General features: G+C 38.0%; 1 pseudogene; it reads left to right on the forward strand.

Annotated features, from left to right (window-relative positions):
- The first annotated feature begins 4,430 nt into the window (after positions 1–4,430).
- On the forward strand, positions 4,431–94,078 carry LOC132540298 (targeting protein for Xklp2-like; annotated as a pseudogene).
- The last annotated feature ends 50,101 nt before the right edge of the window (positions 94,079–144,179 follow it).

Below are 144,179 nucleotides of genomic sequence, written 5' to 3' on the forward strand. Positions count from 1 at the left end.
TATATTAATAATATTATGTTGTTAATTATAATATTTTATGATATATAATATTATATGCAATATATTCTAATATATATATATATTCGAAATAAATATATTCCCATTTTTTCTGTAATCCGGCCTTGTCTTCCATTCTGAGTCACACCTACACCTGTTACTACTTTCAAATGTCCTTTCTTTTTTCCTCATCTCTTCAGGTCTTGATGGAATTAGAGTTCTGAGCCCTCTGTCATCTTCCCCTAACATTTCTCTGGGTGTATGGACCAAAGCTGTCTTTTGGGGTGCAGAAGGAAAACAGTGAAACTTTTCTATTGTAAATTAGTGATATATGTAAGTCTTACATATTTCAAACTTGAAAATTATAGATTTCAACTACCACTAACATTAAAATTTGAATAATGCTTAATTTATTTATACTTATATATAATTATATACCTCATAATTATAGTTAACACTTATGCTTAATTAATTAATTTTATATTTATCCATTTATTTATTTATACCAGAACAGTGCCTGGCTCCAGTTTAGGCTTATGGTACTGCTGGGGATTGGACCTAGGTCCTTTGGAGGCTCAGGCATTGAAGTCTACCTTTATTAGTCTGCAACTGTCTCTGACTGCTTAACATTCTTATTATATTCTACTTGCTTGTGTGTCTATTTTGGTTCTGTTACCAGGCAGTGTTTATTCAAAACATTGGAATCTGAGTGAAGTGTGACTGTTAGTTAATCTTTAAAATCAAAACAAACAAACAAATAAACCACCCCATGTGATTCTTAGACTATTCTACTTCAAGTAATCAACCTTATGGATGTAAACTCAGTAGTCATACATGTAAAAATATATGTTCTTTATGAGCTATTTTATATTACAAAAGTTGGGAAATAATAAAAAATGCTAATTATAGTAGGCCATGGGAAATCATACAGTGAGAGAGCACTAGGTTGATAGACCAAGGCTCCAGGACTGACCCTCGTCCTCCTCAGTATGACGTGGTTTGAGGCTGGGTTCAGAACTGTCAGGGTAGGGGCATAGGAGAATAGGTGTGTAGGGCCATAGGGAAGTAGCAAAAAGAGTGAAGTGTCAGTACTTAATTGATTTTAATCATTGGCACCTAAGAACAAAATTTAGAACTTTTTTATAAGACATTGTAATTTGTGTAATAGGATACATATTATTTATTTAATAATGATCGACAAGACCATAAGATAAGAGATACAATTCCACACACTTCCCACCACCAGAACTCTGTATCTCATCCCCTTCATTGGAAGCTTTTTCTGTTCTTTATCCCTCTGGAGACATGAACACTGGATCATTATGGGGTAGAGAAGGTGGAAGGTCTGGCTTCTGTAGTGAATTTCCTGCTGAATATGGGCGTTGGCGGGTCGATCCATAGTCCCAGCCTGTCTCTGTTTATTCCTAGTAGGGCAGGGCTCTGGAGAGGTGGGATTGCAGGATTTATTGGTGAGGTCATCTGTCCAGAGAAGTCAGGTTGCCATCATGGGAGCATCTGCAACTTGGTGGCTGAAAAAGCATTAAGATATAAAGCAAAACAAATTGTTTAATAATCAGTAATCTGAAGGTAAGACTATAGAAGGATTTAGGGGTCTACATTTTGGCAAAGGCTAATAGATCTATTTTAGATATATTCCAAGGGCCCATGACTTCACTAACATGCAAGTGAGTTAAAGGTATTTTCTGGAGAGATGGTGTCAGAGTTGGAAATAGGATTAGAAAGCTGGATCAGGGTAGAGAGTAGCTCCCAAATATGGGAAAGGAAAATAAAGTGTTAACTGTAAATCCCATCAGTGATAGGATATTTATATTTATTCAAATGTAATTGATTTGTGCAGATTTCTTAGTGCAGGTTAAAGATGACGGAAATACTAGGAATGTGGGGGTAAATGTACTCCCACAATAAGCTAGAACACCCAGGAAGTCACAGTCCATGCCTTTATCTCCACTGTGACATAAGACACAAAGCAGAACAAATCTGTGCTATGGTGTTGTACAGTATGGAGGGAAAAGAGACTATGATTATAAAGAAAACTTTATACAATAAAGAGCATTTAACAGTGATGATTTTGTACTTTTTTGATGGTAAATATTTAAAACTTCTTTTATGGAATGAAAATATAAAGATGAAAGGAGTCTTTGAAAATGTTATCAACTAGTTCATGTTACATATATTGTGTGTACTTATATACATATATATTTAGTTATCAAATAATTTTCCTTTAATGTTCTGGGCTGACTTTTTTTTTTTAGATAGAAATAGAGAAAGAGAGAGAAGGAAAAACATGACAGTTCCAAAGTACACCACAGAGGGATGGTGAATGGACTTAAAATCTGAGTTGCACATGGCAAAGCAGGCACCCTTCCAAGTATATTATCTTGCAGACCCACTCTAATATTGATTGTTTCTTTGTGTATGTTTTATTTATTTATTAATTTTGTTTATTATGACTGGTGCTTCACCACTCCAGGATGACATTTTCAGAAAGAGATAGAGTAAGAGAGGGAAAGACAACAGGGCATCAAAGTAACTTCGAGTGTGGTGGGAGCCTGGGTTGAACTTGGGTTGCCTGTATGATGAAGCATGCAGACTATCCAGGTAAGCTGTTTTATAATCCTTGTCTGCTTATTTGTTTGTATTTAAGACTTTTTTTTTTGCCACCAGAGTTATCACTGAGGCTTGCTGCCTACATGGCTCCACCATTATTGATAGCCATTTTCTTCTTTCTATCTTTTGATAGTAGGTGAGAGAAAGAGAGAGGCACCTACACCTATAGCACTGCTTCAGCAGTTGTGAAGTTTCACTCTTGCAGGTGGGAAGTGAGGACCTAGAGCCCAGGTCCTTGGGCATGGCAACATGTACAGTCTTCCAGACAAGCCACTGTTCAGCTCCAAGTTGCTTTTCTTTTTCAAGTTTCCTAAGAGTATTGGTTTTAGATCTTCTTTCTTATGTAACAGATTCCGTTTTTTAAAAAAGAATGTATTTATTTATTAATGCGAAAGATAAGAGGACGGAGAAAGAACCAAATATCACTCTGGTACATGTGCTGTCAGGGATATGAACTCGGGACCTCATGCTTGAGAATCCAATGCTTTATCCACTGTGCCACCTCCCAGACCACTATAACAGATTCCTTCAATGCTATAAATTTGTTTTCATGGATGGTATGTAGGGGAATGTACCAATGTCCTAAGTCCCTTTTTACTTGTTTCCATCCCTGTTTCTTTAACAAGAGGACAGTCATACAGAGTGCAAAGAGTCAACCCCTACCCCGCCCCCCCAAAAAAAAAAGACAAGTAGATGTGTTTATGCCATGGTCCCCTGACATAAATAGTGACACCAGAGCAGTGATAGCTGCATCACTCTTTTTAGGGATGTTGAGGGGGAAAAAAACCCTCAAAATATTAAAAAGTCAATGCATTTTCTAAATATTGAAATTTTAATTTATCAACATTTCTTCTTTGATACACATGCATTTAAAAGTTGATTCTTTATTCTTTATATGGGCATATTTCTGTTATTTTGTTTTATTGATTTCTAGTTTAATTTTATTAGGTTATTGTAATCTTAGAGATCAAACATTATATGATTATTATTATTTTATACTAGATAATTTTTTTTTCTGTCCCAGAAAGTAGTCTATTTTTGCCGGCGCTCACATGGAGTGGCTCCAACCAGGAGGTAAGCTACTGGCCCTCCCGATACTGGTTCTAGCAAAAGTAAGGAAGCACCAGTAGGGATCCTAGTATGGACCTCTGTTTACTTAGGGTGAAACACAAGGCTTTATAGCAGACCGAACAAAGGACATTTTTCATGTATGTCAGAGATTACAGATTTCTTATGTGATACCAAAAGGTCAGAACAATTAGTCTCCATCATGCGGGTATGTTAATTTCCATAGGTATTAAGAAAAACATAGTGGCATTTTTTCATGTGTTTCTCGGCAACCCACAATGACCCTGGGTCCATGCTCCCAGAGGGATAGAGAATGGGAAAGCTATCGGGGGAAGGGGTGGGATATGGAGATTGGGCGGTGGGAATTGTGTGGGGTTGTACCCCTCCTACCCTATGGTTTTGTTAATTAATCCTTTCTTAACTAAAAAAGAAAAAAAGAAAAAAAAAAAAGAAAAACATAGTGGCTAAACCAATAGAGTGTATGAAACAGAGAGAGACAAAGCTTGATGTAAATCATAGATATCAAAGAAAGCAAGGAAATAGATGTGTCAAGTCACTGGCAGGTGTGTATGATAGTGTGTTCTCCTATATGATCAATAGGTGAACTTATAGTGAATGTGTGAACTTTGAGTGAACCCTCAAGCAGGCAGCCATTTGGCCTGCTAGCAGGGGTAACTAAGTGTGAGAGGCTTGCAGGCTTTCTGTGGCTTGAGATACTAACAAGGGGAAACTGAGTCATGGAAGACTTTTCCGTCTTAGCTCATCCCTATACGGGAGAAGCCAACAGGTGGGTTGTCTTTCCAGACCTCCATCCAATAATGGGAGAGCTCCCCTAAGCTCTACCAACCTTTCACATAGTCCTCGATATCTTGATGAATGATTCATGTGAGCTTGAGCAAAAAAAAAAGTGTATTCTGCTGTTTGGGGATGAAATAATCTATAGGTGTCAACTGTTTTTTCCAGGTGACTAATGGTGTTATTGAGTTTAAATATATCTTTCCTGATTTTCTGCCTACTTTGATATGTCCAGTTTTGGAGAGAGAGGTGCTTAGGTCTCTAACTGTGATAGTGACTTCATCTGTTCTTCTTGAAGTTATCTCCAGTTTTTACTTCATATATTTTGACATTCTTTTGTTAGACATATACACATGAAGAATTGACTACTTTTTGAATATGTGGTCTGTGCTGATTTTACATGCTTTGAAGTCATCTCTGTCTGATTTTATTTTATTTTTATTTTATTTTATTTTATTTTTACCAGAGAACTTCTCAGCTCTATCTAATGTTTGTGCCAGGGGGGTTGAACCCAGGACTTTGAAAGTATCTTTGCATAACCATTATGTTAACTCCTCAACCCACTGCTGCCTGATTTTAATGAGCTTATTCTGTTTTCTGTTATTGATGTCAGCATGGTATATTTCACTTCACTGAGTGAGTGTGTATGTGTGTTTATTTCTTTACATTTAAAATGGATTTCCTACAGACAACATGTAATTGGCTGTTTGTTCCTGCATAGTCTCTGTCTTTTAATCACTACACAAACCATTGACATTGAAATGAAAAATTACCTGAAAACTCAACAAAATGCAACCAAGATTTCTTCAGAAACTTACTAAGCCACAGGTCAATACAGACATATATAGCCAGTGAATGGAAAAGGGATGAAGAAGAGATCCTTGGAACTCAAGCAGGCTTACTTACTTGGTGACAGTTGACTCCAGACTAGGAATGGAGCAGCTGAGCACATTACCAGTGGTGGGAGAAGATCAAGAATAACATTCTGATCCATCATCAGATCCCATCTCTCTGTGATTCCTGGCTACCAATCTAATGCTAGCCATAACGTAGATAAGCAGGGGAGTGGCTTTGGGGCCTGGAAAAATAACTCCCAGCCAACTTTTCAACAATAAAACAGGAAACTGTTGAATTTTACAACTGTGACCTCTTAAGTATTAGCCACAAGTGAATCAGGAGATTGAGGAGGTGTGAGAGAAGGACCCCCCAAAACTTAAGAAGCTATGCTTAGCATAAATGGGCATAATCTTGCTGTTCCAATCATATTTCTTTCTTCAATTTTAACACAAGAAGTTCAACCTCTCATCATCCAAAGGCAGTGGTGTAACCATTAGATAAACAACCCCACCTACTCCATTCCTGTGACTCATCAAAGATGACACACTTCATGGGTGTAGGAACCAACAGGTCAGAGGCTACCTCACACCATACCTGAATAGCAATATCAGCACACAAATTTCGAAAGACACCAAAAACAATGGTCAAACCAAAAAACAAAAACAAACAACAACAACAAAAAAAAAACCCTATAAAAATGACCCAGGAGAGAAGCCCAGAAAAAAAATTTCCAACAAGCCAGAGACAAATAAGAATGGGGAAAATAGGGAGTCAGGCGGTAGCGCAGCGGGTTAAGCGCACATGGCACAAAGCACAAGGACCGGCTAAGGATCTTGGTTCCAGCCCCTGGCTCCCCTGCAGTCGAGTTGCTTCACAGGCAGTGAAGCAGGTCTGCAGGTGTCTGTCTTTCTCTCCCCCTCTCTGTCTTCCCCTCCTTTCTCCATTTCTCTCTGTCCTATACAACAATGACAACATCAATAACTACAACAATAAAACAACAAGGGCAACAAAAGGGAATAAATAAATATTTTTGAAAAATTGTAAAAAGAAAAAAGACTGAGGAAAGCATTCACACACTAATTGGTGCAATAATCCACTGGAGTGAAGGAAGCTTTTGAGGGAAATATTATCAGAAGTAGAACAACAACAAACGATATTCTGAAAGAAAATATGGACTGTCTACAGGTAATCAGAGAACTAAAAGCTGAAATAGCTGAGTTAAGAGTTCAATTAGCTGATCAAGGTAAAAAAAAATAGTCGAATTAAATAAAACAGCTGAGGGAAGTGAGAGTGGAATGACTGCAGCAGAAAACAGAATTATCAAGATTGAAGATGAATTTGAGAAAACTAAGAAAGAAGTAAAAGAATTAAAAAGTAGATAAAGAGACACTGAAAACAACAGGGACATATGAAATAGCCTCAAATGAAATAATATATGCATTATTGGCTTGCTTCTGAAAGAGAAGAAGGGGAAGAAAGCATACTCCAAGAGATAATAGAAGAAAACTTCTCCACTATAAACAACAGAAAGGACATAAAGATTCAAGAATCCCCGAGTGTTCCAAACAGACTTGACCCAGACCTAAAGACACTGAGACACATAATATCTAGAATGAAAAGAAATAAGGATAAAGAAAGGACTCTAAAGGCTGCAAGAGAAAAATTAAAAAAAAAAATTCACATACAGAGGAAAATCCATAAGATTATTAGTGATCTCTATAAGCCAGAAGAGAATGGAAGGATATATAGAGCACCCAATTAGAAGGGCTTTCAATCACAGCTATTGTATCATGCCAGACTGTACTTCAGATGAGATAGAATAATTTAAAAAAGCTTCCCAGACAAAGCAAAAGTTAAAGGAATCAATTATCACCAAGCCTGCTTGCAAGAAATTCTAAAATGTCTCATAAACAACACCACCATCACAAAAGCATGTCATGTATCAGATATATACTTCCAATGCAGTGAAGCAGTGTTACACATGTCCTATCTTTCTCCTTCTTTATCTTCCCCTTTCTCTTGATTTCTATCTCAATCTAATAAAAATAGCTATATGAAGATTTGTAAATTTCTGTTTGATTTTTGCTTTAACTATGCAAATAGACTGTAATGGTATTTAATATATATATTTTTTGCCTCAAGGGTTATCACTGGGGCTCAGTGCCTGCCCTATGAATTCACTGATCCTGGAAGCCATTTTGTTGCCCTTGTTGTAGTTATTATTGTTGTCATAGCTATTGTTGTTGGATAGGACAGAAAGAAATTGAAAGAGGAGGGAAAGACAGAGGGGGATAGGGAAAGATAGACACATGCAGACCTGTTTTACTGCTTGTGAAGCAACCCCTGCAGGTGGGGAGCTGGTGGCTTGAACTGGTATTCTTACGCTGGCCTTAGCACTTTGCGCCATGTGCACTTAACCCACTGAACTAACACCCAGACCCATTTAACAATATTTTTATTGAATAAATGTTGTCTTACAAGTTTGTTATCTTGGGTACATTTTCACAACTCCTCAAAATACGTTTGCATACCTCACCTGCCATAAAAGTGCCATCTCTTCCTGCCCCCAAGTTGATTTTTCCTCCCTTAGAAACCCAGGTCTTGGCAGGTCCAAGAGTTTATTTACAGTTACTTTCATTCTTTGTTCTCTCTCCCTCTCTCCACTGTCTCTCTCTCTCTCTCTTCTTCTCTCTCCTCTCTCTCTCTCTCTCTCTTTCTCTCTTCTTCTCTGTCCTTTCCTTTGCTTTATTTCTTAAATGCCCCATATGAGTGAGAAAATCAAGTATTTTTCCTTTTCTTTCAGACTTGGTTTGCTTACCTTGATTCCTTCCAGAGCCAGTCAAGTTGTGAAAAGGTAAGATTTCAATTTTTCTTAAAAGAAAATAGTATTCTATGGTAAATAGACCATCTACTTTGTTATCCATTCATCTTCAGTCTGTACTTGGGTTGTTCCCAGACCCTGGCCATTGTAGCTACTGCTGCAGTGAATGCACATATGCACATACCTTTTCAGATTAAGGCTTTTCTCTTTCTCGAATCAGAGGAACTATTGAATCCAACAGTAGATCTATTTTTAATTTTTTGATTTGTATTTATTATTGGATAGAGACAGAAATTGAGAGTGAATGGGGAGGTAGAGAGACAGAGAGACACCTACAGCCCTGCTTCACCACTCGTGAGGCTTTCTTTCTGCACGTGGGGACCAGAGGCTTGAGCCTGGGTCCTTGCACACTGTAATGTGAGTGCTTAATCAGGTGTGCCACCACCTGGCCTTATTTTTAATATTTTAAGAAATCTCCATACTATTTTTATAAGGATTGGAACTGTTTACATTCCCACCAATGTATATGAGGTATTTTATCTTATATTTCATTTTATCTTATTGCTGTAGCCTTGCCAGCATTTGTTGTTTTTAGCCTTTTAAATATCGACCGTTCTCAAAAATGTGAAATAGTATCTGTGCTGTCTTGATGTACATTGCCCTAACAATAGTGGATGGTGAATATTTTCATGTTCCTGTTGGCCACCTTTAAGTTTTCTTTGGATTGTCTGTTCAGTATTTTTTCCCATTTTTCAATGGAGTTCTTTATTAAGTGATTGTTGATGTAAATTCTTCATATACTTTGGCTATTGGTCCTATACGAGATATATGTTGTGTGTCTACTTTCTCCCATTTGGTAGGATATCTTTTTGTTTTGATAATTTCCTTCACTGCATATAAGTTTTTTAATTTGACATAATCATGTTTTTCATTTTGATTTTTCTTTCCCTTGCTGTTGAAGATGTGTCTTTTAAATCAATACCATGGAGTAATTTTTCCTATTTTGTCTCAAATGTATATTATGGTTTCTGGTTGTACTCCCTCACCTTTGATCCATTTTGAGTTAACTTTTCTATATGGTGGTAAATCAGTCCCATTCTTTTCCATATGACTGTCCAGTTTTCTCAGCACTATTTGTTATGGAGACTTTTTCTATCTGTGGTCTTAGTTGCTTTATTATAAATTAACAGTCCATGCATGGGAAGTTTTGTTTCTAGGCTCTATAGTACTCCATTCATCTGTGCGTCTACTTTTAATCTAGTAATACAACGTTTTGATTAGATTGTTTTTAGTAGAGTTTGAAGCTGTGAAATAATGATTCTTCTTTTTGTTGGGATTTGCTTTGGCAATTTCAGGTCTTTTGTGATTCCAAACAAATTTCAACAATGCATGTTTCATTCCTTTTTTTTTATCTTAGCAACATGTGTGTATCTTTTTAATTTTTTTTCTATCTTTACTTATTGGATAGAGACAGAAGTTTGGGGGAGAGAAAGAGAGAGAGAGAGAGGGAGAGAGAGAGAAACACACCTGCACACCTGCTTTGCCACTTGTAAAGCTTTCCCTCTGCAGGTGGGGAATGGAGTCTTGAACCTGGGTCTTTGTACTGTAATGTGTGCACTTGATCATCCAGGTGTGCCACCACTCTCTCCCACATGTGTGTATCTTTAATAGCATTGTTGTATTATAAAAATTAATTTTTAATAATTTTTTATATTTCATGTTTAGTGTGTTTTCAAGGAAACTGAAAGTGTCCAGGCAAAATGTTTGCATAGCTTAGTTACTATAAAAATTATAGGTGGGTGATGAAGTGTTGATCATTGAGGTTCACAAATTATAAGAATATGAAAGACAAATAGGTTTGTACTGATACTTTTGAGTGGCTTCATATGATTTTTAAAAATTTGTTCATTAATCTACTTTTATTAATGTAATAGGTGTCTAAATTATCAGTTAACATTTACCCCTCTGGGAATATGGGTCAAAATCTTTTTGGGATGCAGAAGGTGGAAGGTTTAGCTTCTGTAGCTGATTCTCTGCTGGACATAGGCATTTTCAAGTTGATCCATACCCCCTGCCTTTTATTTCTTTTTAAAAAATATTTTATTTATTATTGGATAGAAACAGAAAGAAATTGCGAGGAGTAGGGGAGATAGAGAGGAAGAGAGACACCTGCAGCCCTGCTTTGACACTTGTAAAGCTTTCCCTCCATAGGTGGGCCTGGGGGCTTCAACCTGGGCTCTTGTGCATTGTAATGTGAGCACTTATCCAGGTCTGCCACCCCCTGTCCCCCATACTTTATTTCCTTAGACAATGAGGGCATTGAAGTGTGTGTAGGCATTGCATTGACTGTACATAATGCTTTGGCTAGGAGGTTGTTTTTCTCCATATTAAACTAATTCATAAGAAAAGAATATATTTCCATTTTCTTGTGTTTAATCCCTTTAAGAATGACTTGATATTGTGCTTCCTAAGTCATGACTGTAGCATATCTCTATTTCAATCTGATTCTATTTCTCTCAGTAATATGTTATAGCTTTCAAAATATAGGTTCCATTAAGGCTTTTTAAAACATGCCATTAAGCATTTCATGCTTTTGATATTTCAAATTATATTTTGCTAAATTTCAGGTTTTAATTTTTTGTCAGCATTAAGAAATATGATTTTATATAGTGACCTTGGTTAATACTAAATTTGGTTATTTTAATGTTAATAGATACTCTTTTAATCCTCACATGAGGGAAGACAGCATATGCTCCTTTTTTCTAGTGACACGAAACATTGGAAAGTTTTGGGATTTATTTTGGTTTAAATACTGTCAGATATTTCAGAATTCTTCTTGCATTAATTTCTGTTTAAATTATTCAGCTATCAGACATAGGTCTACATTAAGGCCTTGGGAAGAAGACGTGCATATAGTGGATCCTTGCACATACTCTATTGAGTCAGATGTAATAGGTGAAAACTGAGTACAAAATTTCTTTTAGTTTATTGATTTTTATTGTTGATATATTCAACATGAGAAATGTACAAAATGTAAATTTTTTTTTCTTTTGCTTCCAGGGTAAGCACTGGGACTCAGTGCCAGCACCACAAATCCACTGCTCATAGTGGCCATTTTTTTTATTTTTATATGGTAGGACAGAAAGAAATTGAGAGATGAGGGGAGAGAGAAAGACCTGCAGACCTGCTTTACCACTTGTGAAGTCAGGGGCTCAAACCCTTATCCTTAGTACTATGTGTGCTTAACCGAGTGCACCACCACCTAGCCCCCAAAACATAAAAATATTCAATTTGTGTAGATTCGGCCTTCCTGTTACAGACTCATCTCTAGGTTGATTTCTTTGAAAGCAGGCTTGAAATAATGAGCAAGCTGACTTGCTTTGAAAGCTGCTGTGCCACCAGAGTAGCTAGGAGTAGCACAGAAAAGTCAACCTATACATGTATCAGAAATAGAAAACAAAATACATTTACAGGTTGACTTTTCCTCCTCTTCCATCCAAGGTTCTCAGTAATTTATCTCATGATGCCGTACGCAGATGATGTTCTCAAACTCCATCCTTTAACTCCTATTAATTCAAAAGCAGCTTAGCACTTTTTTTTTTCAGGCTAGTTCTAAGAAGTAATTCTCCAGAACTGTGCTCCTTGCCAGCAATATCTGCTTTGTATAACAATGGTTTCCAATTAAAGTCTTGTTTTTTCATTTACATACAGATATTAAGAAATTGATTTTATATATTCCTAGCTATTTTTGGCATGATATGCACATAACAAAGGGAATCTATCCAAATTAATTATCATGGATGCCTTTGTAATACTGGCATGGTCTATTGTTTATACTCATTCTGTCTTAGTAAAATAAACAAGAACAACAACAAAATATTAATCCTAGAAATCTAAAGTGTGTGTGTGTGTATGTGTGTGTATAAATGAAATTATTATTTCTTGAGAGTTGACAGGAACACATAACAGACAACAGTTAGCAATCTCATGAATGATTATACAGGTCCTGTCTGTTTCCTCTCTTTATTAGGTTTTATTACAATTAATTTTGTCCTTTGTCTTATACTACTAAATTTAAAGTCCTGGATCAAATTTTATCATTTCTACATTCTCAAATCCTAGTCTCTGACCACTGTGAATTTCAGTAAACGTTTATTGAATTGATCAAATTATATTAAGCAAACAGGGTTATTTCAGGAAATAAGGTTATAAAGATAAAATTAAGGCTTTTATATATAATTTCAATTGTGGAATTAAAAAAAATTATTATCTTTATTTATTGATTGGATAGAGACAGTCAGAAATTGAGAGGGAAGGGAGGAATAGAGAGGGTGAGAGACAGAGAGACACCTGCAGCACTGCTTCACCACTTGTGGAGCTTTCCTCCTGCAGGTGGGGACTGGGGGCTTGAACCCAGGTCCTTGTGCATTGTAAGATGTGCGCTCAACCAGGTGAGCCACCACCAGGCCCCATAATTGTGGAATTTTTGACAAATATTAAAAAGATAGTGAACAAATAATTTTATTATTTGCTTTAGTAAAACTTTAAGGCTTAAATAATTACTGTAGTAAAATAAAAGTATTGTTTTCAGTATATCAAAAATGTGTTGTAGGGCAAGGGTAGATAGCATAATGGTCAAGCAAAGACACTCTCATGGCTGAGACTCTGAAGTCCCAGATTCAATCCCCCACACCAACATAAGCCAGTGCTGAGCAGTGCTCTGGTTAAAAATAATAAATAAATAAAATATAAAATTTCAAAACAATGTCTTATCCATCAGGAAAATAATCAAGTTTGATATTTTCATTAAGGAGTCCAAATCTGTCAGATTAGTTACCTCAATAAATTATAACTTTAGCCTAACTGTATCAGGTATTCATTTGCTCATTTAACTATAACTCCTTTCAAAGATGATTTAACATTGTATAGAGTACAAATATATTGATAGTATCAATTAAAAGGGAGAGTGAGCAGAGCAAAGGGGAGTCATAAATGTATTCAAGAGTGAGGTAGAAAATGTATATTCTAGGGGTGAGGAGGTAGCACACCTGGTTAAGCACACGTATTACTATGTGCAAGGACCTGGGCAAGGATTTGGATTCCAGCCCCCATTCCCTACCTGCATGGAATGCTTCACACATGGTTGCAGCAGGTCTTCAGTTAATTATTTGTCTTTCTTCCTCCCTATTTCCCCCTACCCTTTCAATTTCTCTGTCCTATCCAATAAAATTGAAAAAAAATTTAAAAAAAAAAAGAGATAAAGGGGAAAAATGGTCACTAGGAGCAATGGATTTGTAGTGCTGAAACCAAGCCCCATTAATAACCTGGAAGGAAGGAAGGAAGGAAGGAAGGAAGGAAGGAAGGAAGGAAATATTCTATAATAATTTTTAAATAATAGTGCTACAATTTTTTTCTCTAAGTCATAATTCAGATGACCAAAACCATCAGAATTTTTTTAACAAATCATTTTAAGGTCAGTGATTTCTTTTATTATTTATTTATTTATTTATTTTCCCTTTTGTTGCCCTTGTTGTTTAACATTGTTGAGGTTATTAATGTCGTTGTTGTTGGATAGGATAGGAAGAAATGGAGAGAGGAGGGGAAGACAGAGAGGGGGAGAGAAAGACAGACACCTGCAGACCTGCTTCACCGCTTGTGAAGCGATTCCCCTGCAGGTGGGGAGCCGGGGGCTCGGACTGGGATCCTTAAGCAGGTCCTTGCGATTTGCACCACGTGCACTTAACCCGCTGCGCCACCACCCGACTCCCGGTCAGTGATTTCTTCATACCTCCCATGCCTGTTCTAGTTATTCCTTGTCTTTGAAATTCACCAAACCTATACACTTCACAACATAATTTAGTGGACATTTTTTTTTCAGTAATAAAATATGACATCTAAAGTTTTAGAGTAGCCTAATTGGTGAAAGAGTCCTAAACCCTACCTTTGGACTATGGCAAAAACAACAAAGAATATACAAAGGCACTATAAGAATTGGTTGATAAGTGACTGAGGGAAGTGAAATAGGAAGTAGGTGAGGGGGACATCTAGGTATAGGCAGAAAATGCCTGATTAAGAACTTTATGGTGTCTCTTTTAGTTCTTTCTACTCGCTTGATACACTTATTGAATTCCTGTAGACTATTGTACATTGTTACTTTAAAGCATACATTTTCCACTAAGTTATGTATACATGTGCCCTATCTCATAACTCTTCAAGGAGATATGCCACCCAAAATGGAACTTAGAAGTCCTATGAACTAGGAAAGTTCTCACCCTGGTCATTGGAGCTGGAGGGTTGACATCCTAGGCTGGAGTCCCTGGAAACAGCCTGAAGTGAAACATGTTGAGGTGGCCCTGGTTGCACTGATTTGGTTGAAATCAGCAAATATAGCATCAAATGGTATGGATCAAAAGAAATATGAAAGAAAAAGCCCCAGAGGTTCCATGTTGGGCAGTACGCCAGCTTCCCCTGGCTTAATGTTGCAGTCTTTTTACATAACCACTGTTACCTAAGAACAGCCCTGCCTGCAGGACATTGGCTTAATCCCCATTGGTTCGCTCTGTTTTTCCACTCCGCCCCCTCTCCTAGTCACACCCTGTTTTCCACCACTCTCTTTTCAATCCATCCTCTCTACATCACAACCTGTTTCCACCCTACTTGGCAAATATAAATACAGCTGCTCTTCTGATTAAACACATTTGGGATTGCCTTCCAGCTCCAAGAGTCCTAGAGTCTCTCTCCTGTGACACTAGCCCGGCAAGAGTTCCTGATCCCTCTCCCACCCAGCAGCCTAGGTTGGCTCCAGTTGAGTTCTCTCCAACCCAGAGAGCACTTGCTCAGGAAGAAGCACCCTCAGGCTATCCCGGCAGTTCTAGAAATCTTACAATGATTTATGTCATTTAATGCTGTTTACGGATAACTATATTTTATATACTGACAAGACCATTTGCTTCTGGTCTATGATTATAAGCTGACTTAATATTTCAAAAAAAGAAAAATGTATGAACACTTTGAGCCCAGTGTTGAAATTTATTTTACTATTTCAAATGTATGAACACTTTAAGCCTAGTGTTGAAATTTAGTTTACTATTTGAAAACTTATGTGCTTAGATTGAAGGAATACTCATAAGTCTATGCATTAAAAAAGCTTGAGAGTTTCAATCTATTTCCTTCTCATATTGGTTAAACAATGATTTATAAGACTATGAGTTGATAGGATTATATATTAACACCATTCCCACCAATCAGGGTCTGTCCCTACCCCTACTCTCCTCCAGTGGAGCTGAAAATCTACCCTCACCTTCCCCCCAGAGTTTTTTACTTTGGTAAAATGCTCCAAATGCAGTTGAATTCTACTTTATGTTTCCCTTTCTGTTCTACTTTTTCAACTTCTGTTAATGAGTGGCATCATCCAGTACTCTTCCTTCTGGCTTATATCACTTAACATAATTCCTTCTAGCTCCATCCAAGATGGGTCAAAGAAGGTGGATTCATTAATATTATTAGCTGAGTAGTATTTCATTGTATATATACACCACAACTTACTCAGCCATTCATTTGTTTTGGACACCTGAGCTGTTTCTAGGTTTTGCCTATTAAGCCTAGCCCTGTCAGATAAAGTAAGGACTACAAAAGCTGGATGAAAGTAAGAGACTGACACTTTTTAATGATGGTCCTTTTGGTCACTATCAGGCCACCCCATCATCTGGGGCCCTAGTCAGGGAGTTCTGGGATTCCCACACAGATATTATGGGCCTCAACTTTTAACAGATCCCTCTCTCCACCATCACTGGTCACCTCCATAAGGAAGAACATCATGAACTTTCTTGTAGGCCTCTACAGGACCTTGCCCTCAATGTAAAACAACAATGGTAGAAACTTCCTCATTCTCCAAAGTGAGACTGGGTCAACATACTCTGTCACTGGAGGAAGACTGATCCTGAAATGAGTGTAGCGTAGAATCTTCCTAGCTATGATCATGGAACTTAAGTTCAGACTGGCAGGCTCCTGCACTGTGTATGGATAGACCTGGGCCCTAAGTCATATTTATGAGGTTTATAGTTAATGGTACTTATATACTTTTCTCATATTTGGTAACTACTCTCTGCCTTGATCCAGATTTCTAGTCCTATTTCCATCTCCCATCTTCCCAGACAATACTTTTAGCCTACCTGCATTTAGCTTTTCGGTTCAGGCAAAAATTCATAAAGTCATTGCCCCTTGGAATATACCTAAAATAGACTTCATAGCTTCCAACATGAAGACCCTAAATCTCATCTGCTATATTCTTACCTTTAGGTTCTTGCTTACTAAACACTTTTTTCTGTTTTGTATCTTAATGCTTTTCAACCACCAAGTTACATATACTACCATGATGCCAACCTGACTTTCCTGGGCAGATGACCTCACCAGTGAGTCCTAGAACTCCATCTTCCCAAAGCCCTACCACAGTAGGAAAAGATAGAAACAGGCTGGAGGTATGGATCAACTTGCCACTGCCCATGTCCAGCAGAGAAGCAATTACAGAATCCAGACCTCTCACCTTCTGTACCCCATAAATAATTTTGGTCCATACTTCCAGAGTGATAAAGAATAGGGAAGCGTCCAATGGAGGGGATGGAATGTGGAACCCTGGTGGGGGAGTTGTACCTCTCTTATCCCACAGTCTTGTCAATCATTAATGAATCACACACACATACACACACACACACACACACACACACACACACACACACACACACACACGTCATTAAATCTCCTGGCCATTCTAGAAAGCATACAAGAATTAAATGAATAAAATCACCTCCAAAAAAACTAATTGGTTTTAAGTACATTTCTAATCCTCCTCTCCTCTCCCCCTACTCCCTCCCCACCCCTCCCATCCCTTCCACTCCTCTCCCCTCTCCTCCTCTTCCCTGGAGACAGGGATAGAATGAGAGAGAGTGAATGAGACCATAGCACCAGTTTTCTTCAGTGTGTGGAGGTCAGGCTCAAAGCTGGGTTTTGCATGTAGTACACTATGCAAGTGAGCCACTTCACTGTCCCAAGCAGTGGTTTCCTTTATCAAGAGTGCTCAGTACACTCATGCATAATTATTATCGCACCTACATATGTATTAAATTAATAGTTATAATTTTTGTCTGTTTTCTGTTTTGAAATAATCCTTTTCCTAATATATCTATGGAGAGGTCACATCAAAGTCAAGACAAAAAAACAATGAGATAACTTAAGCAGGGAATTAAATGCTAAAATATCACTGGGGGAGAAATTAACTGAGCCTTCACTGAGTTCCCATACTCAGAGCAAAATAAATTAGCTCACCCAAAATTTATTAGATTTATTAGGAGCTACGATATAACTACTGACTTTACCACTAGGGAGAGCTATACCGAAATCAATAAAACATCACTATCACCATTACAACTGCTTCAGAAAACACAAGGAAAAAAACCAAAAAAACTGGAGAACAGTCACAGAGACTTAAATTAGAGGTGCAGATATTAGTTCTGGAAGCTGCCACTGTTTTTTGTTTGTTTTGTTTGCCAATATCCATAGCTGAATAGCAGAAAATGAAAGACAGTGAAAAAGAATCTTCATATTTCCACAGTTGTATTTATGAAAAGAAAAACGCTGATGGGAAAATAACTCAGTATCACTTTTTTCCCACATGTAACTGCCAAACCAAATGTGCACCCTGAACCATAGCTCCAGTGGAGTTTGAAGAATGGTGATTTGGGCTTTTCTGCTTTTTGGACTGTGTGCAGCATGCAGCCTAGGAGGTAGTGCAGTGGATCAAGCCTTGAGCTCCCAAACACAAGGTCTCAAGTTCCAACACTGGCCCCACATGTGCTAGAGTTATGCTCTGGTTTTCTCACTCTTTCTGTTTTCTTTTCTTTTCTTTTCTTTTCTCTTCTCTTCTCTTCTCTTCTCTTCTCTTCTCTTTTCTTTCTTTCTTTCTTTTTCCTCCAGGGTAATTGCTGGGGCTCAGTTCTGGCACCATGAATCCACTGCTCCTGGTGGCTATAATTCCCCCTTTTGTTGTCCTTATTGTTTTATTGTTGCTGTGGTTATTAGTGTTGTTATTACTGATGTATTTGTTGTTAGATGGGACAGAGAGAAATGGAGAGAGGTGGGGTAGACAGAGAAAGGGAGAGAAAGACAGACATCTGCAGACCTTCTTCACCACGTGTGAAGCAACCCCCATGCAGGTGGGAAACTGGGGACTCGAACTTATGCCCTTCGTTCCTTGCGCTTTGCGCCATGTGCACTTAACCCACTGCACTAACGTCTGACCCCCCTCTCACTCCTTTTCTTACCTCTTATAAATAAGCAAATCTTAAAAACAATATCAACTGTGCACACTGAAATTTGTGGAAATCAAACCTATGTATCCAACTTTAAGATGTTAGCTGTTTTCCCCTAGAGGTGTATAGAAAGGAGGTAGGTTATTGCATAGATGAGTTGCTTAGGTCAGATATTTTTTCGCTGACAATTCCAGCACAAATACTATTTTTTTCCTATTATTATTATTATTATTGCTATCATCATCATCATCACTACTGAACATTTGTTTGCTTGGTTGACTTGAAACTAGGATCTGAAGAGTCTAGCATAAAATGTTATCACTGAAATTTTATGTTACAGTGCTGCCAGGAGCCTACATAGGCCTGAAGTTGTGTAGTTGAAGTCTTACTGCACATGTGAGCATGTGTTTGTGTACATGTTTTACTCCTGTATTTATTTTATCTCATCAGCCTCTCAGTAATTCTGTTACTGTATCTTCCCGAATCATGTTTTTTTTTTCCCCTCTCCTTTGTCAAATATAAAGTATAGTATGGTGGAAAGACAAATTTTTATTAGACATTTATGAATAATTTCTTATTACCAGAAGGAGCCACTCAGTTACATTGACAGTTTCTCAGCACTGTTACAGATGATTGGTGCCCCTTCAAAAATATAAATCTCTATGTGTTTGGAGTGACACAACTAAATATTTATTACTGCTGCAGTCACTGATGGCTAATTAGAGAATCTCGTCACATTGGCTGGTACCCTGCTACTCTCTAATAATCCTAAAACCTTCCTTCGAGAAGCTTGATCTTGCTAAATAAGTCAACTAAGGATAAGGATACATTCTGATGATTCTTTCATAATTCTTGGAGGTTGATAATGTGTATTATTACTAGAAGTTTACTTGGCATGCACTGTGGGTCTAAACTGAAGCACATTTTGCAATATTATTGAACTTTCCAGTGCAGAAATACTCAAGTTAAACACTTATGAAAAAAATAAATATGACTTTTGTATAAGCAAAATTCCTTTTTAAGTAATCTTATTAAATTCATCCTAATCTAGAGAAATTATATATTAAAAATTCTAAACCTAATATAACCAAACATTGCAATATATATATATGTATATATATATATGAATATATATATATATATATATCATAGGTATACATATATGTTGAGAAAGACAAAGATTATAGCCTTTTTCAAGAATTTAAGAATAACATTTCTTTTTATGTTTATTTATTTTTTCCCTTTTGTTGCACTTGTTTTATTGTTGTAGTTACTGATATCCTCATTATTGGATAGGACAGAGAGAAACGGAGAGAGGAGGGGAAAACAGAGAGGGAGAGAGAAAGATAGACACCTGCAGACCTGCTTCACTGCTTGTGAAGCGACTCCCCTGCAGGTGGGGAGCCAGGGGCTTGAACGGGGACCCTCACGCCGCTCCTTGCGTTTTGCGCCACAAGAATACATTTCTAATTTTTTTAAAAAAGTGCAAATCCCTAACATATTTTAAAAACTATTCACTTGGGAAGCAGATAGTAGCACACCTGGTAGAGCACATATATTACAGTGTACCTGGTCCCAGGTTCAAGCCACTTGTCCCAATCTACAAAGTGGAAACTTGACAAACAGTGAAATAGTGCTACATGTGTTTCTCTCTATCCCTCTCCCCCTCTTCCTCTCTGTTTACCCCTCTCATTTCAATTTCGGTCTTTACCCAAAGTAAACAAATAAAAGAGAAAAGAGAAAAGAAGAAACCTTCTGATCACTGTAAATATACTTCTTACTTAAATCTGAATTATGCATATATATGCATAATTATATATATCTGAATTATATATATATTATATATATAATTATATAATTATATATATAATTATAATATAATTATATATAATTATAATAAAATATAATATAATATATTATATATAATATAATATAATATAATATAATATAATATAATATAATATAATATATTATATTATATATAATATATATTATATAATATAATATATATTATATATAATATATATTATATAATATAATATTATATATATAATATATTATATATAATATATATAATTATATATATATATCTGAATTATGCATATATACTACTTCTTCTTCTTCTAGCGTTTGCCCTTCTTCCGTAGCCAGTCAACAGCGTCAGGTTGAGCCTGATGTAAAGTTTCGAGACCTCCTTTGAATCTGGAGAGGTGGCAGTCGTTGACTATGTGGGTCATAGTCTGTCTGTAGCCGCAGGGGCAGTTCGGGTCGTCTCTGGCTCCCCAGCGGTAGAACATAGCGGTGCACCGGCCATGGCTTGTTCGATAGCGATTGAGGAGGGCCCAATCATAACGTGCTAGGTCAAAGCTAGGTTGATGCTTGCAGGGGTCTGTGATGAGGTGTTTGTTCTTTACTTCAGCTGACTGCCAACTCTGTTTCCAAGAGTCTGGAACAGAGAAGTTCAGTGTAGGCGTAGGGGGCCAGATTGGATGACGAGACGTCAAGCGTTGGACAGGGTGGGCGAAGATATCCGCGTATATTGGCAGGTCCGGTCGAGCGTAGACGTGGGAAATGAACTTAGATGATGCCGCATCCCGACAAATATCTGGCGGGGCGATGTTGCTAAGAACTGGCAGCCATGGAACCGGGGTGGAACGGATGGTTCCAGAAATTATCCTCATGGAGGAATATAATTTGGAATTGACCAAGTGAACATGGGGGCTACAGAACCATACTGGGGCACAGTATTCTGCAGTGGAATAGCATAATGCCAGAGATGATGATCGTAGTGTGGAAGCGCTCACGCCCCATGAGGAGCTGGCCAGTCTTGCAATGATGTTATTCCTCGCGCCCACCTTTGCTGCAGTTTTTATGAGATGTTTGTGAAATGACAGAGTGTGATCGAGAGTAACGCCAAGATAGACTGGCTGGGCTTCATGCCGGATTCTCGTATCGCCAAGTTGCACATTAAGCTCATGCGAGGCCGAGGCATGGTGTAGATGGAAAACAGATGATACCGTTTTTGCAGTGCTAGGGATTAGTCGCCATTTTTTTACAGTAATCAGATATCAGAGACATGTCTTTCGTGAGTGTTTCCTCGAGGATGTCAAACTTGGATGCCTGAGTTGCACAGCAGATGTCATCAGCGTAAATGAACTTCCTTGAAGAAGTTTCAGGGAGGTCATTGATGTAAATATTAAGTAGCGTAGGAGCCAGAACAGAGCCCTGGGGGAGGCCACTTGAGACAGGTCTCCATCTGCTAGACTTGTCACCCGGATGCACCCGGAATCTTCTGTTTTGGAGAAGAAATGATATAGTGTTGGCCACCCATGGAGGCAGGCATCTTGAGATCTTGACTAGGAGACCACGGTGCCAGACCGTGTCATAGGCTGCTGTGAGATCAACAAAGACAGCACCCGTCTTTAAATTCTTCTGGAATCCATTTTCAATGTAAGTTGAGAGGGCCAGGGCTTGTTCACAGGTAGATCTTCCTGGGCGGAAACCAGTTTGGGCGGGTGATAGGAATTTCTCTATAAGAGGAGAAATTCGTGACAGAAGCAGCCTCTCAAGGAGTGTGTAACACAGGGAGAGGAGAGAAATTGGTCTATAGCTGGCGGCCAGTGTTGGGTCTTTCTTTGGTTTCAAACTGCTATTATCTTCGCATGACGCCATATTTTGGGCATAGATTCAGATTCCAAGATGTGGGACAGGAATGTAGTGAGCCACTTCTTTGCCGCGGGGCCCAAGTTAAGAATGAGTTCTGGGGTGATGTTATCATAGCCAGCAGCCGTTCCCGGTTTAACCGTCTACAAAGCGTCTTCCAGTTCAGACGTGTAAAGGGAGAGAGTTTTGGAGATGGACAAGATAAATGAAAGTGGGATGACCACTCATGGGTAATTTCTCTTTTCCAGACTGGGTCGATCTTAGCACGTCCAACTTGAGTTAGGTGACTGGCCACTACTACGTATATTTGTCTCTCATTACATATGCATAGCCTCCTCAAATTGACATTCTTGATCATTCAGCCTCATAATTTATTTACAAATTACTGATTTCTTTTGTTAGTAGTGGCAGTGCACTTATTTTCTCTGGAGGATGAGTAGCCATTTTCAAAGAATGTAGTAGTCTCCATAATTTAAAGGCTTTAGGGGTATAATTTCACACCCATATATAATATGAAAAAGTCACCACATCTACCACCAAAATCCAGTGCTTCTCTGCTACTCACCCCCTCAACCTAGAACGTCCAAAGTGCTCCCAAAGTCTTAGAAATAGTTCAAGGGGAGTTGGGCAGTAGCGCTGTGGGTTAAGCGCACATGGCGCAAAGTGCCAGGAAAAACATAAGGATTCCAGTTCGAGCCCCTGGCTCCCCACCTGCAGGGGAGGGGAGTAGCTTCACAGGCGGTGAAGCAGATCTGCTGGTGTTGGTCTTTATCTCCCTCTCTTTGTCTTCCCCTCCTTTCTCCATTTTTCTCTGTCCTATCCAACAATAGCAACATCAACAACAATGATAACTACAACAATAAAACAAGGGTAATACAAGGAAATAAATAAAAATATATTTAAAAAAGAAATAGTACAGTTACCTTTTTAAAACAAGTTTATTTCCTTGATTTATCTGTATTCCCTATCTAACCAAAACCATCTAGTAGCTGTCTTATTCTTTGTTTATTTCACTTACATAGTCACTTCCAGTTCCATTCATTTTGTACAAACAAGGAATTGTAGACAGTAGGCATGAATTCTATATGGTAAGTAGAAAGAGTATGCTCCTCTGACATCATTAGCTTTATGTAGCTACTTTACTATTTTTTCTTTCCTAAACAAGACCTAACCTATCTCATCTCCACCAATACACTTTAGCTGATTCCATTCTAAGAGATAAGTGTAGCAGGTAATTCTGCATGTTTGCAATCAGTGCATTATTTGTTTTATACTCCACTTGTATCAGTGATTCATAAACCCAGATGCAAAAAATTTCAAAGGGGACAGAACCATGATTACCATTATAAATTATATACTATGGAAATATTTATTTTTCTCTATTTTTACATAACTCTTCTTTTTCAGATAGATTCATTTTTTTTAGGTAGAAAGTGAGATAATTTTTAAATAAGATATTTTTAGAGGATGCAGATGGTGAAACCTTTCCCCAGTTGCAACATAAACTGGATGAGCATTTACATTTAGCAAATTATGAGAGGGCTTTCCAAAAATGCCAAAATGTGACACAAGATTAGGACCCATATGCTTGAAACTAATCTCTTACTTGGTTAGAAAATCTCAAAGGAATGAAATAATATTATGAAAGGAAATGTGTTAGCCCCAACAATTACAGCAGTATTTAAAATAAGATTATAACAAATAAATACAACGTATTAGGTAAGAGGACACGTATAGCTCAAAACTTTTCAATGATGAAACACTTCATATCTTTGTTGATCATATAGTGTTATGACAGTTTCAGACCCTCATTTCCTAGGAGGCCAAGGCGTTTCAGGAAGAGAGATGGTGCTTAGACTCAACAGTATATTTGGGCCATGGTAACTTAAAAAAAAAAGCAAAAAAAAAAACTCACCATCTGGAACCTGTCACATGGTCCATATTTATGTTCTCCAGAGTAGAGAGACAGATGTCCACATTAAAAAAACCACTTGCCATACGGTCAAGCTTGTTTCTAAAGTGCAAAAAACATGATTTCTGTTCAAAGAGAATCATAAATGAGTTTGCCCGAGGGATAATTTTTTTTACATTCAAATTAGAAATAATTAAATGGAATGTCAGGAAATTTTATACAAGGTTAAAATTAATTAGAGATCTTTTGTAGTACTATTGCTATCATTTTTTTACTTTCTAATAATTTTTTTAATGGAACTCATTATTCATTCATGCATTCAGTCGGTGAAACTGGCTGCTCAGCAGCTTTAACAGAGGTCAAATCATTGAGAGGTTAGTGGCCATTTTTTCTTTCCATCTTCTTGTTCACTGAATATGTTTATTTTTTTATAGTAGGTGCTCCAGTTTTTATTGTGCGTTTTATACTTAGCAGAATAGTGCTTCCTGAATTTTATGAACTTTTAAACTTTTTATATAAAGCATGTGCTATATTATTCACTTTTATTCATTTAGGTAAGGAGAAAAACAATAATAAACTCTGATAAGAATTTTGGGGTTGTAGAGCATTAGACCAAGAACAGAAATTCATTGGTTCCTTTATTTATAAAATGATCATCTACCAGTACTTATTTTTCCAGCTCAAAGCCTATGATTTTCATGTGATTATATTTATGGTTTGTATGTCCTCATAGCCCTATATTATTTAGCCATTATTTATTATTATAAGTTTTTTTTTTTTGGCCACCAAGATTATTTTGGGGGCTTTATGCCTGCACTATGAATTCATTTTTCCTTTTTTTTTTCTTTCTAGTTTTCTTTGGACAGAAAGAAATTGAGAGAGATGGAGAGATAATGAGATAGATAGAGAGGGGGAGATAGAGAGAGAGAGGGGAATATACAGAGAGAGAGAGACCTGTGTCACTGCTCATGAAGCATTCCCTCTGCAGGTGGGAAGTGGGAGTTCCAAACTGGGTCTTTGCACACTGTGATATGTGCCCTTAACTGAGTGTGCCACCATCCAGCCCCAAATTATTAGTTCTTTAAAGAAACTTATTCTTGATTGCCACAACCAATATTTCTCAGAAATCTCTTTAATGTTATGACCAGTCACAGAGTTACCAAAATAGACATCTTCCTTTGTGTGCTATATTTCTTTTAAAATTTTATTTATTTATTTATTTTTATTTATAAAAAGGAAACACTGAAAAAACCATAGGATAAAAGGGGTACAACTCCACACAATTCCCACCACCAGAACTCCATATTCCATCCTCTCCCTTGATAGATTTTCCTATTCTTTAACCCTCTGGGTGTATGGACCCAAGGTCATTGTGGGATGCAGAAGGTGGAAGGTCTGGCCTCTGTAACTGCTTCCCCGCTGAACATGGGTGTTGACAGGTCGATCCATACTCACAGCCTGTCTCTCTCTTTCCATAGTGGGGAAGGGTTCTGGGGAAGCGGAGCTCCAGGACACATTGGTGGGATTGTCTGTCCAGGGAAGTCTGGTTGGCATCATGCTAGCATCTGGGACCTGGTGGCTGAAAAGAGAGTTAGCATACAAAGCCAAACAAATTGTTGGCCAATCATGTGCTTATATTTCTGTGTACAGTTGCCCCTCGTTTACTGTGGTTAACCATAAACCAGACTCTACTGCAATAAGTGAATTTCTGCTAAGTAGGAGTCTTTATTTATAAATCAAATATTTCATAACTTGTTTACGGCCTTCTAGATATGGTTTCTAACATTATTGGAGCCCTCTAGACATGACATAACACCCCTTTAGATTTGCTTCCTTGTTGAAAGAGACAGTAGCGGCTGCATATTCTTTTCATCTTTACGGATGGAGTGAATGGTAGATTCATTCAAGTCATAGTGGTGGGCAACCTCCGTGACTTTTCTTGCCATCTTTGATCATATCCAAGAGTTTCACCTTCTCCTAGATGGCAAACATCTTCCTCCAGGGCTTAGTTTCATTGTCAGAAGGTTTAGAAAAGCAAAATGTTTAGGAGCTACTGTGGGGCTTAGATAAATGTTCTCAGTAATCACAAACACGTAAAAGAGTAAAGATGGTTCCAATATGTAGAGATGTAGAAGTGTGAATGAGGAAAAAACATGCTCTGATTGGCTTGGTTTCACCACACCATATTTCAAACACACACAAAGGAAGGTCAAGCAGCTGCACCTTGAGTTGAAGCATTTTCAGGGGTGCTGGAATACATAGGCCTACAGTCCATACGTACAGTCATTTTAATTTTAATTGCAATACAGAGGTGTCTAATTGACTCAGTCAGCTGAATGAGTGCTATATCATTTTCACTGTCTCGATCACCTTTTTAATGAATGTATTTGAAACACTGCTATAGAGTGAAGCCGTGAAAGTCGAAGTGCCAAGTGGCGAGGGATGGCTATATTGTTGAAATTATGCTCAGAGAGGTCTTTTAACAATTTTTCTAAAAATTATCATTTTAAAGTTCCCTGTATGTGATATTTACAACATAGTTCTTATAAATTATAAATGAGAAAATGTAAAATAAGTATAAATGAAGATAGTGGCATTAACATAGTACATCAAATAGTAATAGTTATTCTGATACTATTTGATGTACTATGTTAAGCAGTGGGTTAAGCACACATGTCCGAAGCTCAAGGCACAAAATAAAGACCCCAGTTTGAACCCTGGTTTCCATACCTGAAGGGGGTTGCTTCACAAGCGGTGAAACAGGTCTACAGGTGTGTCTGTCTTTCCCTCCCCCTCTCTGTCTTCCCCTCCTCTCTTGATTTCTCTCTGTCCTATCCAACAACAATGACAGCAAAAACAACAATAATAACAACAATGATAAATAACTAGGGTAACTAAAGGAAAAAAATAACCTTCAGAAGCAGTGGATTCGTAGTGCAGGCACTGAAATTACCCTAGAGGCAAAAATAAATAAATAAAATGAAAAGAAGAAAGATGCATTATCCAATATCACCAGAGAAGCCTTTGGCCAATATATGTCACCTGTCACCTTGTCACCTTGCAGTGTGTAGCTGTGGTCAATTAAAACCCTTAGGCCTTGGGAAAAAACTGTTATTATAAACTTAACAATTTGAGATTACCTAGATTTAGTGACATATCCAAAAATAACTTTACTTTTGACAAAAAAAAATCCATTTTTAAGTTTTATTTATTGGGTAGAGACAAAGAGAAGTCAAGAGAGAAGGGAGAGAGAGAAAGTGACACAGCTGCAGAATTTTTTTCACAACACATGAAACGTTCCCCCTGCAAGTGGGGATCAGAGCCTTGAATATGGGTCTTTGTTCATTGTAACATTTGTAGTCTACCAGGTGTATCAATCCCCAACACCAGCAAAATCTGTCTTAAAGCAGGCAGGCATCTAGAAGTCAGGTTTTGTCCTATGAAGTCATTCTTTCCTCCTGTGAATTCTCCTTTCTCTTGCCTTGATAACTGGGTCTTTAACCCAGGATATACAACCCTCGTTAGTCCTATTCACTGTAGAATTTAGGCATTTAAGTTCTAAATATGTATATGGTTACTATTTTTTTTTTCCTCCAGGGTTGTTGCTGGGGCTTGGTGCCTGCACTATGAACCACCATTGCTCCTGGAGGCCATTTTTCCCCCATTTCATTGCCCTTGTTCTTGTTGTTGTTGGCTAGGACAGAGAGAAATCAAGAGAGGAGGGGAAGACAAAGAGAGAGAGAGAGAAAGATAGATACCTGCAGACCTGCTTCAGTGTTTGTGAAGCGACACCCCTGCAGGTGGGGAGCCGGGACTCGAACCAGGACCATGTGCACTTAACCTGCTGCACTACCACCTGCCCTCTCTGGTTACACTTAGTCTTCCTCTTCTGTTAGTTGCCTATCCTGCCTGAGATGAACGCACATGTGTGAGGGACTCTCCCCTTGGCCTGCCATCAGTATGTCCCACTGAATTGTGGTGGCTATGTAATGGGTGTCAGAACTCTTCTTGTGGTCTCCAGTTATATTCACATGACTATAGACATTTTAATGGAGTATTCAGAGATTGCACATAAAATGTAGTAATTTCCTCTCATTTATTTAATATACAAAGGGTAGAATATGCCACTCCAAAGATGTTGCTGTGGTATATTGTTCATCTTATGCTACAGACACCAGAAATAACAACAAAACCAGCAAATGCAAATGTAGGAGACACTTGCTTTTAACTCCCTTTGACTGCATACTAGCAAATCCTCCACCAGGAACCTAGTTGTCATAGATTTCCTTGTCGGAGGTTTCATTCACTAGGAAAATTGACTCATCACAGAAGAGACTAGAAGTCCTTGATGAGTCAAATGAACTTTGTCATAAAATATGTACTTTACTGGGGGTGGGGGCTGGGTGGTAGCACCCCTGGTTGAGTGCCCATGTTACAATGCACAAGGACCTAGGTTTGAGCCCCAACCCCACAGCCCCCAGCCCCCACCTGTAGGGGGAAAGCTTCATGAGTGGTGGAACAGGGCTGCAGGTATCTCTCTGTCTCTCTCCATATCCCCTTCCTTATTGTATCTGGCTGTCTCTATCCAATAAATAAATAAAGATAATAAAAAATTAAAAAATATGTACTTCCCATCCATTATTCTAGAGACCCTGTTAATCTTTCCCAGAAGTATTTTTTTATAATTTATTTTTTATTTAAGAAAGGATAAATTAACAAATCCATTGGGTAGGAGGGCTACAACTCCACACAATTCCCACCACCCAATCTCCATATCCCATCCCCTCCTCTGATAGCTGTTCCATTCTCTATCCCTCTGGGAGCATGGACCCAGGGTCATTGTGGGTTTCAGAAAGTGGAAGGTCTGGCTTCTATAATTGCTTCTCCGCTGAACATGGGCGTTGATTGGTCGGTCCATACTCCCAGTCTGCCTCTCTCTTTCCCTAGTAGGGTGGGTCTCTGGGGAAGCGGAGCTCCAGGACACATTGGTGGGGTCTTCAGTCCAGGGAAGCCTGGCAGGTATTCTGATGGCATCTGGAACCTGGTGACTGAAAAGAGAGTTAACATACAAAGCCAACCAAATTGTTGAGCAATCATGGACCCAAAGCTTGGAATAGTGGAGAGGAAGTGTTGGGGGGGGGGGTACTCACTGCAAACTCTAGTGTACTTCTGCTTTCTGGTATATATTTTGCACTAGTTTATGGATACATGTGAACATATGCTCTCTCCTTAGGATAGGGCCCACTTTCCTGCATGCCTCTCCCAATCCATATCAAATAATATTGCATTTGCCCATTGCAACCTAATCAATACAACGATTGCCACCTCAACATGCTTCACTTCAGACTGTGTCCAGAGACTTCACGTGTGGAATGACAACCCTTCAGCTTCATTACTCAGGTGAGACCTTTCCTTTCATAGTATTCTCTAATTCCATCCCAGGTGGTTCACTTTCTAACAAAGTCCCAAAATCTACATATAGACCAGAAGTATTTTTGTTCCCTTCTAAAAGGCCTTCCTTCCCTTTTCTTATCTGGATGGCATATCCATCTTAATCCTAAAAACAGTCCTATGAGATGCTTAATTTTTCCTAGGTAGTGTGTGTGTGTGTTACACAGGTTATTACATTTCTCTTTTTCTCTGTTAATTTGTCTTTCATTGCTAGGGTCTTAGCTAAGAGGTCAGCAAGGAAGAGGGAGGATTATTTTGGCTCTTTCATGTACACTGGATTCTGTTTAAGCCCACAAGAGACTTTTGTGGCATATAGAGATCTTGTAAACAGTATGTCAGGATTCATAATACTTAAATAATTGTGTTGATTGTAAAGATAAAAATGCATAGAAATGTTTAAAGCTGCACTCAGCACATGCTAAATATTTTAAATACTAGTTTAAAAGTTCTGAGATAAATGAACAAAGAAAAAAACTGTTATTTCACATCAAATGTTTCAGTAGGAATTCAGAGAGGAATTCAGATTGATAAGGAAAGAATGGAGTCAGGAAAGTATATTCTTACATTAAATAAACTTAAGAAAAATGCTGAACAGCAGTAAGCAAGGAAATAGGCTCTTGGGAACTCATGAAAATAAATCAGAATGTCAGCATTTTTAAGGCAAGGCCTATGTACTAAGTTGATTGAAGATCAAATTCTACCATATGTCAGATTACAAAGTGACATGTCACTGGTAAAATTTTTTTGGTAGAAGAGCTTCTAAGCAGTCACCTGTAAAATACTACAGGAGAAGAGTTAACTGCACTGTAAATGCTATTCAATCTCTAAAGGTAATGAAACAGAAGGTGCAAAGGTTATTTGACCATCAATCATCGCCTTGTCTTCTCACTCTCATTTTCCTCAAAGTAATTTTTCCGCATATTCTTGGTAGAGTTCAGATAAAACTTAACATATGAAAATTGTTTAAACAGTTAAAAAAAAACTTAACATATATTAGAAAATCCTACATTTAAGGGGGAAATCACAAATTTGAAAATTTTCCATAAAAATCTGTGCATAAAATAGAAATAACTTAACTGAATCTCTTACATAAAAATCCTTCACAGGAAGAATATGGGATGATCTCACTCATAGACAGAAGTTGAAAAATAAGAGCAGAAGGGAAAACACAAAGCAGAACTTGGACTGGGGTTGGTATATTGCACTAAAGTAAAAGCCTCCGGGGCTAGGAGAATGATTCAAGTCCTAGAAGACCGAGGAGGCAATTACAGAAGCCAGACCTTCCACCTTCTGCACCCCATAATGACCTTGGGTCCATATTCCCAGAGGGATAAAGAATAGGAAAGCTATCAGGATGGGATGTAATATGGAGTTATGGTGGTAGGAACTGTGTGGAATTGTACCCCTCTTATCCTGTGATTTTTGTCAGTGTTTCCTTTTTAAATAAATATTAAAAGAAAAAGACAGAAGAGGACCTAGTATGTTTGAATTGTTATGTGGAAAACCAAGAAATAATACACATGTGTAAACTATCGTATTTTATTTTACCATTGACTGTAAACCATTATTTCCCCAATAAAGAAATTTTTAAAAATTCTTCATGAAGTCGCATAGGTTTATAAATGATATTTTTCCTTTTTCTTTCTTTTTTTTTTTTTTTTGCCTCCGGGGTTATTGCTGGGGCTCAGTGCCTGCACCATGGATCCACTGCCATTTTTTCCACCTTTTGTGACTCTTGTTGTAGCCTTGTTGAGCTTATTATTGTTCTTGTTGATATTGTTCATTTTTGGATAGGACAGAGAAATGGAGAGAGGAGGGGAAGATAGAGAGGGGGAGAGAAAGACAGACACCTGAAGACCTGCTTCACTGCCTGCTAAGAGACTCCCCTGCAGGTGGAGAGACGGGGGCTCGAACCGGATCCTTACACTGGCCCTTGCACTTTGAGCCACGTGCGCTAAACCCGCTGTGCTACCGCCTGACCCCCTACAAATTTATTTTTATAGGTACTTTCAGAAAAAAAGAATATTATTAAATTTATTTCCATATTCTGGAAATAAACTTGAAAGTTTAAAGGTATTAACTAGAGTCTGTGCTTGTATCACCTTTTTTTTTTATTTTTCTAATTTATTTTAAAAAGGAGACATTACCAAAACAGTAGGATAGGAGGGGTACAACTCCATTCAATTCCTACCACCAGATCTCTATATCCCATGCCCTCCCCTGATAGATTTCCCTTTCTTTATTACTCTGGGAGTATGGACCCAAGGTCATTGTGGGTTGCAGAAGTTGGAAGGTCTGGCTTCTGTAATTGCTTCCCCAATAAACATAGGCATTGACTGGTTGATCCATACTCCCAGCCTGCCTCTCTTTTTCCCTAGTAGCGTGGGACTCTGGGGAAGCAGAGCTCCAGGACACACTGGTGGGACGTCTTCTGTCCAGGGAAGTCTGGTCGGCATCATGCTGGCATCTGGAATCTGGTGGCTGAAAAGAGAGTTAAATGTACAAAGCCAAACAAATTGTTGAATAATCATGGACCTAAAGGCTAGAATAGTGCAGATGAAGTGTTGGGAGGTACTCACTGCAGACTATTGTGTACTTTTGCTTTCAGGTATATATTTTGCCCTAGTTTATGGATACATGTGAACATATGTTCTATCTCAGGGGACCTGGTCTATATCTAGGTTTTGGGACTTTGTTAGAAAGTGAACCTGTGGAATGGAATTAGAGAATACTATGAAAGGAAAGGTCTCACCCGAGTAATGAACTGAAGTGTGTCATTCCATAACTGAAGTCTCTGGACACAGTCTGAATTGAAGCATGCTGAGGTGGCACTTGAGTTGATTAGGTTACAATCAGCAGATGCAATATTATTTGATATGAATTGAGAGGAGCATGCAGGAAAGTGTGCCACACACTAAGGCTCAGGACTGGGGGAAGTTTAGGCTCTATAGTGGAAATGTGAGGTTCCTGCTGTGTTAGGGTTCTAGAAGACAGTGGATAGTTATTGTTATCATCACATTCTTTGGTACTTGGGTTAACTTTGAAAAGTCCCTTTGTTAGAATTTGCTGTACAATACCCAACATCTTGTATGTAGCTGTGCCACCAGTTGCTTCTGTTCTCTCTGGTCTAGGCTTTTGAGAGAGTCAACATATCAAAGACAGCCTGTGTATTAAAAAGACTCAGTCTGTGTTTTAAAAAGTTCAGCACATACAATTTTTCCCCTCTCATATTAATTAAATAGTGATTTATATGACTACAATTTAATAGGAGTGTACATAAACACCATTCACACCGCCAGAAGACTATGTCTCCTCCCACCCAACCCCCCGCTGCCCAGGAAAGCCGAATATCCACCTTCCCCCTCACCACAGGGTTTTTACATTGGTGCTCTACTCTAGATTTAGTCAGATCCTGCTTTTAGTTTCCCTTTCTGTTCTTCTTTCTCAGCTTCTGTTGATGATTAGGATCATCCCATGCACATCTTTATCTTACTGACTTAATTCACTTAACATAATTCCTTCTAGCTCCATCCAAAATGGGTCAGAGAAGGTATGTTCATTGTTCTTAATAGCTGCATAGAATTCCATTGTGTATGTATACAACAGCATTCTCAGCCACTCATCTGTTGTTCAGCACCTGGGATGCTTCCAGGCTTTAGCTATTAAAATTGTGCTGCTATGAACATAGGTGTACACATCTTTTTGCTTAGGCATTATGGAATCCTTGGGGTATATCCTCAGGAGAGGAATTACTGGGTCATATAGAAACTCCTTCTTCCATTTTCTACTTTGGGCCCTCTTATCAAAGATTAGATGTCCATAGGTGTAGGGGTTTATTTCTGGGTTTTCAATTCTGTTACCTTGGTCTGTGTGCCTATTGTTGTTCCAGTACCAGGCTGTTTTGATGATGATGATGGCCTTATAATATAGTTTGAGATCTGAGAGTGTGATGTCTCCATTTCTGTTTCTTTTCCTCAAGATGGTTTTGGCAATTCTAGGTGTTTTCTGGTTCCAGATAAATGATTGTAGTTTTTGTTCTATTCTCTTAAAGAAACTTGGTGAAACTTTGATGGGTATTGCGTTAAATTTGTATATGGCTCTGGGGAGAATATTCATTTTGATGATACTTATTCTTGCAATCCATGAGCATGGGTTGTCTTTTCATTTCTTGGGATTGGTTTCTATTTCCTTGAATAGTGACTCATAGTTTTCAGTATACAAGTCTCTCACTTCTTTGGTCAACTTGATTCCTGGTATTTGATTGATTTTGCTACAACAGTGAATGGGAGTGATTTCTGGATGTCTTCTTTTTCAGATTTAGTGTTTGCATAAAGAAATGCCACTGATTTTTGTATATTGATTTTGTAGCCCGATACCTTGCTATATTGCCTAATAACTTCCAGTAGTTTTCTGCTGGATTCTTTAGGTTTTTCTATGTATACTACCATATCATCTGCAAATAGTGAGAGTTTGGCTTCTTCCCTTCCTATCTGTATTCCTTTGATTTCTTTCTCTTGCCTGATTGTTATGGCAAGAACTTCCAATACTATGCTGAAGAGTAATGGCAACAGTGGACATCTCTGTGTAGTCCCAGATCTGAGAGGGAATGTTTTCAGCTTCTATCCTTTGAGTATGATGTTGGTTATAGGTGTGCTATATATTAAATCCACTATCTTGAGGAATTTCCTGTCTATTCCCATTTTTCATAGAGTTTTGAGCATGAATGGGTTTGGATTTTGTCAAAGGCTTTCTCTCCCTCTGTTGAGATAATCATGTGGTTTTTGGCTTTGCTTTTATTGATGTGGTGAATGACATTGATTGACTCACAGATGTTGAACCAGCCTTGCATTTCTGGGATAAATCCCACTTGGTCCTGAATAACAATCTTTTTGATAATACTGCTGTATCTGGTTGGCCAAGATCTTGTTTAATATTTTGGCATCTATGTTCATCAGAGATATTGGTCTGTAGGTTTCCTTTTTTGCTGTGTCACTATATGCTTTTGGTATCAGGGTGATGTTGGCTTCATAGAAGGTGGAAAAGAGTGGTCCTGTTTCTTCTATCTTGTGGAAAAGCTTTGGAAGTATGGTACTATTTCCTGAAGGTTTTGTAGAATTCCTCTGTCAAGCCATCTGGTCCAGGACTTTTGTTGTTGGGGAGATTCTTAATAACAGTTTCGATTTCTTTGTCTGTGATTGGTATATTTAGGTTTTGTAGCTCTTCTTGGTTCAGTCTAGGAAGCTCATATGTTTCTAGGAATTCTTCCATTTCTTCCAGATTTTCTAGCTTGGTGATGTATAGTTCTTCATAGAAGTTTCGCATGATTTTCAGGATTTCTGTGGGGTCAGTTGCAATATCTCCTCTATTGTTTAAAATTCTATTAATTTGAGTCTTCTCCTTTTTTTTTTTTTTTTTTTTTTTAGTGAATCTGGCCAGGTGTTTGTCAGTCTTGTTTAATTTCTCAAAGAACGAACATTTGGCTTCTTTGAGCTTTGTATGGCTCTCTTATATTTAATATTGTTTATTTCTGCTCTAATTTTAGTGAATTCTGTCCTTCTGATTGCTTTAGGGTTCCTTTGTTCCTCTTCCACTAAATCCTTAAGGTGTGCAGTAAGGTTGTGTATTTAAACTTTTTCTTGTTGTTTAATATATGACTGTATGGCTATTAGTTTCCCTGTCAATACTGCTTCAGCTGTGTCCCAAATATTTTGATAGCTTGTGTCTTCATTTTCATTTGTTTCCAGGAACATTTGAATTTTTTGCTTGAGTGTCTCTCTGACCTAGTGGTTCTTAAGCAGTATGTTGTTTAGTTTCCAAATTCTGTGTCTTTTAGTAATTTTCTGTTTGTTGTTAAATGTTAGCTTTACTCCACTGTGGTCTGAGAAGATACTTGGGATGATTTCAATGCTGTTGAATTAGTTGATGGTGTCTTTGTGGCCTAACATGTGGTCTATCATTGAGTATATGTTGTGTGGATTTGAAAAAAATGTGTATTTGAGTTTTTGGGGGTGAAGAACTATGAAAATGTCCAGGAGGTCTAGTTTGTCCATCTCTTCATTTAATTCTGTTGTTTCTTTGTTGATTCTCTGCTTGGTTGATCTGTTTAAGTGTAATAGTGGGGTATTAAAGTCTCCCACTATGATTGTATTACTATTGATGTATTTTTGTAGTTCTTTTAGTAGGTGTTTGATGTATTTAAATGGTCCCTCATTGGGTGCATAGATGTTAATAATTGTTAAGTCTTCTTGGCTGATTGATCCTCTAATAATTATGTAATTCCCTTGCCTATCTTTTATTACTTTATTTACTTTAAAATCTATTGTGTCAAAGATGAGAATATTTGTTCCTGCCTTTTTTGTGGTCCATTAGCCTGTATGATAGTATTCTATCCTTTCACTTTAAGTCTGTGTTTATCTTACTAGGTCAGATGAGATTCTTGCAAGAAGTATATGGTTGTGTTATTTTTTCTGATCCATCTTCCCACTCTGTGCCTTTTGATGGGTGAGTTTAAGCCATTGACATTTATTGATATTATGGATTTAATGTATTGTAGTGCCATTATTCAACAATTTTTTATTTGTTCTGGTATATTGCAAGTATTATAGTGATGTTCTTGTTTATAAGAGATCTTTTAGAACCTCTTTCATGGCATGCTTGGTGATGGTTGCCTCCTTTAACTGTTGTTTGTCTAAGAAGGTTTTGATCCCTCCATCTAGTTTGAATGAAAGTCTAGCAGGATATATTATCCTTGGTTGATATATTACCCTTTATCATTCAGGACTCAATAGATATCGTGAGAAATATCGTAAGAAATTGTTCTTCTGGCTTTTAAAGTTTGAGTGGAGAAGTCTACTGATAGTCTTATGGGTTTTCCCCTGTAGGTGACTTTTTGTTTTTATCTTGCAACCTTTAAGATCCTTTCTTTATCCTTAGTTCTTTTGATTGTAACCATGATGTGTCTTGGTGTCTGCAGGTCTGGGGGTTTTCTGTTTGGGACTCTCTGGGCCTCTTGAATATGAATGTCCTTTCTGTTGTTCGGATCTGGGAAAATTTCTTCTATAATTTCCTCTAGAATGTCTCCTTCCCCTTCCTCCCTTTGTTCCTCTGGCAAGCCAATTATATGAATGTTACTTCTTTTGTGATCATCCCATATGTCTCTGTTGTTGTTTTCAGTGTTCTCAATCTCTTTTTGAGCTCTTTTACATCTTTCTTAGTTTTCTCTAGCTCATCATCTAATTCTGCTTTCTGTTTCTGTTAGTTTGCTTTCCCTTCCCTCAGCTTCTTTCTTCAGTTCAGCTATTTTAGCTTTCAGTTCCGTAATTACTTCGAGGTAGCTAGTATATTCCTTGAGGGTCTCAGCTGTTGTTTCCTTAATTCTGCTAGCCCTTTCCTCCATAGTTGTCTTCATTTCTGTGATTATTAAATTTATTATTGCTTGCATAATTTTCTTATCTATGGTTACTTCTGGATGTTTTGTAGTTTTTTCTGTGATTTTGTCTTCATTCATTGTAATAGCAGTTTTATTTGCTCTTGGTTTAACCTTTTTTTTTAATTGACATGTTTTTTATTTTTATGTTCTGTTGTCCTTCAGTTATTGTATTTTGAGTACAAGTCACTATGCTAAATACCTTTATAACAAATGCAATCACCAACCTTGGAAATTATAATAGTAACTAAAGTATGGATTGAAGCAGTATAACCAATACCAGTTAGCCAAACAATGCCTCCAGTCCAAGAAAAAATAGCAACCAAATCCATATGACAAAGAAAGAGACAGGAAAAAAGGGGTAGCAAGAACAAACATTTATGCAAATCTACTGTTCACAGTAATGGGGTATCAAGGGGAGAGAAGGAAGTAGAGAAGAGACACACAGAAAGAGAGTCCACTATGAGTCATATTTCTTCCCCAAAATAATTCAAAAGTGAGTATCAGTGAATTCAGAAAGCCGAAGAAGGAGGAAGGAAGCAAGGAAGACAAGAATGAGAAAAAGAAAAAAGAAAAAAAAAAGAACAGTGAAAGGAAAGAGTTTTTTGTTGTTGTCATTTGTTATTTTAGTTAGCTAGAAGGAGGGATAAGGGGGAGAGTGGATAGAGGAGGTAGGTAGAGTGAAACAAGTTCATCTCCCAATGGATAGGACATCCAATCACCAGCAATGGAAAATACATTATGAGTTAGTTTTGGTCAACCTGAAGGAGGGAGAGGAAGGGACACACACATATATAATAGTAATAATAAAATAGGATGGAGTAAAAAAAAAAAAAAACACCCTAACAGTCAGTCAGCAGTTTGGATGGCTCCAAATTGGCTCTCAGAAAAGAAAAGGGTTGGAATGACACCCCTGGTGAGCCAGGAATCTCAGTAAAGAAAAAAGCTCAGCAGGGAGCCTGCTAGTAGCAGTTCTCCAGTCCCTAGTGTCTGGTTATAGGGGGAGGAGAGAGGGGCATGCTTAGGAAATAATCAGAAAATTTCCTTTCCTTTTTCTATGTTTTCTAACCCAAACTGAGCTATAGTCACTCCCTTGGTGTCACCCTTAGGACCCCTTATTCACTGTCCTGCTGAAAGCCACATATCCCTACCCTTTCCAACAGCTGTTGTTGGAGCTCACACCAGCAGCTGCTTCCAAGTAGTCATCTTGGCCCCGCCCCCTTTAAAAATATTTTTAGAGATGAACACATAGCGACTTTATTCTCAAAGGTGAATTGTATCAAGTTTACTATACTAAATCAGTTAAATTATTTTGATTGAAGAAACTCAGCAACAAAATATCATTAAAGTGTTGAAATAATGTTATTTATAAATGCATCTATATATACAGAGGGCTGTAGTTGTTTATATTGTGCTTGATGTTTTATAAATGTTTAGAATTACAGAAACTTTTACTAATTCTTGTTTTAAGTATGTTAGTGACTACTGATTGATAATTTGATTTTTTTTTTTCATTTATGGAAGTTTACCACCCTAGGCTGACTGCTTTCTGATAGAGTGAGAAATAGAAAAGACAGTGCAGCACCACAATTTTTTACACTTTTAGACAGAGGAAAATCTCCTTCCTCTTCCCTCCAACACATATCTTTTTTTTTTTTAAAGCAAAAACAATTTATGAGGACAGGCAGAGTTGTCTGGAATTTAAGGTTCAAATTTCTACCCCAAATAGAGCATGACTTAAGGCATGAAAATGACTAAAGGGAATACTGGAGGGTAGCCACAGACAAGCTGAAGGGGTGGTGGTGGTGGGGTTTCATGACTATTTATTTATTATGATTTTTGTTTTGCTTTGCTTTTCAACCAGGGAACTGCCTAGCTCTGGTTTGGGGAAGAAAGTGGCCAAAGAGTGGACTGAGCTTGGGACTTTGGAGCCTCAGGATGAGAATCTTTTGCATAACTATGATGCTATCTCTCCCACCCTCTAGAAAATTTAAAAGGAAGGGACTTGGAAAGGGATTAGGTTTGACTGAGTACTTCTGTGTATGTGTATTTGGGGTGGGGGAGAGAGACACCATTCAGCGATTTTAGAGCTCAATGTCTAATAAGAATCCATTGTCATTTAGGGATTTGTCTATTTCTGTTCTATCTGATGGACACTTTAACAGTTTACATCAACTTTTTCCTTATTTGTTACTCCTTTTTTAGGTAAGAGCACACTATGGGAAAATTAAATGGCTTGTACTTGTGTAGACAGATGTATGTTATAGGAAAAATAACTGCTTGTCAACTCTTTTGTTACTAGTCATCTTTGCAATTTATTCTGAGATATGATGACTTTAAACTTACGTTATTGAAGTCTCTCAAGATAATTTCAGCATTTTTCCTTTGTCCCCTTCTATCCCACAATCCTGAATAAACCTTGAGGCAAAGTTTCTTAATGGAACTGGATACAATCTGAAAAGGATGAATACAATAGAACACTTCAGAAAGCAGAGATATTTCTGCAGGCACCATACTAGATGCAGTCACATTATTGCCACATTATTGTCTGATTCAATTTGATCAAACAAAAATGCTATGGCACTGACCTGTAGCAAGTAGCTGAAAAGGTGGCATCTAAAGGCCCTGACTGCCTGATAATTTTTTTTAATTAAAAAAATAAAATGTGCCCCAGTTATTTCCTACAGAAAAAATGGACAGTGGCTGCTACATCAAAATACATATTAGAGATAATAATGACGTAAGTGTATCTGGAATTTGTGATAACTATGGTACACACTGCGTAAAGCAAACATCTCAAGGGAGAGTTTCACAACCCTTACACCACCAATTTTAGTATTCAGCACCAGTTTTAACAAAGTCTCTTCAGTTAATCATCTGTCCTCCAACACTGTGCCCTATTGATTCTATTAAGAATGCCAAAAACCCCTGGGAGTAGGGCAGTAGCACAGTGGGTTAAGCACACAAGTTCAAGGCGCAAGGACCAGCTTAAGGATCCCGGTTCGAGCCCCGGCTCCCCACGTGCAGGGGAGTCGCTTCACAGGCGGTGAAGCAGGTCTGTAGGTGTCAGTCTTTCTCTCCCCATCTCTGCCTTCCCCTCCTCTCTCCATTTCTCTCTTTCCTATACAAGGACAACAATATCAATAATAACTACAACAATAAAACCACAAGGACAACAAAAGGGAGTAAATAAATAAATATAAAAAAAAAGAATGTCAAAAACCTTTGTTGGTTAAACATGTGCTTTTTCCTTGGAGAATTATAAATACATGCCAGAACAATATTATTTGTAAATATATTGTATATAATGGCAACATCTAAAAATAAGTATATTTGAAACTCGAAAGAAAAACCTTCTGAATAGAAGTTTAATTTCTCATTTTGGAAAATATGTACATCAATCATATATACAGTTTTGTGGCTATGATTAGTAGCATTCCTTTCTCAACCATTTTATGGTATATTTAATATAGATTGACTTATTCATAATCTCTGTGCTATATACACTTTTACCATATGATGTTTTATGAGCGTTTTCCTCATTTTTCCTTCTGTCCATGTCCATACAGAACTGATTTTTTGCTGCATATACCTGCTAGAGTTACCTTTCTTACTTTAATACTTACTAAAAAGATAAAGAAAAAAAAAGAAAATAGTTGATATCTCTGAAAACATTCATGGTGGCATTTATAGGTGCTTGTGAGAATACAAAGAAATAGAGTTTTCAGCTCTTATGAAACAGTTTTCCATAGGATCCCTGAAAAATTGGATCAGCATTTGCATTTTATCTCTGTATAATGACAACATTTAAAAAATATTGGCTGCTTCATCTGAAGTTATTTTAAATGTGTATAAAACGTTTTCAGCCAATGTGCCAAATGCATAGCAAGTTCTAGTGTATTAAAATCATACATTGTAATCTCTTATACACAAGTAGAAAATTATTTTCTTTATGGTAGAAAAAAATGTACTTATAAACTACCGAGTCATAACTTAAGTCAACCAAAGGTGCTGACTATGCAGATTTTATAAACCACCTTATAGCATGTTGACATCTGTTAACCTGGGAAAACTGGATATTGCATAGTGATTGGGACTTGGAATGTGATAGTGAGAAGAGCTGTAGATACAGTGATTCTATGCTCATCAGAAAGAACACAAATATAAATTTAAAGGAATGTACTCAGTGTAAGCTCCTCCTGCCCCCCTACACACACACTTTTTTTTTTTCCTTCAAGAGCACTGTTCTTGTTTGGCTTATGGTGGTGTAGGAGGTTAAACTTTGGAACTTTGGCGCCTCAGGCATAACAATTATGCTAACTACACCATGCCCAATGTAAAAATTCTAAGCATATTTATAACACTTTTCAGTCTTGATCAGCTAAGTCTGCTTCACAGCCCTTTTATGTTTTTGAATTGTTTTTGCTGTCTTTTGTGTGTGCACCTCACTTCTCTGCTTATCATGCTTTGTTTTGTTTTTAAACTGAACAGTTGTGGTATTGTAGTAACTCTGCAGATGCCTCTTGAGGGGTTGGTTTTTGTTTATTCTGCTTTAGTTTTTGTCTCTGGACTTCATCACTTTGGCCCAACTTTTTCAGATGGAAATGGAGTGAGAGTAGGGAGGGAAAAGACACCTGAGTACTTAAACTTCCCTGTTGTACCAGGTGTTCAAACCTAAATTCTGACCATGGAAAGGCAGGCATCTGACCAGATGGGCACCGTTTTTGGTTATTTGACAATTTTAATGATGCCTTTCCCCTTTGCATTCTACAGCCTCTTGTCTAAGGTACTGACTTGGGAAAATCCATTCAAATGATGATAGTGTCAGGACTTTGTCTCTCTGAGATCCTTGTGTTCAGGTAATCTGCCTCCACTGGCAGCACACCTATCTGTTAGCCTCAATTAGTTGCCAGCTAATTTTTTGTTTTGTTTTGTTTTCAACAATTACATAAGGCATGTTATTCTATTCTTATCCAATTAAACTGGGATAAGATTTTTATAAATCGTTATAAGATTTTTTAAATGTTGCATTTATTTATTTATTTAGACATTTTAAAACATTTTATTTATTTTAATGAGTGAGCTACAGATAGACCTAAGGTAGTACTGCTCAGCTCTGGTTTATGGTGGTGTAGGAGATTGAACCTGGGACCTTTGGGGCCTCAGCTCTGAAAGTCATTTTGCATAACCATTATTCTGTTCCTCAGCCCTTTAATTATTCATTTATTGGATAGAGACAGAAACTGTGACAGAAAGGGGAGGGAGAGTGGAAGAGAGGGAGAGAGAAAGAGGTACACCTGCATTACTGCTTCTTCACTTGTGAAGCTTGCCCCTTCAGGGGCATACAAGGATGGTTTTAAGTCAAGTCTCTTGAGATCTTTTCCTAAATCTATAATGTTCTTTGCCATTTATCCCTTGTTTTTCTCTGATAGGCTATTATTACCTAATGTTTAGTTTGTTGCTGCCATAGAGATACCAGGCTCCTATGAGTTGTTCACTACCATTGTTCTTAAATATGTCAGTATGCTTAACTTCTCCACATCCTTTTCAAATAAATCCAGTTCTCTTTTTGGAATTACTGCAGAGTTCTTTCTTCATATGACCAAGCTTTGTGCTTGGGCAAGTCCCCTAAACCACTGCACTAGAGGTGGGGTGGAAATACTTTCCAACAATGATCCTCTGCTTTATGAGAAGGATATGGAGTAGAAACTATACCCTGTAATCCTCCTGGCCTGGCTGTGCATGAACATTCTACCCCATGAGTGTGCTGAAGTAGGGGACATTGGGATTCCATTACCCTTTGCTCACTTTTCCTGTAATAGAGTTTCTCAGCTGTCAGTGAGTACTGGGCAAAGATGGTGTCAGACACAGAATTTTGGAACTCTCCTGAAATTCAGTTTCTGCCATAAAGGATTTAAAGAGATAAAATCTGATAGCTTGCTCCAACTGTTCAGATACCATAGCATTTAACTGGGAGCAAGAGTGAATTAATACCCAGTTTTCTTGACTGGTGCTTAGACAGAGAGGAACTTATACCTTTCTGAACTGGGGTGTTAGGTAGCAAATGGGTCATGTTTTAAGTGCTAAGACTTTTTTTTTTTTTGGTGACTCAGATTTAGGAGATTATCTTGAATAAGTATTAATTTGCCGTATTCTTTCAGAATAATATCTGATAATATTTAATATTTTCAGAATGATCTTTCTTAGTGATGGCAGCTTACTGTGGAAAATGTACAGAGTTTCATATGTCACCATTCTGAAATTCATGTTGCATTTATCTGTATTTTTTTCAAATAAATGCCGTTTACACATGTATTAAACTCATAAGGCTATAACTCCACTCCTATATTTATACTTAAAATTAAATTCAAATTACCTTAAATTAAATACATAATTTTAGGCTAGAATTAACTAAGAAAAAAATAAGAAGGTAACTATAAAAGATGGAAATATGAATATGATTGAAAAGAGAAGAAGATTGCTCTAGGCATAAAAATAGTAAACTTAACTACTGATGAGGTTGTATAAATTTTTATTGGCTGTCAGGTGAAAATGTCTAATAAATAAAATGGATAAAATATGCTTAATGTATAAGTCTCTACTTTGCCAATCCAAATAAAAATAATATAGAGATAACCAGGAACATCTAAGTGGTCAATCTTTTAGGGATGTTTGCCTGGATTTTTGTATTTCAGTTTTCACATGTGTTCACTATTTGTTCTTAATCTTTTTTAATTTTTTTAATTTACTTAAAACAGGATACATTAACAAAACCATAGGCTAAGAGGGGTACAAGAGGGGTACAACTCCACACAAATCCCACCATCAGATCTCAATATCCCATCCTCTCCCCTGATAGCTTTCCTATTCTTTATCCCTCTGGGAGTGTGGACCTAAGGTCATTGTGGGATGCAGAAGGCGGAAGGTCTGGCTTCTGTAATTGCTTCCCATCTGAACATGGGTGTTGACTGGTTGATCCATACTCCCAGCCTGCTTCTCTTTCCCTAGTAGGTTGGGGCTCTGGGGAAGCAGAGCTCTAGGACACATTGGTGGGGTCCTCTGTCCAGGGAAGACTGGTTGGCATCCTGCTGGCTTCTGGAACCTGGTGGCTGAAATGAGAGTTAGCATACAAAGCCAAACAAATTGTTGGCCAATCATGGAACTAAAGGCTGGAATAGTGCAGATGAAGTGTTGGGGGGGGTCCTCCATTTTGTAGATAGCTAGTAGGCATATTTTAGTCAATTTCAAAGGGCCTGTAGCTATACAAGTTTTTGTTTGTTTGTTTGTTTGTTTGTTTTCTGTGAGCCTGAAATCTGATATGCAGGTAAATCCAAGTTATTGTCTGGGGAGGTGATATAAAAAACAATGGTAGTGAACAACTCATAGGAGCCTGGTATCTCTAAGGCAGCAACAAACTAAACATTAGGTAATAATGGCCTATCAGAGAAAAACAAGGGATAAATGGCAAAGAACATTATAGATTTAGGAAAATAAAGCTGGATCAGGGAAGATAGTAGCTCCCTAATATGGGAAAAGGGTATAAATATTGTTGACTGTAAACCCCATCTATTTGATTTGGTTTGGGACCCATATTCAGCTTAGGAGCCCATGTGACCTTTGCATCCCTGTAGATCTGAGCTCACATTCTGTGGCCATGAGTAGGAACATTCCAAGATGCCCCAATATCGAACCATCTTCCTCAGGTGTAGCATAGTGTATGTTGTCCATCCTCCTTTCAGAGGATGGAACATTCTCTTCGATTGTTGATCCAAGTTGAGGACAAGGTCCTATGGGGGCCCACAAAGGGGTCTTTTTGTTGTGAAAGCTTGGTAGATCTTAGGGGAGCTCTCCCATCCTTGGATGGAGGTCTGGAAAGACACCCCGCTTATTAGCTTCTCTCGTCATAGAGATGAGTCAAGAGGGAAAAGTCTCCCAGACTCAGTTTCCCCTTGTAAGACTCTCAAGCCCAGAGAAATCTCCCTGCTAGCGGCAGGCCACATGGCTCCCTACTTTAAGGATGATTTACTCAATGTTCATCTCACCTTCTGATCACAAAGGAGGACACACCTTATCACACACTCCTAACAGTGCCCTTTGATGTCCTTAATTTGCATCAAACCTTGCTTATCTTCTCTCTATTTTGCCTTAACTGGTTCAACCCCTCTCCTCCCCTCCAACACCTTTGGGTAATTAAATGCCTGCATCAGGAGACTAATTATCTTGACCTTTATGTATCTGCATCAATTCTTGTCATACCAGCCCCCTACCATAGGGGAAAGCTGACATTTAAGAAACCTGTAATTTCTGACATATTTGAAAAATGTTCTTTGTTTAACTATATATACCCAAGCCCACCCCTGAATAAACTGAGAGTGTTCATATCAGAATCCTCCCCAAGTCTCTTTCTTTATCATGCAGTCTCTTTCTTTATCACTACCTCTTGAGATAGTGATGGAGTATCACTAAGCTTACCTTCCTGGCAGGAGTCACCCCACTTGAGCCTCAGCAGTTCCTGATAGAGATGACCTGTAACAATGGAGAGAGGGATTCATTTGAGGTCTAGGCCCATCAAGTCTGTTTGGAAATCTCAGGACTCCCTGAATAGGGCCCCAGCTGATAGGGTGGCCTGATAGTGACTAAAGAGTCATCAATAACTATGCCAGTCTCTTGCCCTTATTCAGCTTTTGCAGTCCTTGCTTTGCTAAGGTTAACTTTGGAGTGAGTGAGAGAACTGTAATAGGAAGTAGGTGAGGATGGTATCTAAGTCTAATTAGATAGTTTTTCATTAGGAACTTTATACTGACTCACTGCAGACTACTGTGTACTTTTGCTTTCAGGTATATATATATATTTGCCATAATTTATAGATACATATGAACATATGCTCTATCTTATGGGACCTGGTCTATATCTCAGTTTTGGGACTTTGCTAGGAAGTGAACCACCTGGAATGGGATTAGAGAATACTATGAAAGGAAAGGTCTCACCCGAGTAATTAAGCTGAAACGTTGTCATTCTATATACCTAAAGTATCTGGACACAGTCTGAAATGAAGCATGCTGAGGTGGTACTCATTGCATTGATTAGGTTTGGATCGGTGGATGCAATATTAGTTGGTATGAATTGAGAGAAGCGTGAGAAAAACCTCACATGCTCCTATTGAGAAAAATAACCCACAATTTGAAGTCCACAATGAGACAACAGCAATAGTAATGTGCAAACCATATGAATTAGTTGGCTGATGAAACATGTGCTATTCAAGGGACCATGAGCAATTAAAATTATTGATCCTGTTTTAAATAGAAAATAATTAGTGTACTGAGTTATAGATAATAGAGAAGGAGGAAGCAGACTGTAAAACAATATGTACAAGGTTAAGTTGGAAGGTCAGAGCAAATGAGAATGTTAAACTTTTACAAGGTAAATACTAAGAAAACAAAATCTGAATAAAAATGAAGTATAAATCTGTGGAATAGGATGTTAAGTAAGATGACAAATATTGGGCCTGGACCTAGCTCACTGAGAGGAGTAGATACCTTGCTATGGATGAAACTCTGGTTCAGCAGTGTCTCTACTTTCTCAGTCTCTTTCTCTATCCAAAATAAAAAGGGAAGAAAAAGTTGATCTGGGAATAGTGGAATCATACGCAGGAAGTCCTTGTATCACACATTTCTTCTCAAAATACTCTTCTTTGGCAGAATGTGCATATAAGGAAATGGTACTGATTTCTAAGTTGTAGGTGACCTGTAAAACAACCTAATGAATTTATGTCAGCAGTTTAATTCTGAAACAATACAATACAAAGAAGTAGAGCTTCTTTATTAAATATTTTAATTCTCGGGTTTTTTGTTTGTTTGTTTTGTTTTGTGCCTCCAGGGTTATCAGTGCCCGCACTATGAATTCACTGTTCATGATGGACATTCTTTCCATTTATTATTATTATCATTGGATAGAACAGAGAGAAATTGAAAGGGAAGGAGGAGATAGAGAGAAATAGATACTTGCAGACATACTTCACAGTTCATGAAGCATCTTCCATGCAGGTGTGGAGTGAGAGCTCAAACCCTGATCCTTGTGCAGGTCCTTGCACTTTGTACTATGTGCTCTTAACCCGGTGCACCACTGCCTGCCCCTCCACCCCCCACCAATTCTCAAGTTTTAATACCTGCCTTGATTACTGACACTTCATGCTGGAACAAAGCCTTCTCTCTCATTCTCTCACCTCTTTCCCATCTCCTTCTTCTGAAATAGTTAAGTCTTTAAAAATTGTTAACATTTACTTTAAATAATAATTAAAACAATGATATAAACAATGCCTTTGAAAATATCAAATTGGAAGTTAGTAATTTTACTCCAAGAGGACAAAAAATAAAAGAGAGAGAGACACACACACACACACCCCTGCAGGTAACACTCGGCAAACAGAGCTTAACCACAGCCCTCTCCTCCCAGTATACTCAACCTGTTTGGACTTACAGATCACAGAGAATCTTTTCCACTACAGAATCCCAAATTAGTAAATGCAGTGGCTGTGCAGTGCATAACATGTTGGGAAAATAGTATTGTTTGTAATCCCTCTTGAGGCATATTCCTCTGTGTGTGTATTTTTGCCTCACTAATTTGATAAAGCAAATGGAGGCACAAGGAGGGAAAGCTATTAGTAGTTTGGTTTACTTTTGAAAGCTATCAATATTGACAGAAGAAAGCAAAAGTTAGTTTAAGACAGTTTCTCTCTTACCAGTAATGGTGAGCACGATCCTCAGTTTTCTCATTGTTTAAATAGGTGACAAAATTCTACTTACCATATTATTGCAAATGCAGAGCATGTATTTAAAGTGTTTAGCAGAAGCTCATTTGTTTCGTGGTTTTCATGACAACGAGGAGGAGAGATTGAGGAAAAATAGAGTCAGAGTTAGTAACTTTCTCCCTTAACAAGCCCTAGAATTAATCAGTTTTTCCAATAATATTTTAAAATCCAGAAAGTAGCACTTTAAGAAGGTAGTGTTTACTTAAAACTGTTATGGATTTCATTAAGAAAATGGTTATTCCAAATCATTCTCATTCTTATGTTGATACTAGACATGCTGATTCAAAAGTACCTAAATTAGTTTGTGGTGCCAATTGACATAAACATATGGGAGAGGGAAGACATGCAGATAATTTTGAACAATAGCATTTAACTCCACGTAGTATAATGCCATAGTAAGACTAAAGAGACATTTATAAAATCGGACCGGTAGGACCTAAAAGCTAAGTTTTTTCAAAAAATGTTTAAATTTTATTTAATTATTTTCCCTTTTGTTGCCCTTGTTGTCTTTTTATTGTTGTTGTAGTTATTATTGTTGTTGTTATTGATGTCATCATTGTTAGGACAGAGAGAAATGGAGAGAGAAGGTGAAGACAGAAAAGGGGAGAGAATGACACCTGCAGACCTACTTCACCACCTGTGAAGCTATTCCCATGCAGGTGGGGAGCCGGGGGGCTCGAACCGAGATCCTTAAGCTGGTCCTTGCACTTTGTTCCACATGAGCTTAACCCACTGCTCTACCACCCGACTCCCCTAAAGGCTACCTTTCTGCTACAGTGCCTTTCTCTGTCCTTCTGTTTCATTTCTATCTGTCAGAAAAAGTGTCTGAGTGGAGATCATTATACATGTGTGAAACCCCCTTCTTCATGAATACATACTAAAAAAAGAAAAGAAAAGAAAACTTAAGATATTTATTTGAGGGGAAAAAACCCCACAGGAATCGATCTTAAAGCTTAAAGGAAGTCAAGAGCTAGAAAAGGGGTTTGTGGGAGCATTAACAAAATGTAAGTTATGACTTTATCAAGTTACATGTGGCTTCAAGGCCACATCAGGGCATGATTTTCTTTTTCTTTTATTTTTTTTAAAGATTTTTTTTTTTTATTAATGAGAAACCTAGGAGGAGAGAGAAAGAGCCAGACATCACTCTGGTACATGTGCTGCCAGGGATTGAACTCAGGACCGCATGCTTGAGAGTATGATGCTTTATCCACTGCGCCACCAGCCTGGACCACCATGATTTTCTTTTTAAATGATACAATTGTAGTTGATTAAAAAGAGCAGATACAAAGAATATATAGCAATAACATGACGGGCTCTGAAATAACATTCAAATTGACTCTAAATATCACCTGGTACTATTAATTTGTATCAAGGATTAATCAAAAAGTTTAATTATATTAAATAAATACTTGAAGTATCTAATATCTAATATATATATATATATAATGTATATTCTACATCCCTGATTACCCGAGGATTAAGATTAAATAGGAATATTACAAAGCAGAATTTTAATGCTATTTTTTCCCTTACAGTAAAAGGAAAATATATGTGAGTAGAAGTAATTCTAGGGTTGTGAAAATTTTTATTTTTCTAAATATTCTTTATCATTGTTGTAATAATAAAATAAGATTAGATATTGAATTTAGGTGTATCTGTTATGAAATTAGTTAGTTAAGTAATTAAGATAATTGTTACAAAGCACATATTATAATACTACTTAGTAGGGAGTTGATTAATATTAATAATGTATTTTAATAAATGGAAATTCTAATGATTTGTAACATAAATATAGAAAATATTGACATGCAAATAGCAAGATTTCTAGATTTATTTGGAATTTACTTTTGTATTTGTTGAAATATATTGGTTCAGTTTCCTTCTTATGCATTATTTCAACCCAATTTTTCCAATAGCATTTGTTGAAAAGACTCCTTTCCCCATTTAATAGTCTGGGCATTTTTGTCAAAGATTAGATGTTCATAGGGAGAGGGGCTTATTTCTGTACTCTCAATTCTATTCCATTGGTCAGTGTGTCTATTCATATTCCAGTACCAAGCAGTTTTGATTACAATGACCCTATAATACAATTTGAGATCAGGGTTCCTGCATTGCAGAGATTCACAGAAAGCCCATTTGTGCAAAAGGAAAAGACATTTGCAAGTAATTAGAAACTGTCAGGATTGTGCTCTTATGATTGTATATATCTTCATGCTATTCCTTTTTGTCTAGTCTGTACTTGTCACTAAACTCAGGTGTCAATGCTTGACTTCCACTACACATGGAAGCTTCTTCCACAAATTGACTATTTAAAATTGTTGAGTATGCATATTATTGTACTAGTATAGGATATTATATACAAAAGATTCATTTTTGGTTACCAATATGCTTTGTGTGTGTATATCAGTGTGTCTCTGTGTGTAGTTTTCTGCATTGTATAAATATAAATGAAACTAAGGCCACCATGGAAAAAGATAAAACAATTTATAAGAAAGTTCATGTATTGTTTCCTGAAACCAAAAGTCTGAAACCTGCAGAGAACTTGATTTATAATAAAATATCTATTTCTTTGACTTCCATTACTATCAGAGCCTTCATTTTTTATTTCAATACTTTTTAAAAAGGATATCTGATATACAGGTGACGTAAGATGGGGCTTCTTTTATTTTTTGACACAGAAGGTTAAATGAAAGCCTGCCCCCCCCCCCGTATTTTGCCTAGATATGCTCCACATCAATGGTGGCAAAGTAAAAATAAAATTATAAATAGGTTATCTGCATTTGACTTGCAAATAATGTTCTTTTATCTTCAAATAAACTGATCTTTCATTACTTTCTCTCCTTCTGCTTATCAACTTAGAGTTTCTTGGGGCAGAGCCAGACTCTTCAATTAAACATGAGATATCTAGTCTTAAGCCTCGGGAAAAACACTCTTTTTCTATCAGACACTGTAATCTTGCTTTAAACTATCCCCAAGAAACATTCATGTGGAGAAATATCATACTTTGGAAAAAAATAGACATCGTATACAAAGTTGCACAAGTTGAAAGTATGATGTACAGAGGCATCTAGGAAGGTAACTAGTAGTAGAGTTCACATCTTGTGTGCATGAAGCCTTGGGTTGTACCCCCCCCCACCTCTGTGGACCATATAAAAACAATGAAACAAGAAGAACATTAAATGTCAGGGCAGTGCTGTGATTTCTCTCATATTCTTATAGCAATTTACATACAGTGAAGGTTAGATGAATTAAGTAGATCACTTTAGGATTTCAGTGATCTTTCATGTCATTGACTAATGCACTGTATTGAGCATTGTGATTTCAAATCTAGTTATGTGTGAAATTCATGATCCAAGATAACATCAAGACTACATTTTATCGTGTTTTCCTTCATTGTGTGGTGGAGCATCTATCCACACCTATTCCCGATGGTTGGCAGAAGAAATATTATGTTTTGCCTTCTTTGTAGGTATATACCTTTCCATAAGAAGATGGAAATGCATCTTTTTATACATTTATGAGTAAATTACTTGTTTCAATATGTAGATTGCAGTTTATAATATAATTACATGTCTAAATGTGCCTCTCAGCTCTGTTTTATCTGTATGGGAATAGAAAGGTGGATGCAGGTAATTATAAACAAGAAAGATCTGGAAAAATATGATAAAATATAATATATTGGAATTGTAACCCAGCAGAATTTAATTCAATTCAATGTAAATTTAGTGGCCAGCTTCATTCTTCTGCATGTTTCAACCCATTTTTTCCAACACCATTTGTTGAAGAGACTCTGCTTTCCCCAGTTAATAGTCTGGGCACCTTTGTCAAAGGTAAATTGTCCAGAGGTGTGGGGGTTTGGTGTCCCCCACTGGCAGAACTGATGTGATCCTATCATGCTACTACCTAGAGCCATACATAAATTTAATGCAACCCCCATCAAATCCCACCTAATTTTTTTTTAGGAGAATAGAACAAAAGCTACAAATGTTTATCTGGAATCAGAAAATACCTAGACTTGCCAAAACAATCTTGAAGAGAAAGACCAGAACTAGAGGCATCATACTCCCAGATCTCAAACTTTATTATAGGATCCTCTCAAGGATCCTTCATGTAATGGTGTAATAAAACACCATAAATAAGGAAATGAAATAAACTGGGTATCTTCTCTGAACACAAAGGAGTTGATCTGGTGGTAGAAAGGAGAGACAGAGGGAAGGAATGAATGTGAAAGTTACAAAAAGAGGAGCAACTACGGGGCCAGCCGGTGGCACACATACTGCAGTGCACAAGGACCCAGGTTCAAATCCCTGGTCCCCACCTGCAGGGGGAAAGCTTCACAAGTGGTGAAGTAGAGATACAGGTATCTCTTTGTCTCTCCTTCTCCCCTTTCAATTTCTCTCTGTCTCTATACAATAATAAATAAATAGTTAAAAAAATTTTATAAAAACAATTTTAACATGAACACTACATACATGTATGAAGTGTGTCTAGGTAAGAAATGACATAACTGATTAATTCTTATGAAGCTGATACTTTGAAAATCACTTAGTAGTATTTCAGTCATGAAATTCATGAACACTTGGGCGGAGGGTAGATAGCATAATGATTATGCAAACAGACTCTCATGACTGAGGCTCCAAAGTCCCAGGTTCAATCCTCCGCACCACCATAAGCCAGAGCTGAACAGTGCTCTGGTAAAAAAAAAAAAAAAAAGAAAAAGAAAAAAAGAAAGAAAAGAAATTCATGAACACTTACTCAAACATAGTAAGATAATGACTGTATTTTGACCAAAGTGCCAACACTGGGTTTTCTTTTGTCAGTGTTTATCAGAAGTTTCCAAATTCTATTCCATTATCACTCTAATAAGTTCTTTCTTTTTTCTGCTTAATATAAGTCCAGTGAGAAAAGTATTGACATTGCTATTAGCTCTCCTTAAAATGTGTTGACAGCACTGTTAATACTGAATGAATGTGAATGATTTATCTGTAGAAAGAGGTATGATTTCATTGGAAATTTAAATGATTTTTAACTCTCTGGAATAGTTTCTGACAGTTAATGAGCAGATTTAGAAATCTTATTAATTTCTTATTAAAACTCTGCTTCAGTTTTACTCCTTCACCACTACAACATTTTGAATACTTCTTGACACCAAATATGGAATCTTCCCCATACATCAAACACACCAGCTGGGATATCCACAATTCAATTTGGTTTTGACATTAACTGGAATGAGAGTAGACTCCACAAAATAAGAACTTACATGATTCTCCTTTAATTCATAATAGATGCCAATAGTAAGTCCATGTTCCCCATAGCCTATGTGGGTTCTATAATTTGCTGGAACTGCTCACAGAACCCAAAGAAATATCCCAGATACAGAAAAGGACAAATATTTTGTGACTCTACCAACATGAGGAACATGCAGTAGTCATACTCGTAGAGGCAGGAAGTAGATTAGTGGTTACTGTTACAGGGGATCAAAAAGTATTTTTTAAGTTATTATTTAATGTACTCAGAGTTTCAGTATGGGATGATAAAATCCAGAAATGAATGTTAATTCTGTACAAGAGAATGTACTGAAAGCCAGTGAACTGCACAATTCAAAAGATTAAAGGATTTCATGTTATATATTCTACCAGGACAAAGAAAATAGCATGAAACACACATTATGAGGCAAAATTCAGCCTGTATCATGCTTGCAAACCTATGAAATAACTTATAGAAGCAGTCTTTACTTTACCCTTCCTTTTTCTTTTTATTTTATTAGTGCTTTAGTAATGATCAACAAGATTGGGAGGTAAGAGGGGTACAATACCATACATTTTCCACCACCAGGTGTCTGTATCCCCTCCCCTCCACTGCAAGTTTCCCTATTCTTTATCCCTCTGGTAGTATGGAACAAAGATCTTTATGGGGTGCAGAAGCTAGGAGGTCTGGCTTCTGTAATTGCTTTCTACTTGTTATGGGCATTGACAGGTCCATCCATACCCCCAGCCTGTTTCTATCTTTCCCTAGTTGGGTAGGGCTCTGGGGATGTAGGGCTGCAGGACACATTGGTGAGGTTGTCTGTCTAGGGAAGTCATGGTGTCTAAGGTGTCATGGTAGCATCTGCAGCTTGGTAGTTAAAAAGCATTAAGAGATAAAGCAGAACAACCTAGGTTTCACGCCTATTCCTGTTTAGCACAGAAGCCTGTTTTTACCTCTGCATCCCTGTCAGACTGAACTCACATTCCATGGTTGTAGCTAGGAACATTCTAGGCTGCACTCATTTTAGGACTAGTCTTCCTCCCTTTGGAGGGTGGGGCAATTTTTACCACTGTTATTCTACATTGAGGCCAACATCCTGTAGGGGCTCAGAAGAGGGTTTAAGATGTTGTTCCTGATGGAGATGAACAGTGATGGTGGAGAGAGGGATTTGTTTGAGGTCTAGGCTGATCATATCTCTGTGGGAATCCCAGGATTCTCAGACTAGGGCTCTAGATGATAGTCCAAACTCTAGCTCATAGGACTCCTTAGTTCCATTTTGGGTGGCACACTTCCCAATAAAGCTACAGAACCTAGATATAGACCAGGGTCCATGAGATAGGGGCACATGTGCACATGTATCCATAATTTAGAGGAAAATATATCTTAAAATAAAATTGTGCAATAGTTTGTGGTAACTCAGTAAGTGCGGCAAGCAAATAGGCCTAAAAAAGACACTATAAAGTACTTAACCAATATTTCCTACTTAGACTGAGATGCCCTCCTCTCCTAATTCCTATTTCACTTACCCCTTTCTTTTTAAAGACAGACACAGAGTCAAAGAAAAAGAGAGAGACCATAGCATCAAAGCTTCCTTTAGTGTGGTAGGATTGAACCTGGATTGTGCACATGACAAAGCAGCATACTAGCTTATAGTAATTAAAAAATAGGGGGCTGGGGAGTCGGGCTGTAGCGCAGCGGGTTAAGCGCAGGTGGCGCAAAGCACAAGGACTGACATAAGGATCCCGGTTCGAACCCCGGCTCCCCACCTGCAGGGGAGTCGCTTCACAGGCGGTGAAGCTGGTCTGCAGGTGTCTATCTTTCTCTCCTCCTCTCTGTCTTCCCCTTCCTCTCTCCATTGCTCTCTGTCCTATCCAACAACTACAACAACAATAATAACTACAACAATAAAACAAGGGCAACAAAAGAGAATAAATAAATAAAATAAATATTTAAAAAAAAATAGGGGGGTGGTGGTGGCGTGCCTGGTTGAGTGCACGTTACAATGCTCAAGGACCCAGGCTAGAGTTCCTGTTCCCCACGTGTAAGAGGAAAGCTTCACAAGTGGTGAGGCAGTGCTGCAGGTGTCTCTCTTTGTCTCTCACTCTGTCTACCCCCACCCTCTCAAGCTCTGGCTGTTTCTATCTAATAAGGATAATAAAAATAATATTAAAATAGGCTGCTAGGTGGTGGTGTACCAGATTAAGTGTACATAGTAGGAAATGCAAGGATCCTGGTTCGAACCTCTGAACCTCTGGCTCCCCACCTTCAGGGGGTAGCTTCCCAAGTGATGAAGCAGGTCTACAGGTGTCTCTCTGTCTCTCTCCCTATCTTTCCCTGCTCTCTCAATTGCTGTCTGTCCTATCCTATTAAAAAAAATGAAAAATGGCCACCAGAAGCAGTAAGTTTGTGGTGCTGGCCCTGAGCTCTAGCCATAACCCTGGAGACAATAAATAGTAAGTAAATAAATAAGTAAAATATTTCCATGGCTAAATCGGGAGTTTGAACAAACAGGTGGTTTATTACATCTCTTCTTATTTAGGTACATAAAATCCATGGCAGCAAAATATATAAAGGTGCAAAGATTGACTAGCCATGATGATAGGGAGCCATGCATCTTTAAGCTAGTTACCCGTGCTCAGCTATACACATTCGGGTTAGGGAAAGCAGCATGGTGGGTCCTGGGAAGAAGGTGAGCAGGCAAGGGCAGCAGGAACAGAGAGTGATTTCTACCAGACACTCATTTAAATAACTTCCTATACACTCACAATCCCTTGTGAATTTGCATAAGTCCATTGTATGCTCCTCAGGCTGACTTCAGCTGTATGCTGATTATGTTCATATCCCAACACTACCTATGTGAGCTATTTTACTAGAAACTGTTTGCCGGGCTAGCTTCGCAGGCGGGAGAGAGACGACCAGGGACTCATGGCTGATCTGGGAATGCAGTTCAATCTTTATTAACGAGTGGGGATGCAGTTCAACAATCTAATCCCTATTCATTAGAAAATACTGTCCTTTATATCTCCTGAGGCGTAAGTGTCAAGAAGAGGAAGTACTTAGGATAGGGGGTGGGGAGAAGGAAAATGGGCAAGAACCAGTGGAGATTCAACCAATGAAAACAATGATTATGTAAATAGACCACAGAGTTAGTCAAGCAATGCAACAGAAGGGGTCTTAGAAGTAGAATTTAGAAGCATACCAACAACTATTTTAATGGCATTTATTTAAAAATAACCACTCTAAACATTAAATCCTACATATCCCTGTAGATACATAATTGGCAGTGTAATTACACCTGACAGCTTTTTAATGTTTATTATTATAAAATTAACACTCAAATATAATAAATACTAACCCTTCTTCTAAATAACATTAACAGTTCTGAAAGCTTCCAAAATCAAAAACAGTCCTATCACAAGAGAATAGATAAAAATAAAAAGTGCATCAGCTGTGTGACAGCTAGTAGTAATGGTCTGGGCTTGATCTATGTAGCTTGGTATTATGATAAGAGGTTCTCCAGAGCATCTTTTTAAAGGGAATAGTTTAATTAAATTATGGTACTATAAATTATTTTGTCATTTTAAAATTAAAGAACTTCAGTTATGAAGCACTATTAAGTCTTATTTTAGCATCTTACCAATCCCTGTTAGTTCACTTTCCCACAGATAATAAAGATAATTATTTCTGCAAAGACTGCCTACAGTTCATTTTTCACTGTTGAAAATTATAATTAACATACTACAGTCATAAGTTCTGTTTTAATTTGTTCATGAGTCTACCACTTTATCCCTTGTCTTTAAGTACATGTCACTTTGATTTAGGCAAGAACCTCAACATTTTAATTTTTCCACTGCCTTTATATTCTCAGTAATTACTTCATATTATCCCAAGGCCAAACGAAACAGTGGTAAATTTTATTTGTGTGTGTGTGTGCACACACATGGAGGCCTCATACATTCCCTATTTCCGGCTCCAAGTGGATTTTTTTGTGCGCTCTTAATTTCAGGTGAAGACAGAAGGAAAGACAAGTAGAGACAGTGCCATGCCATCCTGCGATTTCTAGTTTCACCTGGTGTTGTCTGTATTCACAAGTGGTGTTGGGTTCAAACCCAGGTCCTCCTGTATGTACGGACTTTGCTGAGTGATCTATATCCCAGCCCAACTTTCATTTTTAAGAAGGTTTTCATTAGCGATTTAATACTGATTTACAAGCTTATAAGATAATAGAGGTATCATCCCACATCACACCCAGCACCAAAGATCTGTGCCTTTACAACCCAAAAATAACCACCAGATTCTCTCAAAGTCTTAGAGACAGCTGCTTTTCTTTTTTTTGAAAAGGAGGTTTAGGGACTTGGAAGATAATTTAATGGCTATGTAATAGACTCTCATGCCTGAGGCTCTGAGTTCCCAAGTTTTATCCCCAGCACTACCATGAACCAGAGCTGAGCAGTGCTCTGGTAAAATATATACATACATTCAGATAATAAAATTTCTGCAGGGAGGAAGCTTCACAAATGTTGAAGCACTGCTGCAGGTGTCTCTTTATCTATATCATTCTCACTCTCTCCCCTCTTAACAGTTCTGTCTCTATGCAAAATAAGTAAAAAATACATTGTTTTTAAGTTAAAACTTAGGTTTAGGTCTAAACTATGTACTTGCCTCCAACAAATTTGTATCTATATCAAACAGTTTTCTTAAACCCATTAGAGTGCCTAGTTGCTAAAAAAATTTACAATCCTTAAAGTGAAAGACAAATGCAAATCCAGAGAGTCAGTGTAAGTATTCAGAACAGAACCACTAATCACAAGTAAATGGTCATTTTGATGAAGTGCAGGAGAATGAGTGTAGGTTATGGAAAAGTGCTACTTTTGGGGGAACACTTTCATGAGCTTTATTACCAAGAATTTGTAGGTTCTTCTGGTGAAAATATGAGAAAGTTGACTTAGTGGCTCAGGCAGGTGAGAAGGGAAAGTAAGTAAGCCTCTTGTCTTTGCATGAAAAAGGCTGGCTTCACCAGGAAAAGCCATTTACTAGAGAATTATCTCATGTTGGGAAAAGGTTTTTCTTGTATTCTAACTTATATTAAGCTTTTATTTCACCTTAAGGGAAAACTTTTTCCATATGTCAAATAGTTGGAGTCATACAGGATATGGCCTTTTTTTTTTTTTGACTTATCTATCAGTATACTCAAGGTTCCTCTGTGTTTTTGTGTGTTGAGATTTAGTTTCTTTTACTGATGAATAGGGATGCATTGGATCGACCTTCTCGTGGTGCATCCCGTGAGTACCCATTCATTGGGGAAACTGACGATCCTTCCTAGCTGACTGAATCCACATGGATCCCAGTCACTTTCAAAGCCAGCAACAAGCAGCTCCTGACAGCTTTCAACCTGACCTGTTGACTGGCTACGGAAGAAGGGCAAACGCTAGAAGAAGAAGAACTGATGAACATAATTTCAGGGTATGGATGCACCACAGCTTGTTAATCTATTCACTTATTTGTGCATGTTTTGGTTGCTTCCAGCTTGTGGTGATTATGAACAAAACTGTGACAAATATTTACATGTAGGTTTTCATGTGGACATGTTTTCGAATCAGTTGTGTAAATACTTAACGACATATTTAAGAGCTCATATGGTGAAACTATCTTTAGTTTCTATCTAAAGGATCTGCCAAACTATCTCCCAAAGTGGCTATACCACTGTGCATTCCCACCAGCAGCCCAGCAATGAATGAGTTCCAGTTCTTTCTGCTGTGTGCATCCTTAGCAGCACTTGGCGTTGTCAGTCATGACAGTCTTGTTTTTTATTTTTTTTCCCTTGAGGGTTATCACTAGGCCTCAATACCTGGCACCACAAATAGTTATTGATTGATAATCCCCCAAGACTAAATGTAACCAAATAAGTCTATTTATAATCACATGTTGTGCCAATGATTGAACTTGGTCCCTTGCACATGCATTTTTTTTTTTAAGATAGAGATGCAGAAAGACAGAGAGAGTACAAGAGACCACATCCCAGAAGCTTCCTTGACTCTGGTGAAGGCTGGGCTTAAACCTAGGTTATGCAAATGGAAAAGCAGCACACTACCCAAGTAATCTGTTTTGCTGGCCCTATATTATTATTAATTTATTATTATTATTTATTATTATGTAAAGATTTCTTTGCTTATTTACTATCATGAAAGAGAATGTGAAAGAGCCGAGTTTGAGTATCACGCTGGCATATGTGATACAAGGAATCGAACTCAGGATTTCATGAACATGGTTCCGCATAACTAACCACTATACCAGTTACTGGGCTAGAGCAAAGCACACTTTCTTCCCAATAACTACATTGGACATTATGTATAGACACTTAACATTGATGAGAAATGCTGTTGTTGATGATAATAACTTAGAACTAAAATCTCCATTTGGCAAGACCTCCTCCTTTTGATGCATGGAAGCAGTTATTTATGAAATAAAATACTGTTCCTAGTGATCTAAGGAGTTAATCCTAAATGGGAAAAACCTGCAGCTAGAAGGCAGATTTAGCTTCTCTCATAATACACTTCTATATAGATTTTTACATTGTGGTTCAGAAGATGAACAGAAACTGCTCATATAATTGTCTCCTAAATGTCAGCAGGAAAAATAACAAAAATAAGTTTCTGTAACAGCATTCATTTCTCACAGCCCCAGAGAACCAGAACGTAAAAATAATAAGATATTCTCAAGGGATTTAGCCGAAGGGTTGTGAAGACAAAGCTGTTCCTAAAAATGTGTCCTTGAACTTGAATTCCTCTTTAAGTTTGAGAGCAGCATTTGAAAATACACATATTTTTTTAAACGTCCTAAATGTAGTTAATACTGCTAAGTTATAATGATAAAATCACTTGACAAGAATATGAAATAAAATGGCTTCTCCACAGAATGGAGCACTGAGTTTGGTACATACTCTATTAACTTATCTATTTTTTAGGAATTATAGAAAATTTGTACATGATTATGCACTGTTATTTTTAGAGTGAACTTTTAAATTCTTCTGTCATGTAGTCTTAGAGTACAGGAACTATTTATTGGTTCTAGCTTATAATAACTCAGCCTGATTTTTTATTGATTTATTTCACTTCCGATATTATTTTTGTTACCTTTGAAACTTTGAACCATTGAGGACATTATGAACTTCCAAGTGGAGGTGCCCTGGTCTCCCCACTCAGTCACCTCCATAAACAGCAAATAGCCAAGTAGCCATTGTCTGATTCAAGTGATTTTTCTGGTTCTCGTTTATGTCTGCCAAAAGAAGCAATTTCTTAGTAAAACTAGAGCCACATGGAATGGACTACTGAAACTCAGCAGCATTCTTCAATTCGGTAGCCAATTTTGTCGATCTTATTTTCTAACTATTCTCTCTCTTCACAAATACAGGGGTTTAGGTTGCATAAATATGCTGGGGCTGAGGAGGTAGCACAGAGGGTTAAGCGCACATGGCACAAAGCACGAGGACCAGCACAAGCATCCTGGTTCAAGCCCCCTGGCTCCCCACCTGCAGGGGAGCCGCTTCATAGGCTGTGAAGCAGGTCTGCAGGTGTCTAGCTTTCTCTTTCTCTTCAGGTGTCTTTCCCTCCTCTGTCTTCCCCTTCTCTCTTGATTTCTGTCCTATCCAACAACAACAACACAAATAACAACAATAATAATAACCACAATGATAAAAAACAACAACAAAAGAGAAAATAAATAAATATTATATATATATATATATATGCATCAGGGAATATGCTGGGTGGTCCCTTGCATATTTCTTAATGGTCATCATAAAGCTTTGGGAGTTATGGATTTTCAAAAATTAACTCATATAAAAGAGAGAAGCCAGAACACCCCTCAGCTCTGGGATGTGGCAATGCTGGTAATTGAAATTGGGACCTCAGGCTTGCAAGCCCTGTGCTATAGTGCTGAGTGCATCACTGTGCCAAGTTATGTTTCTTGGTCTCTTTATGGATAAGATACTAAGAGATGGTTAGTAACACTTTTAAGCTAATAAGCGCAAAACAGGCAGAATTAAGGTGTTTTTGCAAGAGTATTACTTTTTTCAAAGATTGATTAATGAATGAGGGAGGGAGAACCAGAGTATTATCATGGTACCTGTGATGTTAGAGATCAAACTCAGGTTTTTAATCTTGCAAGTCCCGTGCTCTTCCTTTGCATCATCTACCAGGTTACAGGTATTTACTGCTTTAAGAAACATACCCTGGGAGCCGGGAGGGAGTGTAGCGTGTTAAGCTCAGGTGGCACAAAGTACAAGGACCAGTTCGAGCCCCCAGCTCCCCACCTGCAGGGGAGTTGCTTCACAAGCAGTGAAGCAGGTTTACAGGTGTCTTTCTCTCCCCCTCTCTGTCTTCCCCATCTCTCTCCATTTCTCTGTCCTATTGAACAATGACGACATCAATAACAGCAACAATAATATCCACAACAATAAAACAAGGGCAGCAAAAGGGAATAAATAAGTAAATAAAAATTAAAAAAAACACATTTTAAGATAAAATTGTTAATCATAACAGTCCCCTGTTAACTGTAAAAATAAATGCTGTGCAAATATGGCTTTGTTTTGCTTTGATATTTTAGGAGGTAATTTGTTGAGACAAACCTCCCATACAAACTTTAGGAAATTCTATTTAATGAAAAAGAACTGTTCTTGAGATAATTTCAGGTTACCAGATCCTGAGTCATAGAGTTATAATCTCAGAATAGAATGCTTTTAGTGTTATTTTCTCTCTCTCTCTCTATCTCTCCACTACTCAGCTTTGACTTATGGTAGTTCTGGGGACTTCTGAGCCTCAGGCATGTACATTTCTTGTGCTTCCCTTGGTTCTGTCTCCCCCACCTGTGGTTATATTCTATAAAACTGGTTCAAGAGATATAACAATATATTAAACACCTTTGTAAATAATAGATTTTATTACATTCTATAAACATACTTCTTATTTATTGTGATAAGATAACAAGGCAATGACATTTAACTGTTTTCTAGTTCTCTAAAATGAAACTTTATTAGAGATTAGATAGAAAAATTCTCCCATTTAAGAGGTCCATATTTCTTTGCAGAGTATTACTGGCCAAAGGACATCTTAATGGGCTGGGTTGTAAATATTGCATATGTTTTTAAAATAAGATATTATTTATTGATATATTCAAAGACATAAAATTTCAGAACTTGAACAGTTACTGAAATGGTCTAGAGATAACAGAATTCAAGATTCTTAACCTAGTCACACAGCAAATTTTGATGTGCTTGAACTCAAGTCCTTTCTTCTCTAGTTCTACAGATTTTCTTCTGGCCAAGATCTTTGGATACATGTGTTCCAAAGATGAAAATGCAAAAAAAAAAATGTATGATAAGAACTATACTTCTTGGTAAATCCTAATTCCTCAAGTCACTGCAAGTTAGTGATTCTCAATCTGGGGCCAGCTAATTTGATGATGTATGGAGACCTTTTTTACATTCTTAACAATTTGGCAGTGTGCATGTGAGAACTATTATCTTGTAAATCACTTTTCTAAGAAAATATCACTTAAAAATGGCATGGACGTAGAAAAGGGGAAAGATTGCTACAGTTACTATGGGATGCTACACATTTAACAATCCACTGGAGAGTACTTACAGCAAATAATCTCAGGTCCCACATGGCAGTTGCTTGGAGTTTTAGATAATTCTATGCTGCTTCTTCCATTTGAGTTCTCAGTTCTCAAAGTATAGGCAGAGTCCATGGCATGTGTCAAGTCCAGCTACACAAGTCACTACCTGGAAACAAAAATGACAATATGTTCAATATTCAGAAAGAGAAGGGGATGATTCTATTGGGCATTTGAGGCTTGTTCCCAAAGATGTATTTTAATTGTTTTTGTAATATGCAATTCACATATTTCTAAGTATATATCTTAATATGTGATTTTAATGTGCTGCTTGCAAATTGCCATTTTTAAACATTTTATTTATTCATTATTTATTACATAGAAACAGAAAAATGAGAGGGAAGGGAGAGACAGGAGGAAGAAACACACACATATGTAGCACTGCTCCACCACCTGTGACGCTTCCCCCTAGTATGTAGGGGCCGGGGACTTGAACCTGAGCACTTGTGCATTTAATATGTGTGTTCAAGCAGATGCACCACACCTAGCCTCTTACAAATGCCACTAAAAAATTCTTTTAAGTCTAGCTCTCTAGAAAATCTTTTTTTTTTCTAATGATATTGAAATTTAACTTTCTTATATTCAAATTTAATATTAATCTAACTTCTGGAAAAGGATAATTTCTTTCCTTTTAATATTTATTTAGGTAGTTAGTTATTCTTGGATAAAGACAGAGAAATTGAGAGAGGAGTAGGCGATCAAGGGGAAAAGAGATAGAGACAACCATAGCCCTGCTTCACCATTTATGAAGCTTCCCCCAGCAGGTGGGGACCAGGTGCTTGAACCTAGCCGCCCTGACAAAGGAAATTGTCTCTAAATTATATATATGTGTGTGTATATATATATATGTGTGTGTGTGTGTGTGTGTACACACACATATATATATAATTATAAAAACTACTTGTGCATTTATAGTGAAACAAAATGATGACTGATTATAAGTGCTGCTAAAATAATTTATTTTCTTTTTGTTAAAGTTTTGACTGTTCAGATGTTTTCACAGCAATGATATGTGAACTAGCAGAACAGCAACTAGAAGTTATAGGAAAGAATGTATATCCAATCTGTCTTTGCTGTAGCTCATCTGACATTGAATCTGGCATTTTGTACCCATGCCAGGCAAGATACTTGCAGTGTTGTTTTGCTGTAAGTAGTGTAAAATGATGAGCCAGGCATTTTTAAAAGCTCATTATCAACCTCAAAAATGGAGGCCATTTATCACTTCTCTACTGATACAATACTGATAGCTAGAAAGAAATGTATGTGTCTCTCCTGCTTCCAGTTTCTTTTTCTTATCTTTAATAGCTCCCTTCCCATTTGTCTTTGACTTGTAATTTGAATTGATAAATAGTACTTGTCAGAATCATTTTCCTTGCAAAATATACACATATATTGACTTGAAATTACACGTCTATATGAAGCTGAACGGCCTTTGAGTAATATTTACTAGAACTGGGCTATCATAGGATTTTTGAAGTTATTATGAGTTCCTGACAATATAATTCAGAAGCAAATGCTATTTGTGTGTGTGTGTGTGTGTGTGTGTGTGTGTGTGTTTTCTTTTTCTTTTTCTTTATTTTTTTACTTTTTTTAAAAATTTATTTCTTTATTGGGGAATTAATGTTTTACATTCAACAGTAAATACAATAGTTTGCACATACATAACATTCCCCAGTTTCCCATTTAACAATACAACCCCCACTATGTCATTTATCATCCTTCATGGACCTGTATTCTCCCCACCCACCCATCCCAGAGTCTTTTACTTTGGTGCAATATGCCAATTACATTTCAGGTTCTACTTGCGATTTCATTTCTGATCTTGTTTTTCAACTTCTGCCTGAGAGTGAGATCATCCCATATTCATCCTTCTGTTTCTGACTTATTTCACATAACATGAATTTTTCAATGCTATTAAGTGGCATCATACAATATGTTAATTTGCATTTTAGCTTTAATGTAACATCCCATTCAAACGATTTAAAGAATTGGAATAGTGAAGTGTTTTTTTAAACTGTTAGCTTGGTCCTTGTTAATATTTTCATTACCCATATATGCTTTTTACAAAATGGAGATAAAATTACATGTTAGAGGTGGATGGACCTGCAAGACAACTTAGCTGGGAACATGCCTGCTATTCCCTGAGCATGACTCAGGCTCGAACCACTATGCCCATAACACTCAGGGGAAGGTTTGGTGCTGACGTCTTTATTCACTCTCTGCGTCTGTTTCTGTTTGAAAAATGTCAGTCCAGTGAAGTGAATCTCATCAATGACAAGAGTGTGCCTTATAGATAAGATAAAATTATATAGGGAGAGGTTCTGAATTTTTTTTATTGCCTCCTGTCAGATTTTTTTTTTTTTTTTTTTGCCTTTAGGGTTATCACTGGGGCTTGGTGCCAGCACTGTGAATCCACTACTCCTGGAGGCCATTTTTTTCCCATTTTTACTGGATAAGACAGAGAGAAATTGAGAGGAGAGGGGAAGAAAGAGAGGGAGAGAGAAAGATGGACACCTGCAGACCTGCCTCACCACTTGTGAAGTGACCCCTCTGCAGGTGGGGAGCCACATCTCAAACCGGGATCTTTCTGCAATTCCTTGCACTTCATACTGTGTGAGCTTAACCCTGGCCCCCTCCAGAGGACTGTTACTTCTCACCTGCCAACGTCACCCTGCTTAACCCCTTCGTTTTGTTCAACATACCTAGACCAACAATTTGCTCATATGTGTCTCTTTTTTTCCCAGGCACAGATTGAGTTGAAAATTGACTGTGGTTCTTACTGGGTATTGGAATAATTGATGCCTTCTGACAGATACTTTGGCACTAGTATATAAAACTATGCAATATATAACCCTTTGTGACTAATATATTTTAGTTATTTTTTGCATATATCAAAAATGTTTTCCTCATTATAGGAAGGTAGTATTCTATATTATGAGCATGCCTTAGTTTATTCACTCATTGATTGTAAGGCATTTAGATAGTTTCTAGTGTTTGGACTGTTATAAATAAAATATCCATAAATATTCATATATATATATATATATATATATATATATATATATATATATATATAGACTTTAAGTCATAGTATCACTGTATCATTGTATCTTCCCACCAGCAATGTATGAGAGGCCAGCTGAACCATATCCCTCCTAGAACATGTTATTGTCTATAACTTTCATTTCATTCTAATATGCATGTAGTACTATGTAATTAGGTTTTTTTGTGTGCAATTGTGTGTGAAACCAGAGCACCACACCAGTTTATGATGTTCTATATATTTTTATTTTTATTGATCATATGCAGTTCTGTGAATCTGATTAGGATTTCATGCATGTAAGAATGAATCTTTTCACTGAATATATGTATAATTACTTTTTGTTTTATTTTTTGCTACCAGGGTTATCATTAGGACTTGATGACTCCACCACTCCCAGTGACCATTTTATTTTCCTTTTTCTTTCTTTGTATAATAGAGACAGAAATAGCCAGGGAGGGAAAAATGAGAGGGAGAGAGACACCGTCAGCACTGTTTCCTTGCTCATCAAGCTTCCTCCCTGCAGTTGGGGGCTGGGGGCTTGAGCCATGGTAACATATTTGCTCACTAGTACACAAATACTCCCCTCCTTTCCTTTATTTTGATTTATTTTTACATTTTGTGCATGTACACCTGAGTAGTATATTAGTATGTGATATAACTTCATTTGTATTTCCTGTTGCTTAAAAAAAATGTTAGATGTTTTACTTTGTGCTTATTTGTCATCTCTGTATATTCTTCTGTGAAGTCAGTTTTCAGATATTTTGCTAGTTTTCATATTATATTGGTTTATTTATTACTATTGAATTTAAAGAGACCTTTATACAATCTAGATACATGTCATTTATTGGTTATACTGTTTACAGTGTTTCTCCCAGCCTATGGTTGTTTTTTTTTTTTTTTTCTCTGTCTTGGACTTTGTTGCAGATAAACAGATATTAATTGCATAATTAGTTTCAGGAAATCCACTCATTTATTCATCTATATAATGACTCATGTCTTTAGTGATATGCCTAAGAATGCTTCTTGTAGTACTGCTACAAATTCTGTTGCTACTGTTCTCTAAGAGCTTATTGTTTATGTTTTTAAATTTAATAGGTATAAAATATTTTGAGCTTGCTAGTACTAAGAATAATTTAAAATTTTCTATAGGAATGAAAATATTACTGTTTTTTTTTAAAGAATACAATATTTATATTTGTCGGCTATGACTAGGAGGAGAGAGAGAGGAGATCCAGAATGAAGAGGGAACACAATTCTTTATTCACGGGGGCACCTCAGAGTTGGGTGAGAGTGCAGTGGTTTGGGCCATGTGGAGGTAGCAAAAATGGCCACCTTGTGCTGCAGCCTTCTCTGCGTCTAATCACCGAAGTGAAAAGCGGGTAAGAGAGAGCAGGCAAGAGAGTGGGCAAGAGAGAGAGAGGCGGAAGAAGAGGAGCTTTATAGGGCAAAAACCGGGAGTGACGAGCCAGGACAGGATTGGTTGGGAAGGGCACTTTGAGAATATCATATTAACTCTCATGGGAACTGGCACTAGCCTAAGGGGACAACATGGTGGAACAGGTGATCCAAGAATGTCCCAACTCTCGTGGGAACTGGCACTAGCCTGAGGGGAAATCTGCACAGCATATATTCAACCTGGTAATCTCTTCTTATCTGTGTAACCTGAGTCTAGATTCTCACTTTTTGTAAACCAGCACTCTTTTAGAGACTACTTTAAAATTGTATAGATGAAAACATGTGAACGCATTTAAGTAGACAATTATATTTTGTATACATAGTTTCTGTGGTAATTTGTTTCTATATATTTGCTTTGTACACTAGAAAAAGCTCAAAATTTAAAGACAGATACATATAACTTACTTGCCAAAAGTAATTAAAATGTGAATAGACAATATTTTCTTTGACTTTTTGTATCTTAATAATTATGTGCCAAAGTGCTAGCTGAAATGCTTGAAAGATTAACTATTTTTTGTTAAACTGAAAAATTAATGACCTACACCTTAATTTACTTATATATTTATTTAATTACTTATTCTACCTGTGAATATTTGGGTTGATATTGCTTCTTTACCCCTTACTTAAGACTTTCACAGAAAGGAATACAGTAACAGGAACAAGAATAATTGAGTTGTACATATCAGAAATGAAAGTCTCCCCAGCCACCTCCTCCAAATAAACTAAATCACATTTAATATCAAAACTATCCAAGTGTTGGACTTTATAATGAGATAATTAATTTCAAGAGAGATTAAGTAAATTGTTTAAGATTATCAGGCAACATCAAGACCTCAAAAACAGTTGTGTACAATTCTTGAACCCTCTGCTACCCACTTTAGATGATAAAATATGCAATTGACATGTATAATAGAGATAGAAAAGAGAAATTATAATATTTTTTTAAAGTTCTTCCTACAAATACAGAAATGAGACTGAATAAAATAGGTGAGCAATTTGATATGCACCATGCATAACAAATGATACATAAATGTACAAAAAAGAAGACATAGACCATTTAATTTTCTTAACAGGTAAATTAAACTAGAAATCACAACGTAGCTTTTATTGCAGGGGTTAGTGGTTTATAGTAAATATAGTTGTTGATACATGTATAAAGTTTTTCGTTTTTTTTTTTAATTTAGATATTTAAGAAAGGAGACATTAACAAAATCGTAGGATGGGGGGTACAACTCCACACAATTCCCACCACCCAATTTCCATATCCCATCCCCTCCCCAATAGCTTTCCCATTCTCTATCCCTCTGGGAGCATGGACCCAGGGTCTTTGTGGGTTGCAGAAGGTAGAAGGTCTGGCTTCTGTAATTGCTTCCACGCTGAACATGGACATTGACTGGTTGGTCCATACTCCCAGTCTGCCTCTCTCTTTCCCTAATAGGGTGAGTCTCTGGGGAAGTGGAGCTCCAGGACGCATTGGTGGGGTCTTCAGTCCAGGGAAGCCTGGCTGGCATCGTGATGGCATCTGGAACCTGGAGGCTGAAAAGAGAGAGTTAACATACAAAGCCAAACAAATTGTTGAAGAATCATGGACCCAAAGGTTGAAATAGTGGAGATGAAGTGTTGGGCTTTACTCACTGCAAACTCTAATGTACTACTGCTTTCAGGTATATATTTGCCCTAGTTTATGGATACCTGTGAACATATGCTCTGTCTCCTGGAACCTGGTCTTTATCTAGGTTTTTGGACTTTGTTGAGAAGTGAAACACCTGGGATGGAATTAGAGAATACTATGAAAGGAAAGGTCTCGCCCAAGTGATGAAGCGGAAGGGTTGTCGTTCTAGACCTGAAGTCTTTGGATACAATCTGAGGTGAAGCATGCTGGGGTGGCACTCGTTGCGTTGATTAGGTTTCACTCAGTGGATGCAATATTATTTGATAAGAATTGGGAGAAGCATATGGGAAAGTGGGCCCTACCCTAGGGTCCCAGGACTGGGGGAAGTTTAGGCTCTGTAGTGGAAATGTGAGGTTCCTGCTGTCTTAGAGTTCAAGAAGACAATGGATAATAAAAAATACTCTCACCCTGAGCCTAGGTCTTCCTCCACTGTCATGCACCAGAACTAGGACATACACATCCCCGGAGTTGTGTACTTTGGTGTAATACACCAAACCCATTCCAAGTTCTTTTTTTTAATATATATATATATTTTTTTTATTTTATTTTTGTTACCCCTTTTTTTTTTTACTGTTGTAGTTATTTTTGTTGTTATTGATGTCATCATTGTTAGATAGGACAGAGAGAAATGGAGAGAAGAGGGGAATACAGAGAGGGGGAAAGAAAGAGAGACACTTGCAGACATGCTTCACTGCCTGTGAAGCGACTCCCTTGCAGGTGGGTAGCTGGGCCTCGAACCGGGATCCTTACACGGGTTTATGCTTTGTGCCACATGCACTTAACCCTCTGCGCTACCACCAGACTCACTCACCCCCCCACCCATTCCAAGTTCTACTTTGTGTTACCCCTTTCTGTTTTTATTTCTCAGCTTCCATCCATGAGTGGTATTATCCCATATTCATCCTACTCTTTCTAGTTTATCTCACTTAATATTATTCTTTCAAGCTCCATCCAAGATATAGTGAAGAAGGTGAATTCATCATTTTTAGTAACTGAGTAGTATTTCATTGTGTATATATGTCACACTTTCTTAGCAACTCATAAGTTGTTGGACACCTAGGTTTCACCCAAGTTTTGGATTCTTATGCTGGTCCTTGCGCTTTGTGCCATGTGTGCTTAACCCGCTGTGCTACAGCCCAACTCCCCAAATGAGCAGTTTTTAAGTGAAATAATATGAATTACAGTTAGTAAGACAGCAACTAGTGATGCAAGCCTAAGGAGAATTTGGTGATAATTAAATCTGTATTCTATACAGTAGATTTAAGAAAGGAAAAAAATAAAAGGAATTACTTATGTAGAGGCTACATTTGATTTTTTTTCCTCTAAGAATACAGTTAGAAATAATATTGCCATGTAAATAATAAGTGGAGTACTGACATATACAGCGATCAGAGAATTGTGACCTTCACTGTAAATAATAAGGCTTAACAGATGGGAACTGGAGCAATAATAAAAAAGAAATTTTCTGGGTACCCCAAATCTTCTGAAATACTGGGAGCTTATTGGCCCTAGAAACATTGGAGAATATAAGAATTGCTTCACTGCATTAATGAGTATGAAAAATTAAGCTTTAGTGAATATTGTTTTTTTAGATTTTACTTACTATGAAAATAAAACAATAAAAATTATTTACTCTACAATAATATATACTCAACCATACATTTTTATTGCCAGTTTCTATGGAAACAACTCAGAATTTATAAAATGTACTTTACAAGCAATTTAATACATGTACATGTCAAAATATTTTCTTAAATTCAGTGAGAAATTAGTTTTTACTCATCCAGCAGATGTTATTTAGGATATACAATGATGTGCAAGTTCTTGCAAGCAGGGACAATTAAAGAACAACACATTTTTTATGGTAGAGATAAGAAGAACAAATTATTTCCCTAAATATTAATGCATTTTAGCATGACACTAACATTTCACAGATAACAGGTACAAGCGAGAATTAAAGATAAAAGTAAATTGAAAATATGGGAGTCGGGCGGTGGCACAGCGGGTTAAGCATAGGTGGCACGAAGTGCAAGGACTGGCTTAAGTATCCAGGTTCAATCCAGCAGGGGAGTCGCTTTACAGGGGGCAAAGCAGATCTACGGTGTCTTTCTCTTCTCCTCTCTGTCTTTCCCTAATCGCTACATTTCTGTCTGTCCTATCCAGCAGTGATGACATCAATAACTACAACAACAATAAAAAACAAGAGTAACAAAAGGGAAAATAAATAAACAAATATTAAACAATTCAAAATGGCCTCCAGGAGCAGTGGATTCATGGTGCAGGCACTGAGCCCCAGCAGTAACCCTGGAGGCAAAATATATATGTGTGTGTGTGTGTGTGTGTGTGTGTGTGTGTGTGTATTTTTTTAAAACATGAGAGTATTTCTATCAAAATACATTTCTTTTATCGTGTGTATTTTGTGATAAATTATATGATAGTTTGGTACTCAGATTTATATATTATATTCCATACTGTGATAAACAGAAGAGTGAATCCCTGAAGATGTACATATTTTAAGAAATAATTCCATTAAAGATTTTGAGCTTGATCTGGGAGATTATGCTGGATTATCTAAAAGGGCTTCACATATAAACACAAGGGCCTTTAGAAATTAAAGTGGAAGATTGTAAAGTCAGAACAGAAAAGGTTATGTGAACGTGATTACTAAAACATAAGTCAAAATGTTATGATTGTTATGATGTCTGCTTTTTGAAGACAGGGGCTCATAAACCAAAGACTGCAGAAGCCTCTTGACACCAGGAAAGGCTTGAAGAAGTGCCCCTCAAGCCTTGGGAAAGAACCCAGTCCTTTTGACATGTTAATTTTAGTTCATTTACATTCATTTTGTATTTGACCTAAACTGTGAGATAACATTGATTGGCAGTAACTTGTTCCAGCAGCAAAAGCAAAACAACACCTTTGCTGAAATAAGTAGGCAAATAAATAATTTCAGTAGATGTGTAATTGAGAAGGACAAAAACTGGTAAGATTACAGAACAGGCCTAATATGGTATCTGTTACCTAAATGCTGTAACAGCAAAGGAGAATAGCTTTAGTAACTAAATGCTACTTCCACAATTGTAATTATCTCTAGTGTAATTAATAAGTGCAACAGATGTACATGATAATACATGTGCTAAAGGACAACATGGCTTAAAAACTATCAAAGACAAAATAAGACATAGAATGAGATGAGTAGTGAAATTTCAATAAAATACCCCCACACACACACACACACAATGGATAAATGAAAAACCTGATTGCTTTTGAAAACAACACCATACAGAAGAGTCTAATAGATTCAGTGTACTTGTATGATAAAAGAAGTAGGAAACAAAAAGCAAGCGATAGACTAAGAGGAAATATTTACAACATATGCCACAGTTGAAAGACCTCACCAGGTGGACATGCGGTAATACAGCAGGTTAAGTACACATAGCGCAAAGTGCAAGGATCCACATAAGGATCCCAGTTCAAGCCCCCTGCTCCCCACCTGCGGGGGGGGGGGGCTCCTTTCACAATCAGTGAGGCAGGTCTGCAGGTGTCTGTCTTTCTCTTACCCCTCTCTGTCTTCCCCTCATCTCTCTATTTCTCTCTGTCCTATACAACAACAACAAGGGCAACAAAGTGGGGGGAAAAATGGCTTCCAGGAGCAGTGGATTTGTAGTACAGGCTCCAGCCCCAGCGATAACCCTGGAGGCAAAAAAAAAAAAAAAAAAGACTCTATCCATATTATACTAATGCTCTCATAAATGGAAACTGAACAAAAATAATGAAAAAAAAATCAGAAACAAATATTTGCAATGGTTGAATGTATAATAAGATTTGACCAATAAATATATAAAAGTCAAGCTAACTCTAACTTATTCCTAATCTTCCATCTATACTTAATTCTTAATTTTATTAGTCTAGGTTGAGAGTACAGGCAGTTTGTAATACATATAAGAATAATTTTCTGGTGTCCTGATTTAGACAGATTAGAAAGATAGGACAGAATAAGCTGGCATATTTTCCAAGATTGCTCATAGCTTGGTATCTCTGAAGAGTTAGAAGATAAAAGTAAGCTAAACTGCTAGTTCTTATCTTTAGACATGAACAAAAAGAATTTATCAAGCTGATAAACAGTAAATTTAAATAATATTTCCTTTGTCTTTTTTCTATGTATGATGAAAAAGAGATACTAAACATGTATATTTGAAGTCATACTTAAATGTTAAAAAGTAATATTTTCATTAGAAAGTATTACATTTACTATTCTACCTGATATGGTCAATTAACTTTACCTCAAATTCGACTTTTTTTGACATTCAAATACTCATTTCGATAATATGTGTGATAACCCATAGAGCTCTTGATGCTAATCTAGGCTGATTTTCCTTCAGCTATATCAAAACTGTGCATTCATTTTCTAAAAGATTTTGTACATGTTATTTAGACCATTCTCTATCACTACACATTTTTTCATCAAAATGTAGCATGCATTTAGTTATGGGAGAGAGGAGAGGGCATTGAAAACTGAACGCCTAATAAGTTAAAAGATTCGTTCTGAGAGTTAAGGAACTGACTATGCAGGGAGGGACAGTGCCTACTTTCCAAACCTCCAATATCTGAGCATTTGAGAAATGCTGGATTTGCTGCTTTGCCTTAGCTTAGAGTTGTTAAATTTTGAAGAACAGATATCTGATTTAAAAGTTGGGCCAATTGTGTTATCATGGCATAACAGGTTTTTATTCTTCTTGTTAACTTTAGTCATTATTTTCTCTATTAGTAACACTTACTCCATTTTAGTTTTTGATCTTTGGGGAGCCTGCTATCTTGTCATCTGCCTAAACTTGCAGTGTAGGTATGTTGCAACAATATATCCAATCTCATCACAGAAACACACTTTATCTCTTATCCTCAGGGACTCCCTTTCTTTAACATGTTCCTTTTTCTAAAGTTCTGACCTGGGTCTAATGTTGACAATTATATTACTTCAATCACCTGTGTATCACTTTTCCTCATCAGTGTTGCCGAACTGATCGATATGCCCGTCACCATATCCTAAGACTAATTATCTTATTATAATCTAAATTGAATTGAGTGTGCAGTCGCTTAGCACAGTTAACTAAACAGAAACACACTGTGAAAACGCCTCTGTTATTCCTCGGTAGAGTATTAAAAGGGGGAGGAAATGAACGTATTAAATTAAATTTCATATGTTGTATGGCAAATACATACACCACTAAGTAAGAAAAATGCTTAGTAATGTTGATTAACATTCTTGTTTGTGATTCATCTGTAAAGTCATCTGCAGTGCCAGACTTTGCAAGTAGCACTCTTAGATCTATTTATGTTGTCTACCTATAACACTTCTCACAGTAACAGCATATTGGAAATAGATATTAGGAAAACATTTTCTCTTTATTTGAGTATTTATTTGAGTATTTAAGAGGAATCATGTGTCTTCATATGCTCTGTGGCACTAATTTAACTTTCCAAACAGTAAGTCAGTACCCACCAATGTGTGATCTATAGGGTGTTTATAACGAATTACTCATGGAATTGTCCCAAATTCAGCTAGCTAGCTTAACTCATCTCCTAATGTCTGACTCAGTAAGTCTAGAAGAGAACTTGTGATTGTGTATTTTAGAGCTTCCTAGGTTATTCCTCAAATTCATTGATTTGAGATCATTGAATTTATCAAGTTAATTCCATTACATAAATGGATTTTTTTCCCAAAGTTCATATTATTGTGGTAGTTAAATATGAGGCCTTCTCTCAATTTTTTTTTGCCACACAGTAAGTCAGAACTTAGGCTTTTATAATATTTAATATGCAGATTAGAACTATTTTCCTTAGGTAAACACATGTGAGATGTCTTTAAAAAATTGTTGGGTTTCCATAAAGTAGATGAGTTGTGAAGGCTGTTTTTTCTCTTTTTTTTTATGTTGCATTTTAAGACATTTTCTGTTTGCTGGTTGATAGTGCACCAGGTAGAGCACACACATTACCATGCTGAGAACCTGAGTTCAATCCCCTGGTCCCTACTTGCAGAGGGGAAGCCTCATGGATGCTGCAGCAGTATGCAGGTCTCTCTCCTTCCCTTCTCTCTGCCTTTCTGCCTCACAACACCCATCTGTCACCCTTTATCAATAAGAAGAAAAGGGAAAATATGGTTGATAGCATTTGGGCAAGGAGCACCAGTGAAAATCCTGGGGCAAACAACAAACAAACAGAAAGAGGCAGTCTCCCATGTAGCTAATTCAGTTTATGTATACAAAGTATTTTATTTAGTACTAACTAAAGCAATATCTACACCACGGGCAATTAATATTCTTGCAGAGGACAACAGTAAACATTTCCCTATATATACTTCACAGAAATGGCAGGATCTATGTTTAAGTTGTATAGTCACATTCAAAGAGGAAACTAACTTATCTTAAAAAACAATGATATCTATTTCTTTTTTTTTAAATCATGTTGTGGGCCATATTCAGTGGTTTCTAGTACAATTGTTGACACCAGTGCAATTTCTTTCCCCCTTGTGATAAGTATCTGCAAAACACTTACATCCCCAATTTAGGCCTTTTTACACCATCATGCACCAGGATCCCAAAGCCTTCCCCTCAGCATCTTCCCCTCCCCATCCCCATTGCCCACATACTCCAGAGTCCTTTGCTTGGGTTCCATATACCAAACCCAGTTTTATTTAGTGTTTTCCCTTTCTGTCCTTGTTACTTAGGTCCCACGTATGAGTGAGATCATGTGGTATTCATCCTTCTCTTTTCGGTTTATCTCACTTAACATGACTCCTTCAAGCTCTTCAAGTTCCATGCAAGATGAGGCAAAGACTCATTTCTTAATATTGGAAGACAGAGATCATATACCATCACCAAAGCATTCACTGTCCTAAAGCAGTAAATTAGAATAGTATACATACATTAACATAGCAACAAAAGAAAATACATTTTGTTTTCAGTATGGAAGGTTGGCAGGCATTAGAGTGTGGGTTTTATCAATGATTTAAAGAAACACATTTTAGGAAAATTGTAATCTGTAGGAGGTTTAACCTGGTGTGCTACCACCCTGGCCCCTGCTCATATTTGTTTAAACTCATTCAGTTACTCTATCCACTTTGCCAAAAAGTAACCGTCATACATCCCTCTGATTAAATGTTCACAGTATTTTCTATGTCATTAAAGTGTATTTTAAAAAATCCAAACAATTTTTTGTTTGTTTTTTTAAATTTATTTTTTATTTAAGAAAGGATAAATTAACAAAACCGTAGGATAGGAGGGGTACAACAAAATTCCCACCACCCAATCTCCATATCCCATCCCCTCCCCTGATAGTTTTCCCACTCTCTATCCCTCTGAGAGCATGGACCCAGGGTCGTTGTGGGTTGTAGAAGGTGGAAGGTTTGGCTTCTGTAATTGTTTCCCCGCTGAACATGGATGTTGACTGGTCAGTCCATACTCCCAGTCTGCCTCTCTTTCCCTAGTAGGGTGGGTCTCTGGGGAAGTGGAGCTCCAGGACACATTGGTGGGGTCTTCAGTCCAGGGAAGCCTGGCCAGCATCCTGATGACATCTGGAACCTGGTGGCTGAAAAGAGAGTTAACATACAAAGCCAAACAAATTGTTGAGCAATCATGGACGCAAAGGTTGGAACAGTGGAGAAGAAGTGTTAGGGGGGAGGGTACTCACTGCAAACTCTAGTGTACTTCTGCTTTCAGGTATATATTTTGCACTAGTTTATGGATATGTGTGAACATATGCTCTCTCTCACAGAACCTGGCCTATATCTAGGTTTTGGGACTTTGTTAGAAAGTGAACCACCTGGGATGGAATTAGAGAATACTAGGAAAGGAAAGGTCTCACCATAAAATCCAAACATTTTAAAGACACTATTTTGAATGATTGAGCATAGGACCTGCACAAGGACCAGGATTTGAGCCCCCACTACCCGTCTTCTGCAGAGATGCTTCACAAGTTGTGAAGTAGGTCTGCAGTGTCAATCTTTCTCCTTCTCTACCTCTCTTCCCCCTCTCTATTTCTCTATGTCCTATCAAATAAAACAGAAAAAAAAAAGGAAAAAATGGCCACCACAAGGAGTGTACTATTGCTGGCACTGAGCCCCAGCACTGAAGAAAAGTAAATAAGTAACAAACAAATATAAGCATTTCAAATTTGTTGGCCCCTTTTTTATATGATCATAATATTTTTGAAAATTCAGTTTATCCCTGTAGTATAAGGGGTATGATTTGAATATAAGGCAACATTTTGAAAAAATGCTAATAATGCATGTTTTGAAATGTATTTGATTAATTGTACTATTTTATGATCTTAATATATTAAATAACTGTGTGATGTAATATGTTAACCATACAATCTTTAACTATTTAAAGAATCTGCTTAAATTGTTTCAAAATTAGTATTGTTAATAGATTTAAATTATCATTTGCATAAAACAATTGTCTTATATTAGTTTATAAGAGCAATATCAAAGAAGATAAGGTTTTAACTTCTCATTTTTAAGAAAAGTCTTTTTATAAATATTTGTGCACAGTGTAAATGCCCTTTTTATTATTTTTATTTTATTCTATACTTAAATAATGGTTTACAGTTGACAGTAAATACAGTAGTTGGTACATGTGTAAAATTTCTCAGGTTTTTTGCAAAACGCTCTAACCCCCTGATTAGGTCCTCTTCCACCACCATGTGTCAGGATTTGAACCCCCTCCACACACACACCCAGTCCAAGTTTCACTTTGTTTTTCTTTGTCTGTTTTCCTTAAGTTCTACCTATGAGTGAGATCATTCAGTATTGGTCATTCCATTTCTGACATACCTCATTCAATATGATACCTTCAAGTTCTGACCAAGATATAGCAAAGGGAATGAGCTTATTGTTTCTTTCTTTTTTTTTAATGGTCTTTAATGCATAGACACAACCTTTCATATCCTTTATATTACTGTTTGGGAGACACCACAGGATCCCAGTGTCCCTTCATCTTGTCCCTAGCCTTCCTTCTCCAGAGTCCTTTGCTTGGGTGCAAAATGCCACATCTAGTCCAAGTTTCACCTTATAGTTTCCCTTACTGTTGTTCGCTCTTAATTTTTCATCTGTATGTGAAATCATTCAATATTAGTCTTCCTATTTCTGCCTTATCTCACTCAACACAATGTCTTTAAGTTCTTAATATGATATTGCAAAGGAGATGATCTCATCATTCCTACTCCATAGGGAGTCTTTCTGTTATGGCTGTGACTCCTATTGCTATGAATAAGCTTGTCAGTTTGACGTAGTCCCACTGGTTTAGATGGTTTTTTGTTTTCCTTGCAATTGGATTTGAATTGGTGAAGATGTATCTCAAACCCTGGTCCTTTAGTATTGTAACATGTGTGCACAACCAGCTGAGCCATTACCCAGCCCCATGAAGATGTTTCTACAACTTACACTGAACAGAGTGAACAGAGTTCAAAAGCTTTTTTTTTTTTCTTTTCTTCCAGGATTATCACTGGGGCTTGGTGCCTGCAGTATGAATCCACTGCTCCTGGAGACTATTTTTCCCATTTTGTTGCCTTTGTTGTTATTGTTGCCATTGCTATTGTTCTTGTTGTTGGATGGGACAGAGATAAATCGAGAGAGGATGGTAAGACAGAGAGGGGGAGATAAATATAGACACCTGTAGACCTGCTTCAATGCCTATGAAGCAACCTCCCCTACAGGTGGGGATCTGGGGGCAAGCCCAGGATCCCGGTGCTAGTCCTTGCATTTCATGCCATGTGTGATTAACCTGTCATGCTACTTGCTGGGCAACTTTTTTTTTTATTGCCACTGGTGTTATTACTGGGACTTAGTACCCGCGAGACAAATCCACAGGTGCATGAAGGCATCCCTCTCCTCTACCCCCATCTCCCTTCTCTCTTTATTTTTGATAGGACAGAGAGAGATTGAGAAGTGTTAAGGAATTAGAGAAGTAGAGAGAAAGAGAAACAACCACAGCACTGCTTCTCCACTCTTAGAGCTTCTCCCCTGCAAGTAGGGACCAGGGAGGGGTTTGAACTCAAGATTTAAGTCCTTGTACATGGCAACATGTGCTACCACCTGGCCCCTGGAAATGGCTGTTTTAAGTTTAGCCAATACTCCTTTTCAGTTTGTGTATATCAAATTTATTGTTTATCTTTGTGAAGTCTCATTTTCAGGTATCACAGTTAATACAGTCAAGTATCAAAAAAAAAAAACTAAACTAAACTTAAAAACAAAGGTTCCAATTGCTCTTCCAGGGTAGTAAGCTTTAATGTTCAGAAATAGGAAAAAAAGATGCAAATTTAAAATTACCTGCAATGTTAGAGTAGTGACCAGAGAATTTTATAAAATTATTACATAAAAGTAATACCATTAAAATATATTCCAATTTTGACACATCAATATACATCAAGGTTTTGCATTTTTTTAGCAGGTAGTATGAAAATACTTTTCCCTTGTTCATACACTATTAAATTGTAATTGAATAAATGTGTATATGTTTGGGAGTATGTACTTTCTTTTATTTATTTATTTATAAAATGGAAACACTGACAAAAAACATAGAATAAATAAGAGGGGTACAGTTACCACCACCAGAGCTCCATATCCCATCCCTGCCCCTTATAGCTTTCCTATTCTTTAACCCTCTGGGAGTATGGACCCAGGGTCATTATGGGGTTCAGAAGGAGGAAGGACTGGTTTCTGTTAACTGCTTCCCCGCTAAACATGGGTGTTGACAGGTCGATCCATACTCCCAGCCTCTCTCTCTCTTTCCCTAGAGGGGCGGGGCTCTGAGCAAGCAGAGCTCCAAGGCACATTGGTGGGGTCATCAGTCCTGGGAAGTCCGGTTGGCATCATGGTAGCATCTGAACCTGTAACCTGTCCTTTCTTATATACTGTCAATTATACTATAGTATAGTATGGTATATATACTATATATATTATGGCATCCCCTAGAGTCCTATTCCATCTAATAAAGATAGAAACAGGCTCGGGGTATGGATCAACCTGTCAGCATGTGTGTTCACCGTAGAAACTATTACAGAAGTCAGACCTTCTACCTTCTGTGCCCCATAAAGAGTTTTGGTCCATACTCCCAGAAGGAACCCTCCAATGGAGGGGGATGGACATGGGGCCTTGGTTATTGGAATTGTATGGAATTGTACCCCTGCTGTCTTACAATCTTGTCAATCATTATTAAGTCACTAATAAAATTTTTATCTAAAAAAAAGAAAGAAAGAAGGACAAAAAGAAAAAACACAAATGAAACTGGACTGGGTTTGGTGTATAGCACCAATGAAAAGGACTCTGAATAAGTGAAAGAGTGGGAGTAGGGAGAGTATCAGATACTGGTGCATGGTGGTAGAAATGGACCTATGTTGAGGTGGAAGGATATTCTTCAAATACATTTCATAGGGAGGAGAAAAATTGTACCTATGTATCAGTGACTATACTAAAAACTATTATGCCCGCAATAAAATCAGAAAAAAAGTGAAAAAAATTGAAATCACCAGCATAGATTATTGTGCTCATGAATAAAGCCTGACAACTATAAAATATATCCTCTATATATTAAGTGATCTAGAGGCATTTGCATAAGGGAGGTGGATGAATTGTTATTATTAAAATCAGTGATGTGCTAGCAGTGGTTTAAAAACAGGACTGGGGAAGGAGAAGCTCTGATTTGTAGTCATGCTAATTCCTTTAATGAAAATACTTCCATCAAGGCAGATTTCAGATAACTGAAAAGACATCATGTGGAGTTGGGAATCAGTGTGCATAATAAACTCTTGCAAACTGGTCTAGTCCACCAGAGAGAGTCCATGCCCTGTTGGCAGGAGATGATTCTACTATTTTGTCAAAAAGTATATGTGAAATTCCATCGCGGACTCCTGACTCAGTATTTTTTTTGTCATTTAAAATTGATCCCGGGAGTTGGGCTGTAGCACAGCGGGTTAAGCGCAGGTGGCGCTAAGCACAAGAACCTGCATAAGGATCCTGGTTCAAGCCCTGGCTCCCCACCTGCAGGGGTGTCGCTTCACAAGCGGTGAAACAGGTCTGCAGGTGTCTATCTTTCTCTCCCTCTCTCTGTCTTCCCCCTCCCCTCTCCATTTCTCTCTGTCCTATCCAACAACAATGACAACAATAATAACTACAACAATAAAACAACAAGGGCAACAAAAGGGAATAAATAAATAAAAATAAATATAAAAAATATATTTTAAAAAAATTGATCCCTACATAGGAAAGCTATCAGGAGAGGGGATGGGATACAGAGGTCTGGTGGTGGGAATTGTGTGAAGTTGTACCCCTCTTATCCTATGGTTTTGTCAATGTTTCATTTTTATAAATAAAAACTTTTAAAAAAACTGTCCCCTACAATATTGTTTTTTTTACTGTTCTTTATAATTCTGCTAATTATCATCTTCACATTCTTTTGTAGGTGGAATATTTATTTATTTATTTAGTGTGTGTGTGTGTGTGTGTGTGTGTGTGAGAGAGAGAGAGAGAGAGAGAGAGAGAAATCAGAGCACCACTCAATTTTGACAATGCCAGGGATTAAATGTTGGACCTTGGGGGGGTACAAGTCCTGTATTCTGAACTTGAGATATGTTTCTGGTCCTGCATTATTAAACATAACAATATAATCTTCAGGTCCACATGTTTTCCATGTATGTTTGATGGAAAGGAACATGATAGGGATAGTGAAAAGGAGATTGGAGACATCTGTAAGGATTTGTGAGTGTTCTCTATACATTCAACAAAATTAGCTTTAAAAGCTTAATAAGATTCTCTAAGAAAATCAACTTTGACAGGGCTGGGCCATAGCAGGTTATCCATAGTGTGAAGTACTAGGACCTACACAAGGATCCTGGTTTGAGTCCCCATCTCTTTACCTCAGGGGAATCACTTGACAAGTGGTGAAGCAGGTCTGCAGGTGTCTTTTTCTCCCCTCTTTTTCCTCCTCCCCTTTCAAATTCTCTGTCCAGAGAAAAAATGGCCTCCAGGAGCACTGGATTCATAGTGAAGCCATTGGGCCCCAGCAATAACCCTGGAGGCAAAAATGGAAAGAAAATCAACTTTGGGGGGTTGGGCGGTTTCACAGTGGGTTAAGCGCATGTGGCGCAAAGCGCAGGGACCCGCGTAAGGATCCCGGTTAGAGCCCCCGGCTCCCCACCTGCAGGGGAATCGCTTCACAGGCGGTGAAGCAGGTCTGCAGGTGTCTATCTTTCTCTCCCCTTCTCTATCTTCCCCTCCTCTCTCCATTTCTCTCTGTCCTATCCAACAATGTATTGCATCAACAAGGGCAATAATAATAATAATGACCACAACGAAGCTACAACAAGGGCAACAAAAGGGGGGAAAAATGGCCTCCAGGAGCAGTGGATTCATGGTGCAGGCACCGAGCCCAGCAATAACCCTGGAGGAGGAAAAAAAAAAAAAAGAAAATCAACTTTGACATCCATAGACTTCTATTCAAGATAACTTTACAAGAATACATGTAAAACAGCACATACTTCAAAAAATTCAATTAGAGAATAACTGTTATCTTGAATAATTTCCCTCAGACAAGTTGGACCAAAAGCACCTCTCTCATGTGGTAATATTTTTATTTTGGGTTTCTACAACTGAGAAAAAGTAGTATTTCCACTTTCTGATTAAGATTAATTTTCATTAAGAGCATACCCCCTGGTGCTGCGTATGAAAAAAAAAAAAGTACACGGCACAGTGCTGCGAAGAGAGTTGAAGAAGAGAATGAAAATGCAGCCAGAAATGGTGGAGATGTGAAAAAGAAATGATGAATTCAAGAAAAATTGTTCTTGTAAGAACAGGGCTATATTTGACGAAACCTATGGGACACGATACCAAAACAAATGACTTCAACACTGATGATACAATCAACTTCCTTTTGACCAGGAAGAGTGTAAGGGAGGGAACTTTACTTATGAACCACAAAGGCATCCTTCATTTTCTGTCCAGGTGACTAGAGGATGTAGCATTATGAAACCTCACAACCTGTTGCCAAAATAAAGGAACGTTTGATGAAACAGTTTCTATATATTGACCCTTGCATAGGGGATTGAAACCTTCCATAAATAACCCTCTAACAGACCAGTTGAGGAACAGAAAAGATAATACTGTTCTATTATACCCGAACCAAATCTGTTGTGCCTAAGATCTCAAGAGACTCACTGACTTCCTGTGCTACAAACCAAATATCACACAAGGTCCATGACCTATAGAAGTACAGTGGATCTGGAGACTGAAGAACTTGAGAAATTATTATATTACTTCTGTTGGGTAGTATGCCAGCTCCCCCTGGCTTCTGCTTAACCAAGCACCGGTATGCCTATATAGGGATTGGTTTGATCCCATTCAAAGCGGTCTATTTACATAAATCACTTTTACATTTACATAAAGCACCACACTCCCTCCAGGGCATTGGTGGTTTAGTGGTAGAATTCTCACCTGCTCCACCCCCTCTCCTTGTCACACCCTGATCCTCTCCTTGTCACACCCTGATCTACCACCAGTCACTTTTCGCTCCACCCTCTCTATGTCACATCCTGTTTCCACCCTACTTGGAGAGTATCAAAACAGCTGCTCTTCTGATTAAAGGCACTTGGAAATTGCTTTCCGGCTCCGAGGGTTCCAGAGTGTATCTCCTGCGAAGTTAGTGCAGCACAAGTTCCTGATCCCTCTCCCACGCAGCAGCCTAGATTGGCTCCAGTTGAGTTCTCTAAAACCCAGAGAGCACTAGCTTGGGAAGAAGCACCCTCAGGCTATCCCGGCATTTGGCACCCGGAACAGGGACATGTAAGCAGCAGATTTACAAGAAGACATCCTAGATAAGTACACACCTTTTGGGTATCTTCAATATTGTGTTAAGGCACTGTGATTTTTTTTCTTTCTTATTGTTTTCCTGAGATCTCTCCACCATGGAAAATCTTTTCCAAATTCTGCATTCTTTTTCCAGTATACAATTTTTATATATCTGGGACATTTTTCTCAGGGCTGCACCTTATATCCTGTTGATCATCATAGCAGATTTTAAGGGATATATAGGGCAACCTCTCAAAAGGCTTAAGGACCTAGAAGCTGAGGTCCAAGAGATAAAGGAAGTGATCATAGAACTTAACCAGCACCTTAAAAACAAGAATCAAAGGCCTGTCATGATCCTGAACCACCCTAATTCCTCTGCATCTTGCCCTGAGGCCCCTATTTTGGCAGACACATGTCCGAATTCTCCTATGGACTCCACAGCCACTTCTTTGGCCACCCCCATTTTGGCAGACACATGTCCGGAACCTCCTGCTGCCTCCACGGCTGCTTCTTCGCCCGCACCTGTTTTGACAGACACATGCCCGAATTCTCCTGTAGCCTCCAAAACCACTTCTTCGGCCACTTGTCCAGAAGCTTCCACTTCGGTGACTCCTCCTACGGCTACACACTTATCAGAGCAAGTCCACACATTTCTGGTCAATGTCGCCCACAATAGACAAAAACCTCAGGTCTGGTATCCGTATTCCACCACAGACCTGAAGGAACTACACCAGGATATCAAGGATGACGGTATTCATGCCCCATGGGCCAGGTCCATTCTACAAGGCCTGCTTCAGAACCTTAATACCCCCCAAGATTGGAGGGATGTAACTTGCACTACGCTCCAAGGCCCCCTTTTCCTGAAATGGGAGGCATTTTTTCTCGACAAATGTTTACAGCAATAGCGGAAAAATATTCAAAATCAGCCAGAGGGGAATTTTGATGCATTGTTTGGAACAGGTCAATTAGAAACAGGGATTCAACTGGCGGAAGCCATGTTTCCACCTGGGTATTTTGATCAGGTATGCCTGTGTGCATTAAAAGCATGGGAGCAATTAATACCACCCATGGGAGCGGCCTCAGCCCCCCTTCTCTCCCTTCAACAAGAACCTGATGAATCCCTCACTAAATTCATTGGTCCAGTCGAGTTTGGAAAGGAAGATTTATAATCCTGACGCTCGTTTTCTCCTCCTGCGATCCATAGTCTGGGATGGAATGCTTCTGCATTTTCGACAGGCCTGTATCACTCTTAAAAACGAACACCCAGATACTTGGATTATAGCTACACAGGATCTCAGATCAAGCTCTTTTCCAGGACCTATGCTACAGGCCTATGCAGCTACCTTACATAAGCAAAAAGGGGCTTGCTTTCAGTGTGTTCGCCAAGGGCATTGGCGTAACCAGTGTCCAGAAAATAGACCGCGACCCTGCCTCCAGTCAGGGCAACCCCGCTTCCAGACAGGGAATCAGAGACCACTAATGCCTTGTCCCAGATGCCAGAAAGGATTTCACTGGAGGAGAGATGGTTGGTCAAGGTTCCATAGGAATGGCACGCCTCTGCCAAATGTAAACAGGGATTTAAACTAGGTGTGGTGCTTCCCTTAGCCCCGCCCCCAAGAGGGAAGGAAGCAGGTCGCCCGCTTGGTGCTATGCCCTTCTTCCACAAACAGAAGCCCAGCTTGGGACCCAACCCCTCGATACACCCACCACGCCAAGTAACAGTAACAGAGGGCAAGCAGAAGGTGGAACCCGCAGTATTTGGGAACTTCCAGCATAGAAATAACCAGCTGGAGCAAGAGAACAACTCGAATTTGAAGCCTGATATTTTATGGAACACCCCTGTTTTATAAAGGGGTCACCCAACTATGACAGTAAAGATTGGTAATATTCCTTTTAAGTGTTTGATTGAAACAGGAGCAGATAAGACAATCTTAAGACAAGCAGAGGTTCCCCAGAGTTGGGAACTCCTCTCAGGACCACTCTTACATGGTGTTGGAGGATTGACTGAGGCATTCCTCACACGATATTTCCTTGTGTGGGAAGATCCAGAAGGAACTACCGGACACTTTCGGCCTTTAATAGCTGATATAAGCACCAATTTATTGGGAAGAGACTTGCTGGAATCTTTAGATGTAGTGATATCCTCAGACACCTCTGCAGGACACCACACTCACTCCTGTGAGACTGTTAGACCCAACCAGCACCCCTAATACTAATTGCCACTGTTCATAACAGAACTCCCCGCTTAGATTGGCTTTCTAATGAGCCTGTCTGGGTGGAAAAGTGGCCTTTGCCTAGGGAGAAGCTAGAAATTTTAAAAAAACTCGTCCAAGAGCAGTTATCTTTGGGACACAATTGTCATTCTCGGAGCCCATGGAATACTCCAGTCTTTGTGATTAAAAAGCGCTCAGGAAAATGGCGCCTCCTCCAAGATCTTCATGCAGTTAATAAAACCATGCAGGTTTGGGGCTCCCCCCAAAAGGGGTTTGCCTCTTGCTTCCGCGATTCCCACAGGAATTTCAATCATAGCTATTGATATACAGGATTGTTTTTTCTCTATTCCCTTACATCCACAAGATTGTAAACGTTTTGCTTTCTCTGTTCCTTCTATTAATAATGCTAGCCCTGCCGATAGATTTGAATGGGTGGTACTGCCCGAGGGCATGGCTAATAGTCCTACTATTTGTCAAGAGGCTGTTAAATCTGCCCTTTTCCCATATATTCATAAGGGCCTTAAGGTTTTTCATTATATGGATGACGTGTTAATATGGGGAGAATTAGATACAGATCTCTCTGCCCTACGTGATTTTCTAATCCCTGCCTTAAAGAGAAGTGGACTTAATGTAGCTCCTGAGAAGATACAGCTAATTCCTCCAATATCTTTCTTAGGCTCAAAGACTTACCTAATGCAGATTCATCCTTTAAAACCTTGTGTTACTTTTCCTTCTAATCTCACTCTTGCTTCTTTACAAAGTTTTCTTGGAAATTTGAATTGGCTTAGGTAGTATCTTTATCTGCCTACGAGCTGCCTGCAACCACTGTTTGATCTGTTAAAAGGAGACAAACAGCCCTCCTCAAAGCGTATGTTAACCCCCAAAGCCTCCTTGGCACTGGAAAAAGTTAACCAGGCTCTCCAGGACATGCACCTCGTTCGGTTCTCCCCCTCCTCTCCGGTAAATATTCTAATCTTTAACTCCACCCCCACAGTAGTGGGGGCATTGTGGCAAAAACATGGCGTTCTTGAATGGCTTCATACGCCAGTAGACGGAGCTCCAAGACTCCTTACCAAGATAGATGCCTTAGCATTTATGGTTCGCCAAGGAAGAAACAGATCAGTTCAGGTCTTAGGAAGGGGACCAGATTCAATCATTCTTCCCTTTTCTCTCACAGATACAGAATGGCTCATACACCACCATTCTCGTTTTGCCATAAGTTTAATGGGTTTTCCAGGACAATTAGATAATCATTTTCTCTCTAATAATTTGATAGCTTCTTTACCTCTGTTGCCTCTCCTACTACCTAAACTTTTCTCTCGAGATCCCATCCCCTCTGCTCCTACAGTGTTCACTGATGGTGGAAAAAAGGGAGCTGCTGCCCTTATATGTTATCCAGACCAGCAATACCCCAAACCTCTCTTTACTGAACTTCCTGATAATTCCCCTCAGTACAAAGAACTTTATGCTGTTTTCCTTGCATTAAAAGCTGTTCCAGAATCCTTCAACCTTTTTTTTTGACAGTGTGTATACTGTTAACTTACTTCCATGGCTTGCTCGATCTTATGTAAGCATTGATGACAACCCACTTTCTCCTCTTTTAATTCAAATTGCCTCTATGCTCTGTTCTCGAACCCAACCACTGTATGTTCAGCACCTACGTTCCCACAGCCCTCTTCCTGGTCCCCTGTCCGAAGGGAATGCTGCAGCTGACCACCTCACCTCCACAGGAATTCTAGCCTCTGTCTCTAATCCCGCTGACTTTCATTCCCTAACCCATGTTAATCTTAAAGGTCTTCGAGCTCGATTTCCTGATATTACTCTGCCACAATTAAAACGTATTCTTGCTACATGTTCCTCCTGTGCAGGTCTAATCAAAACACCTGCTATTCAAACTCTGGGGGTTAATCCTTGAGGTTTAAAAGCCAACGCTCTTTGGCAAATTGATGTTACCCACATACCCAACTTTGGTAAACAGAAATATGTGTTCGTCTTAATTGATACCTTCTCTAAGTTTATGTGGGCTACAGCTCAGACTTGAGAAAACTCAAAAAAGCTTATAAGCCATATGCTCTCCTGTTTTGTTGTAATGGGCTTACCTCTTCAACTTAAGACAGATAATTGATATGCTTTTACCAGCAAACAATTTAAAAATTTTTGTTCTCTCTGGAACATTACTCATACTACAGACATTCCGTATAATCCACAGGGACAAGGCATTGTTGAGAGGGCCCAACAAACTCTTAAGGCTCAATTAAATAAAGAAAAATGGGAAATGTACCCCCCCCAATATCCAGCTGGCAAAAGCCTTAACTACATTAAATCTCTTTAATATTTACAAAAACTCAGACCAACCTCCTATTATTCTTCATTGGCAAACACCACCCACCCTCCCAGCTATTAAAGTCAAATGGAAAGACCCACTTGATAAAATTTGGAAAGGACCTGACCCCCTGTTGGCTATGGGGAGGGGTTTCACATGCATTTTTCCACAAATTTACTCCAAGCCTGTTTGGGTTCCTGCCCGCCATGTCCAGCAATACCCACATGATGGCGCTGATATCCCTAAAGAACAAGAAACACTGCAAGAAGACTGGATGCAAGAGGACTGGCTGCAGGATGTACCCCAGGATCCATAATACAGCATGGCAGAATCTAAAAAAATCTGATTCACAGAACTCTTCCTCCCCTCCCCCTGAATGTCTTATGCTATGACTGGCCAGTTGTGTTTTGTGAGTGAGTGAGTGAGTTAAAAAAAAATTTGAGTGAGTTGAGTGACCAAAATTTTTGTATGACCCATTGTGCTTAGAGTACTCTGAAAGTTAACTAACTTTATATAAAATGGCTGGACGCAGTCCAAAAGTTGTTTATTCCTCTTTTTGATTTCTTTTTTAAGTCTTGATATAAATATGAAATGTTTAGTCTTAAACTGTGTGAGTAAAGATGGTTCAACTATGACAGTAGATCTAAATTCGCATTTGAAATGATATGTCTTAGTTACAAGTTTTTATCCTCCTGTGTGTTATAAACTATATGTTTAATATGCGTGTTTCAAGTTTGGTAAGCATTAACTTAAAGGTTAAGTGAACTCTGAAGCTACATTTTTACCAGGAGAGGTAAAATCAATTCATTAAAGTAACTGAGTGTTTAAGGTAAAACTCTAAATATTCAATGTGACAATTCATCATCTCCTAAAGTTAAAATACAAATTCTCTATACAGGACATTTTTGGAGGGCCCCCAAAAATGTCCTGTAAGCTATCTTGTGGAAATTAATCCACAACAAATTTGGCATCAATCTGACATTGTAAATGTACCAAAAAAAAATTGTCACTAAAATGTGTTAACTCTAGTAACCTGAGTTTGCTTAAAAACCCAATGTAAAAATAGTTAAGAATCAATATATGTGACTTAAATTGGTATGAAAATTTTGCTATATAGAGACTGCTACATGAGGTAACATAAGATGACCTTTACACGAAATTATAAAGATACTAAACCAATTATAATCATTGAGTTATCAATTGTAGTAAACTTCTAATTTGTTACAAAGTTGTTTCATAAGTAATTAACTACAGCTATGGCAAGCCTTCACATAAAGAAGCATCTGCTCATATAGAATCCCCAGAAATCCATCTTGGACCCCTGACCTCTGACATCACCCACAATTACAGCCATCCCCCAAAACTCATGATGTGACCTGACACAATCTGGAGAATCTGATTCATGGACTCCAAAGGACAAGACTTTCCTACTGCCTTTCTCTCAACCATCAGTGTCTGCTCTTCCTGCTTCTGTTTCACCCATCATGTTTTGGTGGTTCCAGGTCACTCTCTGTAGAGAAGAAAAGTTCCAGTGGCTGTCCTCCTCCATCAAGATAGACGTGTGGCATTTATTTCCTGGCCATTGACATTGGTATGATGCTTCTATAGAACTTGCAGGACACTCCCTTTATACTGCTGGACATCTTGAAGAATGACTGTAGCAGTTCATAGAACTTTCCGCCAGCTGACTCAGGATTTTGCAATACCAGATCACCCTTCTAGCCCCTCGGCTTATCAGGCCCCCACTTCTCCACCCATCAGGCTCACTCTGTCCCTTGCTACTCTTACTTATCCCTCCCTGTCTTGTGCTAGTTCTTTTTGAAAACACTCACACGCTATCATTCTGCTTTCTTCCCAACAGGTTTCTGTTCACCCCTACACTGCTATTCCCCTGACAGAGATGAAGACTTTTACAGACATTGACCCAGTTATATATGGTCAATAAGTAAAAGGGAGATGTTGGGGAATTGTGAGGATATGTTTGAGCATTGGAAGGGCTTGAGCCTGAGGGGTTTGTCAATCCTGTTAGTCTCTCTCTCTACGGAGAGGTTGAGCAAGGAGGGACAGTAGAACCCCAAAAGGTGTGCCTCTGATCAGTCTCCCTGCCTCACAAAGTGCCCCGCACTCCTGATACTATGGCAAATAGTTAAAAAGAAAGGGGGAGATGTTGGGTAGTATGCCAGCTCCCCCTGGCTTCTGCTTAACCAAGTACTGGTATGCCTGTATAGGGATTGGTTTGATCCCATTCAAAGCGGTCTATTTACATAAATCACTTTTACATTTACATAAAGCACCACACTCCCTCCAGGGCATTGGTGGTTTAGTGGTAGAATTCTCACCTGCTCCGCCTCCTCTCTTTGTCACACCCTGATCCTCTCCTTATCACACCCTGATCTTCCACCAGTCACTTTTTGCTCCACCCTCTCTATGTCACATCCTGTTTCCACCCTACTTGGAGAGTATCAAAACAGTTGCTCTTCTGATTAAAGATACTTGGAAATTGCTTTCCAGCTCCGAGGGTTCCAGAGTGTATCTCCTGCAAAGTTAGTGCGGCACGTTCCTGATCCCTCTCCCACACAGCAGCCTAGATCAGCTCCAGTTGAGTTCTCTCCAACCCAGAGAGCACTAGCTCAGGAAGAAGCACCCTCAGGCTATCCCGGCAGACTTCAGAGCATGAGAGCTTGATTCCAGAATGATTTTTGTTTATTTTAATTGTTTTATTACAACAAGCATTGTTGGGACTTGGTGCCTGCAGGATGAATCGACCACTTCCAGCAGCCATTTTTTTCCTTTTTTCTTTTATTTTGATAGGACAGAGAGAAATTTAGAGGGTAGTGGAGGGATAAAAAGAGGGAGAGAGACAGAGAGACACCTGAATTACATGTTTTACTGGTTGTCCCCCCGCCCCCTGCCATGCCAGCTGGAAACCAGAGGCTCAAACCCAGGTCCTTGTGCATTGTCACTTGTGTGGTTGGCCCTGATTATAGAATTCTTGAATGTGCTTCTAGCTTGCCTAAAACTTCTCCTGTGAAGCCAAACACTTTGTCTACTGTTTTTTTTTCTTTTTTATTTAAGAAAGGATTAATTAATAAAACCATAGAGTAGGAGAGGAAAAACTCCACACAATTCCCACCACCCAATCTCCATATCCCACCCCCTCCCATGATAGCTTTCCCACTCTCTATCCCTCTGGGAGCATGGACCCAGGGTCTATGTGGGTTGCAGAAGGTGGAAGGTCTGGCTTCTGTAATTGCTTCCTCGCTGAACGTGGACGTTGACTGGTCAGTCCATACTCCCAGTCTGCCTCGCTCTTTCCCTAGTAGGGTGGGTCTCTGGGGAAGCGGAGCTCCAGAACACATTGGTGGTGTCTTCAATCCAGGGAAGCCTGGCCGGCATCCTGATGACATCTGGAACCTGGTGGCTGAAAAGAGAGTTAACATACAAAGCCAAATAAATTGTTGAGCAATCATGGACCCAAAGCTTGGAATAGTGGAGAGGAAGTGTTAGGGAGATACTCACTGTAAACTCTAGTGTACTTCTGCTTTCAGGTATATATTTTGCAGTAGTTTATGGATACGTGTGAACATATGCTCTAACAGAAACTGGTGTATATCTAGGTTTTGGAACTTTGTTAGAAAGTGAAACACCTGAGATGGAATTAGAGTATACTATGAATGGAAAGGTCTCACCCGAGTAATGAAGCTGAAGGGTTGTCATTCCACACGTGAAGTCTCTGGACACAAGTCTGAAGTGAAGCATGTTGAGGTGGCAATCATTGCATTGATTAGGTTGTGATCAGCAGATGCAATATTATTTGGTATGGATTGGGAGAGGCATACGGGAAAGTGGGCCCTATCCAAAGGTTCCAGGACTGGGGGAAGTAGGGGCTCAATAGTGAAGATGTGAGGTTCCTGCTGTCTTAGGGTTCAAAAAGACAATCGATATTTAATGTTATCATCACATTCTTTGGTAATTGGGTTAACTTTGAAAAATCCTTTTGTTAGGGTTTGCTGTACAGTATCCAGTATCTTGTATATAGCTGTGCTATTGGTTGCTTCTGATCTACTTGGTCTAGGCTTTTGAGAGAGTCTGCATATCAGTTACACAGCCTATATATTAAAAAAATTCAGTCTGTGTTTTAAAAAACTTTGAGACATACAGTTAATTTTCCCCCTCTCATATTAATTAACTAGTGATTTATATGACTACATTTTACTAGGAGTGTACATAAACACCATTCCCACCATCAAAAGACTGTGACCCATCCCTCCCATCCACTCCCACACCCCACTGGCCCAGGAAGGTGCATGTCTACCCATCACCACAGGGTTTTTACTTTGGTGCCCTACTTACAATTTGGTCAGGGGAAAGGGAAGTTGAGCAGAGATACTCGCAGTGAGAGTCCACTCTGAATCAGAATTCTTCCCCAAAATAATTCCCAAACGTGTATCAGTGAATTCAGTGAAAGGACACTCTTTGGTGGTGTGGGGGATGGGGCCTGTGGCTTTGGAAGCTGTAGGATTAAGAAAGAAAGGATGACAAGAATGAGAAACAGAAAAAAGAAAGAGAGAGAGAAAAAGAAAAAGATAAGAAAAAGAACAGTAATAAAAGAGCAGTTAAAGGAAAGAGTTTTTAATTTATTTTTAATTATTTAATTAGCTATGTGGGGTGGGGTGGGGGGGTTGGCTACTTAGAAAGAAAAAAGGTCAGAGGGAATAGACTTATAATGAATGATACTCCCTGGTAGGATAGGAATCTTGGTAAAGAAAGAAGCTCAGCAGGGAAGCCTGCTAGGATTTGGTCCCCAGGTTCTGGTTAAGGGGGGGGAGAGCGAGGTGTGCTTTGGGATTAATAATTTAAAAGAAAGAAAAATTTTTCCCTTTTTTTCTACTCTATTTTTTAACCCAAAATAAGTTATAGTCACCTCCTTGGTGTCACCGCTAGGACCCCTTATTGACTGGCCTACTAAAGGCAGAAAATACTACCTTTTCCATAAGATGTGGTCAGAGCTCAAGCCACTAGCAGCTTCTCAGTCTGCCATCTTCCAGGAACCTCCAAGCCTCTGTCTATTGGTTTTTATTTGAAAATTGAGAGAAAACAAATACTGAGAGTCAAAGAAGAAGCCAAATGATGTACACTTTGAATATCAGTCCAGACCTTTCCTTCCTAAGATCTTGAATGGATTCTGGGTGTTCCTGAAAAAACAAACAAACAACAACAACAAAAAACTTCTGTTCTCTTCCAAGCTTTTCCACTGAAGAAGAGAATCTGGATATCCACCAAAGAAGATAATGAGAAGGCTGAGTGATAAGAGCTCAGTCATTAAACATTATAGGGTTCCTTTCAAATCTGAATTTCCAGAGACAAAAACTGATAAAATGAGCCCTTTCTCCTCTGATTCTTGAGACAAATAACATCAGTTAAAGGAGAAAAACATGAACTACAGAAAAAGGTAGAAGTACCCAAGTTCAAAGTACTTCCTTTTCCTCATTTTGATACCATTAACCTTTCAGAGATGAAGGTGAAGAATGCAATGCAGCCTGAGCCTTTCTGCTTAGAAGCTGGTGCTCTGAAAGTACACATTTGGAAGCACCAGCTGGAGAAAGAACTGAAATAGCAGAAAGCAGAAGCTTGCTTCAAAGTTGGTACAAACCACGTCGCCTTCCGAGTAACCCTTTCAGCTGGCCACTAAGAGAAGAGCCAAGGAGTGGTGGGAACTGGAAAAGAAAATAACTCAGGTCAAAGCCAAGATAGCTCAGATGTTGGAGGAGGCCATCCATTGGAAAGAAGAGCAGCAGAAGAAAGAATTTGTGCACAAGATAAACTCAATACTTAAGTACCAAGGTGTAGAGATAAATCAAGGGACTGGCCTCTGACTGTGTCTGTATCTTCTAAGTTCTTTACTTAATTGAACTACTGAATCAACTGAGCTGCAGACACTACCTGGGAACCAGAGCTACCCTTTACATCAAAGCAGAAGTCTTCTGTCTTTTTTCCTGGGGCAAACTTCTTTCTCTAGACTTGAGCCTACAAGCTCAACAAAGAATACTTGACAACTGTGAACTCAGGCTGTATTGAGAATTGTGTTCCCATATTATTTACCCTAATAATGAGACTTCTTTGATACATGTCTTAGTCAAACTCCACATAGTTATTTGCTTTGAAATATCAGTTGACATTTTCTATGGATCTTAACTCTGTCTATAATTTAAGTCTCTGTATCAACATAATGTGATTTCTATTGCCTGTTAACCCTCTCCTACATTAAAAAATTAGAACAAAGTTAAATATAAAGATAGGAAAATAAATAAAATATTTTCTTTAGAAAAGAAAAGAGTATTTTGAGTGTGAATTCTGCTTTAATATACTGCTCACATACAAGAATCAATTATACTTGGCATGTCCAATTCTTAAAAACTGTTTTAGATTGCATTATAATAACTCTAATCTATTTGTCAAATTACTCTGCCATTATCTCTGTGTTCACTAAAGCTAGGAAAAATTGTGTTTAAACAATGACTTGCTTTAATATCCTAAAGTTCAGGAAAAGAGGTGGTTGAACAAATACTGTGCAAATATGCACATAGAAATTAACATCCCTGCCTACTTCATACCAGAATGTAATTTTACGTATGTGATTTAATAACATTTGTGTGATGGAAAAAGTCATGGGCTGTATCAATTTTTCTCAAGCATTTTAAATGAAAAGGTGGAGAATTTTCATCTTGTTACTGAATCTGCTGTCAACAAAGAAAATCAAATCATCATACTAATCAGCTTTGCTAGGTGTCAGGAGAAAATACAGTAATTCATGTATTATTTTTAAATTTTTTTATATTTATTTATTTTTCCTTTTTTTGCTCTCATTTTCTTTTTATTGTTGTAGTTATTGTTGTTATTGATGTCATAGTTTTTGGATAGGACAAGGGGAAATGGAGAGAGGAAGGGAAGACAGAGAGGAGGAGAGTAAGAGAGATACCTGCAGACCTGTTTCACCACCTGTAAAGCGATCCCCCTGCAGGTGGGGAGTGAGGGGCTTAAACTGGGATCCTTCAGCTGGTCCTTGTGCTTCTCACACTTAGCCTGCTGCACTACCTACCGCCGGAGTCCCAATGCATGTATTCTTATATAAATCTCCTAAATGGATTATTTGGCTCCAGACTCAGCCTCCTCTACTCCATTGTCTATTTTGCTGTCAAGTTGATTTTACTTCTACATCAGTTAATTGCTTTCTCAGTTGCTAACACGAACATAATTTCAATCAAAGAAATTCCACAAATTGGACTGTCAAGATCTCTGACAATATATCTCAAAGTGAATCATTCCTTTACTTATTGATTTAAAAACATCTCTGAGGTTTGCTAAGATGCTTTAAGTACTTATGATTTTAAAAAATAGATACATTATTTTCACAGAGAAGTTTTAAGTTCACTGTAAAATTGAGGGGGAGGCACTGATATTTTGCAGATAATGTCCTGATCCCATACATGCAGACTCTCCACTCTATTATATTGATGATCTTACTAGAATGTTTATACTTGTGATGACTGATAACTGTACATTGACAGTCTGTATTAACTTAAAATCCACACTTTACGTTATAGTTTATTCTTGGTGTCAGGCATTCTATGGAATTGGAGTATTGCAAATGACATGTAATTCATTTTCCTATCACATAGGGCATTTCTACTGCATCCAAACTCCTCTATGCTCCAGCTATTCATCCCTCTCTTCCTCCCACCCACTATTTACCAGGGATCTACTTATCTCCAGTTTTGCTAATTTTTTTAATTTGCTTTTTTTCAAATTGACTTTTTACTGTGAGTTTTTTTATAGGACTCCATTCTCTTCATAAGGAATTTATTTTTAGTACTGAATGACTTTCTTTTATCAAGGTTAAATCACTTGCACTGTTAAATGCCTCTTTTTGTGTTGAATTTCTCTATCTAACACCACAGCACTATTTTACCCTTCATGACCTACCCCTGATTCCATACATGTCACTTTCTTTTGGTGTCAAGAGCGTGAACTTAAGTCACTGCCTGGGGCAAAGTGTGCTCTCTACTGAATGAGCTATCCTTTAATATACCAGCTTAATTTTGAGATGAGAGAGAATCTACTAGTATTGATTTCATTGAGGTATTATAAATGCATAATTGATCTGATCATGAATCACTTCCTCTGAAGTAATTCTATCTAATTTTTGTCTATTTTATTAAGGTGATGTTGGTTTATCAAACCTATGAGTTTTGGGTTGTAATTTTACACCCTTTCCAATATATGTCATCACAACACATATACCACCAAAGACCACTAAACCTCCTCCATCCTTCAACTGTTACTCCTCACCCTTTGGCACCCTCAGTTCTTTTTCAAGGATCTTGAATTTATTTGGCATTGCTGCTTCTGTGCTATGTTCTTTTATATCTCACAATGAATGAAACTTTTTAGTATTTACTATTATCTTATTTATGTTGCATAACATTATCTCAGGTTCCATTCCATTTATATAGCAAAGGGCAAGACTTAAATTTTTTTTCATAGCTGAGTAGTATTGTGTGTTATGTGTATCCCATTATATATTACTAGGTAACTAGCTTACATATTGCTGGACTAGCTTCTCAGGAAGGAGAGAGATGACCAGGGACTCATGGCTGAGCTGGGAACACAGTTCCAATCTTTATTGATGAGTGAGAATACAGTGCAATCAATCTAATCTCTATTCATTAGAAAATCCTGTCCTTTATATCTCCTAAGGCAGAAATGTCAGGTCAGAAGAGGAATTACGTAGGATAGGGGTTGGGGAGAAGGAAAAAGCTCGAGTATCAAGCTTCCATTTAACCTTTGGGGATTAAACCAATGCCCTGTAGGCAGGGCAGGTCTCAGGTAAAGCAGTGATTATGTAAATAGACCACAGCATTAAGCAATGCAAGTGAACCTAACGTGATGATCAAAACAGAGGGGTCTTAGAAGCAGAATTAGAAGCAGACCAATAACATATATTAATATTCATTGTAGCTAACAGATTTTAAGCAAGAAGTTATGTAATTCTAAATTTAAAAAGATGCAAGTTTAAACCCCACCTTCAGGGGAGTCGCTTGACAAGCAGTGAAGCAGGTCTGCAGGTATTTATTTTTCTCTCCCCATCTCTGTCTTCCCCTCCTCTTTCCATTTCTCTCTGTCCTATCCAACAACGACAACATCAACAACAATAAAACAACAAGGGCAACAAAAGGGAAAATAAATAATAAGTTTTTTTAAAAAATGCAAGTTAACTAAAGAGAACCAAATTTATTCTATAACATAAAGTGCAGAAGTAAAGGAGTGTGTGAACATTCAGTTTTACTTGGCACATTCAAAGAGAAGACATTACAATATCAAGGTATTATAAATAATTATTTCAAAATAGAGCCATCAAAGGGGGCCAGATGGTGGTGCATCTGGTTGATCGCACATGTTACAATCTGCAAGGCCTCAGGTTTAAGCCCCTGGTCCCCACCTGTAGGGGGAAAGCTTCAGGAGTGGTGAAGCACGGCTGCAGGTTTCTTTCTGTCTCTCTCTCTCTATCTCCCCCCTCATGCTCAATTTCTGGCTTACTGTATCCAATAAATAAATAAAGATAATAAAAATATAAAAAAGAAATTAAAAAATAGAGTCATCAGATAACACAGGTTTAAATTGTGGTTTTTCATTCTTTGACATTTAGAAAACAGCCCTTGCATGAAGTCATGTTAGTTTCTTAAATTAAAAAAAAAAAGGGATGAAAATAGAAAATACATATAGCTCTAATTTTTATCTTATTGTTGTTGTTGCTTTGTACTTTTATTAGTGATTTAATAATGATTGACAAGATTGTAAGATAATAGGCATATAATTCCACATAGTTCCCACAACCTGAGTACTGTGTCTCATCCCCTCCATTGAAGATTTCCTATTCTTTATATCTATCTGGGTTTATGGACCAAAATTCTTTATGAGATGCATAAGGTGGAAGGTCTGGCTTCGGTAATTGCTTCTCTGCTGGAATAAATGTTGGCATAAATGTTGGCAGGTCAATTCAGACCACCAGTCTGTTTCTCTCTTTCCCTAGTGGAGTAAAGCTCTTAGGTGAGATCTTTGGCCCAAGGAGGTCAGGATGGCATCATTGTAGTATCAGCATGGTGGCTGAAAGGTGATGAGATATAAAACAAATTGTTCAATAACCAGGAACCCAAAGATAGGAATAGAGCAAAGGAAATTAGGGATCTTCATGTGGGAAGAAGTTAGGAAGTCTATTTTAGATATGTTCCCTGTGGCCCAAGACTTCAGTAATTTTTGCCTGAGCCTGACAGATAATATGCAAGCAGACTAAAAGTATTTTCTGGAAAGATGTTGTCAGAGTTGAGAATAAGACTAAAAAGTTGAATGAGGACAGAGAGTGCCTCCCGAATATTATGGAAATATGTAAGTCACATTAATGGTTATCCCCACTGTTCTGACCTTGGGCCCATATATCTTCATTCACATATAGCACAGGTGCCTGTGTAACCTCTGAGTCCCTGCCGGTCTAAGCTTGAAGTCCATGGTCACAGCTGGGAACATTCTGAGCAGTACTTATTTCAGGACCAGATTTCCTTGAGTGGTAGAGTAGGTTGACCCACACTCCCTTTGGAGAATGGGGAAGCCCAAACAATTGCTGCTCTACAGTGAGGGCAAGGTCTTAGAGAGGCCCACAAGAGGGATGATGATGATTTCCCCGATGGAAGTGACCAGTGATGGTGGAGAGAGGGATCTATTAGAGGTCTTGGTCCATCATATCTATTTGGGAATCCAAAGATTCCCTGACTAGACCCCAAATTATGGGATGACCTGGTATTAACCAAAAAGGTCATCGTTAAGGTATGCCAGTCTCTTGTCCTTATCCACCTTTTGTAGTCCTTACTTTATATGACAAAGTTAGAATTAAAGTGATTAAGAGAAGCAAAGTAGGGGGTAGGAGAAGAGGGTTCCTAGGCCTAAGTCGTAAATATTTGATTAGGTACTTTATGGTGTCTTCTTTAGGTCCTTCTACTTGCATTCTGAACTCATTGAGTCTAAGTCTACTCACAGCAGACTACTGAGCACTTTTACTTTGAGATACATATTTTTCCCTAACGTATGGGTACATGTGCACACGAACTCTGTCTCTTAGGCCCTGGGCTATATGCAGGGTCTGTAACTTTGTTAGGCAATGCACTATTTGAATTGGAACTTGAAAGTCAAATGTGTTAGGAAAGGTCTCAACAGATTATTGGAGCTGGTTGACATATCAGGCCTGGTGTCTCTGAGCACAGTCTGAAGTAAAATATGGCACGGTGGCACTGGTTGCATTGGTTTGTTTGAGGTCAGCAGAGACAGTATCACATAGCAGGGGATCAAGATAAGATGCATGAAGAAATATAAGCAAAGCCCCAGAGGTTTCAGGACAGGGAGAAATACGGAATTTTAAGAGAATCAGGAAGGTTCCTTGCTGTCTTAGAGTTTACAAGGGCAATAGATAATTATCATTATAACCAAGTTATACTGCTAAACAGAAGTCCAATGTAATAAAAACTTTCATTCACTCAAATTTGCATGTTCTTTTTTAAAAGTTTTTATTTATTTATTATTTGTATTTGATAGGACAGAGATAAATTGAAATGGAAGGGGGATACAGAGGGAGAAAAGGACACCAGAAACACTTTTTTATTTTCACCACTTATGAAGCTTCTCTCTGCAGAGAGGAACCAGGGCTTGAACCTAGGTCCTTGTGCTTGTTAACAACTGTGCTTAATCAGGTGTGCATAACTGGGTGCACAACCACGTGTAGCTTGAATTTCAGCTTCTCCAATCTTCATAAAAACCATATACTCTGTTGTCTCTACCATGGATTCTGTTTCTAATTTGTATGTTCACTGGTCTATTGAAAGATTTAGTACTCTTTGGACTTGTGCATATATATAATGTGGTAAATGTCAATTCTATTTATACATTTATTTTTCCACTGGGGTTATAGATGGGGCTCAGTGCTTCCATTATAACAACGCAATTCCTGGTGGCCAACTCTACCCCTCCCATTTTTTTGTTAGAGATAAGAATAGAAAGAGATTTATACGTCTACATTTTGTTAGGAGTGTACATAGACACCATTCCCACAACCAAAAGACTGTGACCCATCCCTGCCACCCATTCCCACCCCCCACTGGCCCAGGAAGCTGTATGTCTGCCCCTCACCACAGGGTTTTTACTTTGGTGCCCTACTTACAATTTGGTCAGGTCTTGTTTTTAATTTCCCTTTCAGATCTTCTTAGTCAACTTCTGTTGATAGTGGGATCATCCCATACTCATCTTTATCTTTCTGACTTAGTTCACATAACATAATTCCTTCTAGCTCTGTCCAAGATGGGTCAGAGAAGGTGGGTTCATTGTTCTTGATAGCCGCATAGTATTTCATTGTGTATATATACCACAGCTTTCTCAGCCACTCATCTGTTGTTGGGCACCTGGGTTGCTTCCAGGTTTTAGCTATTATGAATTGTGCTACTATGAACATAGGAGTACACACCTCTTTTTGGTTGGGTGTTATGGAGTCCTTGGGGTATAACTCCAGGAGAGGAATTACTGGATCATATGGAAGGTCCATGTCTAGCCTTGGGAGAGTTTTCCAGACTGCTCTCCACAGAGGCTGTACCAATTTACATTCCCACCAGCAATGTAAAAGGGTTCCTCTGTCCCCACATCCTCTCCAGCATTTGTTGCTGCTGTCCTTTTTGGTGGTGGGAATGGTGTCTATGTACACTCCTAGCAAAATGTAGACATATAAATCACTAGTTAATTAATTTGAGAGGGGGAAAATCAATTGTATGTCCCAAAGTTTTTCAAAACACAAACTGAATCTTTTTATATATAGGCTGTGTATTTGCTATGCGGACTCTCTCAAAAGCCTAGACCAAGTAGATCAGAAGCATCCAATAGCACAGCTATATACAAGATACTGGGTACTGTACAGCAAACCCTAACAAAAGGACTTTTCAATGTTAACCCAATTACCAAATAATGTGACGATAACTTTAACTATCGATTGTCTTTTTGAACCCTAAGACAGCAGGAACCTCACATCTCCACTATAGAGCCCCTACTTCCCCCAGTCCTGGAACCCTTGGATAGGGCCCACTTTCCCATATTCCTCTCCCAATCCATATCAAATAATATTGCATCCACCGATCACAACCTAACCAACGCAACGATTGCCACCTCAACATGCTTCACTTCAGACTGTGTCCAGAGACTTCAAATGTGGAATGACAACCCTTCAGCTTCATTACTCTGGTGAGACCTTTCCTTTCATAGTATACTCTAATTCCATCTCAGCTGGTTTACTTTCTAACAAAGTCCCAAAACCTAGATATACACCAGTTTCTGTGAGAGAGAGCATATGTTCACACATATCTATAAACTACTGCAAAATATATACCTGAAAGCAGAAGTACACTAGACTTTGCAGTGAGTATCTCCCTAACACTTCCTCTCCACTATTCCAAGCTTTGGGTCCATGATTGCTCAACAATTTGTTTGGCTTCATATGTTAACTCTCTTTTCAGTCACCAGGTTCCAGATGCCATCAGGACGCTGGCCAGGCTTCCCTGGATTGAAGACCCCACCAATATGTCCTGGAGCTCAGCTTCCCCAGAGACACACCCTACTAGGGAAAGAGAGAGGCAGACTGGGAGTATGGACCGACCAGTCAACGTCCATGTTCAGCGGGGAAGCAATTACAGAAGCCAGACCTTCTACCTTCTGCAACCCACAAAGACCCTGGGTCCATGCTCCCAGAGGGATGGAGAATGGGAAAGCTATCATGGGAGGGCGTGGGTTATGGATATTGGGTGGTGGGAATTGTGTGGAGTTGTATCCCTCCTACCCTATGGTTTTGTTAATTAATCCTTTCTTAAATAAAAAATAAAAAAAGAAAGGAAATAATAGAAAAAAAATAGAAAGGGAGGGAGCACTGCTTCCTGTCCATGCCATTCTTCCCCTCTGCAGATAAAGGCAAGGACTTGGTCCTATGTCCTGTGTATGATAACATGTGTGCTCTACCAGATATCCCACTGCTTTCCCCTACCCCCATGTATATTTTAAACTAGTTCCTTTTCTCTTGCATCTTACATATCACATTCACATGTCATGGAATATTTTTTGACATCTGCGGCTTCCACATTTCCTTCTGTGTTTCAATATCTCTGTGGACTGAAAATCAACTTTTATTATTATACAAGAATAAAATTCCATGGCCAGGGATAGTGCAATGGGTTAAGCACATGTAGTATCAAGTGCAAGGACCCAAGCAAATATCCCAGTTCAAGTCCCTAACTCCTCATTTTCACTTCACAAGCAGTGAAACAGATCTGTAGGTGTCTCTCCCTCTCTCGCCCCTCTCTATTTCCCCCTTCTCTCTCAATTTCTCTGTGCCATATCCTATAAAAATGGAAACATTATGGCCTCCAAGAGTAGTGGTTTCGTAGTGTAAGCATGAAGCACCAGCAATAACCCTGGAAGCAAAAATAAAATAAAAGAATAAAATTCTTGTTGAATGTAGTGTTCACATCCTTTTTTCCTTTCCTAAACAACACTCCCAACAAACCTACACTTCCTCCTGTGTTCTCTGCATTTGTGGATAACTTTTCATTCACCCCAATTAGTTGCTCAACATTGAAACCTGGGAATCATTTTTAATCTTAACTCCATGACCCTAACATCCAATTAAGTATGTTTCTGTCCACACCATTTCTAAAGAGAATCTGAAATCCTGAGTATTATAACAAAAAATGTATTTTAAACTCAGAAATGGGCAAAATAAAAAATGTCATGAACTTTCAGTGTCATGTTTGGGCTTGTTTAATTGGCTTAACCAAGGCATTTAATTAGGTAGGTAAGTATGTTTACATTTAAAGCCCAGACATTCTGATATTATGTAACCTGTAGATTTCTTTTCGGAATGGGAAAAATTATTGCAAAAGTTTTTGTTGTGTCACCCTGAAAATGGTGACAAAATAGTAGGTAAATAGGAGGGGAAAATAAAGCAGGGAGTCCTAGGAGATGAAAGAAGGGTGTTGAGTGTTATGTTTGGTTTTCAAATAGACCTGACAACGGAAGACAGAAAAAGATCACTGAAGTTAAGTCAAAAAGGCTTTACCAATTTGCTTTCTTTATCATCACTGGATACTATTTGGATTAGGAAATTTATAAGAATTAGAGCTTTCTTAAAATAGAAAGGAATCACCAACTAGTCTTAATTCCGATTCACACAACTCCATTTACAACCAGATTAGAAATAGGCAAGCCAGCTTCATTCTGCTCTACTCTGAGAGGGGAAGGATTAAATTGTTTCTATGAAAGGAAGGAAACATGGATTTTCACAGTGTGGAATTACCCATTCAATAAGTGATTGATTAAGCCAGAATAGAATGGACTTAGAAAAATATTTTTACTGTATGCCAAGAAATACTTTTATGAATATAATTTTTGAAAATATAGTGATAAGACATGTATATATACCATATCTGCAATTGGTACTACTTTTTTTGTACTTTCATGAAATGCTAATAGCAAAGAAACTGAGTCCTATAGATGTCTGTTATCCTTATATAAGTAGACAGCCATTAAAATAATTTAAAAATTGAATGTTGAAAATTGCTCAGATTGATCAGGTGTCTGTCCTTCACTTTTCCCTATCATTGCTTCTACATAACCAAGTATGTGAATTCAAGGGTAGAACTTTGAAAGGGATGTTGATTCAAAGTTTGAACCAAATTGGGAATGAAAAAAAAAACAATAAATCAAAATTTCAACACTGTGCATTTGAATATTTTGTTGTTTAGTAATATTGACTTTTCTCAATCTTTTGCTCTAGGTATCACTGCATAATAAAATATTTAATATGCAAAGTTGGTTATGAAGGAAACTGAAGCTTTTCTTCTCATAAGCTTTGCTATTGACACATTAGACTTGTTGCTCGAAGTTCCATCAGTTCTACAATTTGGTACCTTGATGATCCACATAAACACAGTCCATCAGCGAACACTCTATGTATAAATGGAGAGGCAGTCACATTTTGCTCTTAGTTTCCCTTCTGTTACCATGGACCCCAGTAGAATATAAACACACAATAAGTACCTATAACTCCCCTCTGACTTTGATATTTGAGGACTATTTTCTGAAAAATAACAAATATTTCAGTTCTTTTTTTTTCAGCTGAAGTAAGCAACTTACAAGGATTATATTCTGCTTGAAATATATTCTGCTAATTAGACAATTAATGTAAAAAAATCTGTATTTCTGTTTGGGGGTTCCTGATATTTTGACAGTGCTCATAAAATTGAGATATACATAGTTTTCACCTTCTGTACTTAACAGAAATTTGACTGACCTACATGAATATATTTAAATTTAATAATTTTTTTTCATTAAGATGTTTTGGGAAAAAAATAAAGGTGAATGAAATGTTATTTTATTATGCAAAAACCTGAATAGTACTTCACTTCAGAAGATATGGCCCTCTACATTTTAAGTGGCTTTCCCTTCCTTTAAAAAGAATCTGTTAATTTACACACAGGTGAAAAAACATTCTGATAGTTTCCTTGAACCTTGGGAGTTCCATTTGTCATTTCTGTAGCAAAGTTACTGGTCTTGGACCATTAATTTTCCTCTTCACTATTCGAAGCTTATTTAACATAAACAGTATTTTTAGTCTTAATACATCTGAAAAGGTATACTTCACCTTTTCATCCTAGCACTTACAGATCATTTTTTTATTTATTTAAGAAAGGAGACAATAACAACTTCATAGGATGGGGGGGTACAACTACACACAATTCCTGTCACCCAATCTCCATATCCCATCCCCTCCCCAATAGCTTTCCCATTCTCTATCCCTCTGGGAGCATGGACCCAGGGTCTTTGTGGGTTGCAGAAGGTAGAAGGTCTGGCTTCTGTAATTGCTTCCCCGCTGAACATGGGCGTTGACTGGTCGGTCCATACTCCCAGTCTGCCTCTTTCCCTAGTAGGGTGAGTCTCTGGGGAAGCTGAGCTCCAGGACGTATTGGTGGGGTCTTCAGTCCAGGGATGCCTGGCTGGCATCCTGACGGTATCTGGAACCTGGGGGCTGAAAAGAGAGTTAACAAACATAGCCAAACAAATTGTTGAAGAATCATGGACCCAAAGGTTGGAATAGTGGAGAGGAAGTGTTGGGGGGGGGTACTCACTGCAAACTCTAGTGTACTACTGCTTTCAGGTATATATTTGCCCTAATTTATGGATACCTGTGAACATATGCTCTGTCTCCTGGAACCTGGTCTATATCTAGGTTTTGGGACTTTGTTAGGAAGTGAACCACCTGGGATGGAATTAGAGAATACTATGAAAGGTAAAGGTCTCACCTGAGTGATGAAGCTGAAGGGCTGTCGTTCCACACGTGAAGTCTCTGGACATAGTCTGAAGTGAAGCATGCGGGGGTGGCACTTATTGTGTTGATTAGGTTGCAATCAGCAGATGCAATATTATTTGATAAGATTGGGAGAAGCATATGGGAAAGTGGGCCCTACCCTAGGGTCCCAGGACTGGGGGAAGTTTAGGCTCTGTAGTGGAAATATGGAGGTTCCTGCTGTCTTGGGGTTTAAGAAGACAATGGATAGTTACTGTTATCATCACATTATTTGGTAATTGGGTTAACTTTGAAAAGTCCCTTTGTTAGATATACAATCAATTTTCCCCATCTCATATTAATTAAATAGTGATTTATATGACTACAGTTTAATAGGTATGTACATAAACACCATTCCCATTTTTTATTCCTTTTTCTTCTTTCTGGACATCCAAATAACAATAGTAATAGTTTGAGGAGTAGAATTGGAAAAATAGAAATGAAAGAGGAAGATAAAAAAAAGGTAGCATTAAAAGGGATAGTATTCAAATGAAAGGGATTAAAAGGATAAGAAAGAGAAAATTCACTTGCAAACTTGGGCTTACCTAGTTCCTGTTTATTTATTTTTTTAATTGTGGCTCCAGAATCTCCCACATGTTCAATTTCATAGCTCCTAGACCAAGTATTTGCACTTTTCTTATTTCAAATAAAGCTATACAGAGAGTAAGGGAGAAGGGCCAGGTGGTGGCACACCTAGTTGAGCACACATGTTACAGTGCACAAGACAGGTTCAAGTCCCCAGTTCCCACCTGTGAGGGAAAAGCATTTTGAGTGGTGAAGCAGTGCTACAGGTTCTCTCTCTTTCTTGCTTTCTCTCCTTTCCCTCTCGATTTTTTTTTTGACTCTCACTATCCAGTACATAAAGAAAGATAATAACATTAAAAAAAAAATAGAGTGAGAGAGAGAGACGCCACAGCATGGGAGCTTCTGTGTGCCCTGGTAATTCCTATGTGGTAGTGAGGCTCAAACCTGGGCCACACACATGGAAACACACGTGCACTACCTCAACCAACCATCTGTTTCATTTAATCTCATTCAAGTATACGGTCTTACACTTCAAATCCTGCTCTTCTCCTTCTTCAAAATGTCTTTATATATACTTTGTATATTTAATAAGTAAAAGCATACTGTTATTTTTCTGAGAAGTAACTAAAGCTACAGTACTAGGATTTAATAATAGTTTCATAGCAGTTGGCCATTTTTCATTTTATAAACTACTGTATTTTCTACTTTTATTATCTTTGCATATATTATTTTAATGACAAATAGTTTTCGGGACCAGGTGGTGGCACACCTGGTTGAGCGCACAAATTACACTGCACAAGGACCCAGATTCAAGCCCCCGGTCCCCACCTGCAGGGGGGAAATCTTTGAGAGTGGTGAAGAAGGGCTACAGGTGTGTCTCTATCTCTCTCTCTCCCTCCCTCTCTCTCTCCATTTCTGGCTGTTTCTATGCAATAAATAAATAAAGATAATTTAAAAAATTGAAAATAAATTCTTAAAAAATTAAAAAAACAAATAGTTTTCATCGCATCTCATTCTGTTACAGGTTAGTCATATAAAATAACTTACAAACAAATAAACATATCTATAAGATGTTTTAGATAATTCTGATTATTCAGAATCACATTTTTCCCATTTAGGAATTCTTCCTATGGGCCATTCTCATAAACAGATTGTTCTTCTCTGTCCTTATGATACTGGAAACAAGAGCAAGATTCAGGATGGGAAATATTACTACAATAGTAGTTGCCTCCTGCTAAATCTCTCCAGGCTACTATTAAGATATGGATCACTGGGAGTCGGGCTGTAGTGCAGTGGGTTAAGCGCAGGTGGCGCAAAGCACAAGGACCGGCATAAGGATCCAGGTTCGAACCCCGGCTCCCCACCTGCAGGGGAGTCGCTTCACAGGCGGTGAAGCAGGTCTGCAGGTGTCTATCTTTCTCTCCTCCTCTCTGTCTTCCCCTCCTCTCTCCATTTCTCTCTGTCCTATCCAACAATGATAACAACAATAATAACTACAACAATAAAACAGCAAGGGCAACAAAAGGGAATAAATAAATAAATAAATACTAAAAAAAAAATATATGGATCACTGTAATAATTACAGATTTAAACCCACAATATTACTTATGCCTCATACCTTTTCAAATTATACTAACCTTGCAATTGTGCTGGATTCAACACTGTGCAAATACAAGTATTTGAAGCAGTGCACTCTGAACTAGGCAGATCCTTATTCTGTTTTTGTTATTATTATTTATTGCCACCAGGGTTATTTCTGAGGCTCAGTGCCAGCACTATAAATCAACTGCTCCCGGCAGTGGATTTGTTTCTTTCAAATTTTTTTATTAGATAGGGCAGTGAGAAATTGAGAGAGTATGAGAAGAAAGAGAGGGAGACAATGGTAGACACCTGCAGACCTGCTTCACTGCTCTTGAAGCAGACCCCATGCAGGGGCTTGAACCCAGGTCTTTGTGCTTGGTAATACATGCTCTTTTTTTTTAAATTTCTTTATTGGTGAATTAATGTTTCACATTCACCAGTAAATACAATAGTTTGTACATGTATAACATTCCCCAGTTTCCCATATAACAATACAACCCCCCCTAGGTCCACTGTCATCCTTCTTGGATCTGTATTCTCCCCACCCACCCACCCCAGAGTCTTTTACTTTGGTGCGATACGCCAATTCCATTTCAGGTTCTACTTTTTTTTTTTTTTCTCATCTTGTTTTTCAACTTCTGCCTGAGAGTGAGATCATCCCATATTCGTCCTTCTGTTTCTGACTTATTTCACTTAACATGAATTTTTTAAGGTCCATCTAAGATCGACTGAAAATGGTTAAGTCACCCATCTAAGATCGACTGAAAACGGTTAAGTTATCATTTTTACAGCTGAATAGTATTCCATTGTGTATATATACCACAACCTGCTCAGCCACTCATCTGTTATTAGACACCTGGGTTTCTTCCAAGTTTTGGCTATTATAAATTGTGCTGCCAAGAACATATGTGTACACAGAACTTTCTGGATGGATATGTTGGGTTCCTTAGGATATATCCCTAGGAGACTAATTGCAGGATCATAGGGTAGGTCCATTTCTAGCCTTCTGAGATTTCTCCAGACTGTTCTCCACAGAGGTTGGACCAATTGACATTCCCACCAGCAGTGCAGGAGGGTTTCTTTGACCCCACACCCTCTACAGCATTTGCTGCTGTTACCTTTTCTGATGTATGACATTCTCACAGGAGTGAAGTGGTATCTCATTGTTGTCTTGATTTGCATTTATCTTACAATCAGAGACTTGAAGCATTTTTTTCATGTGTTTCTTAGACTTTTGGATCTCATCTGTGGTGAATATTCTGTCCATCTCCTCCCCACATTTTTGGATGGGGTTATTTGTTGTCTTGTTGTTGAGTTTGGCAAGCTCTTTATTCTATTTTTTTTAATTTTTTATTTAAGAAAGGATTAATGAACAAAAACATAAGGTAGGAGGGGTACAACTCCACACAATTCCCACCACCCAATATCCATAACCCACCCCCTCCCATGATAGCTTTCCCATTCTCTAGCCCTCTGGGAGCATGGACCCAGGGTCATTGAGGGTTGCAGAAGGTAGAAGGTCTGGCTTCTGTAATTGCTTCCCCGCTGAACATGGGCATTGACTGGTCGGTCCATACTCCCAGTCTGTCTCTCTCTTTCCCTAGTAAGGTGTGTCTCTGGGGAAGCTGAGCTCCAGGACACATTGGTGGGGTCTTCAATCCAGGGAAGCCTGGCCAGCATCCTGGTGGCATCTGGAACCTGGTGATTGAAAAGAGAGTTAACATACGAAGCCAAACAATTTGTTGAGCAATCATGGATCCCAAGCTTGGAATAGTGGAGAGGAAGTGTTAGGGAGGTACTCACTGCAAACTCTAGTGTACTACTGCTTTCAGGTATATATTTTGCAGTAGTTTATGGATACGTGTGCACATAAGCTCTCTCTCACAGAAACTGGTGTATATCTAGGTTATGGGACTTTGTTAGAAAGTGAACCACCTGAGATGAAATTAGAGTGTACTATAAAAGGAAAGGTCTCACCCGAGTAATGAAGCTGAAGGGTTGTCATTCCACATGTGAAGTCTTTGGACACAGTCTGAGGTGAAGCATGTTGAGGTGGCAATCGTTGCGTTGGTTAGGTTGTGATCGGAGGATGCAGTGTTATTTGGTTTGGATTGGGAGACACATCCGGGAAAGTGGGCCCTATCCAAGGGTTCCAGGACTGGGGGAAGAAAAAATCAATTGTATGTCTCAAAGTTTCTCAAAACACAAACTGAATCTTTTTAATATATAGGCTGTGTATTTGATATGCGGACTCTCTCAAATGCCTAGACCAAGTAGATTAGAAGCATCCAATAGCACAGCTATATACAAGATACTGGGTACTATACAGCAAACCCTAACAAAAGGACTTTTCAAAGTTAACCCAATTAACAAATAATGTGATGATAACATTAATTATCGATTGTCTTTTTGAACCCTAAGACAGCAGGAACCTCACATCTCCACTATAGAGCCCCTACTTCCCCCAGTCCTGGCAAGCTCTTTATATATGTTGGTTATTAAACTCTTGTCTGATGTATGACATGTAGAGATCTTCTCCCATTCTGTGAGGAGGTCTCTTGGTTTGGGTAGTGGTTTCTTTTGCTGTGAAGAAGCTTTTTAATTTTATGTAGTCCCATAGGTTTATACTTGCCTTAGTCTTCTTTGTAATTGGATTCATTTCATTGAAGATGTCTTTAAAATTTATGCTGAAAAGAATTCTGCCAATATTTTCCTCTAATTATCTGATAGTTTGTGGTCTAACATTTAAGTCCTTGATCCACTTGGAATTTATTTTTGTATTTGGTGAAATACAGTGGTTTAGTTTCATTCTTCTACATGTTTCAACCCATTGTTTCCAACACCATTTGTTGAAGAGACTCTGTTTTCCCCATTTAATAGTCTGGGCCCCTTTGTCAAAGACTAGATGTCCATAGGTGTGGGGGCATGTCTTTCGTACACAGATATCGAACTTCTTCTGAAACTATGTGAAGTTTGTTCATACAGGGAGAAATTTTTAAGAAAGAAAAAACTTAAATAAAACATGTTTACTGTCACACCTATTTGAATTTAGACTTCACCCAGCAATCAATTCCTTGTTAATATTTAAAGTCTGTTGATAGCCCCCCATTTTCCTGTAATGATGAATCTTATATTAATCTTCTAGTAATAAAGTGCTATTGTCTTTGGCACTTTTAATCCCATTCTCTTTTTTTCTCATCAATAAACTGAGCTGAATCACAAATGAAATATTTAAATTGTGCTGCAAGGCATTACATAAAAAATTGCTAAAACAATAGCAGAATTATTTTTTGGCTACCAGTCTTAGTCCATTTTAAAATTTAAATACATTCTACTATACATCAAGTTCTTTAGAAAACAGATATGTTAGGTGTATATGATGTGTTTAATTTCCCCTTCTTTCTCCAGAAAATTGCATATTCTTGGATCACAAAGAATATGCAGATGTTAAATGTTAATGGTTCCTCTATGATTTTTTCCAAAAGACCTTTTCTCCAATATTCCATTTAACATCTCAGATAAAAGGCTTTTATGGCAAACATTACTATTTTATAAGTTTTTCACCATTATAAGAGCTTTCCAAGGATATGATGAACATTGTTACTCATAAATTTGTATCACTATTCATGAGAGAAACATACTCTCCAAGAAGGTCAGTTATCTCTTAAAATTTTCATTTGTCTCCATTGTGTACATCCTGGTATTACATTACCCAGCAGCAATATGAGAAGCAGAGAATTTAACGTGTTATATTTTAAATAGAAGCACTTGTAAAAAAATCATTATTGACTTTAAGATGCTTGAATAGTTTATAGTTTTCCCCCTTATTTCAAACTATATTCATAGATTCATAAACTTCTGAGGAATTATGTTGGCAATTTTTTCCTTCTTGGCAGAACAATTTAATTTTGTTACAAGGGTTTTTAATTTGGATAAATAAAATGGAGTGCCTCAGCTGACAGAATGCAGAATAGGCATATCTGAAGTTCCTAGTTCTGTTCCCAGAGCCTCATGTACTGGAGTTCACCTGTCTCTCTTCGTATGGTGAAACTCTATCATATCAAATACATCAAAATTAATTTTTCAGTGAGTAAGATACTGATCAAGACTAAATTTTGAAGATAGTAATAAATAAAATAAAATCTGTGCTGTTTTGAAGGGGCAGAACGTGTGGAAAGATGAGTATGTTAACTGCAATAGAATTATGAAGTGTTTTTAAATATTTTTTCTCTGACTATTCTATATTGGATGAATTGGTACTTCTTCAGAAATCAGATTCACATTAATCATTCCAAAGTATACTTTAAAAAATTTATATTTATTTATTTTCCCTTTTGTTACTCTTGTTTTCATTGTTGTAGTTATTATTGTTATTGATGTCATCATTGTTAGATAGGACAGAGAGAAATGGGGAGAGGAGGGGAAGACAGAGAGGGGGAGAGAAAGATAGACACCTGCAGACCTGCTTCACCGCCTCTGAAACGACCCCCCTGCAGGTGGGGAGCCATGGGCTTGAATTGGGATCCTTACGCCAGTCCTTGAACTTCACACCACCTGTGCTTAAGCTGTTGTACTACCGCCCGACTCCCCCAAAGTATACTTTTTTAAAACTTTTTTATTGAAGTGGTTAACGCATTACAGTGTAGTCATTGTTTCATGCATATAATTTCATTATGCACTCAGCCCCCACATCTTGTCTCCCCTCCCCTCAGAGTCCCTTGCTTTGATGCAACACATCATGTCCAGTTCATGCTCCACTTTGTTTTTGTCCTTCCTGTTCCTAATTATTGGGTGCCACTATAAGTGAGATTATCATTCTCTTTTTGGCTTATCTCACTTAACATTATGTCTTCCAGTTTCATCTAAGATGATGCAAAGGACCGCAACATCATTGTTTTTATTCCATCTTGTATTAGACTACAGCTATATACATACATACATACATATATATATATATATATGTATGTATAATATAATATGTTATACATATATATATGTATAATATATATATATAATATTATATATATTATATATATTATACATATATATGTGTATATATAATATATATTATATAATATATATTATAATATATAATATATATAATATATATGTATATAATATATATATTGCCACTCTTCTCTTGTTGGACATCTGAGTTGATTTTAAGTTTTGGCAATTACAAATTGTGCTGCTATGAACATGGATAGATAGATCTCTTCTGATAGGTGTTTTCCTTGGATAAGTCTCTAGAAGAGAAATTGCTAGGTCATATGGCAGGTTTCTTTTTAATGTTCTGAGAAATCTTCAGACTTTCTTCCACAAGCCTTGGGCAAGTTCACATTCTCACCAGCAATGCAGGGGTGTACTTTTTTTCTCCAGATCCTCTCCAACATTTGTTGTTACTGTCTTTTCTAGTATATGACATTCTCACAAGTGTAAATTGATATCTTATTGTTGTCTTGTTTTGTATTTCTCTGATAATCAGTGACTTTGAGCACTTTGCCATGTGTCTGATGATCCTCTGGATTTCTTCTTCTTTAAAGTTTCTGTTCATGTCCTCACCCCATTTTCTTATGGGGTTCATCAAACTAACAGAAAGACATGGAAGTATGGAAGAAGATACAACATACTTCTGTTAAGGGACGACTAATAACCCAAATTCACAAAGAGTTTAGTAAACTAAACATACACAGAAAAACCCAAAAATCAACTCTAAAGTATGCTTATTGAAAACTTCAGTTTTTTCCACACAATAAACACATGGGATAAAAACAACAAAATAATTTTAGTATAATCAGGAACAGAACAGATAAAAACATTACAAAAATCCTGTTCAGTTTAAATAGAAGATATCAAAATCAAGGGTTTTTAACTTTTTTTATATGTGTAAATTCTTCAAGTGATAGAGAACTAGATATTTAAAAAAAGCAAAAAACTGCGTTACATAGTACTAGATGACTGGTTTCCTACTGAAGAAAAGTTTCTATTGTATGTAATAGATTACAGATCACTTAATCACATTCATGAATTAATATTAACTGATTCCTCTTACCTGCATATATTTTTGTTGACCATTTTTTATCTAGCTCTCTTTCTGCACATCTCACATTTCTGTCTTTACCCATTTATTGATGCGCCCAAGAAATATATGATTATTAATATCTGAGGCTACTATTAGAGATGTTTCTGACCACCTTAAACCCCAATATAGAACATTTGCTATTTATCTTTAAGTTGGCCCAACAGCATCACTACATGTATTTTCATTCCATTGAAATGGTTTTGTAACAAGATTGCTTTTGGGATTAGGCTATCAGAATAGAGTACAAATAAAGATATCAGTATGAATTTGTAATAATGTCGTTATTTTTTTCATTTTTCTTCCAAGGTTACCACTGGGGTTCAAAGTGTACATGATTCTACTCTTCCCTCTTTCAGATTTTGATAGAGGGTGATAGAAAGAGGGAGAGAGAAACTGAGAAGGAGAGAAAACTTTATTGATGTTCCACTGGTCATGAAGCTTCCGAATGCAGGTTGGACAGGCAGCCTGAAACTGGATCTTTGCACATGATAACATGAGAACCCTACTAGGCATAATACCACTTGTCTCCAGATATACAGATCAATTAGTTTCACTATGGAGAATATTTGTCAGTGGTAGTGATTGGTCTCTACATTTTTTAATTAGTGACATTGATGTAAATTCAGAGTGCATGCTGAACAATTCTGAAGGACATATACTTGGAATGGCAAACATATTTCTGGTAGAACCTGACAAAATAACTATTCAAAATATCATTAAACAATAAGAAATATCATTAAACAAAAATATAGCATTTAATATGGATATGTAATTTAGAATAAGATGTAAATTTCTTAAAGGCAAGGGTGGTGACGATAAGACTTAATAGGATAAATAATGTAATATTAAGGCTAGTAGGATACAATAAGTAAATTAAAGTTAGTAATTTAAGCTCTACTCTTCTAATGTTAAATATGGAAGAAATGGGTGTCACTATAAAATTCTGCTTATGTGAGGTTTCATAATATTAAAGAAATGAATTAAGAATAATAAAGACTTTTTGTTTCTGCTGATTGAAGTTTCAGTTAGTTAAATATGGCAAACATAACTTAAACATGTATTTATCATTTTGGAATACACATTATTTCTTTTATATAATTAATATTTGACAAAAGAATGTAAATGTAAATAATAAAAGAGAGCAAAATCCTTAAAAAGAGAAAAACAATGTCATTTTTATAAATTGATTAATAATTACTTATTTTATGCAATATTGTATTTTCTTTTCTTTAGATTTCAGTCGTAAAAGCCCTTGCTATATTAAATATCTCAGAAGTCAAAAAACATATTATAAGATCTAAAATTTCTTGATATGCATTTTTCTTCCAAATTAAACTAAGTAGTGAATACAGTATACTGTCTAGGATAATTATCTATGTATTTATCTTCTATAAAACCATCACAAGAGAATTCTCTTTTTCATAGTGTTTATATAATTACCAATTCAGATGAACTTAATCTTTCTGTTAGAATAGTCTCCTACTAATGTTGATTTCAAAACCCTGCTGATATCCTCTTGCATTAGGAAAGCCTAAATAATACCTAACCAAGAACAAATTGTACCCTTTTAATTACACTGGTCCTCCAGGCTAAGATTTTTGTTTTTCTCTGGTTGACTTAATTCGATCTAGGGCTAAGTTAGCAAGAATGATGAACATACTTTCAAATATATATGGGAACCATAGCCTGGGTTTAACACTAAAGCTCAGAATGAATTAAAGAAGATATTAGGGTAATGATGAAAATGCAGCTGTTCTCTTATTTTTTTTTCCTTTCCTCAAACTAATTTTAATAGAATTCTTCTCTTTAAATGAAAGTGCTGCTTTGGGTAACTCACTGTCTTCTTCTAGAAATGAAGTAAAAATTGGTATAGTCAAGACTCTAGAAGGATTATAATGAAAAAGTGATGAGACAAGAGATTATAAAGAGTGTGAATTTTTCTCAAATGCTTTGATTTGTTTTTACATGATGGAAAATTAAGCAAGTCGTGTATAATTAAGTTTAAAGTTTTTATATACACTGTTGCATAATGCTGACACTGGTGTTAGCTCCATTTCAGATACACTGCATTTGTGAGTTTCGCCTAAGCAATTATAGCTTAAGGGTACAATAGAGAGAAGAGAAAGAATAAGCACAAGTTCAGAATTCATTGTAAATAATGAAAGGACACAGAGATTTAGTATTAAGGAAATAGTTTGTGTGTATGTTTTGCAGTTCAAAAGGTTCCATTAATGCATACATCACTATACCATAAACAAATGTAGGAAACTGAGTAAAATAAAGGCAGTATGGGTGTCCTCCGGCTATAGCACAGCTACTTAAGTGCATATGGCATGAAGCACAAGTACCTGCTTAAGGATCCTGGTCCCAGCCTCGGGCTCCCCACCTATAGGGGGGGTTTGCTTCACAGGCAGTGAAACAGGTCTGCAGGTGTCTGTCATTCTCACCCCCCTATCTGTCTTCCTCTTCTCTCTCCATTTCTCTCTGTCCTATCCAACAACAACAGCAATGGGCAATGGTAACAATAACAGTAACAACAACAAGGGCAACAAAAATGGGAAAAATGGCCTCCAGGAGCGGTGGATTTGTAGTGTAGGCACCAGGCCCCAGAGATAACCCTGGAGGCAAAAAAGGCTGTAGTGAAGACAGGTAATGGCTATGCAAGTCTTTCTTTCTTTTTTTTTTTTTTACAATTGTGATTTTTTTAATTATTAAAAGGAAACATTGACAAAACCATAGGATAAGAGGGATACAACTTTGCACAATTCCCACCACCAGAACTCTGTATCCCCTCCCCTCCCCTGTTAGCTTTCCTATTCTTTAAACCTCTGGGATATGGACCCAAGGTCATTGTGGGAAGCAGAAGGTGGAAGGTCTGACTTCTGTAGTTGCTTCCCTGCTGAATATGGGTGTTGGCAAGTCGATACACACTCGCAGGCTGTCTCTCCTTTTCCCTAGTGGGGAAGGGCTCGGGGGAAGCAGAGCTCCAGGGCACATTGGTAAGCTTGTCTGTCCAGGGAAATCTGGTTGGTATTACGCTAGCATCTGGAACCTGGTGATTGAAAAGAGAATTAACATACAAAGCTGTTGTATGCTTTACATTGGGTTGTTCTAGTTCTCCCCCGCCAAGAGAATTGGATCAGTCCAGTTAGTTTCACGGGCCCGCTTGGCCCCGCCCCTAGGAACCCCGAGAGAGGGTCAGAGTTCCAGAGTTCCGGAGTTGGAGAGGGACAGAGTAAGAGAGAGTGCTTGCGCCGCCATAAAGAGACAGCAGAGTTCTGTTTGGTGATTAGTTTGGTTTAGTTTATGAATCGTTGTTCCTGAATAAAGAAATACAGCTTCCCTGCCCAGCCCTTGTCTCCGCGTGTCTGTTACCCGCCCGTGAAGCTAGCCCGGCCAGCTGGAGCCTCCGAATTTTAACAACACAAAGCCAATCAAATTGTTGACCAGTCATGGACCTAAGGGCTGGAATAGTGCAGATAGAGCATATTTTTACATGTATTCATAAATTAGGGCAAAATATATACCTGAAAGAAAAAATACACAATAGTCTGTAGTGAGTCAGTATAAAGTTCTAATACTATCTAATTAGATTGGGATACCCTCCTCACTTACTTCCTATTACAGTTCTCTAACTCACTCCAAAGCTAAGCAAAGCAAGGACTGCAAAAGCTGAATAAGTGCAAGAGATTGGCATACTTTAAGGATGACTCTTTAATCACTGTCAGGCCATTCCATCAGCTGGAGCCCTAATCAGGGAGTCCTGAGATTCCCAAACAGACTTGATGGGTCTAGAACTGGAATAAATCCCTCTCTCCATTGTTACAGGTCATTTCTATCAGGAACAACACAATAGAACCTTTTGTGGGCCCCCATAGGACCTTGCCTTCAACTTGAATCAACAATGGTAGAGAATATTCCATCCTCCGAAGGGAGGATGCACAGCATACTCTATGCTGCATCTGAGGATAATGGATTGATATTGGGGCAGCCTGGAATGTTCCTACTCATTACCACAGAATGTGAACTCAGATCTACAGGGATGCAGAAGTCACATATGATTATGATTATGGGCTGATTATGGGCCCCAGATCACATCAGATCCATGGGGTTTATAGTCAACAATATTTATACCCCTTTCCCATATTAAGGAGATACTCTCTTCCCTGATCCAGCCTTCTGGTCCTTTTACCAGCCATGATATCATCTCCCCAGACAATAACTAGGATCCACATGCATATCAGATTTCAGGCTCAGGGGCTAAAAGAAAAATTAAAAACTAGTATAGCTGTAAGCCCTTTGGAATTTAACTAAATTATGCCTACTAGCTATCAACAAAATGGAGGACCCCCCAACTCTTCATCTGTAAAAGACTTTCATGCCTGAGGCTCAGAAGTCACAGGTTCAGTCTCTGATACCAGTTTAATCCAGAGCTGTACAGTACTCTAAAAACAAATGCTGTAGTGTATTACTACTCCGTTATTTTTTATTTGAGTAATACTTCATCTAAGCAATTGGTAGGTATTTAATTAATCTCCCACATTTTTTTTTCAGTGATTGATGAATATTGAGTTGTTTCCCTTTTGTTGTTGTTGTTGTTATGAAGAATGCTGCTGTGGATTTTTTTAGACAAGCTGTCCTGTGTATGCATGATCTCATTTCCCTTTGGGTGTAGCTATAGAAAGGAACTAAGTAAGAGTAACTACTGATACTTCCCAGAAATGCCAGATAGCTTCCAAAGTGACTGTAGGTTGGTCACGTTACCACCAGCAATACATAAGGACTTGGTTTTCCCTCATGTTTAGCCAAACATTGTCTGCTTTGTTAGTCATGCAAGTAGGTGTGATGTCCTATCATATGTAGTCTTTATTTGTATTTCCCTAATAACTAGTGACTCTTGGGCTCTTTGTGAATTCATTGGCATTTGGCTTATCTTTATTGAGATGTAGAATATTTTTATATATCTTTCTCTTCTCGATATATGATGTGCATTTTTTCCATTCTGATAAGAGTGTATTTTCAGTCTCTTTTTTTAAATTTATATTATTTATTTTCCCTTTTGTTGCCCTTGTTATTTTTTTATTGTTGTTGTAGTTATTGTTGTTGTTATTGATGTCATCATTGTTAGATGGGACAGAGAGAAATGAAGAGAGGCGGGGAAGACAGTGAGGGGGAGAGAAAGACAGACACCTGCAGACCTGCTTCACCTTCTGTGAAGCGACTCCCCTGCAGGTGGGGAGCGGGGGCTTGAACTGGGATCTTTACTCTGGTCCTTGCACTTTGTGTCATGTGCACTTAACCAGCTGTGCTACCGTCCTACTCCCTCTCTCTCTTTTTTAATCGTTTTTGTAGTTATCATTATTGTTGTTATTGCTGCTGTTGTTGTTGGATAGGACAGAGAGAAATGGAGAGAGGAAGGGAAGACGGGGCGGGAGAAAAAGGCAGATACCTGCAGACCTGCTTCACTGCCTGTGAAGTGCCTCCCCCTGCAGGTTGGGAGCTGGAGTCTGGAGGTTTGAAGGCTGGAACCAGTATCCTTATGCTGGTCCTTGCACTTCTCGCATGTGTGCTTAATCTGTTGCACTACCACCCAGCCCTCTATTTTCAGTCTCTTGATGTTGCCCTTTGAAGATGAAGTATTTTAATTGGGGGGCTGGGAGATAGATCATCAGATAGAGGTCACCTTTTATCAAGTACAGGGCCCCAGCTTAGTCTTGCACTACATGAGAACATCACGCATAACACAGAGGCTCTATAAATAGTTCTGTCTCTTCTGTCTCGCTTTTTACTTCTTGGTCTGCCTGTCTCTCCCTGTCTCTGGGATTAAAAGAAATTGAAAGATTCCCCTGGGAGGTGTGGAATCCCACAGGTGTGAAGTTTCAGAAAATAATCATATTGTTTCAGGCAGTGATGCATCTGGTTAAGTGCTCACAGTACATTATGCAAGGACTCAGGTTCAAGCCCCCGGTCCCCACCTGTAGAGGGAAAGCTTCATAAGCTTCATGAGTGGTGAAGCAGGGCTGCAGGTGTTTCTCTGTCTCCCTCTCTCTCTCTCTCTCTCTGTCTCTCTCTCTCTCTATATATATATATGTATGTATATATATATATATATATATATATATATATATATCCCCCTCCTGCTCAAATCATATAATTTTCAGTTTTTTTTGGGTTTTTTTTTTGTTTTTTTTTTTTTACTTATTACTGTCATTGCCAGGGCATAGGTATGAATTCAGCACTTATGGTTGATTCTTTTTAAATTTTTAATATTTATTTATTTATTTATGTATTTTCCTTTTGTTGCTCTTGTTATTTTATTGTTGTAATTATTGTTGTTGTTGGATAGGACAGAGAGAAATGGAGAGAGGAGGGGAAGACAGAGAGGGGGAGAGAAAGATAGACACCTACAGACCTGCTTCACCGCTTGTGAAATAACCCCCTGGTTGATTCTTACTTCTGTTTTTCTTTCAGTTTCAGAGAGAAACAGCAAGAGAGAGAGAGAGAGAGAGAGAGAGAGAGAGAGGAGGAGAGACACTAAAGCACTGCATCACCTCTTGTGAAATTTCCTTTTAGCATGGGGCTCTCATCTAGTGCTTGGGGCTCTAATCTTGATTCTCATGCAGCATAACATGTGTACTCTATGGGGGATGTGTTTCCTGGTCAACTTTAGCTCTTATATTGAGATCTATGATCCCTTTCAAGTTAATTTGTGAAAGAGGGGTTTGGCAGGTATCGTTTTTATTCTTTTGTGTCTGGACATCCATTTCTCCCAATACAACTTATTAAAATGCCCATTCTTTCTCCATTGAATTGCATCAATAAATTTGTTGAAAAATCAGTTCTTGGTTATTGGAAGGGTTTATTTCTGGGTTTTAATTCTATCCTATTTACCTATATGTCTATATAGATGCCAGTAATATTCCATATTGATTACTGTAACTTTATGGTAAGTTTTAAAATTGCAAATCTTTAGTCTCTCAGTTTTGTACTTTTCAAGGTTCAATTGTCTTTTGCAGATATATTGCATTTCTATAAATTTTAGGATCATCTTGTCAATTTCTACCCCCCCCAAAAAAAAAATACCTGTTGGGATCTTGATAGAAACTGCATGAAGCCTATAGACACATTTTAGAAGCTTTGTTACATTAATATCACTAAATGTAATGATCATGTACATGTCTGTCTCTAGATATTCTTTAACCATTCAACAATTTTTAAAGTTTTCAGTATTTAGGCACCAATTTCTTTGGTTTAATCATTTCAATATATTTGATTATTTTATGCTGTGGTTATGCAGTGTTTCAAGTTTTATTTCTTGGAGTGTTCTTTGTGCACAAAATGCAAGTGATATTTGCACAGTAATCTTATATCCTGTAATCTTGGTAACTTATTTGTTCTATGAGATAGTTTAGTGAATTCCTTAGAGATTACTGCATATAAGATTGTTATCTGCAAACACAGTCAATCTCCTTCTTTATTTCCAGACTTGACTGTCTTTCTCTGTGCCTAATTGCTCTGGCTAAAGCTTCTAGAACAGTTAAATAGAAGTAGTAAGAATTGGAAGCCAAGGAATTAACTCAGCAGCAGAGCACAGGACTTGCATGCACGGATCTCTAGGATTAGTCCCTGGAACTATATATGGCAAAGCTGAGTAGTGCTCTCCATTCCCCCTGTCATCCAAGAAAGAAATAAATAAACTAAGGGGAGGGGGGGAGAAAAGGAGGGAGGAAGGGAGGGAGGAAGAGTTGAGCACAAATCCTTGTCTCTTGCTTCCTTAAGGAACTAGCATTTCACCTTAAGCCCTTCAAGATTGTGTTGGCTTGGGTTACCTACCCAATTACTTCTCCATAACCACTGTTAAGTAAGACTTTAGTAATATTTCTCAGTTTTTGTTTGAAAATTTATATTTATAGATATGTTTTATTTATTTTGAATTTTTTGGGAGGAACTGGGGACTTGGGCATGAACAGTTTTACTGTTTCTAGATCAAATTATCTACTCAGCTACTGACACCATGGCACTGGAGCTTCCTTTGGTGTTAGGGAAACACCTTTGTGGTGCTGGGACTCAAATCTGAACCATGTGCGTGGAAATTCACATATCCCCCCAGTGAATATGAATTTTACATACTACCTGAAATTTCGTGTATTTTCATTGAATATTTTTATAATTATCATGGTCATTATAAATATCAATTTATCAAGATCTCTTTTAAATATATAAATGATAAAAATTTTAAATTATACAATATTTTCTCTAAGAAAGCTTCTGAGAATCAAATTATTGTTAAAAGAGAAAACATAGTGATTTTATAATTGAAAATATTTGTTTCTGTTTTTCCATCATAAAGATCTGGCCTGGAGGAGTAAAGCCCCAGTGACAAAAAAATTAAAATATATATCAATAAGACAATTAATTACACAAAAGAAAGTATGATACATTTCTTAGTCTCTTCTGACAACATCCATGATAATCTTAAAATACACTGTGTGCAATTGGCCAAGAGATATACTGATAAAATGTTTTGATCAACTAAAGGATAATGATTGTCTCTATAACAGCCTTTATTTGAATCTTCAGACAAATAAATGAAGTCAAACGCAAGGCTAGCTTAGACTCCGCTAAAATCCTAGATGTATTTACTCTCTAACTTCAGTCCAGATCCTGCAAACCTAACACCAGTTTGAATACAACAAATGATGCTCAACAATTTAACAACTGCAGAAAAGCCCAAGTTTGTCAAGTAAAGAAATGACTGCAAAATCTGGAAAAGGTCAGAGACTGGCTCACTTAATGATGGCCTTTTTGGCAACTGCCAGGCCAGCTCATCACCTAAGGCTCTAGTCAGGGAGTCCTTGAATTTCCTCATAGATTCATCGGGCCTAGACTACTAAAAGGCTCCTTTCCTTTCCCTACCAACACTAGGCATTTCCATCAGGAACGTCATCATAAGCACTTTTGTGGCCTTCTTCAGGGTCATACACTCCCTATGAACTTCAAGGGTAAGGACTGCCCCCCCTTTCTGAAGGGAGGTTGGGTCATCTTTCATTGCCACTTGAGGAAAACTGGTCTTGAAATGAGTGAAGCCTAGAATGTTCCCAGCTGTGACTGTGGACTGTGAACACAGATTGAAAGGGGAAAGATACTACCACAGCAAAAGTCACCATACCACACAGGAAAGTGTGGTAGTGGCCAGATTTGAACCTGGGTAGTATGCATAGCAAAGCAGGGACTCTCCCAGATGAGCTATGTTTGCCAGTCTGGATTTTTATTTTTATGACTGACTTTATCTTGGATTAAAACAGTAAACAAAGATTTTAGGTTTTCCTATGATACTCAGTTAATTCCTATTGTTTTGATAGATACAAAGGGAGCGAAATAGAGAGCAGAAGAAACATCAGAAGTACTGCTGTACTTGTGAAACTTCACAACTGCAAGTAACTGAAGGCTTGAACCTGGGTCCTCACATAGGCTAACAAGTGTGATCTACCAGGTTAAGTCACCACCTTATCCCTCATTTCTTCTTTGATACTATAAGCCAAGATCTGCATACATTTTTCATATCATAGTATATGTACTACATTAATTATAAAACATGCATATGCCATGTATGTGACTTAAGTTTAAGCCCTATCCCCAAGTCATTGAGAGAAGCTTCAATGCTGATATTTTCCTCTCTCTGTCTCTTCCTATCTTACAAAGATCTTACAAAGTCAGTGAAGCCAGAGCAATGAAGCCACTGAGACAACAGAAAATGTTAGTGATGAGCCTAATGGTTCTATTATTGCTTGACCTCACATATATAAGTGAGTCTTTATCTTACCTCAGTTATAATACATTGAGAGAGAGTATTCACCAAATCTAATGATAATTTAGGGTGAAATTGTTCCTGTTTTACAGAGCACACACACACACACACACACACACATACACACATGATTGAATTCTACACACAGTATGCCAACATTGCAATGGATTTTGTCATGGGTTAGGAGAGACTGGACATTTGACAATTGAGATTCTCAAGGATGGGCAGGGTTAGATAGCATAATGGTTATGCAAAGAGACTCTCATGCATGAAATTCCAAAGTCCCAGGTTCAGCCCCTCCATCACCATAAATCAGAGCTGAGTAGTACTCTGTCTGGTAAAAAGAGAGATTGAGATTCTCAAGGATGAAACTGAGTGGGTTTCATCATTAATGACCTGATTCTGTAGAAAATACAAGTTTGTGTATGAACTAAGATATCTCCTCCTCCCTCTCTCTCTCTCTCCCTCCCCCTTCCTCTCCCCCTCTCCCTCCCTCCCCCTCACCTCTCCCTCTCCACCCTCTCCTCCTTCCCTGTCTCTTCCTCTCCCCCTCCCTCCCTCTCTTCCTCTCCCCCTTCCTCCATCCCTCCCCCTCCCCCCTCTATCTCTCTCCCCATCCCTCACTGCTGGACTAGTTTCATGGGCAGGAGAGATGATCAGGAACCAATTAAGTTCATGGAGGTAGCAATAAAAATCTTTATTCATGTGGGAGCCCCAGAGTCTGGCATGAGTGCAGAGGGTTAACCAAAAACAGAAATGGCCAGAGTCTGCATCTGGCCTGCACTCCTCACCTCCTCTAGGTCAGGACATAGAAGAGAGAGAAACCAGAAACAGAAATGGCTTTTATAGGATAAAACCAGAAGTGGCAAGTCAGAAATGGCTAGGGAAGGGGGTGGAGAACTTCCTTAGCAACCATTGCAGTGGTTTTAGCCTGTGGGATTAAAATTACCCTGCAGGCAGGGCAGGTCTCCAGGTAGAAAGTAGATCAGTGGGATGGGTGGGGATCTTTCAGGCAAAACAATGATTATGTAAATAGGCCATACTATCAGCAATGCAGGATGGAGGTGGGGGGCTGGTTTAATGCCCTACATTCCCTCTCCCCCTCCCCCTCTCTCCCTCTACTTCCTCTCTCCCTCCCCCTCTCTCCCTCTCCTTCCTCTCTCCCTCTCCCCTCCCCTCTTTCCTTCTCCCCCTCTCTCCCTCTCTCTCTCTCAGTCCTCCCCCTCTCCCTCTCCCCTCTCTCTCTCCCCTTCTCCCCCTCCCCTCTTTCTCCCTTTCCCCTTCTCCCACTACCCCTCCCCCCTCCCTCTCTCCTATCTCTCCCTCTCCCCCTACCCTTCTCTCCCTCTCCCTTCTCTCTCCCTTTCCCCCCTCTTCCCTCTCCCCCTCCCCCTTGTGGTTTAAAAGATTGTAAGCTTACAAGGTATAGTTCTACACTATACCAACCACCAAAATTCTGTGTGTCTACCCTCCCAATGTTAATGGCTTTATTGAGTAATGTAGAAAGTTATGTGTTACATTAATTTTTGCATTTCTAGTCTTCCAGGTATAATCTAAACACTTCACAAATGATGTCACCAAACTTTGAAGCAGTTACATAAACAATTATGTATTTGAAACAAATACATAAACAATCTGAAATGTATGTTGAGATGCTTCACTAAATATAAAATTGATTAAAATATGAATGGTCTATATTATGTATGTATGTATGATGATTAAATATATATATACATACATATATATATATATATGTATGTATATATATATGACCAGGCAGTTGCTCACCTAGTTAAGCACACAGTACTAGGCACAAGGACCTGTTCAAGGATCTGGGTCCAAGCCCCCCACTCCCCACTCCTAAAGGGGGGGGCATTTCATGAGTGGTGAAGCAGGTCAGCAGATCAGTAGGTGTCTTTCTTTCTCCCTCTCTATTTCCCCTTCCTCTTTCAATTTCTCTCTGTTCTATCAAATAAAAAAGGAAAATATGGCCACCAGGAGCCACCAGGAGCACTAGATTCCTAGTGCCAGCACCAAGTCCCAGACATAACCCTGGAGGCAAATAATAATAATAATCATAATAATAGTAATATAAAATTAAGACGTTTTAGTTGGAATACTTGTTTTCTTTATCTTTTATTAAAGGAAAGGGTAATGGCTACAGAACAGTTGTTGTTGGCACATGGTTGTTGGCACGGGGGTATAAATTTCTCATCTCACTGTGGTAGGTGTTTGCAAAATACTCTCACCCCTAAGTTAACTTCTTTTCCACCATGAAACACCAGGGCCTTCCAAAATACTCTTCATTCCTCACATAGGGATGGTAATTTACCAAATAGTTAACCACAAGGTGGTATGTAAATGCCATCTACAGGAATGTTAATTACACTTTGTGTTTATATCCTTTGCAACATAGAATATGTCTCTGGTAAAAACTTCATGAGCAGTGTGCTGAGTATAATTATTAAATTCCACATTGCTGAATCATATGCTTTAAAGAGTGCATTTGCCAGCAAGTCAGAATTTAGTGTTTCTCCTCACAGGTGAAACTGTGTGACTTTTTAATAACTTCATGTTTATAGTCAAGTCTAACATCTTAAAGGAAATTAATTACATCAAAATGGCTTGGGCAGAGCCATGCAACTGCAGAGAGACTGACTTGCTATTCAGTGATTGCAATAAACATACTCTGCCAATAAAACATATCCTGTTGGGACTTCTGTGTAAAACCAAATAATTATTTTAATATCAAATCCACCAGTTCTTATTTTCATGGAGCCAATGACCATCTGTTCACCATCTGTCAGAAAAAAAAATGACATGGAAATTGAGGTAACTGTTATTAATAAAAGAATAATTATTTATTATTGTGAACATAAATTTTAAACACTTCTTCTTATTGGAATAGAATTCTCTGATACCCCCTTACTGAAGTGAACTAGAGAAAAAGATCTCAGAAGTTTTAGTTTAAGCCAAAAAGAACAGGGTACTGAATTCAGAAAGACAATTGTACTAGAATGTAGAACTCTCCAAAGTTCCACTTAAAACAGTAATGCCTTTAGATAACTTACTTTGCCTTTCAGAAAAAAGCACGTGTGAAACTGATTGCTATGCAGAAGGAAGATGCGGTACACCAAAGTCTACCCCTGTCCCAGCTAAACATCAGCTTACCACTAGCATTATCATTAGGAAAATCTGTTTTGGTTTTCTGTTGTATAGCAATTAGTCCCATTGGCAAGTTAAAGTCAGGAGTTTATATGTTCTTGGCAGCACAATTTGTAATAGCCAAAACCTGGAAGCAACCCAGGCGTCCAACAACAGATGAGTGGCTGAGCAAGTTGTGGTATATATACACAATGGAATACTACTCAGCTGTAAAAAATGGTGACTTCACTGTTTTCAGCCGATCTTGGATGGACCTTGAAAAAATCATGTTGAGTGAAATAAGTCAGAAACTGAAGGATGAATATGGAATGATCTCACTCTCAGGCCGAAGTTGAAAAACAAGATTAGAAAAGAAAACACAAGTAGAACCTGAAATGGAATTGGAGTATTGCACCAAAGTAAAAGACTCTGGGGTGGGTGGGTGGATGGGGAGAATACAGATCCATGAAAGATGATGAATGACATAGTGGGGGTTGTATTGTTAAATGGGAATCTGGGGAATGTTATGCATGTACAAACTATTGTATTTACTATTGAATGTAAAGCATTAATTCCCCAATAAAGAAATAAATTATATATATATAAAAAAGGACCTAGTGGGGGTTGTATTGTTATATGGGAAACTGGGGAATGTTATGCATGTACAAACTATTGTACTTACTGTTGAATGTAAAACATTAATTCCCCAATAAAACAATTAAAAAATTTAAAAAAAAAGATTTTATTTATGAGAAAGAAAGGAGGAGAGAGGAAGAACCAGACATCACTCTGGCACATGTGCTGCCAGGGATTGAACTTGGGACCTCATGCTTGAGAATCCAAAACTTTATCACTGTGCCATCTCCCGGACCACAGGTAACAGCACTTTCTTTTCTTTTCTTTTTTTTTAAAATTTATTTCTTTATTGGGGAATTAATGTTTTACATTCAACAGTAAATACAATAGTTTGTACATGCATAACATCCCCCAGTTTCCCATTAAGGGAAAATTTTTAGCTATTATTCGGTATATGTTCTACCCTTCTCTCCTTCTGGGACACCTCTGGTGCATTTGTTGTCCCATAAATCTGATGTTTTGTCTTTTTTCCTCATTTCTTGTTTCTTCTTGGTGTTCTCTGCCTGATGTCTCAAGTCTACTTATTAAATGTTTAGCCTCTGCCAAAAAAAAAAATAAATAAATAAAGTCAGGAGTAAGCCATACAAATTTTGGTCTTGGAAGTGTCTATGCTCTTGTATGACAATTTCAGTCCTGAAGTTGATTAGTTTGATGCCCTCCTCCCATTAACTACAAATCAGTGATCCTATTCAGTGATCCTATTCAGGTATAGCACCGTATTTCAGATTTGTGCCACGTGTAAGAAAGGGAATCCAACCCAAGTTCACTACAAGGCAATTTTAACTTTCTAGATGACTTTTTACAGAATAAAGTTTTTCATAATTTTAAAAAGTATGTGTCACTGTGTAGGAAATAATCATCTAAATTAGCAGTGACTGTGTAGGTAGGAGTAGAACATTAGTTTTCTTAGCAGAGAATAAAGTGAGTTTCTATAATCTGTCCTTTCAGACCACTAGGCTCACACACACTAAGGATAGCGGTTAGAACTTAGATAACTGAATGATTGAGAGGTTTGAAGTTTGTGACTGCTTGATGGGAGATTCACACACACATATAATAACATTAAATGAAGACAAATCTTTATTTCATGTATACTTTCACACACTCTCGGACTGAGTATACCTGTCAAAATCTGATCAGCACTCTAACAAAGTATTAAGCCTTTTTATATTAAAGACAGAATATTTAATACAAAAAGGTCAGCAGTAGACATTGGTAATGCATTTATGTACGGTAATAACTTTTTATGTAGACTCTCATTGTGTGTTGGTATCTCTCAGGTGAACATAAGAATGTGGGCATTATGTTAGATTCCCACATAAGTAATACTTAGTCTATCAGTACATTGTGATTCAGAAATATCAGTACTGATTTCTTAGTAAAAAATTATCTTGGGATACCAGTGGAGAGTGATGGTAGAGTGTGGGTAGAAAAAATATGCACATTTGAGTTTGATATTATTACCATTACTAATTTTTGTTGTTTGGTGAATCATCATTTTGATTTGTTAAGAGTAGTTCTTTAGTGAACAAAAGCATAAGGTAGGAGGGGTACAACTCCACACAATTCCCAACACCCAATCCCCTTATGCTTTTGTTCACTAATCCTTTCTTAAATAAAAAATTAAAAAAAAAAAAAGACAATCGATAGTTAATGTTACCATCGCATTGTTTGTTGGTTGGGTTGACTTTGAAAGGTCCCTTTGTTGTGGTTTGCTGTACAGTATCCAGTATCTTGTGTATAGCTGTGCTATTGGATGCTTCTAGCCTGCTTGGTCTGGGCTTTTGAGAGAGTCCGCGTGTCAAATGCGTAGCCTGTGTATTGGGAGGATTCAGTTTGTCTTTTGAGAAACTTTGAGACATACAATTGATTTGCATCCGCCGATCACAACCTAACCAACGCAACGATTGCCACCTCAACATGCTTCACCTCAGACTGTATCCAGAGACTTCACGTGTGGAATGACAACCCTTCAGCTTCATTACTCGGGTGAAACCTTTCCTTTTATAGTACACACTAATTTCATCTCAGGTAGTTCACTTTCTAACAAAGTCCCATAACCTAGATATACACCAGTTTCTGTGAGAGAGAGCTTATGTGCACACGTATCCATAAACTACTGCAAAATATATACCTGAAAGCAGTAGTACACTAGAGTTTGCAGTGAGTACCTCCCTAACACTTCCTCTCCACTATTCCAAGCTTGGGATCCATGATTGCTCAACAAATTGTTTGGCTTCATATGTTAACTCTCTTTTCAATCACCAGGTTCCAGATGCTACCAGGATGCTGGCCAGGCTTCCCTGGATTGAAGACCCCACCAATGTGTCCTGGAGCTCAGCTTCCCCAGAGACACACCTTACTAGGGAAAGAGAGAGGCAGACTGGGAGTATGGACTGACCAGTCAACGCCCATGTTCAGCGGGGAAGCAATTACAGAAGCCAGACCTTCTACCTTCTGCAACCCTCAATGACCCTGGGTCCATGCTCCCAGAGGGCTAGAGAATAGGAAAGCTATCAGGGGAATGGGGTGGGTTATGGAAATTGGGTGGTGGGAATTGTGTGGAGTTGTACCCCTCCTACCTTATGTTTTTGTTCATTAATCCTTTCTTAAATAAAAAAAAAAAGAGTAGTTCTTTAATATCATCTTTTTAAAAATAATTATGTCTTTTTTTGATCTATGGAATGAAAAGTTTGGTTCCCATTCTACAATAGTACCCTGCATGGTGTGCCACATTTCACAATTAAAGTACAAATATTGCTTACATCATGACTCTTAAGAAAATTCTCAAAATGCCAATACTTACCCATGAGTTTATCTACCAGTGTACATAATACCAAAGTTTATCTGACTAGAACCTGGAGAGAAATATATATGACTAAGAAGAGTTTTGAACTATCAGCACATTTAAATTTCAAATTTTCTTTGCTAAGTTACTTTTAAGACATACTTAGAAGATGGAAGATTCTTCATATTCTTCTTTGAAATAAGGGTGACCAAAAAGAACAGCAGCTGGAAAATTCATTTTTCATTTCGAGTTTTAAAATAGTTTTCATTATTAGGAACATAACCAGCTGAATAATTTGTCATAAAAGCATTCATACTGAGAATGTGGAAATGTGCAGACAGGATTAGATACAGGTCTCTCTTGACAAGAAAATATATTTTCTGGTATATGAAGAGAGGGTAATGAGAAAACAATTGAGGTATTAGTAGTGAGAGCAATGGAAATGTTAATGGGGAAAATGTGAATATATTAAGGAAGAAAAATAGAGGAAAAGGCATTGATTCCAGAAAGAATATGACCTCCTGGAATACTATCAGCGTGACTAATGAAAATTGAATTATTAAATTGTTTTTAAATAAAAGCCTAGAAATTTAGCATACTAATGACTATAGTCATATAATAATTTAATATTCAAAATATCTTATTTTTATATTGTAGTATATTACTTTATTGAAGTCAATCAGTGCTGGTACTAATATGTTAATAATAAGAGTATAGAAATCAGGAAGTTTGCTAATCAGTTTGAAGAGCGTAAGAATAGATTATTATGTTAACGACTGAAAATTTTAACTGTGAAAGGATGGAAATTTGTAAAATAGATTTCAGAGAGAGAGAAGTAGAAAAGGAAGGAGCAAGCCCATATTATTAAGGTTTGGAGTAGGGAATTTACTGTAATTAAAACAATGAAATACCCTCTCTGAACTAGGTAGCTCATGTCTCAAAGAAACCTGAAAGAAAATAAGTGTATATAAGAAAAGTGGCTGAGTGGTGGTGTACTTTGTTGAGCACTCATGTTATAATGAGAAGGGGCCCAAGGTTCAAGCCCCCAGTCCCCACCTGCAGGGTGGACAGCTTTTCAAGCAATGAAGTAGTACTATAGGGGTATCTTTCTCCTTTTCCATCTAGGTTTCTCTCAATATACCAAATATATACAAGTTCTTAAAATAAAAATAGAGTCAATGATATAATTTATTAGCATAGCCAGAATAAATATATCATTTATATTCACATTTTAAAAAATTATTATCTTTAACTTTTATTGATTTAATAATGATCAAGTGAAAAGGAGAAAATGGGTACAATTCCCACCACAAGAGTTCAATATCCCATCCCCTCCATTGGAAGCTTTTCTTTATCCCTCCGGGAATATGGACCCAGGAACATTACGGGGTGCAGAAGGTGGAAGGTCTGGCTTCTGTAGTTGCTTCTCCACTTGACATGGCATTGGAAGGTCAATCCATGCTCCCAGCCTGTTTCTATCCTTCCCTAGTGGAGTAGGAGTCTGGGAAGGTGGGGTTCCATGGTCACATTGGTGAGGTTATCCAATCAGTGAAGTCAGGTTGGAGTCATGGTAGCATATGCAACTTGGTGACTGAAAAAGCTCTAAGATATAAAGCAGAACAAATTCTTTAATAGTCAGGCATCTAAAGGTACGAATATAGCATATGAGAGTAGGGATCTCCATTTTGGAAAAAGTTAGTAGGTCTATTTTAGGTATATTCCAAGGGGGCTATGATTTTACTAAGTTTTGCCTGAGCCCGACAGCTAACATGCAGGTGGGCCAAAGGCGCTGTCTGGGGATATGGTGTCAGAGCTGGAAATAGAACTAGAAAGTTGTATAAGGGAATAGAGAAGCTCCCAATTATGGGGAAAGTATACAAATATTGTTAATTGTAAATCCCATAGATTTGATCTGGGGCCCATATTCAGCACAAGAGCCTGTGCAACTTCCACATCACTGTAGGTCTGAACTCGCATTCTGTGGTCATAGCTAGGAACATTCTAGGCTACACTCATTGCAGAACCTGTTTTCCTCCAGTGGCAGAATATGCCAACTGATCCTCCCTTCAGAGAATGGGGCAGTCCCAACCAGTGTTTACCCACATTGAGGGCAAGGTCCTGTAGAGACCCACAAGAGGGTCCACGATGCTGTTTCTGATGGAGATGACCAGTGACAGAGTGACAGTGGAGAGAGGGAACTGCTAGATGTCTAGGCCCATCATGTCTACATGGGAACCCCAGGATTCCCCAACTAGGGCCATGGACTACAGGGTGGCCCAGTAGCGGCCAAAGGAGCCATCATTAAAGTATGCCAGTCTCTTTCTCCTATCCAGCTTTTGTAGTATTTATCTTGTCTGACAAGGTTAGCCTCAGAGTGATTGAGAAAAATGAAAGAGGAATTGGGTGAGGAGAGTATCTAGGTCTAAGTAGAAATTATTTGATTAAGTTCTTTATGGTACCTAATACAAAAAGTGTCTTTTTTAGATTTTTCTACTTGCTTGCTGTCCTTACTGAGTCACTGCAAACTATTGTGCACTTAAGGTGTATACTGTCCCTTAATTTATGGGTAAATGTGCACATGTGCTCTGTATCATGGGCCCTGATCTATATCTGGGTACTGTGATAGTGTTAGGAAGTACACCACCTGATATGAAATTGAGGAGTCCTATGCGCTAGGAATAGTCTCACCAGAGTACTGAAGCTGAAAGGTTGCCATTCCGCGCCTGGACAAATTCCAAGGTGGTACTGGTTGATTGATTTGGTTGAGCTCAGCAGATGCAGTATCAAATGGTATGGATTAAGTGAAGCCTGCAGGAAAACAATCCATGCCCCATAGGTTCCAAGACTGGGAGAAATATGGGTATTACAGAGAATGGGGAAGGTTCCTGATGTCTTAGAGTTTGAGAAAGCAATAGATAGTTATTATTGTAACCAAGTTGTTTGGAACTCGCTTTACTTTGAAAATATCCTGTTTTGGATTTGTTGTATCATACAAGACCTCACCATGATTTATGCCATTTATTGTTATTTGCATATAGCTGTATCTTATATAGTGAAACAAGCAGTTGCTTCTGGTCTCCCTGTTCTAAGATTATAGGCGATTCAATATTTCAAATAAATAGTCATTTTTAGAAATGTATAAACAATTTATGCCCACCTTTAAATTTCAGTCAGGTTACCAATTTGAAATATTAGCTGCTTGGATTGAAGGAATATATACTCAGAACTGGGGTCTATGCAGCAAAATATTTGAGACTTTCAATCTATTTTCCCCTCTCATATTGATTAAAACCCAGCATTGCTCCTCCATTAGTGAAATTTTGTCCCCTACAGGCACTCCCATATGGTGGCCTCAGGGCTGGAACCTAGGTCCTTGCACCTCTTACTATGCCTGCTCTGCCTTGTGCACCAGCCAGATTGAAACCACCAACTACAGTGAGGAGAGCTTTGCTGCTATGGCATCTCTGTCTGCTTCCCTGTCTCTTTTTCTACTGAAAAATTTGGCTTAGAACAGTGCAACCTCAGCAGGACAACAACAACAACAAAAACTGAAGGACAAGTGTTCTCCCTGGAGATTATAGAGCTGATCCACTTAGAAGGGCATTGTAATAGCAGCTTTAAAGATGTCAAGGCACAAACTTCTAGGGTTGGAACAATAATAATTACATAGTAGTGTGACCTTGGAAAGCTAAGAGACTGCAAAACCATCATCTAAAGAAGTTGGTAAGAAGGTAGCAGTAACTAGTCAAACTGTAATTGCTTGGCATTTCTCTTGGAAAGTTTTTTCTTTTTTTCTTTCTTTTTTTTTTCCTGCACAGTACTGAGAGATCAAAGAAAAAAAAGAAACGTCTTGGGAGTAGGACATATGAACTCAGATAAGTAATTGCAACGCAGCTATAGATTTTATAAGAGGATACTCAAGTTTTCCAGGTCTCAATATCTTTTACAGTGAAATGGGACAAATCATTATTTTTTTTTAATTCTTGCAGGGTTTGATGAAATGTGGAAACTCGGGAGTCGGGGGGTAGCGCAGTGGGTTAAGCACACGTGGCACAAAGCACAAGGACAGCCTGCATAAGGATCCTGGTTCGAGTCCCTGGCTCCCCACCTATAGGGGAGTCGCTTCACAAGTGGTGAAGCAGGTCTGCAGGTGTCTATCTTTCTCTTCCCCTCCTCTCTCCATTTATCTCTGTCCTATCCAACAATGACGACATTAATAACAACAACAATAATAACCAGAACAATAAAAAAACAAGGGCAACAAAAGAGAAAACAAAATAAATATAAAAAAATTGAAAAAAATGTGGAAACTAAGTCCTATAGCATGCACACATTATATTTATTATTTTTAATATTTATTTTATTCATTTATTCCCTTTTGTTGCTCTTGTTTTATTGTTGTAGTTATTATTGTTGTTATTGATGTCGTCGTTGTTGGACAGGACAGAGGGAAATAGAGAGAGGAGGGGAAGAGAAAGATAGACACCTGCAGACCTGCTTCACCACTTGTAAAGCGACTCCCCTGCAGCTGGGGAGCCAGGGACTCGAACTGGGATCCTTATGCCGGTCCTTGGTCCTTGTGCTTTGCATTATATTTATATTAATTGACCGACTGCCTTCCTCATTTTGTTTTCTCTTTTTTTCCTCTTTTTATCTCAGCTAGTACATGTGATGTGTGTGGTGGGGCCTCTCAGTATTTTAACTGAAGAGAATCATTGACTGGACCATTCCAAGTTTTCTTGAAACTAATTAATATGTAAGCACTGATTCCAGCATTTTGTTAAAAAAAGTAACAGCAGCAGAATTCATATTTATAGAGCTAAGCAATTATGTATTCTGAGCTGAATAATCTTTTATAGATGACCACTACAGAAAATGCACTTCTGTTTTCACAAATATGAGGTGTGAAGGGATTTTGTGAATATATTTGACATTTCACTCATTCTCTCCTGTCAGCATGATGATCAATACTATTTTTGAGCTCTAAATATTATTTCATTCCCATTGAGACTTATGCTACCTGCATATATTTTGTAGAAAATGTGAAAGCAAGAAATTTTTATTATGAAATTGTGTGCAATTATAGAGCTATATGTCTTCACAAATGCAATTACTCATCAAGATCTAAATCCAGTCTTTAGCAACAATTTAAGTAGCCATATTTATCAATGTAAAAAAGCATAGATTTTTATCAAATAATCAAGTTAATTGCATAGCCATAGAAAACGTATTTCCAAAATCATATTATTAGAGTAACAATAATGCTAGCAAGATATTCTCTGGGATTTTTGACCAGTTGGAAAAGGAAAATCCTATTTAATATTTTTTACTTAATTCATGTAGTCTCCAGTATGACATATGTATCTTAAAATTGCCAGCATATAACAGATATGTAAAAATGAAAATATAATTTTATGGCCACATAGTCATTATTAGAATATCTTACATTTGTAATCATACCCAATAAAGAAAAAATGAATGTATGCAACATAATAATGTACTATAAATAAAAATTATAACCTGCTTTCACAAAAAGCAGTTACGGTACCTTTTGGGAAATTCTTTAAGAATTGCATATTAAATTAGTAGAGAACATGCCTTACCGTGTGTATAAGAGCATAGATTCAATACCTTGCACCTAATGAAAGCACCAAGGACAGCACAAGAGAATTCTTGTAGATGGTGAGGCAGTGGGCAGTATCTCTCTCCTTATTTTCTTTCTCCTTCAATATGTGGAATAAAATATATGTCAGAGGATTATCCATAATACACATGCTCTAAACCCCGAGTTCATTTTCTGCCATGGCAATAAAAATACTCAATTTTTTTCCCCTTTTTAAACTAAGGTTACTACAGGGGCTCAGTCATGCATGATGACTCCATTCCCAAAGTCCTTCCTTCCTTTTTTCCTCCCTTCCTTCCTTCCTCCCTTCCTTCCTTCCTTCCTTCCTTCCTTCCTTCCTTCCTTCCTTCCTTCCTTCCTTCCTTCCTTTCCTTCCTTTCCTTCCTTTCCTTCCTCTCTTTCTATTTCTTCTGACAAGAGTCATAGAGAAAGCCATCTGCAATCTGCCCACTTCTCAGGAAGTTCTCCCTCTGCAGGCAGGGTATTTGGACTGGACCAAGGGTCTTTCTTTGCACACCTATGTACTTCACTGAGAGTGCCATGACCTGGTCCATCAGAAATCTTTTAAATTTAATTTCTAGATATAAAATTAAAGTTGTCAATTATAAAATATATATTAAAAATGAAGAGTAAATTTTACTCTATCATTCTAATACCAGAAAGTAGTCATCATTAAACTTTCATTTTATTTCAGAACTACATTGAACATTTTTTTTTTTCCTCCTCCAGGGTTATTGCTGGGCTCGGTGCCTGCACCATGAATCCACCGCTCCTGGAGGCCATTTTTTTCCCCCTTTTGTTGCCCTTGTTGTAGCTTTGTTGTGGTTATTATTATTGCCCTTGTTGAGGCAATTCGTTGTTGGATAGGACAGAGAGAAATGGAGAGAGGAGGGGAAGATAGAGAAGGGGAGAGAAAGATAGACACCTGTAGACCTGCTTCACCGCCTGTGAAGCGACTCCCCTGCAGGTGGGGAGCCAGGGGCTCGAACCGGGATCCTTACGCCGGTTCCTGCGCTTTGCGCCACATGCGCTTAACCCACTGCGCCACCGCCCGACCCCCTACATTGAACATTTTTATAAATAAATATTTTATAACATCTATAGAGATTCCAAAGACTTTGTTTTTGAAGTGAGACTACTGCAGTAAAGAAAATATTCACTTATAAGAATCTATTGATTTTCCAAAATAACTTTCCAGAGATGGTCTACCAATTTAAGTATCTTACTAGTAGCTCAGCATAGCAATCTAATTTTGACTACTGTGATTAAGATACATGATATGGAAAACAAAATGTGTCACATCATTAATTCAAATGTCTGTCATCCTCTAATGAAGTTACGCTTTGCATTACTGGTGATGTATATTTCTTTTGTTTATGGCTTCTCTACTATGTTTTTGAGTGGGCTGGAGTTATTGTATAGCTATTACTAATTCTTACAAATTAAGGCTACTAATCCTCTGTTATATTTGCTTGATATCATAATTAAATAAACTCACCAGTCATATCAATTAATCATCATTTCAGCAAATACTTAAGGTTACCTATTTTTACAGATGAAAAGTATTATATATATATATATATATATATATATATATATATATATATATATATATATATATGAAAGGTTAAAAATGAGAAAGATTTGCTCATGGGGAAAGGTGGGGTGCGGTCAAAGAGGGTTCTGGGCCAGCTACCCTTAGAATTTAGATTTCATCCTAGAGCCAGTGGGGAACAAGAGAAAAAAAAATGAGAAAGATTGAAATATGCATAAAAGGCTAAATTAGGTAAATATTTAAATATTTTTAACATATTGGAAAGGGTAAAATTATATATATATATAATATATTAAAAATTTATATATATATATATATATATATATATATATATAAATTGTTTACCCTTTCCAATATGGTAAAAAAAATTCAACAAAATACAGTCAGAGCATCAAAGTAATGTTGGACTTTTAACTCTCTCCCTTTCTCCTCTCTTTCTCTCTCTCTCTGTGTTTATGTGTGTGTGTGTGTGTGTGTGTGTGTGTTTTGAGGGCGCTCCTATGAATCAGCACTCAAAATAATTTGAAATAGGTCTATGTGAACATTTGAGAGGGGGTGGAAGGGACATAAAATTGGAGAGGATAGAGTCAGCAAAATAGTTCATCTGGTGAGTGTGCCTGCTTTGTCATGCATGTTACCCAGGTTCAAGCTCAACCCCCACTGCCTTGGAGAAAGCTTCATTGCTATGATGTCTCCCCCACCCTTCTATTCCTGTCTGACAAAGTCACCCAAGAGTAGTGAGGTCCAAATAAAGTAAAATAATAATAATATTAACAATTAGAATTTTTAATTTAAATGCTACCTTTAGGAAACACAGAACCCAAATTGGAACACAATATCGACATGTGAAAGATTGAAATATGTATAAAAGGCTAAATTAGGTAAATATTTAAACAATTTCAACTAAATAATACGTGTAAGTGTGCTACACAGGCAATATTTTATATCATCATATTTTAAAGTAATGAAAGAGCCAGAAATGACTGGTGCTTTTAAAATGGTAAGACTGAATTAGAATATGGAAGTACTGGAATAGAAACATTGGTGCTTTGAAAGGGTTGGTGGGATAGTTCACTTGAATAGTGCACTGCTTGGCCATGCAGGCAAACCATGTTCAGGTCCCCACTGCACTGAAGGAAGTTTTGTTGTGGTTTCTTTCACTCTCTCAACTTTCCTTTTTTTTTTTTTAACTTTTTTTTAAAAATTATTTATTCCCTTTTGTTGCCCTTATTGTTATATTTTTGTAGTTATTGTTGTTGTTATTGATGTTGTTGGCTAGGACAGAGAGAAATGGAGAGAGGAGGGGAAGACAGAGAGGAGGAGAGAAAGATAGACACCTGCAGACCCGTTTCACTGCTTGTGAGGCAACTCACCTGCAGGTGGGGAGCCCAGGGCTCGAACCCAGATTACTCCCATCCTTGCACTTTGCACGACGTGTGCTTAACCCGCTGCGCTACTGCCTGACTCCCAACTTTCCTTTTTTTAACTCAAAAAAAAAAGAAAATGAAATTTTGTTGTAGTCCAGATGATAAGAATTCAAATATTAAATAAGAGCTACAGTGATAGTTCAGTTGGGAGGGTGACTACTTTGTAACTTATGTGACCCTGGATCCCACTGTATTGAAGAAAGCTTGCATGCTTGCTGTGGTGTCTTGCCGGGCTAGCATGGGGGTGCCTCTTCCCGGACATGTACTCCCTGAGTTGGAGAGAACTCGACCGGAGCCAACCTGGGCTACTACTCACTAAGCGACGTGCGAGAGATGACTCATGAATTTGTGGCGAGTGGCAATGCAATGTCTTTATTGACCAGAGAGCCAACGCTTTTAAATGGGAGACCCAGAAGTGGCAAGTCAGAAATGGAAATGGTTATGAAGGGGGTGGAGAAAGGCAAAATCAGGCTGGTAGGAACTTCCTTAATAGCTGTTTCGAGGGTTTTAACTGGTAGGATTAATATTACCCTGCAGACAGGGAGGGTCTCAAGGTAGAAAGAAGATAGATTAAAGGAATGGAATGGGTGAGGATTTCTCAGGCAAAACAATGATTATGTAGATAGGCCATATTATCAGGAATGCAGGGTGCTTTGTAAGGTGCCTCACAATTACCAGAGAGTGTCTTTTCCTCTCTCCCTCTCTCTATTTTTTTTTTTTACTTAGTAAATTAACAAATACATGGGGGAAAAAACAAAACAAAATTCGGCCCAGAGTGCTAAAAACCTGGCCTTGACAAAAAATAAACTACAGAGGAAATAGTTCCTGAATGACTAAAAAGATGGAGTGGGAGGAAATAAAGGATTTAACACCCAACTTTCTTTTTTTTAATTTATTTCCTTTTTGGTTGACCTTGTTGTTTTATTGTTGTAGTAATTATTGATGTCATCGTTGTTGAATAGGACAGAGAGAAATGGAGAGAGGAGGGGAAGACAGAGAGGGGAAGAGAAAGATAGACACCTCCAGACCCACTTGACTGCTTGTGAAGCCACTGCCCTGCAGGTGGGGAGACAGGGGGCTCCAACCTGTATCCTTACTACGGTCCTTGCACTTTGCACCATGTGCACTTTACCCAGGGCACTACTGCCGGATTCCCTAACACCCAATTTTATAAACCAAATAGGCCGTGGGAAATATTTCATTCTTTAAAAGGAAATACATGGAGGTAGAGAGTAGCTGAAATGTTGCCTTGGGTATTGATTCTTAGATGGGCCCCAACTAGTAATCAGTTTCACTCTAACTCGGTAGAGTAAAAACAACCTTTCCCGAAAGAACATTCTCCTGAGAACTTGTGTAACCATTAAAAATACCTAATGCAATTTTAAGTACTACATTTGATTAAGATCACACACTATACATTTGTAATCAATAAGTTATAATATCGAAAGAAATAGCTTTAATAGGGGCCAGGTGCTGATATACCTGATTGAATGTATGTTACACTCAAGGACCCGAGTTCGAGCCCCCAGTTCCCACCAGCAAGGAAAAAGCCTTGCAAGTGGTGAAGCAGTGTTGCAGGTGCCTGTCTGTCTCTCTCCCTCTCTATCGCCTCCTTCACTCTCAATTTCTGGCTGTCTCTATTCAATAAATAAATAAAGATAATACAATAGATTTTAAAAAGAAGTATCTTTAATAAAGCATTCTAAGAGAAATATTTTTTTAGTATTTCATTATAAACAGCGCCAAGTGCAAGGACCGGAGTAAGGACCCCAGTTCGAGTCCCCGGCTCCCCACCTGTAGGGGGTCACTTCACAGGCTGTGAGACAGGTCTGCAGGTGTCTATCTTTCTTTCCCTCTCTGTCTTCCCCTCCTCTTTCCATTTCTCTCTGTCCTATCCAGCAACAATGACATCAATGACAAGAATAATAACCAAAACAATGATAAAACAACAAGAGCAACAAAAGAAAAGAAAAAAAAGCCTCTAGGAGCAGTGGATTCGTGGTGTAGGCACCAAGCCCCAGCAATAACCCTGAAAAAAAAAATCATTCATTGTAATGAGATAGAGAAAGAGAGTGCAGAGAACTGTTCAACATTGACATATTGTTCTTCTTCTTCTAGCGTTTGCCCTTCTTCCATAGCCAGTCAACAGCGTCAGGTTGAGCCTGATGTAAAGTTTTGAGACCTCCTTTGAATCTGGAGAGGTGGCAGTCATTGACTATGTGGGTCATAGTCTGTCTGTAGCCGCAGGGGCAGTTCGGGTCATCTCTGGCTCCCCAGCGATGGAACATAGTGGCGCACCGGCCATGGCCTGTTCGATAGCGATTGAGGAGGGCCCAATCATAACGTGCTAGGTCAAAGCCGGGTTGATGCTTGCAGGGGTCTGTGATGAGGTGTTTGTTCTTTACCTCAGCTGACTGCCAACTCTGTTTCCAAGAGTCTGGAACAGAGAAGTTCAGTGTAGGCATAGGGGACCAGATTGGGTGACGAGACGTCAAGCGTTGGACAGGGTGGGTGAAGATATCCGCGTATATTGGCAGGTCCAGTCGAGTGTAGACGTGGGAAATGAACTTAGATGATGCCGCATCCCAAGGAATATCTGGCGGGGCTATGTTGCTAAGAACTGGCAGCCATGGAACCGGGGTGGAACGGATGGTTCCAGAAATTATCCTCATGGAAGAATATAATTTGGAATCGACCAAGTGGACATGGGGGCTACGGAACCATACTGGGGCACAGTATTCTGCAGTGGAATAGCATAATGCTAGAGATGATGATCGTAGTGTGGAAGCGCTCGTGCCCCATGAGGAGCTGGCCAGCTGACATATTGTGATGTGAGGAATCAAACCTGGGGACTTTGAGGCCTCAGACATGAAAGTTTGGTGTACAGGTCACTGTCCTATTTCCCTGACGTGAGAAAATGTATACATTTACATGATCAGATACCTCTGTCTTTTATTAGAATAGAAAATCTGATCATATATTTCATGGGCAAAATATAAGTTTATTTTCTTTAATCTGTTTTCTGTCTAGATTTCATTTTTTGCTACCCATCTTTCAAATTAAATTATAATTGATTTTTGACTTCTACACAGGGATTTATATTTTCAAGCAAGTCTTGCATTTTAGATAGGTCTTCACAACATGGAATATATATATATATATATATATATATATATATATATATATATATATATATATATTCTATTTACAAAGAGAATGCACAGGCATAGAATCTGTATGTAAATAATTTAAAAGGCCTTCTGAAACTTCATCTCATTACTCCATGTGCTTGCTTCCAGTGTGAGTGCATTTTGTAGAATTAAAACTGGAGAATAAAGTTAGAGACACCAGATGTTGACATCTATATAAGCACAAATATATTTATAAACTGTTTTGTTGGACAGGAAATCTATTTATGTTGCAAGTGATTCTTATAAGACATGCTAGAAAAATTGGAAAGTTTGGGGAAAGTGCATAGCATAACTGAACAGTCTTTTTCTATTTTATTCTGTTTGTCTGAACATAAATAAAATACTGTGTCTCAAAGTGCTGACAACATGATTTGACAGAGACTGTGCACTAAAGTAGGTTAACTTAGAGCCAAGGAGATCGCACAACAGTAGTGTCCAGGACTTGTATGGGAGAGATCCTTGTCACCACCAGTAGCCAGAACTTAGTGGCTGTCTCATAAAAAACTATTAGGGCTATTAATATCATATAATTTGCTTGGATACTGTGCATACTTTTTAAACTTTTATTTCTTTATTCTTATTAATGAGAAAGATAGGAGGAGAGAGAGAGAGAAAAGAGAGAGAGAGAGAGACAGAGAGAGAGAGAGAGCTCAAACCAGACATCACTGTGGTACATATGCTACCTGGTATTGAATTTAGGACCTCATGCTTGAGAATCCAATGTTATATCCGCTGTGCCATGTCCTGAGCCACACAAGGTTCAAGCCTTAATCCCCACCACAATGATGGAGGCTCTGATTTTTTTTTTTTTTTTTTTTTTAGTATCTCAATTTCTATTTCTTGTCTCCCTATCTGAAAAAAATCAGCCTAAAGCAGTGAAGCCCTAGTGACAACAACACATAGTCAATTTATTCATCATACAAGTAAATTTTAGCTATATTTTCTTTTATTTCACTATGCTTTAAGCTTGTATACACACACACACACACACACATTAATTTAGTAAGTCCTACATTTTACAAAAGAGAAATCAAACTCTCTCTTTTAGAGTAGAGTTTTAGCTATATATTTACAGTTTTAATGTTTCCTTGCTATGGTCCTTTTTAGTACATTTTATATACCTTTAGCATCAGACATAATCCCTTATGCAAAGTGAGTGATAGATGCTGTGAGGAACTGGGGGAAGGAAGAAGAAAAAGGATGGAAAACATGGATGAAGGGAAGTAAAAAAAAAAGGAGGGTCATTAATGGCCTGTCATAGAAGGGTTACTTTAAAACTTTGAAGTACATAAGAAATCCTCAGCAGAATCATTTTAAAAATTTGATTCCTTAACCCCGCTTCCAAGAAGTTTCAGTATAGCAATCTATATTTTCTTTCTTTCTTTTAACTGGAGGGATTTCTGGTTTACAATAAATGTTGTTGGTACATGTGTAAAAATTCTCAGTTCTCTGGAAGCACTCTCAATCCCAGGTTAGGTTCTTTTAGTTTATTTTCATTCAGTTCTGGGGTAGAATTGAGGGCCTCATACATGGGAAGCATGATTTCTACTGTGGAGCCACCTGACTGCCTCCTTGAGATTTAAGTAAACCAGCCATTCTAATGCAGGTGTGAAAACCCATTTAAAAAAATTTTTTTATATTTATTTTTATTTATTTATTCCCTTTTGTTGCCCTTGTTGTTTTATTGTTGTAGTTATTATTGTTGTCATTGTTGTTGGATAGGACAGAGAGAAATGGAAAGGGGAGGGGGAAGACAGAGAGAGGGAGAGAAAGATAGACACCTGCAGACCTGTTTCACCGCTTGTGAAGCAACACACCTGCAGGTGGGGAGCCAGGGCTTGAACCAGGATTCTTATGTGGGTCTTGTGCTTAGCGCCACCTGCGCTTAACCCGCTGTGCTACAGCCCGACTCCCTAATATAGACACCTGCAGATCTGCTTCACCACTTGTGAAGTGACACTCCTGCAGGTGGGGAGCTGGGGGCTTGAACCGGGATCCTTTCGGCAGTCCTTGTGCTTTGCACCACCTGCGCTTTACCCACTGCACTACCGCCCGACTCCCGTGAAAACCCATTTTTAATAGCAGGTTATTTGTAAATTTGAACACACACTAGGATTTCATGTTCTTGTTGTCCTAAGTATGAAGAACAGACATGCATTTGGTCTTTTCTAGT

The sequence above is a fragment of the Erinaceus europaeus genome, chromosome 9 (genome assembly GCF_950295315.1).
Source record: "Erinaceus europaeus chromosome 9, mEriEur2.1, whole genome shotgun sequence".
Classification (NCBI taxonomy): Eukaryota; Metazoa; Chordata; class Mammalia; order Eulipotyphla; family Erinaceidae; genus Erinaceus; species Erinaceus europaeus.